General features: G+C 39.0%; 9 protein-coding genes and 2 long non-coding RNA genes across 17 annotated transcripts; 5 read left to right on the top strand and 6 right to left on the bottom strand.

Annotated features, from left to right (window-relative positions):
• Positions 1 to 9266: 9266 nt before the first annotated feature.
• Positions 9267 to 10732, bottom strand: LOC136252474 (NLR family CARD domain-containing protein 3-like). Its single transcript, XM_066044908.1, has one exon. It carries the CDS (start codon positions 10339 to 10341, stop codon positions 9409 to 9411), a length of 933 nt encoding a protein of 310 aa, XP_065900980.1. The 5' UTR covers positions 10342 to 10732; the 3' UTR covers positions 9267 to 9408.
• LOC136252473 (protein NLRC5-like) lies at positions 10728 to 32194 on the bottom strand. 3 transcript variants are annotated; one of them, XM_066044907.1, is made up of 6 exons: positions 31955 to 32194; positions 31814 to 31874; positions 20571 to 20915; positions 17805 to 17933; positions 14576 to 14656; positions 10728 to 12412 (listed from the first exon to the last, which is right to left on the bottom strand). In XM_066044907.1, the coding sequence occupies exons 3-6, from the start codon at positions 20899 to 20901 to the stop codon at positions 10728 to 10730; spliced, it is 2226 nt and encodes a 741-aa protein (XP_065900979.1). In that variant the 5' UTR covers positions 20902 to 20915; positions 31814 to 31874; positions 31955 to 32194. The 3 variants fall into 3 exon arrangements, 2 of the variants coding, with proteins under 2 accessions (XP_065900979.1, XP_065900978.1); XM_066044906.1 differs by lacking the exon at positions 31955 to 32194 and having other exon boundaries at positions 31814 to 31898; XR_010699582.1 differs by lacking the exons at positions 10728 to 12412; positions 14576 to 14656; positions 17805 to 17933; positions 20571 to 20915; positions 31955 to 32194 and adding an exon at positions 21591 to 21951 and having other exon boundaries at positions 31814 to 31919.
• LOC136252472 (squamous cell carcinoma antigen recognized by T-cells 3-like) lies at positions 31965 to 43544 on the top strand. Its single transcript, XM_066044905.1, has 22 exons — positions 31965 to 32138; positions 32189 to 32315; positions 33859 to 33963; positions 34013 to 34140; positions 34193 to 34252; positions 34298 to 34344; positions 34517 to 34578; positions 35040 to 35164; positions 35211 to 35375; positions 35423 to 35558; positions 36325 to 36540; positions 36983 to 37151; positions 37201 to 37313; positions 38058 to 38137; positions 38186 to 38350; positions 41299 to 41574; positions 41731 to 41817; positions 41873 to 41995; positions 42043 to 42123; positions 42217 to 42300; positions 43031 to 43230; positions 43275 to 43544. Exons 1-22 carry the CDS (start codon positions 32019 to 32021, stop codon positions 43423 to 43425), a joined length of 2820 nt encoding a protein of 939 aa, XP_065900977.1. The 5' UTR covers positions 31965 to 32018; the 3' UTR covers positions 43426 to 43544.
• A 916-nt stretch (positions 43545 to 44460) lies between these two features.
• On the bottom strand, positions 44461 to 50531 carry LOC136252476 (WD repeat-containing protein 82-like). The gene is made up of 9 exons (XM_066044909.1): positions 50244 to 50531; positions 50090 to 50187; positions 49975 to 50041; positions 49664 to 49763; positions 49501 to 49617; positions 48263 to 48421; positions 47819 to 47888; positions 47626 to 47768; positions 44461 to 44569 (listed from the first exon to the last, which is right to left on the bottom strand). The coding sequence occupies exons 1-9, from the start codon at positions 50402 to 50404 to the stop codon at positions 44534 to 44536; spliced, it is 951 nt and encodes a 316-aa protein (XP_065900981.1). The 5' UTR covers positions 50405 to 50531; the 3' UTR covers positions 44461 to 44533.
• Positions 50532 to 51259: 728 nt separating this feature from the next.
• LOC136252482 (beta-1,3-galactosyltransferase 6-like) lies at positions 51260 to 52469 on the bottom strand. Its single transcript, XM_066044917.1, has one exon. It carries the CDS (start codon positions 52380 to 52382, stop codon positions 51396 to 51398), a length of 987 nt encoding a protein of 328 aa, XP_065900989.1. The 5' UTR covers positions 52383 to 52469; the 3' UTR covers positions 51260 to 51395.
• Positions 52470 to 52474: 5 nt separating this feature from the next.
• Positions 52475 to 77612, top strand: LOC136252478 (histone deacetylase 6-like). Of its 2 annotated transcripts, XM_066044910.1 has the most exons (20): positions 52475 to 52659; positions 52730 to 52740; positions 52791 to 52892; positions 53537 to 53627; positions 53680 to 53720; positions 55319 to 55415; positions 56037 to 56134; positions 56186 to 56290; positions 57305 to 57373; positions 57419 to 57545; positions 58220 to 58285; positions 58337 to 58396; positions 58450 to 58539; positions 58588 to 58694; positions 67047 to 67114; positions 67163 to 67197; positions 67990 to 68166; positions 68221 to 68370; positions 75135 to 75263; positions 76849 to 77612. In XM_066044910.1, the coding sequence occupies exons 1-20, from the start codon at positions 52657 to 52659 to the stop codon at positions 76915 to 76917; spliced, it is 1695 nt and encodes a 564-aa protein (XP_065900982.1). In that variant the 5' UTR covers positions 52475 to 52656; the 3' UTR covers positions 76918 to 77612. The 2 variants fall into 2 exon arrangements, with proteins under 2 accessions (XP_065900982.1, XP_065900983.1); XM_066044911.1 differs by lacking the exons at positions 52475 to 52659; positions 52730 to 52740 and having other exon boundaries at positions 52791 to 52905.
• A 3055-nt stretch (positions 77613 to 80667) lies between these two features.
• On the bottom strand, positions 80668 to 82217 carry LOC136252480 (beta-1,3-galactosyltransferase 6-like). 2 transcript variants are annotated; one of them, XM_066044915.1, is made up of 2 exons: positions 80885 to 82217; positions 80668 to 80819 (listed from the first exon to the last, which is right to left on the bottom strand). In XM_066044915.1, the coding sequence occupies exon 1, from the start codon at positions 82156 to 82158 to the stop codon at positions 81169 to 81171; it is 990 nt and encodes a 329-aa protein (XP_065900987.1). In that variant the 5' UTR covers positions 82159 to 82217; the 3' UTR covers positions 80668 to 80819; positions 80885 to 81168. The 2 variants fall into 2 exon arrangements, with proteins under 2 accessions (XP_065900987.1, XP_065900986.1); XM_066044914.1 differs by having other exon boundaries at positions 80668 to 80834.
• Positions 82218 to 90128: 7911 nt separating this feature from the next.
• LOC136252481 (beta-1,3-galactosyltransferase 6-like) lies at positions 90129 to 91258 on the bottom strand. Its single transcript, XM_066044916.1, has one exon. The coding sequence runs from the start codon at positions 91218 to 91220 to the stop codon at positions 90231 to 90233; it is 990 nt and encodes a 329-aa protein (XP_065900988.1). The 5' UTR covers positions 91221 to 91258; the 3' UTR covers positions 90129 to 90230.
• A 249-nt stretch (positions 91259 to 91507) lies between these two features.
• Positions 91508 to 92987, top strand: LOC136252486 (uncharacterized). Its single transcript, XR_010699588.1, has 3 exons — positions 91508 to 91783; positions 91888 to 92140; positions 92422 to 92987. It is a non-coding gene; the product is annotated as an uncharacterized lncRNA (long non-coding RNA).
• Positions 92988 to 93300: 313 nt separating this feature from the next.
• LOC136252483 (uncharacterized) lies at positions 93301 to 95302 on the top strand. Of its 3 annotated transcripts, none has more exons than XR_010699585.1 (6): positions 93301 to 93556; positions 93605 to 93882; positions 93927 to 94225; positions 94285 to 94467; positions 94522 to 94611; positions 95009 to 95302. It is a non-coding gene; the product is annotated as an uncharacterized lncRNA (long non-coding RNA). The 3 variants fall into 3 exon arrangements; XR_010699586.1 differs by having other exon boundaries at positions 93605 to 93878; XR_010699584.1 differs by having other exon boundaries at positions 93605 to 94225.
• Positions 95303 to 101967: 6665 nt separating this feature from the next.
• On the top strand, positions 101968 to 118578 carry LOC136252479 (histone deacetylase 6-like). The gene is made up of 21 exons (XM_066044912.1): positions 101968 to 102021; positions 102070 to 102193; positions 102264 to 102274; positions 102324 to 102371; positions 104745 to 104835; positions 104888 to 104928; positions 106159 to 106255; positions 107786 to 107883; positions 107933 to 108037; positions 108523 to 108591; positions 108651 to 108777; positions 111226 to 111291; positions 111344 to 111403; positions 111456 to 111545; positions 111591 to 111697; positions 113378 to 113445; positions 113494 to 113528; positions 113863 to 114072; positions 114127 to 114276; positions 117815 to 117943; positions 118388 to 118578. Exons 2-21 carry the CDS (start codon positions 102191 to 102193, stop codon positions 118454 to 118456), a joined length of 1674 nt encoding a protein of 557 aa, XP_065900984.1. The 5' UTR covers positions 101968 to 102021; positions 102070 to 102190; the 3' UTR covers positions 118457 to 118578.
• The last annotated feature ends 6725 nt before the right edge of the window (positions 118579 to 125303 follow it).

The following is a 125303-nucleotide window of genomic DNA, read 5'->3' on the forward strand; positions in this document are numbered from 1 at the left end:
CTGAGGAGTTCAAATATTAAGTGTGTACCTTACATCCTTTTCACAATTTTTCTTTGTGTGATTTCTGTCACCATACCCTGTAGCTATAGACCCATGCACCATATTTGTGCATTTTTTGATGCCCCACCCCTGTGTCACACACAGTGGAACCTGTGTAGTAAGGACACCTTGAAACCACAACTAATAGTGTCCTAATTTTTCTATGCACTAAGGGATAGTCTGCGATATTTGTCCTTATTACTGCCAATAACACTATACATATATATGCTGGCTTGTCTGTCTTTGTATAGTGTGGTAATACATATTGCTGATGTATTTGTGGATTCACAAAAAATTACTGGTACAAAAATTTATTTGTGGATGAGCCTGAAGATTGGTTATGTGAAGTCTGAATCAAAGGAGCTAATTTGTACTCCACTACTACCACAGTACTAACCATATGTGTGTTTGATACAGGTTACAGCAAAAATGGTACTAATATTGGATTAGTCTGAATTGTGGGGGCATGCCATCTTTGCACCACTATGGCATGGACTCTGCATCATATACAACCAACCAAAACCAGCACCACCAAGGTACTGCCAATCACATGAGATCATGTGACTGTGTACAAGAGATGATAAGACTACAATGTTCATCAGTAAACTACTAGGACATGTTACCAAGTAGGCTTGCGTAATAGGGATGAAAAGCATAAAGTGTAATGCTGGCATAAAGGAACATACAAATTAGGAGCATAATGGGCAAATTTCTGCCACAGTAACTATAACTTCTACTTTAACAGTCACAAAGTCAAGGGCTAAATGGTGAAATGAATCTGATAACAAGTAGAAAAATGCACTACTGTAGGAACTTCCACAGTTCAATATATAAAATTTAATGAATAGCAGCAATGGTCCAACAATGACAACAACACAACAACAGTTCAACAGCATTAACAAGACCAGACAGGCAGCACAAAAATACTTCAAGCTATTTATATCAGTAAGGTCATACAAATGAGTTCTAGAACATTCTGGCTAGTTCTAGAATCTCTTTACACCTATAATTACAGAAAGTGTGTATAAAACCATATACAATAATTATTTATATGTTGTTACATCTGCCCCTTCCTTATAAGGACATGTCCCATGTCAGAATTACTTATCATTGTCATCTTAGTATCTAAGTGGTCTTCGACGATTCTCACATATGGGATACCGTGACCTTCTACTAGTCTGTATGTCGACTGTGTGTTGCTGGTAGCAAGATTCTCTTTTGCCAGTGGCAGTAATCGAATTGCTGCTCAAATTGTCATCATCATCATCAACCGGTTCCAGGTGGCTCAGGGTGATCACCATTAGACTTGTTACTTGAGGTTACGTCTGGAGTTGAATACTCTACTACATGACTGTCTGTATGTTGCTTTTGAGGGGGGTACATGACAACGTTTCAGCCTATCAAAATGCACTACTTGTCTTCTCCTTCTTAAACGGGTGACTTGTATTCTGTACACATAATCAGATAAGCACTTAACAATTTTAAATGGTCCTATCCAATGCAAAACAGCTTTTTGACTGTCCTTTTGGTACTGCTGGGTTATGTAACCAGACGTGGTCTCCTTCCTGGTATGGTTCAGAACCATATCAGTCACCATGTACTTGACAATTGTAGTATTCTTTCTGTCTCTCAGCAGCTGCTCCAAGGTTCTCTCTCACCATTTTAAAGCATTGTTCAAATCTTTCCCATAGATTTTGAGCATATTCACAAGTATTAGTTACCTCACTTGTTGGGGTTCCAACCGCAATGTCAAGTGGAATTCTTGCCTTACATCCAAACATTAGGTAGAATGGTGAGAAACCTGCTGATGCGTGTCTACTGGTGTTATAAGTGAAACAAACTTTTGACAGATAGTCTTCCCATTCCTCTACATGATTGTCTAGAGTTGTTGCCAACATTGAAAGGATTGTCCAATTTAACCTTTCAACTAAACTATCACTTTGTGGATGGTAGGATGTAGTGTGAGTTTTGTTAATACCAAGCAGCTTACTTATTGCTTGAATAACTTTCGATTCAAACTGAGCTCCCATGTCAGAGTGGAGCTGTTCAGGTAGTGGGCATCTACAAAACATGTTGTCAATCAACTTTACAGCAACTGTTGTAGCCTCTTGGTTGGGTATGGCATATGCTTCAACCCATTGGGTGAAATAATCAGACACCATCAAGATATTATTATAATTGCTTCCATTCTTACTTCTTTGAAAGGGGCCCATTATGTCCATAGCATGGGATATCCAGACATTATATAATTACATACATACATTATCCAGACAGAATGTTAATACATTATATGCACTTGTCAATTTCATGCCCCACCCCCACCCTCGGGCATCCCCACACCCCAGGTGGGGATTTGACATTGCTTCTTGTGGGGCAATTGACAGTTGTCCAATTCACTGACTCGTTTTCGGTAGTTGCATTTTTGAACAATAAAATCATACTCGCTATAATTTTACTAGCTACAGGTGTATACCAGGTTTATTACTAGTCGCATGCATGAAATATGTGCTTAGTCAACCTTGAGGTGCCCCTACTACAGGGGGTGTCAAATCCCCTGTATTCCTCTGGGGGGTGGAGAATGAAATTGGCAAGTGCATTATGCATTACAAACAAACATTACTATCATTCCTATTACCTACCACTAGTTGTGAAGAACTGAAATAAGTTTGTCTGGCCATGGGACACTTTGTTTGGCAGACCTCCACAAAATTATAGAAAACCTAAACCCACAATACATTTGTACAATTCCAAAAACCCACAATTATAACTTTTATACCAAAATAACATGGTGTGAACCTGTCCTTAGGTGTCTAACAGTAATAAATATGGAAGTAAACCTATACAAATGTGCTTTTAAGGTGGGTTTATATGTATTTGTGTTGTAGTGATGATATAATTGTAATAAGACAAAAATCCATTTTAATCTTTTGTGTATTGATCAAATATGGTTTAAATGTGAAGGAGGGTGGACGGATGGGCTTCAGCCCCCATTGCCCCCCCCCCCTAATAAAGAAATCACCTTTAACTGGAATCCCAGATAGGAAGATATCTGTAGTGGCAGTGTCAAGGATGAATGGGCTTCCTTCCACACCCACTAACTTGTGGCCAGACCCAAGTAGATAAACTTCTATGTCTGCCGCCTTCACCACACATCATCCTTAGGAGGCTTACAGAGGCCCCCATATCTAACATAAAGTGTACATTACTTCCACTTACTAGTCCCGTAATGTGGTATGCATGGGTGGGGTTAACAGCAAGCAGCTTCATGGATTCGCTCGTGCCATCAGAAGACATCAATTCCACTGAACCCACACATCTTCCTCAACGCTACCACTAGAGCATCATTTACTTGTCTGTTTATCATAGCCTCCAGTACTGCTGGTTCTTTCAGCTATGTGAAATTGGTCTTGGACCACGTGATTCGATGAAGCCAGACTGATTTGCACTTGCAAGACCTCACCTTTATAGTGCTCTTCAAGCATACCAATCGCTTTATTCATTTTATCAACATGTTTGCTTAATGTATGTAGCATCTCACTAGTGTATTCTATATGGCTTTAGCACTGCTTACTGCTTGACTGTAGATCATTGCTCTGGTGGCATACTGGATAGCAGTCATTCACACGTGATCCACAAGAGGAAAGTGACAGGTAGGTCTTGATCTCCAAAGTACATGTAACTACATCTTCAAGTGTGATTGAGCGCTGCTGCCTCATGGCAAATGCAACTTTTGGGTTGTCTAACAGGCTGAGGAAGCAGTCTAGAGTGAGCTGATCCTTTCCTTGGTTGTTTAGTTCTGGAAATGCTTTGTCAGCTAGAATTCGCAGATCATTTGCAACTTCTCCCCCGATCTCACCAGCTTTTCTCCTTCCTTGATACTCTACAAGGTGAAGTTCATGTCAGTGACTGGGTTCAAAACGAGTTCAAAGTACAGCCTTAGCTGTGTCATAACAGAATTTAACCTCTTGATTTAAATATCTCCGTGCCTTCTGTGCTTGACCAGTAAGTCTGACTTGGAGCCACAACAGCTGTTGTGTAGCCTTGTCCAGGTGATTTATTTGTGAAACGACCTCAAAATGATTTATCCAGTTGTCACCCAGTTGTCCCAACTGGATGATGAACACCCATCAAATTTATCAGGGGTAGTCACACACAAGGAACAGTCACTGTTACTATTATCCATACCTCCCTGTAGCTGTCTAGTTGCCATCATTGAGCTCTTTTTGCCTATTTCCAATGTCCACTGAATTTCCACTACTACTAGACATATCCTGCCGACTACGCTAGTGTAGGAGCTTCCCCAGTTCAATATATACATTTTAATGAATAGCAGCAATGATTGACAACAACAGTTCAACAGCATAAACAAGATCAGACAGGTAGTACAAAAGTACTTCAAGCTATTTATACCAGTAAGGTCATACAAATGAGTTCTAGAACATTCTGGCTAGTTCTAGAATCTGTTTACACCTAGCTATAATCACAGAAAGTGTCTATAAAACAATTACTATGTTGTTACACTACTACAAGTTTACACCCCTTGACAAAATGAATATTTTTCATTGTGGGTTTGAGTTTTATAGGACATGCAGTCATGCACCAAGGCATAGCAAATCAGTTTAGTTGAGCTGAATTTGTTATTATATAACGTCTGATTTTGAATAAAATGTGATATATATGATGATTATAATTATTGGAACTGGAAGTTCAATTGGAAAACAATATGATAGAAGCTCTGCCTCTGATGAAATAAGGCTAGTGTTAAGTCAGATAGCTAGTGAAAGTCTGGACATTGAAAATAGTGCATGAGGCCTGGAGTGAGACCGAGGTCAATATCAAACCAGGAAATATTCAAAGATCGAGATTCTGTAATGGAACAGTCAAACACTCTAATAGAACAGTCATCACATGCAACAGAGAGAGTGAGAATCATTAAGAGTTTATCCCCTGAGGCTAACATAGTATTGGCACGGTGATGCAAATGCAAGTTACACAATATACTGAGCAATTGCTGTCTTTTGAATACCGACTGCTGCTACTCAGAAGATCGATCAGAAACAATGCATAATGTTTTATTTGCATACAAAACTACAAAGATATTAGACAATAAAATGTCTATAGCTTCTGAGGGACTATAAATATGCCTGCAGACCCCCTACTCTAATATGCCTATAAACTCTGGAACACATCAAATTTCAAGCTATTGCTATTATTTGTATGTTGCAGTTGAAGTGACACTTCTCCATTTACATTCTGTTGTAGAACTACTCTGCACAAAGAAAAACACACACAAAATAAAAGCATAATGCATTTCTGAAAAGCATAACAACAAGCGTAATAGGCAGAAAATTGGGGAAATACCAAAAAGCATAATAGGTAAATTTTGGAGTACAATAGACTCAAGCCTAAGTAGTGGGGATTAATATACTCTAATAGTGCAGTCGAGTACTCAAAATATTCAATTGCATTTTCAATTACCATTAGTATTAGCTATTAAAAATTTTAACATCTAAAGGAAGTAGGAATTGATATAATTTAAAAAGTAAGGAAACAAACTCAAAAATGTTACAGCTGAAATGAGAATTATCCACATAACAAAAAGTAAGGAAACAAGTCCAACAAGATTAGATGGCTACTTGCTAAAATGAAACACATTTTAATGCCTACTTTTGGTAGCTGGACTGGACTAGTGGATTGGACTACCCAGTTATCTTGTCAAAACCTACATCTCCCATAGCACATTTTTGCGAAACTGTTGTCCCTCAACAAATGTTTCTGTCTCTACAGTGTGTATATTTGTTTAGTGATATCAGGAGTTAGCGTTAATTCTTGGTGATATATATTCATACATAGCAACATTTGACCAATCACTGGAGGGTATGATCACTGAGTCAGGTAACTGTCTTAAAATATGGGTTGCCTTCTATGACTACCTGAGATGACGAGCTAGTTCTGCAGCAGCTCACAGCCCCTCCCACCACCTCAGCACTAGCAGCACTACTAGTGATAATGTATCACAAGTTTAGGAGTTACAATCAACATTAATTTGCCAGAGCTAGAGAATACTTGAAAACAAGTTAGTACAGGGGGTGTGTCATGTGAAATGTCTTATTTTGTGTGGATTATTGAAGTGTGTATACGTACATGCTATGATACATTACAAATGTTGTCATTCCTGTACCACCCATCTTGACTTCTACCTCAGTGCTTTAGTGACGTAATTTAGGTCCCAGACATCGTATTTATGAGTACGGGTGGATTGGTCTTATGCCAAGTGAGCCATCCTGTAAATAGGCATTTGCCCATGATAATACTGTCGTTAGAAATCCCCATAGGCATTTATGCACATTCTGTGTTTTAGCTTTTAATCAATCACTACAGATTTTCCAAAGGGATCAGGTGATACGAAAAATACACTCCTACGGTATCAAGCAAGACTTGAGGCTAGTTGTTATGACAACATAGCTGGAGCTAGGTTGCTATGGCAGGAGGTGATGAAATCACACGGTCGCCATGTCAACTATTGGCTGGAGTATGACAACATGGAATGATAATAACCACCAAGTACTAACCAGGTGTAGAGGGCCAGTGACACAGCAGAGTGTTGTAAAGTGTTTCAACAATTCAGTCACTCAGTGATGATGTTAAGTTATTGTATGACTCCTTGTTGCAGCTGGAGCAGAATAAAGGTCTGTGTGTACATGTGTATACACATGGATGTGTGTGGTCCACTTGTACATGTACTTACATTGTATTAGAAAAATAATTTGCTGCTGTTGTGATTGAGTAGTTGAGCAGTGGTAAAATTCCTATCATGCATACCAACAATGCATATTACTATATGTAATAGGATGGATGGTATTCAGGATTAATAGTGCGACCATTGTAAACAGGAAGGAGTAAAATAGTGCAAGGCGAAGCCGAGCACTATTTCCTTCCTGCTTGCAGTACGAGTAGTATTAATCCTGAATACCACAACCATCCGTCCTATTGCAAATTAATCCAACAATCATAGCAACTGTTACTAAGCAACAGAAATTCAAAAAATAACCACTGCAAAAGGTCAATCACACCACAAGCATTGCCGCCTAGCAACCATTGCTATGGTCTCAAAATGACATTTACCTTAGCAACCATTACTTAGCAACCATATCATTGCTATGCAATGGGGCATCTGTCACTATGGTAACACTAGTTGTCAAGTTGGACATTACTTCTAATAGAAACACACCACACTATACTAGCCAATCAAATTAGTATTACAGGTTTTCTTCAGGTGACCTTGACAAACAAGTGTAATACTAATTCTATTGGCTAATTGCTTGAAGTATTTCAATATAATATGTCAAGGTGCTATTGAAAGTATTATATTGTAACACATTCACTTGTTGGATTATGTATGTATAACAATGAAGCTCGTAGAACTCTTCATACTTCAAGACTTGACTGGTTGCAACTGAAGTAATTCCTAGGGATTACTGAATTACTGGCCATGGGGATGACACATTTATCCTTTTACATTAAGTTTACATATGCAGTTCAGCACATATCAGCCTACAGTGTAGCATAAATGTGCCCTTATACAAACTTTAACAAACATGATGTGTGTATCTAGCTGGAAACTTACACTGCTGTTTGTGCAGCTTATTGCTATACTGTGCTGTTGTAGATCTAGCTTACTATATACGCAATTAACTTTTAACTATTATGAACAATAGAGCTCATGTTCCTTCCTGACTGATCACTACTTGAACAACTACTAAAGTAACTCCTGTGTCACTCCAATAGTGTGGGGACTGGAGTTCAATTCATTCGTGTCTTCTGGGCAAGGTCTCAATACGTTGAATTGTAAGAAAGTAATGGTGTTCATAGTTACTAATATTGTTGTATAGGTACACCTGATTTGTGATAATTATAAAGTTTTTACTGCCAGTACTTTTCTTTTGTGGTAATGCACCTGATCCTGCCCAACATTAATTTGGTCTATAGAAGTGTGATATCACTTGGCTGCCTTTTGCCATGTGTGAATGTGCATGCTGAACTTGAAATTACAGAATCCATATCACATGCACTACCATGTTATGTTTATAGTCTGATTGTTCATTAGAATAGTTTGTGACTGCTCTATTAGGGTATATTGATTTTTCACACTCTGTTGCTTTTAGGGATGTGCTGATTTTGCCGGCGAAACTTTGGAAAAATACATTGGTAAATGCAAAGAGCAAAATGCTGGAAAATTAGGTAGAAAGTTGGAAAAATGGGCACCAAGGAATGGCAACTTAGCATGTTTTGTATGAAAAGATTGAGATACTCTAATAGAACAGTCACACATAGTATTAGGACAACATATGTTCATAGGAAATGGTGACTAAAGATCGAGATACTGTAATAGAGCAGTCACTACGTACGAAGTATTCTAATAGAGCAGTCACACATACTTGTAAGCTAGAGATACTGCAATTAATTTTTACTGATGCTTAGCAAAATAGAAAAATTTAGAGCAAAATATTGAGCAAAATAGGTAAAAAATAAAAGAATTGCTGGAAAGAAAAATAGGTAGAAAAAAAAGCAAAATAGGCTCATCCCTATTTGAGGCTCACACTGTGAAAAAGGTGGGATATAAGATGGTATTTCCAGTGGCTTATTGAATACAAATAAGCCTTAATATAAACCCTGTATTATACTCATGTTATAGGTTAGTATAATGCATACTATACTATTACATATATGGTTTCAGTTAGTTTATTTGCCACATTACCTGAAATAGCTTATATCGAATATAATACCCACACTATACCATCACATATATGGTTTCAGTATGTTTAACACATTAACTAAAGCCTTACATGAGATTGTTAGTATAATACAGGTTATATTAAGCTTTTTTGTATTCAATAAGCCACTGGAAATACCATCTTATATCCCTCTTTTTTCAGTGTCAACCTGAGGGGAGTCTTGAGACCCCAAAGACTCCCCTAGCTGGATCCACCCCTGTAGTGTATGTATGTTATTTTAAAATAATTTAGCAAAATCTTCATGAGCATTATTAATTCCAGCTGCAAATTCACTAGTTGTAATACCTTTTGATTAAATCTACTACCCAACCAGTGTGTAGTAAACCATAGTAAGCAAAACATTCCACCTGTATCCAGGTAGTAAAACAACATGTTTGATCAGAAAAGAGTGTCACATTTAATTTGATTTTTGATTCAAAGTAATGACTTTTGGCAGAGCCTTTCTTCCATGTCTGAGAAAAATACATACAACACACAATAATAATAATACAAAGAACATACACATACCATATAAGGACAAATACAAAACAATTAAAGGCAACATTATGTATATATATACACGCACATTAATTAATCAGTTATAAAGTAATAATTCTTGTACATTGGATTTCCTCCTCCTCCTATTGATGTGTTCAACTTCTCTCTTCACATTATCATTATCCACTAGTCTATAAAGAAGGTACAGTTTAGTGATAGAGTTGTTATGGTGTAGGCTCCTCATAATTATCACGGCTGACTGTTCATCTATTGTACCACCACACAGGTACAGTTCCTTTAGTGTCTTGTTATTAGTAATGGCGTGAGCAATTGCTGTGGCTACATCTTTACCCATAGCATTGTAACTCAATTGTAGTTCCTCCAGTGAGGTGTTGTGTAGTAAACTGTTTGCAATTGCTGTAGCTTCTGTGGATGTGATTTCACATCTATTAATGTTCAGTTTCTTTAGTGTCTTGTTATTAGTAATGGCTTGAGCAATTGCTGTGGCTCCATCTTTGCCTATAGCATTCCAATTCATGTCTAGTACCTCCAGTGAGGTGTTGTGTAGTAAACTGTTTGCAATTGCTGTAGCTCCTGTGGATGTGATTTCACATTTATTTATGATCAGTTTCTTTAATGTCTTGTTATTAGTAATGGCTTGAGCAATTGCTGTGGCTCCATCTTGACCTATAGCATTGAACCTCATGTCTAGTTCCTCCAGTGAGGTGTTGTGTAGTAAACTGTTTGCAATTGCTATAGCTCCTGTGGATGTGATGTTATTGACACCAATGGTCAATACTCTCAGTGTGTTGGTTTCTGTTATTCCTTTTGATATTATAACTGCTCCATCATCACCAAGTTTGTTGTCACTGATGTACAACTCCTCCAAACAGGTCATCATATCAGATATTGCTGATGCTTCTTGTGATGTGAGGTCATTATTCCACATGTTTAACACTTTGACTGTGTTAGTGTTTATTACTGCAGTGGAGATGTCCTTCACACTAGTAATATTGTTATCATCTAACATCAGAGTATGTGGCTGAAGGTGAGTGATGATGTCACCAATGGGAGGTGATGATGCTCCCGTAAATTTATTGCAACTAAGATCAATTGTTGTTGTTTCTTGTTTGTTTGTTATATCTCGACAAATGTAGTGGTATAATAGCTTTATGCCATGATCTCCAATGAAACACCTCGACAGGTTTAGTTCCTTCCATTTCCTGTGTAACCTTGATAGAAAGAATCCCAGGGACACCACCTGGTGTGGAAGGAGCCTGTGGTCACTGAGGTTAATCTTACCACTATCAAATGATTTGGACAAGATGTCACATAACTTGTCATCCTGAGCCTCTTGGAAACATTGGAACAAGTAGAGAACCTTCACTGGGTCCTTCAAGATGTTTTGTGAGATAGTTAGAGTATTGATCCTTGTTGGGATGGAGCAGTCATCTCTTCTACAGTATTAGCAAACAACAATGTAGTTCCAGTTGATGATAATGAAGTACTTGATGATGTTATCAAGGAAGATGATGGTAGGGAATTACCTAGCCTGTGTGACATCACAGGTGTGGTAGATGATGTATCTAGGATTGCAGTTTGTTGTTGATATGACATCACTGAGTCAGTTGGTGAATGTGTTGTGTTGTCATCAGATACTTCATCATCACTGCACATCACTGATGAAGGTGATGAAATATGTGTTAGAGTTGTATATGTTTGAATTGGTGACAGATAAAATCTTAAAGAATTACTTTGACCACTGGTTATACCACAATACATGATCCACATGTTGGAGAGGCGGACACTCTTACTATCAGGGTCATAATTATCAGTAACAAGAAATGACTCCTTCATTAGTGTGTACACCTCATCCTCTGGTAAGATTGCTACATATTTGGCAGCAAAATATTCTTGTATTCCCAAGTGTAGGAAGTTAAAGGATTTGGTTGGATTACCAATTTTATCTGAACAATAACATTCAACAGATTGTAGTAGTCCATAACAAGTGGGATCATCTCTGCACATGTCAGGTAAGTCATCCATTGTGAATACTATTTTGTCCTCTACAAGACCATCAAATGCAACTTTCTGTAGTTGTTGTAGTACTTGTTGGACTGGCTGTGGTAAGTGTTCCATTTTATTAATGTGTTCATCCTCATCAATCTTTCCTGTCCTCTTCAGATAGTGACAAATTGTGTGCAAGACAAAACTGTGATACATTTTAGAAGCAGTTGGTGGCAGGTCCTCTAGTTGACACATACAAAGGAATACAATGATGGACATTATTAAAGGAATATAACAAATGGCATCAATATTTGGATATTGTTGAAAGTGTTTCTGTAACTTCTCTAGCTTAGAAGGAGTGTCTTGTAGGGCTTCTTTGATATACTCTAATCTGCTTATTTGGTCAAATCCAAGAATTTCAATTCTTCTATCTACAATATCATGTATACAAGTAGAGACATGGGGACGAGAGGTCACCACCACCCTAGATTTTTGTAAAGTTTTCTTTTGGATTAAATCAACAAAAAATGATTCTTTACGGAGCTTATTACTTAGTTCATCAAAGCCATCAATGATCAAGGTGACATCAGCTCCATGATTGTCTTCTAAATAACTGTGTAGTTGTGTTACCTTACTGGTTGACTGTGTGAAGTGCTCTATCAGTTGCTGTACATTAGTAATTCTCTGTACATTAGGATCTCTTAACAACAGGAGGAGTACCAGTTTGTCAGAGGTGAGTAGCTTACCCTCAGCCCATTCAACGCAAATCTCTTTAACAAGAGTTGTCTTTCCTATTCCAGGATGACCCTCAATGAGAATTGTGTTCACCTCCTTACTTGACATAGGAAGGAAAATATCTTCCAAAGTTAGCTCTTTGCAATGAGTTGTTTGAGGTATATCACTGATATTACCTTTTGTACGTATATGAGTTGCTTCTGCAGTTATTTTACTAGTTTGTAAATTTTTCTGATACATCAGTGCCAGGTTGACATAAGATTTCACTATAGTTGGTGGCCATGTATCCTTTTCTTTAGGAGATTTTTTAATTCCCATATTAGAATATGTAGCCTTCATCCCAGCAGCTAACCAGTCCACTAGTAAATGGAACATATAAGTTAGTACTTTTGATTGTTTCAGCAAAACCTGCACATTAACCAATTACATCAAGTGTAATTTTGGAACAAGTATAAGGAAAAATTAAGAATTTTAAGTTTGATTAGGAATCATAGGAAAAGTGGGGAAACAATGGAGATCGCCTACACCTGCAGATATACTAGTGGACGTTTAATCCCTAATAGGTAGGTAGACTAAATTAAGGATTAAATGTCCACTAGCAGTAAATCTTCACTTCTAGGCCCAGACATGGTCTTCATGTAGTGCTTATCCATTTATAAGCACATGTGCTAAGGATTGGCTAGCAACTACAAGTATTATAGATGATGTACTGTTGTACAAGTGTTCTAGAAATCTAATGAAGTTATGTAATAATAGAGATCCACCCTAGTTTACTGTCCTTACGCCAGATCTTGGAGCTCTCAGCTTTCAGTGTAAGCTGCAGGCGTTTATACCTACTAAGGTACTGGCTTGTAAGGCAAAGTTGGGGCATGCCAGCTGAATCTCTGTGAGTATGCATTAGATTACTGTAGCATGTGTACAACAGTACAAATAAGCGCTACTCAAAGCCTATCTTAGTGTCTGGAAGTGAAGTCTCTGTGTCTAGAAATGAAAACAACTGTACAGAACAATGTTAGGTATGAAAATTAAATGTTGTATAAATGTAAAAGTGTATTTCGAAAATGTCCATGTCCGTGTCCGTGTCCGTGTCTGACCATATCCGCCTTTTCCAATTAGAGTGGAAATTTGATTATCTGAACACTGATCACCGATTAACCAAACTCTTGATTATCTGAACACCAAATTGACTGCTCAATTAGAGTATTTTGTTAACAAGTGTATGCTTTATTAGAGTAGTTGAGCAAGCTCTGTATACAAATGTATGGAAGTTCGATTTTACATACTATTCGATTATATGAACACCCTTTCCCCAATTAATTCGGATAATTGAGGTTTCACTGTACCCTTCATTGTAACCTGAACTTCACAGCTTACTTCCATGTCCGCTTAACAAGCAATATGGGCCTAATAACTGGAGTTTATGACACTTGAAAATGAATACCTTTGTACTGGTTTGGTGGTAACATAGTGGTCTAGCACACTAGTCAGTGGGTCACCTGGGTCAGTAGTAGTAGTGACTTGGATATACAAATGTGTCATATTTTTTTCTCTGAAGTGCTTTGTTAGCAAAATAAGTAAAAAATAGATTGGATGTCTATATCTAGTATTTTGATTGGACAAAATATCACCTGTGTGACCTGACCCTGTTTTAATGCTGAATACATATTTGGCATTGATGATACTCATTGTCTTAATGCCAACTGTATAGTTCCCATTCAAATATTGCTGGAAGCAACTCGAAATGTCATCATTGTATATAGTTGTAGATAATGTACTATACAGTACGTATATCAACCAAAAGGGAATTCCACAAATTTATTAGAAGAATAGCCCATATATATATGCTAAAAAATTTTCCACTTGAGGATACAGTGAATATTTTAGAAATGATGTTTACAGAAGGTTTTAAGAATTGATTTAAGGTTGAGGGTATATTACTAGCGAAATTAAAGACTAGTTATAGATATTCCTCAAAGGAAAGTTGATAAGATGGTATGTTAACCTTGGTCACAAAACAAATTGGATCAAATGCTGTGATGTGGTCTGTAAGTTATATTTCACAGTTATACAGTCTGGGAGATTCCTTACATAGTGCCCCTATGAATCCTGATTCGCACTGTTAACTTTCGATATGCTAATAAAAACTAGGGCTGAAATGATCATGGTTTTTTAGACTCTCTAGAGTTAACGATTGAGTATTCGTTCACCAATACTAGCTACTTGTAGTCATACCCATGTGACAAGTTTTATACTGACTTTAAGCAGTAAATCCTTAACAAGTACTTGAGTATTTGCAGTATTTGTTTTAGCCCTAAAAATCCCAGTGTTTCAGTATACCAATTCTGGTGTTGTGTTATTTTTAAAACCTTCTGTAAAGACTGTTTCTAATATATTCATGGAAATTCCCATTCTCCTCAAGTGGGAAATTTACGGGTTAGTATGTAGCTTCTTATATACAGTATAATCACAGAAACCCCTATCCAGGTATCTAGGTATACAGAATTGCAATTTCTATTACATACCTGCCTGTGATGCTGGACTGAGTTCATTTGTTGATTGTGATTTATGCTTCTTCCTCACCTTCTTGGTGTCTGTGTCAATACCTATTATAGTAACACAAGTCACTATCGTATTATGAGCTGTTTACTGGTACCACACAAAGCAAAGGAGTAAGGAAGCAGTTGTATAGTGTCTCCACAATCGGTTACATGGCTTTGTACAGCATACAATTAACTAGCTGTGCTATTTTGTGATGGTATGTACTTGTGAGTATAAAAGTTGCTGGGTAAGGAGTTTGGTGGCCTTGAACCTGGGGTGGATAATAGAAATCTTTAATTGTGTCAATGCCCTGAGGTGGCGTTTTCCTGCCTCTATTGGGAGATAGGGAGGGTTGTTCGTCAGTGGGTGTGTCTCCACACAATCGGCTACATGGCTTTGTACAGCATACAATTAACTAGCCATGCAATTTTGTGATGATGTAATTATTGTAAGTATAAACATATGGAAACTCATAAGCTGCAAATTGAATAGACAAATTCCATAATAAGGCTTAAAGTTTATAGCACATAATAATAACTGTTGCCTCTAGCAACCTAAATTTCCCATTACTTTTTGGTGATAATGTCTAAAGTAACTTCTCCAAATTTTGAAAAGATAGCATATGTGACAGTCTCAACAAAAACCTGTCTAGTTCAAACAAGCATGCGTTTAGAGAAAAGTGAAATTTAAAGAAAATGATGAAAATACATGTGTTACAAAGAAAACTTTACGCAAGTTCTAATCAAGCTGTTACTCACAGAAGGAAGACTCAAATCAATTAAACCTATACACCATCTTATTCGCCTACTCATGGGGAGTTCGACAGTCTTTGTTTAATTTTTGTAGCCCCAATGGTTTGTCACATGTGTTTCTTTATGATGCAGTAGATGTAAACAAAATCATTGCTGTTTCTTCAATAAAACCGCCTTCATACACCTATGCGCAAGTAACTGCTGGCCGAAAACTAAACCTTGGTCGATCTGCCAATTCATGGTGAACATTGTAAGCCAAATCCCAACTCTTTAGACTAATCCAAACGGAAGTTATGGCTGCAAATGTAAGCACCTGTAGTTTATTTTTAGTATAGTCACTGTACAAATCGATTTCCCTGCTCTTCCTACTGTCTAGTGCTGTGTAATTCCTAAACTACTCACCATAATCAACTGAAACTTGGTGAACCATTCCTTGAACAATGCAGACAATGTTGAGAAAACAAAAAGAAATTCGGAGGTTGTACAAACTATACAGGTTTTCACTGTGATGGTCACATATATATGTCACAAGATATAATTGGTGGTTTTCCCATCTATATCTATGTGAGGGGGCATGTGATTACCAAGAAAGGGCAATTGGTGTCCCTCTCATATACAATTAATGTATGGGAAAATTACAACTTCAAAAAGTCATATCTCGTGACTTATATGTGCTATCTTTTAAGAGACATTGACACCTACAAAAATTGTAAAATTTAGGTTGCTAGGGACAACAGTTAATTTTTTTCTTATGAAATTTGTCTATTACTGCAGACCATACAGCTAAGTATCACACACATATGTCTGACAGAGTTCATTGTAGCTTGAACATAATTTTCTAAATTTCAGAATTTTTTTGAACACCTAAAATTAGAGACCATAAGTTTTTTCAGCGATCCCTATTAAATTTTTAATTTTCTAGTTTATGTACTTATTTCAAATCCATTTATGGATTATAACTTGCTAGACACATGAGTATAACAGATTCATCAGTTTTAAAGATTACCAAGCTAGATACTTTTATATGTTATTTTTGTAATCTGTAGTTAGGTATAAATTAAGAGTATCGACACCCTGATTTGTGAATGAATGCACATAGCACACACTCCAATGAGCCAAGCCATTATGAACATACTGTCTCTAGCTGGGCTGATAAGTCACTGACTACTTTGCTTAACTTATGCTCATCAGAGTTTTTGTCACAAGTACATAGCTAGCTCAGTAAAGCATATTCTGTACATGAGTATTCAGTAAGTACACAAAGTGTGACAATAATGATTGAGACAATAATCATGTACTGTAGTACAGGTGTATGGTCTATGTGGCACCACATGGTGGCACCCACAAAAATGAATCATAAACCACAAGACTGGCTTGTACAGAACAATGGTAAGATTGGAGGAAATAAGCTGTTGAAACAGAAGTAGAAAGAAAGGTCGTTTAACACTGCAGAAAATAATTATCTAATCACGCCAAGAAAAACATCTAGGAGCAGGCCTTGGGATTAAGCTTCCTGGTTCATTTGAGCTTAATACAACAGATTTGATTAACAAAAATTTAACTCTTTATACTTTTATATATGGCTATAGCGTCTAAGCAAGAAAACACGGCCCAGTTTGGGCTGTTCCATCTTAAAACAAAATAGAAAATAGGTCATGGACATGGGAAAGGACTCAGTAAGCATGGCTGTGTACCTTTTACGGTGAAAGAGTTGATAAGTTTTGCCACACATGAGTGAAGCAAATAATGTTATGAATAATATGAACCAAACAGCAAATTCCAGTTGTGTCACAAATACACTTACTGTTTCCTTTTCACTTGATACTCACTAGTGGACCTATACTCATTGCAAATAACCACCAAATACATAGTTGTTTTGAGTTAAAGGATACTTTTCAAGGTGGTTTTTAGGTGCACAATCTATTAGGATTTTTGCAAAAGACATGGGCAATCCCTATTATGAGCCCTCTATCATGATTCATGACAAAGTAATATGGTTATAGGCTTAAAATCATTTATTAGTGTTCCACCAATAATTGGATCGGTATCAAATTGGAGCTGATATTAGGCATTTTGTTACTGATCGGTACTGATTGTTTAGGTATTCCGATACTGATTAATTGCCACCTGTGCCGATCATGATCATTATAACTAATATCGTAAATGCTATGCTAGTAAAATGTGGGATATAACAGGCAAGAAATAGTGTTGAGCATTATTCTAGAAAAGTACTGGAATTGCTTTGTTAAACATTGAGCAACTGCTACTTACTATGTTTGCATGAAAAAATTGAAATACTCTAATAGAACATTCTAATAGAGCAGTCACACATAGCTAACTTGAGAGGTGTGTAAATTGTATGGCAATTATTGGTATCTGTATTTACTGTTAGGCATCGGTGTCAAATCAGTAAGTATTTTTCTGTCAGTGGAACCCTAATTTTTATTGTACAAATAATAACCTGATTCAGTACTGACTGATCTCTTCCTCCTTTTAGTTCCTCCCTTCTTGTATTTAGTCCTCTTCCTTCCTCTCCCAGTAGCTACTGGTTCATCAGTTGAGTCATCAGTAGATGATGAATTGTTATCAGCTGGTGTGGAAAATGATAAACTAACAGTAATTTCAACTTCCACACTGTACATATACCATGCACCAATACAGAATTTCTACCTGTTTGTTATGGTCAGCTAAGATTTATATAGTTTATCATGACTTGTAATGTCATAGTGTTTTGTTATACAGTGTACGTGAAATTGGGAGTCAATTAGTGGATGCTTGTACACTGTACATAACTTATCAAAGTAGGTGGAGGAACAGAAGGTGCTTCTCCTTACTTTGAAGAGTAAGAATAAAGGGAGGAAGAGAGTGAGGGAGAGTTTATGGGTGGAGGCTATAAAGTATGACAACTATTTTGTCACACATATGTACAGTAGTGCTGTATATTAGGCATCATCATTTTCTTACCACAAATTGACCAGAAATCAGCCCTGATAGTCCCTTGATATTAGTTAACTGTAAATCAACCTGAAAAGTGTGACTGGAAATGCTCATTCAGATAACCTTTCCACTGACTGACTTACTAACCAATGCCTTCAGACAATCAATAACAATTAAAGCTACAGGCTTGATTCCCTCACTGAGATGTCGCATTAGCTCAACAGGTGCCTTTTGATATACTGCAGAATATACAGTGCAAACACCACGGACTTACATTTGTCCTCCTTTGTGTCCCATTTCTTTTTGCTGACAACTCAAGGTGTCAATTTGTGGTAGTTTCCCTGTGCTGACCATCACATTTATATTGAGAATCGTTTGCATTCATTTACAACAGGTAGCTGAAAATTAGGGCTGAAACGATTATGGTTTTTTAGTATTTGAGTACTCTCTAGAGTTAACGATCGAGTACTCACGAATACTAGTTATTTGTAGTCATACCCATTTGACATGTTTTGTACCAACCTTAAACAGTTTACAGCTTTTCAAGTAACAACAATGATACACACACTGTATTAAAGTACTGATGTTAGTGTCCCTGACGAAAAAATATGCTAATCAAAACTCTACAACCTTCACTGTGTCACTCCCTGATGACAAATACATCATGTGAGTTGGGTCATGTGATCTTAACGAGTACTCGAGTACCAATTTTACTATCCGAGTACCAAATCCTTAACGAGTACTCTCCAAGTATTAGTATTTGTTTCAGCCCTACTGAAGCATAATGGCCAATAATCAGTATCGGGTTGATATTGGCTACTAGCCAATTAATCGGTTTTGATTAAATCAAAGCCGGTGTTAATCTCCACTGCAGTGTGTAGTATAATGATGTGGGGGAGGCTGGGCGGTATGAGATTTGCCAAAGCCGGTAGGTATTATAGAAAATATCACAGTGCAAATACATACCATGGTATGGATTATATTTTTAAGAATTTAATATATAAAGTGCTGGAAAGGGTGATAGAAGGACGCTAAAATGACTTTAATACAATTAGAAAGTTATCTTTCACATTGGTAAAGTGTCTTCACATTAGTAAAGGCAGGAATAACAGGATTATGCTATGAATCAGCTGTCATCTAACTCTAGACGGTATGGTGGTATATTCTAAATTCATCCGGTACGGTAACGGTATCATTAAAATATCGTCTAATCTCCTACAATACGTACTAGTATATCAGACACCCAGCTCTAGGCTAGAGATAAGTTATTTGGCCTTTTAATTGAGTTATGTGTTGATGGTTTAGCAGTGACTACAAGCCATGCCCATGGAGATGCAACTCACTGTGTTGTTCATTGCTAGTTACAGTGTTCTAGCCCAGGAAGCAGACTTTCGATCAATGTTTAGTTTTATAAGAAGTAAGTTACCCCACCTAAAGTCGCATAGTCTGGCAGCGTGGCCACCCCTTCAATTAGAAACATAATTTTTAATCAAAGGGGCAGCTGTGCCAGACTAAATGTCGCCATGCGTCCCATATTGTGTGAACACACATTCCCCAAAAGTCATTAGCAGGTTTAAGGGTTACAATTGCCCACAACATATTTATCCCATTCCACCAGTCATTCACCTGTAGTAGAAATAAGTACATGCAATCTACAACTATCCATAATTTATTTACAATGCGAGGCATACCATGTGCATGCGAATCACCTAGTTATTGTAACTTAATTAAAGGACATGGCTTTAGTGAGAAGGTTCAACCAATATACACATTTCATAATTAGAGATATACAACTATACGTTCATTTAGATATTCACTAGGGCTGAGCGATATTATCGTTTTAGCAATACATCACGATATTTTGTTGTTAACTATCGTGATTCCTTGCCTGTACATAACTGTCATTAAAAACCATGCAGTACTTGTCTAAGAATCCTTGTTAAGTGATAACCTGGTTACCCCTGCAGAGAGGTGTGAACACCATATCATAACCTCAAAGCATGTGTTACAATAACTGTTACTGTAAACAAGGATGATAGTGGCTAGTTTGCATGGTACTACCTTTAAAGACTTCCTGCAGGAATACTGGGCAATACTCTATGTAGCACCAGCTATATGATTGACTTATTTGTAAGTATCGTTAACTATTCAGTATCGTGAATAGTGGCATTAGTATCGATCATGATACTAAAATGGCAGTATCACTCAGCCCTAATATTCACTTTATACACTCAAACTGTACAATGTATTGAGCAGAAAAATGTTAACTTTCTTACACATCATCACTCACCATTATCACTGCCAGTGGATGATGGTCCACCATCCAAAGTAGATCTGATAGTTTTAGCTAACTTCTTCAATGAATCATTACCACTATCCTCCATTACTGTCAGTAACTTCTTCAATGGTGTAATGTCATCATTCTTAAGGGATGGCTCAATTGCTTTATCCAAGAATATTGTTGCCTTGTCTGCTGGAGTTTTCTGTGACTCAATAGTTGACTTGAGATTTCCTGGAAGAAGTCTCCTTGAACGTAGTTTAGCGCTGAAGATAGCATCATCCAATGGCAAGGATGTCACCAATGATTCATAATTATCCTCAAATACTTGTAGTGCTGACATCTCTCATAACCTAGCTGGAGGTATATATGTACATTCAGTTAGAGTAAAAAATAAAACTAGTTGTACTATATAGTAGAGATCATGAAAAATGTCAGCCTTATTTTTTTCAGGACATGGCAGTAATGGAAGTATAATTACGTGCTTTTAGTACAACCCAAAATGCTTCTTATCAGTAGCCATGAAATAGTGGCAAGACTGACTACTGTAACTTCCTGATTGAGTGATACCTTCAAGCAATAGCTAGCTAATGTTTTGAACTTGATTTCTCCCCTATTGCTTAGGCAGAAGTTGTGTCTTTTTGCCAACAGCAGTAGCTACATTTTTTCTCCATTGAATTTGTCACATTTTTATGTGTTGTTCATCAATGGCTTCATGTGACATCTATCATGTAACAAATGGACTGTACTATACCCAACAGTTGTATTAAGGTGGCAAACTTTACATATTGCTCTCAATGTCTAGGGTCAGGTAATAGGTAGAACATAGCTGAAACCAAAGTGAAACTGCTACTCCCACTAAAATGTCATTACAGTACACCTCGTCCCATTATAGTAACCCTCAATCCAACCCCCATCATTCCCACAACCAGCTACACAGTACTGAGAAGATAGCTGCCCACTAGTGCAGGCTACTGTAATTAAATTTCAACATTCACTTACACAAGTATAGTGCAGCAGTAAATGGCAGCATGGTGAGGCAGAGCAGGGGTCAGAACCAATTTAAAGCAAACATAGAAACAAACATAGTCACAACACGAAATTTAATTTAGGAGTTGATGACCCACACAACTCCAAGGGAAAAACCTGGCAAACCACCTAAGCTTTGAGATTGCAAATATATGCAAAACCTGAAAGCTATACACTCTGTTCTGCCACAAGTACCATGCATATCTAGCAAACACTACATACCACAGCCTATGAAAACTGCTTAAAGGAGAAAACTAACTCATGATCAATAAAACAACTAAATTAACATAACAATGTCAAAGTCTTGTGTGTCTGGTAACTGCAGATGCTGCAATCAACTTCAACAAAGTTAAGGAAACTTCAGCTGGGTGGGAGGGAAGAAAAATAACACAGAGAACACTACAAAGCAAGAACAGTAGCACAACACTCAGCTAGATTGAATCATTGGATTACTAACTAACCACCCATATACTGTATACGCTATCCCACATGTTCCCTCCATTACATCATACCAGCAGGATCTTATTTTCTGTCTAATTCACAAGCTCAAACAACAGAACATACATCTCCCACTAAAATGCCATTACAGTAAACCTCGTCCCATTACAGTAAACCTCGTCCCATTACAGTAACCCTCAACCCAACCCCCATCATTCCCACAACCAGCTACACAGTACTAAGGAGATAGCTGCCCACTCAGGGTACTGCAATTAAATTTCAACATTCATTAGAGTCACAAAGAGTGGGGAGTGTGTTCATGCATGGGAACCAGCACATAACTCACATCCCCAACTTCCCGACACGGAAAGGCGACTATCTAGGGAATCTTCGACATATCCGTCTTTGGCTCCTTCAGAACACCAACGACCATGTCGTTTGAAGAGGCGGTCTGGAACACCAGCATTAGCTACTGCAGTAGCGCCACTAGAACGTAAGCTATGTGTACCAAATAAATCGGGAGAGTGACCCAGCTGCTGTAACTTCATTTGTAGGAGCTCCCACATTCTAGTATAGGAAAGCCCACCTGCCACTCGCAGCTTCTCTCCAAAGTTTGAATGGGTTATTCCACAAAAAAGAGGTCGGGCATCCTGTGGATCAATATTACCCATCGACATGTACCTTTCCAGCATGCCCACTGGACAAGTGGTATTCTTGGCTCTGGCGACAGCAACTTTATCCCATTTGCGTAACTGGTCATTCTTGCTCTTCCTTATCTGCACGGTCACCATATCCTTGTCAAATTTCAGGTCAACGGGATGTAGATCGGATAGCTCATCAAAATGGAAAAACCCTGCATAAGCCAACAATGTTGCGGCAGTTATCCGTATGTTGGGTAGGGAGCAGTGCTCATTGGCATCCTTAACTAGAGCCCCAAGCATTTCAGTGGTAAATGGCTGTTTCTTTTTGACTGGCTTAGCAAGCTCCGTCCAATATTGATATGATAAGGGGGTTGCTAGTCGGAGAGGACAGCCCTGCAGCTCCATGAACCCAGGAGACAACATTCACTATATCCTCCACTGCAGCCTTTGATTTAGTAGTATCTGATAAGTGTTGAAGGTACAGAGCTATGTAGGTGGCTACTTTCCACAGGGAATGCTGTAAGGGTATGACCAGCGTTTCTATCGTTTATAGGATCCTAGGTACTTCCTATTGGTACTTGTAGCTGCTCTACCTCCTCAAAACTGTAATAGGAAGTGCTTTAGCCAGCCTACAAAGCTCCGGATCCTGGAGGTTGGCCAAGAGGGGCCACATACCATGAGGAAATATCGCTGCAGAAAAAAACACATGACAGAAGGTAAGGAATTGCAACAACACGGTAATAAGTATGGTTCCATGCATAGACATGCATCGGCAGAGAACTTGTCGCATGGACAACAAGGGGCCAGTGACACTCACACTGTGCAAGCTATGATGGTTTTTGCTGGCAACAAAAGTTCAAAGGTCATACATACCAGTCCGAGAGACTGTGACCACATTATAATTCCATATGACTACACCCACCACTTCATCAAAGTGTCAATATTTAGGATTTAGGTCATACTTACCAGCCCAAGAGCTGTGACCTGGTGGGTAACAACCCATCCTCAATTCACCCATGGTACCTAACTCACATGGGGATGCATCCACTTATGGCTGACATATCCAGCCAGTTAATTGACAGTGACCTTGCACACAAGGTGGTCATGACCACAGTAATCAGCAGTTAAAGCTGGTTGCCTCAGTTGGTGCCAAGATAGGCTATTATTAAACCAGCTGTATAGTTACTAGCATACAATTCCTGCCATAATACTATGTTAATACTACATCTGTCAAGCCACATGCTATTATACAAGCCACATACACATTCACTAACTTACACAATACATCTTAATTGTGTGGGCTCACTTGACAATCATTCCTGTCGGATTGAGCACAAGTGGTATGCAGACCTTCACCTGCCCCAAATTTTATAGATATTGCCAGGACTTTGGTATTGGGAACTCCTGTAAAGAGGGCTGCTCCCAACCTCTGAGCTAATGTCAAACCCTCAATCGATGGTAACTCTCGCAGGTTGCAGATGAAGTGTGCCAGATGGACTCCATCTGGAAACAAAAGAGGCCAAAATGGTGCAGATGGCCAGCACAGTGCAATCAAAGTACCCTGAGCTGCAGTCTTCCTAGCATGCTGGATACCCTAGGAATTAAGTGCACCAGGGAACAAAGCCAATTAACCTCATGGCTCCAGCTGCACAGGAAGGCATCTACTGCTTCTGTACCAGGGCTATGACAGTGCGTGGGATGAAGACCCATGCCCACAGTTGCGATGATTACCCTCACTGAAATAAGACACAGAGAAGGAACTCTAGAGGGATGGAAGTGTTTAAAGAAGTTTCTTTGTTTGATGAATGAAATGCTTGTTTTGTCAGATCATGAACTGGGTGAGACAGATCTTGTAGAACATCAGATTAATTTGGACAGATCCTTTTATAGCATCTCTACAGAAGTTGCCATATACTCTTAGGACTAAAGTAGAGGCAGAACTGATGCAGTTATTAGAGTCAGGATGTATTGAACAAGCCCCTATGCGTCTGGACTAGTACTAGTTTGTAAGAAGGATGGTGGACTTATAGTTGATATAGTAGGGCAATGTAATGGGAAGTTCTTTACAACCTTGATCTGATGAAGGGGGTTACCGCCAAATCAGAATCGAGGAAGAAATTGAAGAATAAAACTGCTTTTACGTGCCATCTAGGCCTGTATCTAAAGGTGTACCGATAATCGGATCAGCTACAATATCAGGTGTCAATATTGATAAATTTAGCTATATCTGGTATCAGAAGTAAGCATAATCGTACAGATATCGAAACTGATAGGGTATATAGTGTTCTTTTATTTAATGTGCATATCACGTTGTAGCAGTTGAGTAAGCATGGCTTCATTGCCTGAGTTGCGAGATAACTTACAAGATAACTCACCTACAAGCTTTGACAACATCTGTTTAAGAGTTTGATTAAACCTCTCCACAAGTCCATCAGTTTTTGGATGTCCACCAGTTGTGGGCAATTGAGACATTCCCATTAGCATTGGGTACAACTTCTGATTGAAATTCTACGGCTTGATTGTGTATGATCCTTAAAGGTACACCATGTTTCCATACAACATCTAGTAAACATCTAGCCACTGTCTCACTGTTTGGTACTGTGTATAGACTTAATCAAGTAATCTTGTAACACAAACCAAATATGAAACTTGTAACTTCATCAACTAACTGATTCAGATACCCAACAATGAAATAACCCTTCTCCATACCACAACCCAAGGTTATATCACGAGACCCTTATCAAGAATAGACTTGTCGCTTTCATTCCTTCTTCCAATCAGCCATAAAGTTATGGAATAGCCTGCCCCCAGATGCAGCAGGAACATTACTTTAACAGTTGAAAAACTTCATGTAATTAATTTTATGTAACCAGTGTGGTATTACGTAATGAACAGACTTCTTATAGTGACGTGACGTAGGATATAAATAGTCTCATGGTTGTAATTATTATCAGTTGTTGTAATCTTGAGTGTGCTGGTGATTGTTGTATTGATTAACAGAATTATTAAGAATTGTTTGACTTTTTAGTGAATGCACCGCAGCAACTGCCACATGGTGTCAGAAGTGGGATGGCTGGCATTCAGTTGAAAACGCCGGAACCTTTCGACTTCAATAATCCAGACAGCTAGTCCAAATGGAAAAGAAGATTCGAACAGTTTAGAGAAGCGTCTGGTTTATCTCTTTCAAGAATCACGTTCCTTCTAACTTTGAAGAACTCGTCAAGTTTGGCCAGGACAGTGTCATATTTCTTTCGTTCTTTACTAGTAATTCGCGTGGAAGTTAGAACGTTGTCGGCATTCTCCCCCATCGTAAACAACAGTGTGCTCACTTGTCGAGTTTCAGATTCTCCCAAATTTAATCGTCACAACCAATTACCTGGTGAAACGGTGGAGCAGTACATCTCCGAGCTTTATGCCTTAGTAGAAACTTGTGAGTATGGAAATTTAACAGAAGAGATGCTCCGTGACAGAATTGTTGTTGGAATAAGACATGAAGCCATGTCCAAATGCCTTCAGCTCAACCCAGAACTAACGCTTGACAAATCTAAGAAGGCAGTACGTTTGAGCGAAGCTGTACAAGATCAGCAACGTCAGTTAAAAGGTGAAGGGACTATGCAAGACCCTGTAGTAGTGGATGCTGTATCCAAGTATTCCAACAAGAGAGCCATTGGTGGAAAAACTATACCCCACCCACAACAACTCAGAGGGGGCATGTTACCAGACAGACAACAATCTGCATAAGCATGCAGTAGGTGTGGCCACAGTAGACATCCAGAAGGTGTGAAGTGTCCAGCTATCAGTGCCACATGTCACAGATGTAACAGAAGAGGGCATTACAGCTCACTTTGTTTTTCCAAGACTAAGAAACAAGTATTTTCAGTCGACACTTTACCCACTGATGAATTATCTGTAGATACCACACCCAGTGAGAGACTACCTCCTGTTGAAGAACTGTGCCTTGATACTGCATTCCTAGATGCCATGGCAACCAGTTCAGAATCATCTTGGTATGTTACAGTGACTCTGGATACCAAAGTCGTTCAGTTCAAACTAGACACTGGTGTTGCAGTAACAGCCATATCAGAGGAAACATACCGTGCACTCCCAAAAAGTTGAAGAAGCCCTCTAAGATATTGTCAGGGCCTGCCAACCAAAAGTTGACTGTACTGGGACAATTTACAGGTGCCCTGAGACACAGCTTACCAGCCATCACAGCACTGCAGCTTATTTGCAGAATTCATGCTATGGTTGCTGAGGACATTTACAGCCAGTTTCCCACAGTTTTCCGAGGTTTGGGCACTTTAGGGGATGAATATTTGATTAAACTCAAGGACGATACACAGCCACACTCTCTTCATACCCCTCATAACATACCACTACCAATTCGTAAGAAAGTCCAAGAAGAATCAACTTGAATGGAGTCTTGTGGCATTATTTCTAAGGTTGATGAGCCCACACCATGGTGTGCTGGGATGGTGGTGGTTCCAAAAAAATCTGGGGCCATCAGAATTTGTGTCGATTTGAAGAAGTTGAATGAAAGTGTTCTCAGAGAAGTACACCCGATGCCCAAAGTAGATGAACTTTAGCCTTGTTAGCCAGTGCCACTATATTTTCCAAGCTTGATGCCAATAGTGGGTTTTGGCAAATTCCTCTTGCCAAAGATTCTCGCCACCTTACAATATTCATAACCCCATTTGGGGGGGGTATTGTTTTAACAAATTGCCTTTTGGCATCACAAGTTCCCCAGAACTATCTCAGAAATGAATGAAGAGAATTCTTGAGGGTCTGCAAGTGGTAGTATGCCAGATGGATGATATCCTTGTGTTTGGTTCCACCCCACAAGAGCACAACTCTAGATTGTTGGCAATACTTCAGCGACTACAGTCAGCTAATGTCACCCTGAACCATACTAAGTGTGAATTCAACCAAAAATCTGTAAAATTCCTGGGACACCTTGTTGATAGTCAAGGAATCAGAGCAGATCCAGAGAAGATTGCGCCAGTATCTAATATGAAACCCCCTACTAGTGTTACTGAGCTACGCAGGTTCCTGGGAATGGCTAACCAGTTAGGGAAATTTTCTCCCCGGCTAGCCCAAATTAGTCAGCCATTACGTGAGTTACTGAGTCTGTCACATGCTTGGGTGTGGGGCCCAACACAGGAAGATTCATTCACAGCAATTAAAGCTGAATTGACACAACCAACAGTCCTGGCACTTTATGACCCTGAAGCCAGTAGCAAAGTATTTGCTGATGCATCCTCCTACGGGTTGGGTGCGGTTCTCCTCCAACAGTCAGGCCAAATCTGGAAGCCAGTGGCGTACGCATCCCACTCCATGACTGAGACTGAACGACGCTACGTCCAGATAGAAAAAGAGGCCCTGGCAGTTACATGGGCATGTGACAAATTTGCCAACTACATACTGGGTACTCACTTTCTAATAGAATCAGATCACAAGCCACTCATCCCATTGTTGAATGCCAAAAAACCTTGACAATTTACCTTCTAGAACTCTTTGCTTTAGACTCAGAATGGCCAGGTTTAATTACACTGTGTCACATGTACCTGGAAAGTTACTGACTACAGCTGATGCCTTATCAAGAGCACCATCCCCACATTGTGACAAACAACTTCAAGAAGAAGTAGAATGGTTTGTTGATACTGTGGTAGCAGCTCTACCAGCTGGGGAGCATCGCTTGAAACAGTACAAAGATGCTCAGGATGATGACTCAATGTGCATGACAGTGACAATATGGTGCCTAGGGGTTGGCCTGCCAAATCTCCTACAGATGTTTACCTGAGTGCAGTTTGGAAGGTGAGAAGTTACTTTTTGCTTCATAATAATTTACTATTATACAACCAGCGTATTGTTATTCCTTCTTCTTTAAGAAAGGAGACCTTGGCGAAGATTCACGAGGGGCATCAGGAGATTGAATGCTGTAGAGCCAGAGTGAGGTGCTCCGTTTGGTGGCCTGGGATTACCAAGGATACTGCTGAGATAGTTCGTCAGTGCCCCACATGTGCTAGAGAAGCCCAACAGAGGAGAGAACCCCTGATCAAGTCTACACTCCCAGATTATCCATGGCAAATTATAGGGACAGATTCATTTGAACTGGAAGGTACCAAGTATTTGTTAACAGTAGACTATTTTTCAAGGTACCCTGAAGTAACCAAGTTGACAACAACTACCTCAGCAGCTGTTATTAGCCACCTCAAAAGTGTGTTCTCACATCATGGAATCCCTGAAGTAGTTCGCAGTGATAATGGTCCGCAATTCTCAGCTCTAGAGTTTACTCAGTTTGCAAAAGAATATGGATTCTGTCACATCACAAGCAGCCCCAAGTATCCCCAGAGTAATGGGCAAGGTGAACGCATGGTTCAAACTGTTAAACATTTATTGAAAAACAGTAAAGATCCATACATGGCATTGCTTACTTATAGGTCAACACCTCTTCCCTGGTGTGGAAGGAGCCCAGCTGAATTGAGTATGGGGAGACAGATCCAAACTTGTGTTCCTACTGCAGAATGTAAGCTGATTCCTCAATGGACCTATTTGGAAGAATTTCAGAAGTCTGATGCCACATACAAGCTGAAACAGAAGGACAATTTTGACAAACGTCATAGGACCAAGGATTTACCTATGATCCCTGATGACACTCCTGTTTGGGTAGACTCTGATAATGGTCCGGTTTCGAGCAGAGTGGTTACTTCAACAGAAACCCCCAGATCCTATCTTGTAGAGACTCCTTCAGGTCAACTTCAGAGGAACAGAATCCAATTAAGAGTTGTTCCTCAAGAATCTAATGCTGGGTTTCCTGAAGAACTGTCAGAACCAGAAGACCATGCATAATACATTAAAAGAAAAGGTGGTGCCAGAGTTAATGTTTTCATCTAAACGTGCCCCAACTATGCTCAAAAGTGAAGTGGCTATTACACACTTTGCTTTCACCTATTTTCAGCCTGTTACACAGTGTTGCAAATGATGACACCTTTGCAATCAATCCAGTTACCACGGAAAATACCCATTTACAAGAGGGAAGCCATGCATCTGCTTACTGTGAATCAACACCACAAACTATCAGAAAAAAGAAATGGGACTCAAAGGAGGACAAAGGTAAGTCCATGATGTGTGCATTTTACATACTACAGCAAAGGCACATCTAGGGACAAAGGAACATCGAACAGTGAAAAAAATTAAGCCCATAGCCTTATAGCTGTTAGTCAGTCAGTAGAAAATTCCACTGAATAATTTTTGAAAAATTGTAGCTATCTATTGGAATTTTGTAAATTACATACCTATTGAAAGCATTTAGGGGTGTGGCACATTCAGGCTTAGTTATAGAGTGGTTGCATGTGATATCACAGGTGCGGCAGTAAATTGAAACATGCGGCAAAAACGTGTGACACGTTGTATAGCCAGGTGCTGGGAAAATTGCATGATTCATTGTCCTGCTATGGACCTTATCCGCATTGACGTCACAACAAAATATGGCGGTAATAGTGTGGGGACTTTGTACAAGGTTGTATTGGGAGAGATGGCGTTTCACTATGAAAATGTTTGTATACAGCAGCAAGCGGTAAGGTGAGGCATACATACTTACTTACAAGACAAATGCACGCAGTTTTGTATCCGTATCAAAACTTAAGGTCTGGTTTCGCTTGGTGCGATTATTTTGCATTGCTACATCATGCTAACTAGCCTCTTACCTTCATCATCCATGTTGTGAAAGCTGCAAACAAAGTTAATTTTGGTTACTACAAATGAAAACATGATGAAGTCCCCACACTAACATGGCAATTTTGTCAATTATGGCGTCAATGCAGATAAGGTCCATTGTAGAGTGCCTAGCAGCCAAACTGCGTCGGTGTTGATAACAGTCTGTCATCAGGTACTAACATACTAGAGTAATGAGAGCATGGCTGGTCTGCTTTTGTGTGTGTGTGTGTGTGTGTGTGTGTGTGTGTGTGTGTGTGTGTGTGTGTGTGTGTGTGTGTGTGTGTGTGTGTGTGTGTGTGTGTGTGTGTGTGTGTGTGTGTGTGTGTGTGTGTGTGGGCATGTGCATGTGTGTGTGTGTGGGCATGTGCATGTGTGTATGTGTGTTGTGTGTGTGTGGAGGGAAGGGGCGGGACCTGTGCCCTCCTGTGGATCTGCCTCTGACTAGAGAGAGAGCAGGTTTAGGGAAACCAGCTCAGTTGGTATAGCTATAGGCCGGACACTCACGGTGGCAAGCCTATGCAGTAGAAATCAGGCATTCCTGCATGGCAGGTAATTCAAGTATAAAATAACTTATCGATATTGAAATGTAAATATCGATTAAAACTTGGGCTATATCACCTTAGTGAAATCGCTATGAATATTAAAAGTGCTAAACTCAGAGAAAGCGCCGCCAGTAATTATAGCGCCTTCCAAAAAGCGCTGTCTTCAAAATAACCGTCCTCCTATGAGCGCCCTATGCATATTTTCCTTTCGCCTTTGCCTTATTTTTTAGTGTAATATATGGGTATAATTACGGCACTAATAACACTCCATACTAACCCTATGACTATGATCTATGGTACAAGTGCACAAGCAGAAGCACCCTTCCACGTGGGCGGTTATAAAGCTATAACTAGTCTGGCACGCGCGCCCTTTAAAGGGCAAAAAAAGTTTGGCGGGCGGCGCCAGACTAACCTATAACCTGCTTGGAAAAGGGTCTGGCCTTATTATTATTATATTTGTTACTGTGCAGAAATCAAAAAGATTGTTGTGCACAGGTGTGATCATAATGAATGTTCAGGTTGGTACAAAACTCATCTAAGGTAGGGGAGTGAATTACAAAGGGGGGGGGGGGGGAGGGGGGGGAGTGTGTTCCAGAGTCTGATTGCATGTAGAAGGGAAAAAGGAAAATTTATAAGAATAGTGTCAAGCTGTTTATAATATCCTTCCCTTGATGGACGATGATTAGGTATTAGATCATTTGTGGGTATACTTAGATTGCCATTAATTATCCTACGAGACTACTGGAGGTTCTGCACAGTAACAAACACATTACAATACAAGTGCCTGTTACATGCATATCATCCCAAATATAGTCTTGGCGCCCTACCCTAAAATACTCTTTAGGGTCAGGCGCCGCAAGACTACCCGAACACAACCAACGTACGTTACCTTCAATGATCAAAACTTCATTCACCGCTACAGGTAGTGTAGTTCACCACTATCTCTCTACGTCGAGCACTAGTCTGGCGCCGCCCGCCCCTTCGCATAAAGTAAGGTACTTTTTGCGAAGGGGCGGGCGGCGCCAGACTAGTCGAGCACTACGTAACACCAGGGTGTGGCTATTTAATGATCACTTGTGGGATTGAGTTATGTAATGGCTTCTCCAGTGAAGGACTCGCCTCAGGATGACGAAACGAGCAATGAAAACGATTCCGACATGGAGGATGAAGATATCGCGAAAGTTGAGACCAGGATTACGACACTACAAGCTCAGGTTAGTCCATCACGTGTTATATAAACAATATCACTTTGGTGACGTCATAGCTAGAGGAAGACGCTTACCAATATGATGCTCACGTGGAGTGTATCCAGTTGTTGCGTCAACTGGGGGACCTTGAGAGGGTTCGTAGAGCAAGAGAAGAAATGAGTAGGGTATTCCCCCTCAGTCAAGGTGAGTAACATTGCATGCTGACGTGTACAGCTGTACATGCATACATGACTACACCATAGATGTATAAACCCCTGGAGTTTATAAATCTATGACTACACACACTACACAAACAAAGCCTTTGGCTGCCGGTCACGCCTACCCAGCCAATACTAGCTAGGCTACTTGTGCAGTGTTGTAGTAAAAATATCCAGACTATTATAGTACCAGGCTTAATCATGTAGTTGGGACTCCACCATAACCTCACCTTTATGTGAGACTTTGGCATTTGCTTCCCATTTAGCACAGCTGGTACACACACACACGCACTACACAATACACACACTACACAACACACATTGCTAAGGTTTACCATCTATACAACTGCCTCTGGTAGTGCACCCCCTACAGAATCAATTCCATCAACATTTTTTTTTACCAGGTGGGCACTGGAACCAGAGCCTGTACAAGGTAATAACCACTACCCTAGTAGACTAAGCAAACATCTTAAACATCCTAAAGCTATTTGGACAAGTTACTGAGATATGTTACCTGTTACCAACACAACTGCTTACCGACATTGTTTTTTCCACCAGTACCATCAAACAGTGGAGCAACCTCCCAAACTTGACTTTAGAACAATTCTATAGTTGAGTTTGAGTTGATTGCCTCCTGGATAGCTGTACACTAGCTGTGTTTCCAGTATTTCATTGTAAACATAACCTTGGAATGTGTTCTGGATACAGTCCACCATCACTAGATACTCTCATTCCTAACCCAGGGATGCTGAATAATGGGTTTACAACTTTGAATTTATACCATACCCCCATAATGGTAGATGGTCCACAGGTACCACTTGTAGTCTTCTCTTATGCTGTAGAAGGACAGGATGTGAAGGCCAACATACAAGACCAACACGAGGGATCCCTAACCTTTCCTCATCTCCACTCCACAATATCCAATAAATTGTTTAACAGGTGACCTTTGGGTCTTTGATTATCACTGATAAGTGAATAGTGGGAAGAGATTTGATGAATTATGCATATAATTATGTACAAGTTGAGCTGGATTCTGAAAAACAGCTAAAAATTAAAAGTGCATTTTTTCTCTCTAGAGAGTTAACATTTCAGCCAACCAGATGATTAGTGGTAACAGCAAAGGTGTCAACAATAGACACATGTGGTTTAGCTTCATTACAAGTTCCAGAAAGGGCTGTAATTGACACTGCACTTTATGGCTTTCCCATAGGAAATGTATAATGAAAATTTGATTGACCATGAATATTGTGTCAGACGTTTGAACGAAAAGATTTTGAAATATTTTTAGCGGGTCAAGCAGTACTACAAATGAGCCAAATTTCAAGATCATGTGTAATTGCATCCATGAGTTATTAAATGTTTTTGAGGATCCAACTCAATGCGTACATACTATAGTCAAGAGTGTGTAACTTTTAATCAATCCATTTTTTTTACTGTAGTTACAGATATGCAATGCCATGCATCCCTTGTCCTTTCCCACATACACCACTGCATACATACGTACTACCCATTGTTATGTTGTATCCTAGAGCACTGGTTGTCATGGCTACAAGATGAGATCCCATTGGCTAGTGTGGAGGAGGCATGTCTCAACCTGAGAAAACTGTTTGATAGAGCAGTGGATGATTACCTGTGTAAGAAAAGAGTGTGGTGAAGTGGCATTATTTAGGTGTGTCGGTGAAGCCATACAGGTGTGGGTGCTGTATTGTCAGTTTGCTGTTGACAAGATGGAGGTTTTTGAAGAGGGAGTAGAGTTTGTAAGGGGTGTGTTTGAACGTGCAGTCACTGCATGTGGACAACATGTTACCAAGGTGATCAATTGGTTGGGGATGCCCTAATCTGTGTTATTGTGGTGGCTAATAGGGGAGTGTTATTTGGGATGCATATCGTGAGTTTGAGGCTGCTGTGTTGACGTCACTACAAGTGAGCTGGATCATGTGATATCATGTGATGATATTGTTGTCATAGGAACTACAAGAACCAGAAAGCATCGATACTGTGTTACAAGAACAAATGTTAGTATTTTAGTGTACCCTATGTGTGCGTGCGTGCGTGCGTGCGTGCGTGCGTGCGTGCGTGCGTGCGTGCGTGCGTGCGTGCGTGTGTGTGTGTATGTGTGTGTGTGTACACATGTGTTCATGTGCGTGTAGTGTGTCATGTCCTTATCCCATGCATGCCCCTAATTAGTATGACTCAGCACAGTAAAGTGAACAGTTTGTATCGACGACAACTAGCCATACCTCTGATAGGTGAATATCTGAATGGATGATATCCGCAATGACGAAATTAGATGTCATAATTGACAAAATGGCCATGTTAGTGTGGGGGCTTCAGAGATTTTAGCACGCAGTATTCGAAATGAATGTTGTCTATAGTTTTCTACACTTGGAACCACGAGATAATAAAGGTAAAAAGTAGTACACGTACCGTGACGATGCAAAACGCTTTCCAACAAGGAAAGCAGACCGAAAATTTTAAATTTGGACACAACTACGCTTATTTGTATTGCATTATATACTATATTCCTCACCTTTGCCCTTTTCGAATTTATAAACGCTATCATAGGGAAACACTATCTCGCCTAATACCTCCCTGTACAAAGTCCCCACACTAGCACGGCCATTTTGTTTTGTGACGTCAGAAAACGTCATTGCGGATATCATCCATTGTGGTCAGATAGTACCAGTTTTCCTATTAATGCCCACTACAGGTATGGAGGATACATTCAAGGAGTATCAGGAGTGGAGTGATGAGGTTGTCATGGAGACCAACCTACCACAATACTCTACTGCATTACACATGTTAAATAAGTTGATACCTTGTGAAACCAGTTTGGTAAGCTGCCTAGCAACTGTTACTATCCACCATATTTTTGACATAGCAACAGACCAATCAAGCTAGTGTGGAGTTATACCATTCGTATCTGGCTGTTGTCAAGGGTGACAAATTGTTAGACAATCCAACACGCATCACCAGTTTGTACCAGCGAGCTGTTGCCGACAATTGTCTCCATGACAACCTGTGGTTGGAGTATGCTAATTATGTAGTGAGTATTAAATAAAACACATTATATGTTAGGTGGATATATGACAGGTTTCACTGAAAGTGGATCATGTGAGCTGTAGTGTATTCAAGCAGGCAGTACGTAACTGTCCTTGGTCATGTGATCTCTGGATTGGTTACTGTAGAGCATTAGAGAGAAGCCATGCTAGTCATCAAGAAATCACTGGTGAGTAGCGGAGGTGTAAAGTTAGGGGCATATATGTATGTAGTAGTATACACTGTACTCTAATGTACTCAAATAAAACATTTGATTGCTTTTTCATTTATTGCATGTACTTACAATAATAATGTGTAAGTGTGTCAACAGTGTGTGATAAATAATGAGTTTATAAGTATTGTCACAATGTCATTGCCTATACAGTAGGACCTCCACTATCCAATTGCCTGTGTGGCGGTTCAAGCATAGAAGTGTTCAGATAAGTAAAATTAATCTGTTCGAATAAATTAAGCCCATTCATTTATATAGAGTTCCGTTCAACTACTCTAATAGAACATACACTTTCTCTAATAGAACGTTCATCTTATGATGAAATACTATAATAAAGTGGTCATTTAGAATAATTGAGATTCAGGTACCAAGGTGTTACTGTACAACTCACTATAGCTTGTATATAACTTTTAGCCAACAATTGAATTCCCAAGACTGACCTACCAATTTAGGTTGAGATGTTTTCTCTTGTAAATATAGGCCCTTCCTATTGTGGTGGTACAGATAGTTAGGGGATCATAGTCACCTGTATGTGTGACTAACAACCATGCATGGTAGCATCCTAGTGTAGCTTTACAAGTCTACAAAGAAGAAAAATTAGAATGTTCAGGTAACAGCTTTGTGTTTTCTTATCCAGTTACCTTGTGTCTCCCATGGCACATTTTTGTGAAATCATTGTCCCTCAAATATTTCTGCAGTATATTTGTTTGATGTTCTTCCATAGCAACATTTGACCAATCACTGGAGGGTTTGATCACTGAGTCAGGTGACTGTCTGAAGATATGGGTTGCCTTCTGTGACTACATGAGACGACGAGCTAGTTCTGCATCAGCTCACAGCCCTTCCCACCCCAGCACTAGCAGCACTACTAGTGATAATGTATCACAAGTTGAGGAGTTACGACTAATATTTGTTAGAGCCAGAGAATACATGAAAAAAAGTAAATATCATGTGACGTGTCTACTTAAACATTAATACAACAGACAATAGAAGTTATGACAGGAATTTGTGATGGTGATGTCATTGTTGTAGTCTGAAAATGCTACTTGATAGCCATAGCCAATATGATACAAAGTTTTGGTGGCTTTTTGTAGCTGTAATGTCTTGTTGATGTGCATGCACACAATCTGAATGCTACAAGTGCCAAGTTGTGTGGATTATTGGGGTGTGTTTACATGCTGTGACATTACAATGTTGTCATTCCTGTACAAACCATCCTGACTTCTACCTCAGTGCTTTAGTGACATAGTTTAGGTTCCGGACATCATATTTATGAGTACGTCTTATGACCAATTGAGCCATCCTGTGAACAATAATGTCACCATTACAAATCCCCATAGTCATTTATGTGTGTAAAATTAACTTTTAACTAATCACTACAGATTTCCCTAAGGGATCAGGTGATCCAAAAAGTACACTACTACGGTATCAAGCAAGACTTGAGGCTAGTTGCTATGACAACATAGCTGAAGCCAGGTCACTATGGCAGGAGGTGATGAAATCACATGGTCGCCATGCCAACTACTGGCAGGAGTATGCTAACATGGAACGGTAATAATCACCAAATACTAACCAGGTGTATTATCACACACACCTTCAGGGCATACGGTGACACAGCGGAGTGTCGTAAAGTGTTGCTACAAGCCATTAATTCAGTCAGTGATGATATCGAGTTAATGTACGACTCGTTGTTGCAGCTGGAGCAGGACAAAGGTCTGTCAATATGTATGTGCATATAGACGTACACTATAGATATGTGTGGTCCACTTGTATTGAAAATTCTGCTGCTATAATTGAGTAGTTGAGCAGTGCAAGGATGTATAATTGCAATCAACAAGAGTATATAATATTTGTATGGGGAAAACAAATGTTATGAACTATTGCTATCAGACATGCCAGCAATGCATATACGTATACGCCAAAGAACTCTTTTATACTTCAAGGCTTGATGGGTTGCAACTGAAATACCCCCAGTAATTTAGTAAATTCCTTGGGATTACTGAATTACTGGGGTGAAACACTTATCAAACATTCTGCGTAACACTTATCCACTAAATATGGATGGTAATTGAGAATAGTTGGTACTTGCAAGACATTTGCTTGTACGTCCATCAGTTTTTACGTCTGTCCGTTGCAATGATCTATTTAATTATGCAGTAATTCAATTAGGTATCAAACACTACTTCTATATAACATATATGATAACAAGACCAATGCCTGCACAGAGCTTCACATTTTTAAAAGTTTCTTACTTGACAATTTCACATTTTTCTGCATATGTACATAGCCCTCCCTTGTACTATAGAAATCAAATCAGTTTGTGCCCCTCCCCTTGTATCCACCCCTGCATGCAGTAATTCCAGTCTGCACACACCACACACTACACTACACTACACTACACTACACTACACTACACTACACTACACTACACTACACTACACTATATTCATCATTCAGGCACACTGGCTAATTATGAAACAGCTGTTGAGAGGATTGAAGCTCAGAAGAAGAGGCTAAGGGAACGGAACAAGGATAAGGTAACCCATCTTCACTAATCATCACTCTTATGAACTATGTACTCACAGGAGAGTGACAAAGGCAAGAAGCCACACAAGTCTCAGGATCAAAAGCCACAAAGAGACCAAAAATCGCAGCACAAACAACAAAAGTCACAACAACACCACAAGGATTCTCGACATCCTGATAACCAAAAAAGAAAACGACCAATCAATACTCATGTCTTCTTTGAGGTATATACATGAATGTATGTAACACTTTCACACCTCAGATCAATAGAGCTCCCAAGCTACATTTCGTATGTAGCCCAGCTAGCCAGGCTACATACGGGCAGCAATCATATAGGAGTTAAGGCTGTAATCAATTGTGGGGATCGATTAATACTCACATGATTAGTATGCACGACTTTTATTTCACCATGAAAACTAGAGAGAATTTTGTTATCCTTGCTCTTCTACGAGTTGAAAATTGTTGAGCTAAGGTGATAACTAGTACTATAACTTATTCACCAATCGTTTCCGTGTGTTTTTGAATGCGGACCACACCCTCTATCACGACATTACCACTCTGCACGAAGTAACCACAAGCTTACCTATCTATAAACATTCCATGAACGATCCAATAGCAGTGCTTAAAGCATTAAGCTCGTGTAACCGAAATTCTCCATGATATCTCTAGGAGTTGCCCATTCATTGTAACCAAACGTAAACCAAAACGCACTAATCGAAAGTTTTAGGCATACATATATAATATATCCAGTGGTTCCAGTCATATTGGCTTGACCCTGTTCAGGCTATCAACCTGATATGGATGGGAAGTGTTACATATTAGCTGTAACACGGGGTATTTGAACTTTGCCTGAAATGTATGCCCTCCGCCTTTGGACCTGTGGCCTTCGGGCAGTCAGGCATACCAGGGATTTCAGTTCCGTTTGAAAATAAGGACAGTTTGCGTGATGACATCATAGCGTTTTAATTTTACTACGTGTTATTTTCATGTCATCAGAGCCCAATAGAAAAGCGCCCTATGCAGCTGATTTAAGATGGAAAGTGGTGTATCAGAAACTGTCACGAGATTCGACACTAAGCAAAATCGCATGTAATTTTACTATCTCTGTTCATAATGTATTAAAGTGCTTCACATTAACTGGAGAAGTTGCTGCTAAAGCTCAAGGTACACGCTTAGGATCTAGAAAGTTAAGTGTCAGGGAAGATTTGTTTGTAATAAGCCTGGTGTTGGAGAGACCGTCTATTTATTTGCAAGAAGTGTGCGAAGAAGTTTCAGTTCAGATTGGAGTTATGGTTTCAGTACCTACTGTGTGCTGATTACTGAAATGACATGGCCTGACTTGTAAGAAAATCAGACAGATCACCCTTCACAGAAATATGCTGTATCGTGCTGAGTTCATGGCAGAAATATTACAATACAAAAAGGAGCAATTAGATGAGATGGGGGCTAACAGAAGGGATGGTATCAAGAAAAATGGGTATGCAATCATAGGGAAACTCCTGCTTTTCACAGATTACTGGAACTAGGATAGAGGATTACTGCTATGGCAGCATTAACAGTTGATGGTGTCCTTACAGTTCAATGTACTAACAGCACTGTAAATGCAGACACATCTTACGATTTTGCAAGAAGTTATCTCATACCAAACATACACCAGTATGATGGAATAGCACCCAACTCAGTTGTGGTGCTTGACAACTGTTCTATTCACCATGTAAGTGAAATGGCAGATCTTTTTGAACAGGCAGGAAGAATGGTTATATTCTTATCACCATGCAGTCCTGATTTTGATCCTATTGAAAGTGCCTTTAGTTTTGTGAAGAGTTATCTTAAGAAGCATGATATTATTATTGCAGGTATGAGTGATGTCACTCCTTTGATCAAAGATGCTTTTGACAACATCACCAGTGAACTAGCTCAATCATGGATTAAATATCGTGGCTGTTAATTTTAACATGTAAATTGTACAGCACACAAAGTTGTATACAGTACATCATATTTTTGTATTACTTGTCACTGTAAAGTCAGTAGTGTCATTTAGTATCACGGATGTCCTTGAGAATGCATTGCTGTAACTCATCTTACTCGGCTTGAGATAGCCCACCTTTTTCACGAATTCCTACACATTTCTCCAGTTGAGTTGTACGAATAGAGAGCTGTTTCACAGGGTAGACATAACTTGCACTTTGAAGATGTATTACTTCCACTCTTTCCACCATCTACTTTCTTGTAGCCCCTGAAAAAAAGGGTAATCTGGTGGTTCATCTAGAGAACTGTGCTTTTTCATCTGGATCAAATTAGCCCAAGTGTGCAGCTTTTCTTCGGGATATTTCCCACCATGCTTTTTCCTTAACTCATCCATCCTGTGTTTTTGTCATTTTCTCTTGATGTGTGGTATAACCCTTGGAAGCCTTTGTTTTACCAGTATCTGCAGATGATTCTGCAGAACGTTTCCGGTTTCCCACCTTACCATAGCACCACAAAACAATTTCTTTTCTTCCTTGGTGTTCCTGGTACATTTCTTTCAAGCATTCATTTCAACATAACCACCTTTGTTTCTTTTAAACCCATGGCCTGGTTGAATGAACCTCAATTCAATTTCACATTTTGGAAACTTATCTGAAATTGTTTGCATATATCTGTCTTCATCATTTGAACATCACTATAAACATCCTTCTCTTGTAGCTTTTGAGCTGTATACTGTGATTTCCTGGACACATTCATAATCTTTACAGTGTAAATATACTGTTCTGCATCCTTTGTTAATTCAGGCTCATCAGGAATGTTTATCCATTCCTGAAGAATACTCTACATGGTGACACACACAGACAGCCGCTATGTTGTTCAACCTACTTTGTCAGATGGTAGTGGGTAGAAACCATTATAACCATTTACACTGACGATCCATTACACCACAGACTTAACCGGCTTCCACTACTGCTACCAGTTTCGTCTGAATGGTCAGAACAAGGCATGTTAGGGTTTGACATTTTAACCGCCAAGTGCACGTTAAAAAAAAGTATTTTTGGAGGGAATGTTAAATTACATCATCACGCAAAGCTGTGCTTACAGTATTTTCAAACGGAATTGAAATCCCCAGTACATTTCAGGCAAGGCCCTTAGGGTTAATTCTTACATGATACATATTACATCGCCCTGTTGGTCCTAATAGGGAGATGAGGAGGATGTTCCCAGTGTTAAGAAGCCAAAGAAGTCATCCTCAGACACACCCACTAGTAGTCACACTCCTCCCCCTCCCAGTAGTGACCAAAGGGAGGATGATAAGAGTGTTCCTGTGGCCAGTAACACTAAACCAGAACCAGCCAATGACGCTGCAGGAGAAGAGAGGGGTGGAGCTGGTGAGAGGGGCAATGCAGAGCACACTGCTTTTGTCAGTAATCTTCCATTTAACATCACTATGGAGGATCTGAGAGAAAAGTTTAAACATGTACGTACACTGAGTCCTTTTTATTTCTATTACCATGACCTCATACAACATGTTAAGGGATACTTTGGGACCTTAACTAAGTGACTGGATTATGTAAACCAGTTATCACATGACAGCTCTTGTTGTTTGTACAGTAGTATGTCTATCTTTGTCTAGTGTGGTGATATTGCTGATATACGACTGGCACAAAAATTCATTCGTGGACGGGCCTGCAAGTTTGGTTATGTAGAATTTGAGTCAAAGGTGCTTATTGGCACCCTACCATAATATTAGCCACATGTGCTATATTATAATTCAGGATGCAGCCAGAATGGCATTGAGGCTGGATAGATCTGAGTTGTGTGGGCGTGCCATCTTTGTGTCACCATGTAAGAAGGGTGTGGACTCTGGATCACATGATCAGCCTAAACCACCACAAGAGGTATTACCAATCATGTAGTGATTACATGAGATCATGTGATCCACCAGAGAGATGATAAGGCCACAGTATTTGTCAGTAAACTGCCAGCACATGTTACCAAGGAAACCATGGAAGAATTGTTCTCTCAGGTGAGGAACAAATAATTACAAGTCTTCACATGTGTATATTTCACTCTATTGCTTATTATGTTATTATACGTGTTTTGTTGTTTATACATATAGTGTGGCGTTGTCAAGGAGGTGCGGCTTGTAATGAGGAGTACTGGCAGATGTAAAGGCATTGGTTATGTCCAGTATAACAATGAGGTGGGTGTGTAACTATGCTTGCTTCGTGAATTGCACATGCCAATGTAATATCAGTTAAATTTCTATGTATTTAATCAACTATTATTCAAGCAAGCAATCAGGCTGGTCTGGATCACTTCTCTGCTTTTTGTGAAATACATATTTAGATCAGTTGTAGGTTCAGCAAGAGTTCATGATATTTATTAATAAGAACTCTTAAACTAATTTCAATCATAATTGTTTCCAAATTCAATCTCAAAGGGCTGAATTTTCTACTAAACAATTAATCACTAGCAGTTACAATAGTTTAACAACTCCACATTTGAGATGAGCTCCAACCAGCAACAGAAAATGTGGCTACAAATCTGGTGAATACATTGAACAGTGAATTAGCTATTCAGCAGGCCATTATAATTCTAGTGTACTTGTACATGTCTGACTAACTAATGAAACTATTACAAGAGAGTGGTCAGGACATAAGGTCACACTCACCTGAGCTACACATTGCATATGCAAAGCATAGCAAACTAGAGGCATTTGGGGGCATGTTCCTGCAAATTGTACTCCAGAGTTGGATTATTTCCTTTGAGTACTGAATGCAGTATTAGAGTAAGGTGGTTTAAACCATGCAAATATAATCAGACATTTGTACAACAAGTCTTTTTATTCTTAACTGATGATTGTACAATGTGATTTGAATGTGTTATAAACTGGTTGCTCATGTGACATCAGTTCTTCATGTGACACACAGGGTGAAGCCCACAAGGCAGTGGAACAACTCAACAATCATGTTCTAGCCAATCGTGCCATCTCTGTGGCCATGTCCAACCCTCCTAGTAGGGGTCGTCCTGGAAACAGACCACCTGTACACCAACAGGGAAAATCCCCAGTGGAAATAGCCATGGAAACCTCACAACCACCACAAGAAGCTGACACAGCAATGGACATCAGGTAAGTGTTCCTTAAAATAATTTAGAATACATTTTGAATTCCAGAACACGTAAAAGTCGTTCAGCAATATCACTGGTCCCTCGATCAGTTGCTAAGAAACCAGACAAGACAGCCAATGAGAAAACAGATGTCAAAGAGGAAGAACCCCCCAAGGCTATGTCAAATGATGACTTCAGGAAACTACTAGGAAAGTGACCCTAACTATTTAGTGCACACTATATTAGTATAGTTACCTAGCAAAACATTCATACATTAGCACATCAGTAATTATACAACAGGTATTGAGTACCCTTTATTATATCCTGTACACACAAGTGTGTGTGGTGTTGGGGGTAATGCGTTACTTTTGTGGTAATGAAGTAATATACTTTACTTACAAATGTAACACATGAAGTTACTGTAACAAGTCTAATATTAAGCAATTTTATTGCTACAAATAACTAAGTTACTAATCTCGTTAGTAATATATCCACTGAGTAACACCTAGCCACAACAAAGCCACCTCAAATTAATGAATGAACCCTATTCACCAGCTTCTTACAATTATAACCAAGATTTACACATTGTCCAACAACACAATCATGTCAAGTGATAAGCTGGTAGTTTCACACATGACAGCTTAAGGCTGTGGACACAAAGTAATATAATATGTAATATTATTATAGTTACTTTATTTTATGGGTAATACCAAGAGTTAATAATAACTGTATATTATTAACTCTTGGTAATACGTAACTGTAACTAAATAGTTCAGTTGCAAGTAATATATGTATTAAAAAGTACTTGTCCCAACACTGAGTGTAGTAGAAATCTTCTAATAGATAAATAATTGTTGGTTATCGGTTTATGCAAAAGCTGTACCCTCCTAATTGATTGTGATCTTCACAGAATCACTAGTCTTAGATATTAAGACAGTCTTTACCTGTTATAAGTCAAAGCATCAATTAAAGTTAGCAGTCTTACAAATAATACAATACCACTTGACTGCATGTACTTAGGGCATCACGTCCAATCCAAGTACACCTCTAAAGGCTAATCATGTGTCATCTATGTACCATCTCATAGAGGCCTAGGTACACTTGTTTCCTTGAAATTACCAATTCAGTATTATTGTGTTGCAATGCTCCACTCCAGGACAAGTGTTTACTTACTGACATGTACAGGCTATATGGAACACTAACCAATAATTATGTGTAGTTGTATAGCTACACTCTCCCCCCCCCAGTTGGATTACATTTTATTATAATCATGATCACTACATTACATCATTGTATAGTGTGCAACAATTAGAAATAGTGTTCTATTATACTCCATCTTCTGAACCAGGCAGCCACATAGCCTGGGGGGATAATAACAAGTGATAACAGAAAACAAGAACACAATATAATACATTGAGATAGTAAATACCCCCATGTTTGCTTTGGGACCAGATTATCATCAGGAGGTGTCAGTTGTAACTTGCAATAACTGATGCATTAAATGTATGCTTCTGCTGATTATAATATCACAGATACTATACTTACAAAGGATTGGCAATGCGCATAACAACCGTTTGACAATCCTCGTTATGGTCACGTGAGTTGTTACATTAGAGAGAGCGTCTATTGTCATAGATACGGCTGAGACGACAGCCGTTCCCAGTGTTGTTATTCGTTATCTACAAGTGGGGAACTACTCTTGCAAAAGATTATCAGTAGCGAGTTACGACTGCAGGCCCATTTCGTCATTGCCAATGGATTTATACAAGAGATCCGGTGACTCAGCTGCAGCTGAGCTATGACAGTGGAATTACTGTAACACTGGAATCTCACCTGAAAGGTCTACAAATGGATTATACTGTGGTATGTGATACCAATATGATGATGTACTACTAATAAACCATGATAGTACGCCCGGCGATTATATGGAGTAAAAATCGAGGTAAAATCGATCAATCTACCTCCTTTATCTGCCTGTATCACTTGTATTCTTACATACTCCACATACTTCTAGTCCCTGCAGTCTATTTCCTATTGAGTAATTTCACTATCAGATGAGTATATGAAATTGTCATGCCTCTACTTGTGAAAGATCCCATGGTTTTTCCCATTTTCATGGGTACTGCACCCAGGCTAATTCTGATATGCATATACATTTCATGGCCTATGAAACAAATCATGAAATGACTTTCATGTTACATTCACGATTTAACTTTGATGGCATGGCTGTCGTAAGCATTTCATGGTGTAATGTACTTACGTTAACTACAATATGTGTCTGCATTGGTTGAGAGGTCAGCAACCAAGTAATTAGCACCAAATCTGAAGTGAAAGATTCCAGATTTCAAGAATTGACATACAAGATTTAGAGCTTGTTGCTGACCCCTCGGCACTGAGTAGTTGCAACTGATCACACAAGCTGCGATAGATGGAATTGTTATTAAAATGCTGTGTCAATTTCATTACCCTCCCGAACTAGTGATTTTTCTGTAACTATGAAATCAATTCTAAGAGGGAATTCAACAAAACCATCTATGACATGTCTACATTTCATGGCTGTTCCTTAAGAGTACGTGGCTATATTGATCTGAATAATGTCAGGTTTCATAACAGCATCTTAAACAGCAATTTGTATTATTGTTACAACAATAACCACTGTTTGTCACTTTTCTAGCATTTTTTACAGTCTACAAAAGGGTGGAAACATGCTATCAACAGTAGTTGGTATGTGGTTGTGCTATTCAGTATACTGTGCTTATTTGTATTGATACAGAGTCTGAACTGCAGTGGACAATACTGAACATGATGTGCCGAGGTAGTATCAGGCAAACTCATTTTGGTTCATGGCTAAATAACAGTCATTGTATTTGTCTACAATGTATGATGTGCGTATACGTTTTGTTCATGATTGATACTGGTGACGCCAGGTTTATATGCTACCTTCAGTGTGACATGGGTACATCAATTTGATATCCAGTGGACCAACCGTTTTGTTATATCCATGTAGGCTCTTGATTCACTACTGTATGCACCAATATAAACTACATTGCTGTCTTACATATAGTGTGTGCTTCACTACTATCTCTCACTGCATCTAGATAAAATGACCATCTCAACCAAGTGGTAGATGGCTATAAACCAGTGACTGTGACTTCAGGGCAATACATTGAGTTGCTGGATCACATGTATTGATGGCTGATGCCACATCTGAATTTGAGCTCATGCATGTTTGCATTGCATTACCATAACATTAAGCTCTCTTATGCTGTATAGTAACTTGCTGTTTCTTCTCCCACTACTACAATAAAACTCCACAAATCAACATAACGAAATGACTTCAAAATTAGCTTCAAATCACAACTTAGGAAATAATTTTAGCCTCTATAAAACAAAGCACTGCACTTTACTAATGGTTTCAAGTATTCTCTTATAAATTGTGTTCAACAAAGCGGTTTTGTTTCTTTGTAAAAACTCCACAAGTGTGAATAGCCATGAGTTTCGAAACTTCTTAACGTGCTAGGTTGAGGTTTTAGGTTGTGTTACGCTATTTTCCTTTATCAGTTACTCACCTAGTAGTGCTGGGCTCATTTGAAGAAGGTTGTACATCAACAGAGAGAACTACCCGTGCTACGGAAGAAGAAACGAAGAAGTTTGTGCGTCTAGTAACCAGGCAGAGGGCGCGTAAAGACCATAACGAGGATCGGATATGACATTACTATTTTTTTGATCGCGCGTTGCCAATCCTTTGTAAGTATAGTATCTGTGATAATATCAAGTACTCAATGTGATGTACAAAGCCCAACATGTATCTTTAAAACTGAGAAGCTAGCACAAAAACAAAAGAATAATAGGTACAGTACTCTAATAGAACAGTCACATGTAAGTGATTGCTCTATTAGAGTATCTCAATCTTTTGTCTGATTTTGTGATAGCAAATCATGCCACCTTTACAATAGTCATGAAGCTATGATTGAGGTGAAAAGTTTGATGAATCTGTTAAATCAACTTTTAAGTAGTCAAATCTTGATAGGTCCTTGCAAAAAGGATGTTGATTTTTTGATTCCATCAAAGCTGTGGATTCGTCAACTTTTTCTGTTGTACAGATGGTCTCTTGTAGCTATATATGCTACACAACAATATAGTATTGCATATAACACTTGCAAAGTACTTTATTACATATATGGACCAATAATATCAATAGCCACAGGTGGTTTCCCTATCAATTTGTAGACTCAATACAGCCACAACAAGGTAGTCCGATTGCAGCAAAAACTCTACACGCATTGGTGACAAACTTTGTGCCAGATTAGTGGAACACAGTATTGACATAAAGAAAGCCTTAGTGGTGAAGCAAACATTAGGGGTGTTATAGAGGTGTTCGGGTTTCATACATCACCCTACACACATGCTGACTCACCAGGTTAGTGCAGGTGCTAACCATGTTCAAATACTTGGGGTTGAACTGGACACATCTGGTAGGGCCGGGGTGACCTCCCTCCAGTACACATAACTTGTGACCACTCTCTGCCTCCCATATGTGTACCGTACCGTCTTGTGATCCTGTGTAAGAGTCATGTGATCTTGTTATGATGTCATCATCATGAGGTTACCTGATAATACAAATTGTGAGTCTGGTGTAAATGATGCTTCCAGGGGTATCCCCTGATTGTTGAGGTGACCCTGAGGGGGAAATAGACAAACCAAGATAAGCTGTAGTACTCTTTTACGGTGACACCCCATCTATTTCAATCATTGTAGAGACATAATTTTCTGACCTAGGTGGTAGGACACACAAACACACACACAGAGAGAGGAAGTTGGCTGAAACCTTCTGTAAGCCAACAAATTTCACTGCCTTCATCGAGTATGAGCCTTAAGAGACATTTTTGTGTGCTATAAAATGATAGCCAATGTTCACAACATTTGATCAATGGCAACAAGGTGAAAAGTTAAGTGATGCAGGTGAGAATGAGAAACAGTGTGCTTGGCCTTATTTGGTCTCAAGGTGTCTATATTACAACAGGTTCTACTGTAAGGCTCACATGCACACTCACTGATAGTGTTGCTATCTCATTTCCTTGAAAGGAATCCAATATTCTGATCTGAGAGATGTTGGTACTGATTAATATCAACTTGCCGTCCGGGCTGAACTTGATGTTGGACCACTCACACTCAGCAAAGTCTTGTCGTACATGAAATGTAGCAAATGGTCCCTACACAGGTAGATTAAGTGCACACAAGTAACAACAAGGGACCATATTAGGATACACACTTTAATTCTACATACGTGTTATCAAACAGTATAAAGACAAGCAAATTTGCCGAGGTAAGCTACCACTTTCTGACAAGATGAGTGGCAGCATGAGACACTACATCTTGAAGTGAATAACCACCTCAAAGGTCAAGGTTTATAACAGGCTAGAATAACTATGTATACCAACCACTGTGTCATGAAATAAGAGTAGATGAACCGATAAAAATTGATACCTAGCTTGCTGGACAAGATTATACATATGCAGGTACATATGCAGGTCACTTTATATGCAAATGACACTCCTGGGAAATCACAAGTTGCTGTAGGTACGTAGTTTAGACATTTAAGTCTGAAAAAGCAATGAAATAAGGGAGGCCATCGTCACTTGCAGCTATAGTAGCTGACATTTACTTCCGGTCTATGACTAAATGTCACTAATATACATGCAGCTACAGGTGTAGATGACCTCAATGCATTGTGATCCCTGTCAATTTTAAAATTGTTTCTCTTACATTTATTTGATAACTTTTTAGCAGAAACATAATTCTGTTACCATGCCTAGTGGATAAAGAAATGGAGTACAAAGAACTAAAAGTATTGTTGCTGCTGAGGGCATGTCTAAGGCCAAAGTGAACATTGAAGAAATCAAGCCTGTAGTCTTATCCAATATCCATATTCAAGTTATGTTTGGCTGGAGGTGCAGTCAGTCAGTTAGCAGAAAATTCAGTGACATAATTATTATTATTTTTTTAAATTATAGCTAGATAATGGCTTAAATACGTACATACCAAAGAATAATGTGCTTACATGCTGGCCCTACTGGTAACCTTTTCAGGTGAATTTGCAGTAAATGAGGAGATGTCTGCCTTTCAATATTCAGTATGTCAGTAATTATTGAGCAATAAACTGATTTAACTATCAAAGTGATAGCTATAGCTAGCTTTTCCTAAAAGGACATGGCAGAGGAGGAAAATGGGGGGGGGGCATTTGCCCCAAATTCCCCATGCTGGATCCACCATTACTCATGACATCACATACCTTATCAAAAGACCTCAGGTCATATAGCTTCACCATCTTGGACTCCACACCAACTGAGAATATCAACCCCTCAGGGTCAAATGATGCCACGGGCTTACCAGCTAGGTGCATTATGCCCTGGAGACAAAATATGACAAGGTTGATGAACAGAACACCGACTTACCTGACAGTTAGGAGACTTCAGATCCCACAATCGAACAGTTTTATCCATTGACCCCGTGAGGAATGTATCATTGACTGGTGACATCTGCAGGGCTACAACCCTATATATTTGTAAATGCAAAGTATTTACTGAAATTTCCATTAGTCCCTATTCCAGACACCTCGGGTACATGACAAGGTAACCCTATTAGAGAGGTGTTCCTAGTTCACAGATACAAATTCTCTCCTCCCTAATATGTACAGATGGGGTCACAACATTATTAAGTATGTATTGTGGTGTATGTAAAGGGTTTCACTGTAGTCAATAATCACCTTTTAGTATGTCCGGGAAAGTACCTGAGGTATTTGTTGTCATGTAGTGATAGATACCTGATCGTATCTATGGAAACCAAACACAATTACACATACAACCTTATATAACGCTCACCATCAATCTTATTTGATGAACACAGAATAGCATTACTCGCGTGAGTACACCTCACAATATCACAACCATATTTCTTACTGTTTACTTGTCGCTTGGGTCTGTAGTGTGACAGATCGAGCTGTAAAGCATCGTTTTCTATATAACGCTCACCCACTTTCCCTCCATACAGCAGTACACGGTGACGGAGTCATCATTGCTACTCGCTATCATCGTCTCACCATTCACCGCAAAGTCCACACAGGTTATCTTGTCCTTGTTCTCGCGAAATACCTTCGCGACGCGCATCGAGTTAATCACATCTGCAGTTAACTTCATTGTTGTTAGGAGAGGATGAATGGTATGTCAGTGTAGTGTCACTATTGTGTCCATATTATCCTGGTAAGCTTTTTTATTTGCACACAAATTCAATATTTCTTATGGTAAATTAGAAATATGCGTAATTACATAAATCTATATGAATGAAATTGTATATTATGGACTAGAAACACACGTACATACTGAAAACTACATGAATTGCATGACACCACCCACAGCACTAGATTGTAAAGTGCTGGACTAAAAGATTATGCACCTATCAATGTATTGCCCCACTACCCCCCCCCCCCCCCCCCTCGGGCATATATGGGGCTATAGTGGGGATTTGACACAGCCGAATGTCAAATGCCCCATAGTAGGGAAAACCTATCGTGTCAAATCCCCACCGTTGGCCCCAGTTGCAACGCAGGATTAACTCGGGATTTGACATAGCGAAGGAAGTTACAACAAAAAATATTTGGGCACTTACTGAACGATCGTCAAATGCCCCATAGTGGGGTAGCAGTTATTCCCCCTGTAAAGCCCCACTTACACCTGAGGGGGGCAATACATTGATAGGTGCATTACACTAATGTGAAGTTGACCTTCAGATGCATACCCTAATCACCACTGGTTGAATCGACAATATAGCTGATCACAAAAGAGAGAAGCTAATAGAGCACCAGTCCAGACATCAAACTATAAGTCCTGAATTTGTTGGACACACTCAACAAGTCCTGGTGACTGCTTGAGCATGTAAGGAATAGCCCTCATTCATAAATGGTAGTCAACTAGTCATGCAAAGATTCCGCTGCCAATGAAAATATACAGTGGAATTGGCAACACCACAACTGAAGGTGTAATTCAACATATATCTACAATAATTCCTGGTTATACTGTGTTCAGTCAAAGTAACATGACATATTTCATACAAATGTTTTCTTAGTATACCGTAATTACTTCAAATAAATATTAAGGTGCCAACACACACCGCACTTAACTCGTTCCAAAGTCATGTATTTTTTGATTGCACAACTGGCATCTGTGATTGTAATTCATGAAATAAACGTTGCAGTTTTGGCCAGGGTTGTCCGTAAAACAAATGTGCCACACGATGGTCTTTACGACAAGGATGAAAATTTGTGGTGTAGCTGATGTAACAAAACAAATCATCGTCTCTTCTCTCGTAGTCAAATCCTGCTAGCCATGAGCCTACGGATACGTCCTCGTTTAAGTGCCACTTTAGGTGGTGAAACTCTTTAGCTATTAACATAATCAGATCAGCTGATAAAATATAACAACCACCTCTGGCATATGGCAAGTAAGTTTTAGCTAGATCCCATGTTGTGTCCTTCCACTTGTCTTTTGGGTCAAGTATTGGTGCAGTATTAAACACCATTACACCGTAGTACAATCTTCCTGTGGTCTGTCTTTTCCTCAGTTCAATAATTGTATTATGAACGTATACAAATGAGTCATCATCACATTTCATCAGGTAAGTATAGTCAACATTCTCATATGCCCACTTAAACAGTAATGCTGTTTTGTTAGTAAGTACTCTTATACCTTCTTCAAAGTCTTCCATAAAGACCAGGTCTTTATACTGTCTGTTCTCATCATGTAGTCGTGATATGTCACTAGCATTTAACCCCTTCGACCCCATGAGATATCTAAGCATCACATCTTTGCTGTCACTAAATCCTTTATACCATGTGGTCCTTATTAGTGTACGTTGTTCAAGGGCCTGTGGTCGAATAGGCACTAGTATCAGTAAAAAGGTAGGTCCTAGCTTCTTTTTGATCTGTGCAACAGCTGTTGAGGAAGCTATCGGGTGGCTGGCAACTCCAATCGTTGTCAATTTGCTACAATTACACGGTACACCAGTCGGTTCAACTGTAACTTGCCGTCTTTTGTACAGCGAATGAGGAGCATAGCGTATGGAGATGTAGAGTAGGACGATCGCAACAATCAGCACGCAGGAAGTAGCAGATAACTTCATGTCCAGCCGAGTGGCAACATAGATCTCAATGGTGCCAAGCACACTCGAGTAAGCTTATTTCGGATTTCCGTAAGGATTTCTTAATCTGTGATTATTTTATCAAATACGCTTAATTTGCGAAAATGCAGAGCAAGCTCTTGTGAGCAGGCTCCACAGGTTCTGCACCGTCACTCGTATAGATTGTGCGGTTACTCAGCGTTTCCGATAGTATATCTTATCATCTTTTGGCTAGTAAACAAGATAAGTACAAGAGAACCCGAGAGAGTACCACAAAATGGTGGGTAATCTTTTGATAAATTTTTCTTATTTTTAATACCTTTCTTCCCTCTCTGGTTGCTGTTGGTCAGGATCCCAAGCGGTAAGGGATCTCTTGTTTGGTACAAATAATTGCTCTCTTCCTCCTAACAGGACTGGACTAGCATATGACGAGAGGATGAAAGAGCACGTGTGTCATGACAAAGATATGATATGGGAAATTATAAAATCTGGTGAAATGCCAGATGGTGACGGGTATGTAGTAATGGTGAGCCTGGTTTTTGTTGAGGATGCGACAATTCTGAAATTCTGTACAATGTGGTTTATCATGTCAATTGATGTAAAATTTCCAACTTAATGCAGCCTGATTTTATTCAGTCAGTGTGATGTGTAATTTTAGTGAGTGGTGGAGCCTGTCTTAGTAACCACCTGATAAAAAGACCACCTCTTGTAAAACCGCTAGTTAAAGCACCGTATAGTAAAAAAAAAAACTTTGGCAGTTAAAAAGTTTTAAAACTATAGAAAAATTGGTGGAAAAACTTTGGCGGTTGAAAAACTATTTAGTTTTTTACCTCCAATTTTTTTTTACTATACGGTAGGTATACTATGTGGTTAATTATGTTTCACCAACATCAACACTTATTAGCACTCACAGTTTTCAGTGTTGGAATCATAAAATGAATATTTGGTGTGGCAGGTGCATTTAAAGTGTACAACAATAACTAGGAGTTGAAACAATGAACTGTGAAAAAGCAACAACATCATCATTCATTGGGGGCAATATGTATATGTCTTGAGCCTTCTTTTTTCCGTGGTCACTGTAATTTACTGAGAGGTTTATGTTTACTACACTATACAGTGTTATGCTGATTCACCATTGTAATTTTGTTACACTGCAGTACCTACCATCCAGAGCGTCCAGAGAGGGTGAGCAGTATTTGGAGTGCCTTGGAGACTGCTGGATATGTGGAACAGTGTACCAGAGTGGAGGTGTGTGCTTGTGTTGCTAATAGCAACAGTAGTCACAATGATGTCATTACAGTGTAGAGAAGCAACTACTGAAGAATTGATGTTGGTGCATAAGTGAGTGTGACTAGTTTGTGGGTAGGGCTTACAGTAACTATTGTAATGCATTACTACGTACAATGTATAAGTGGCATATAACATGTTTTGTTACTTCAATAACCTCGTAAGTAATACAGTATGTTATGTACCGGGAACCTTAACCTTCACTTGTAACAAATGAAGTTGTATACACACTCTAATAGAGCAGTCAACAACTCTATCATAACAGTCACATTTTATACATATACTTAAGGTGGCTTTCAAGTATGGTACACCACAAAAAGTAACAAAGTAGTCTTGTTAGTTCACACATGTTTGTCAGGTGTGAGGCTTCACGAGTTGTTTGTATAGGCTATACAAACCTTATGTGACCTAATTGCTCAGCCCTGTTGTGTTGTATTTACTGGCTGTAAATTATAAGCTGTTGATATAAGGTTATGCTTTGTTCCTAAAGGTGTCGTGGTTAACCATCAACAGACCAACAGCCTGCAGTAAATAGGCGCTCCTGTCAAGGTTTTATGTTTTAATCACACAATCTACATGTGAGGACTCTGTAAGCCTTTTCAACCCTTTTACATTCCAATTATATACGTTACAAAATCTGTTGGTGACCTAACAGACTTCATGAACATTCATGAACCATTGTGACTTCGTTACTTTTTTGTGCAATAATGTGAACAGGATGTTTGTGGTTACGCACAATCAAACCCTGAAAACTGTAAATGTTTCAACCTGATTTAATTGCATGGTAGAACTATCTGAGTTAGGCTACTGCTGTTAATATTAGTAACAATGTTCACATCCAGCAGGCTTCAATGTCAAAACTTTAATACATTGACTAGTGAACAAAGCGTGATGATGGGTGCTATACGTAGCGCACCCTTGCCAGACGGTCTCACTGTTGAGCTGATATCTTCAAAATTATGTGCCATAGACCATTAAAATTATTTTTGCTACAGGCATCAGGAAAGTGTGTTTCTAAAAGGCTACAGAGATATTTTTCAAGATCCTTTTTTCAATGGCATTTTATCATACACCAAATCCATGAATATTATTTCTGTAACAGTTTATGCTTCTATACATACAGTATAGGGACTTGTCACATTGTTCTACAAAGTAATATTTCAAATGGTGAAGTGTTACGTTGTTCCATTGTAGAAAAATAAGTGTAGGCTATAATTACGCAGTATGTATCCTTGAAAAAAATCATGCCATCCCACAGAATGTTGTTAGTCTAGTAATACACAGTAGGTAGTGTTAGCTCTTTAAATCTAAAAGCTATCCTGGTAGGTGGGGGGGGGGGGGCATATCCCAGACTCCTCAGAATTGTATCCATAGAAGATTAATTTTTCCAGTTTACTCTTTGCCCTGATCCACTGCTCCTAATGTTGCTAATTACTTGTGCCTCATACATTATATCAACTTGCTTGTCAGCAATGTAATAGCATTTATACTACTGTGTCATAATTCTGAGAACGAACAAAATGGTATGTCAATTACTCTAATAGAACAGTCACTCGAAATGTCGTTGATCACTTTAATTAAAACCCACTTTTCAAAATTGTGCATGCCCCTGTGATGAAGTATACAATATCATTATTTATTACATCATATAGTAATGACCTTATTGAGATGATTAAGGGGTGTGGCACTGCTTCAGAAGATCAGCTGAAAGAGCTAGCATCTAAACATGATGATGTTTATTTCACTAATGTAAGTAATTGTTGAATTGTCCCCATACTCTGTGTGTATACAGATGTGTACCATTTAGTTTTTGAGGGTCAAAATTTTACACATGGATTGTTGTTATTTTTATCCTTGAAAATAACCCGTTATATGTTGCACACTTTGTTGTATTAAGTATGATAGTACTGTATAGTAGGATCATGAAGATTTCCACCAAACATATCAACAACAAGCCATCCTCATGATTCTTTCATGAGGATTGGGCAGCATTGGTTGAATATGGTACCGCGCAAATGTAGCATCGTCTCACAAGAGTGCGAATGATTATATAACTTGCTAATTAAAGGGTGAAAGGGTGTGGCACCCGTTTCGCTCACAAGTATTCATCCCAAACGAAACAGGACGAATACTCGCAAGCAAAATGAGTAACAATGTAGACTATAAATTTATACTACTAGTGTATCTACCATTGAGGGCAAATTAGAAGAAGTTTGAGAAATAATTTTAGTACTACAAAATATCACGATACTCGTCAGGTTTTTCTTAACGAGTCAAATGTGCCTTGCCTTATACTGTACAGGGTGTGGCTTGTATGCTATAATGCTAATATGCTAGTTGTTATGTGTTTATTGTCACTAATCCCCTCAGGCTGTGTACACATCAGCATTACTAGCAGCAGGAACGACGGTGGAGATGACAAAGCTGGTGTGTGATGGTAAACTGAAGAATGGAATTGCTGTTGTCAGGTAATTTATGTTAGCTCATATGTGATCCTTACTTGTTCACCATGGTAACAGGCCACCCGGTCACCATGCAGAGGTGGACCGTCCCCGAGGGTACTGCTACTTTGACACGGTCGCCATTGCAGCAAGGGATGCATTAAAAAGAGACGATGTTAACAGGTAATTCAACACCGTTGTAATCATGTCATCTTCTAAAATATGTAGCCAGGCTTGTGAAAACTGAGCATATTGGCATGTGTGTATTTTACAAGAGACCTCCACTAGTTGAACACCTGTATACTAGTTCAATTACAAATGTGTTCAGTTAAGTGAATTTGTCCATTCATTTATATATTGTACTTTGCGTGGGAGGACCAAAGCGATGCCACGTATCGTATTGTCCATACAGTAATAATCAACTGCATAACTGTACTGTATGACTCATACAGTACAGTTATGCAGCTATTTGGGAAGATACAGTATGAAGAATTTATTTAAGGAATGTTACGTAAACAACACACTGTAAATCACTAAAACCAGCCAAACTAATAATCCTACGAGTTCGTTCTACAGCTAGGAATAGATTGTATAAACACTTACTGATCGTCTGATCACGAAGTCGCTTTTTAAACACGACTCCACCAAGACAGCACAATTGATCACGTGCTTGACCTTGTAAATCGCTAAAACTAGCCAAACTAATTCTATTAGTTTGTTCTATGACTAGAAATATATTAGTTAAACACTTACCCTGATCACCAAAAATCGCAGTGGTTTGAGTACTAGAGAAAATCACTTTAAGCCAGACGACCAGGAAGTACAATATAACACTTAAAGCACTGCCTATGCTTGTGTGTATGAAAAATACAACACTCAGGGGATGTCTCGAGGCAAATACAGCACTTGGCTTCGCCTCGTGCTGTATTAGCCTCTCGACATGCCCCCTTGTGCTGTATTTTCCGTACACACGTGCGGCGGTGCTTTAACTATAATGTACAGAGCTCTGTTCAATAGCTACTCTAATACAATGTACAGCAATTGTCTAAGTATATTCTAATAGAACAGTTATTTGTATTGTTTGGATAATTGTGTCCGAATAATCAAGGAGACCTACTGTACATTCTAGTAAATATTATGAGTCATAATTTCAGCTACATAATAGTTTGTTCATTGGTAAATGTATTCTGTTGCTAGGATACTGATAGTTGACTGGGATGTTCACCATGGTAACGGGATTCAACATTTCTTCTATGATGATCCTAGGTAGGAGATCATATGATTTAGCTGGATCACATGATCTCCATTTAGTGTGTTATACTGCTCTCTCCATCGCTATGACGACCATACCTTCTATCCTGAATCAACTGATGCTAATTATGATATGGTGGGCAATAATAAAGGAGCTGGTTATAATATGAACTTTGCATGGAACTGGGTTAGTATGTATGTGTACGTACACATGTAGTGTCTGTGTGTACACAGTGTGTGCATGTGTGCGTGTTTGTGTGAGTTATACCGAAATGAAGGTTAATAGTTAGCACTCCTTGCAGCTTGATCAATATCTGTATGCATATTCAAATTAAGTTTGGTACATATAGTGCTGGGGACCACCTTGTACAGGTACTTAGCCTTTTGTGTATGTACCTGTTGTTTGTACTAATAGTATATGACTCTCCAATAAGACTCTCCATTAGGTGATACATATCAATGTCATGATACACTCTAGTTGTATAGGTTGTGTGGCAAACTGATACACATGTTTGCATATTGACATTTTGATTGCATCACGGAAATATAGCTGTCTGGTTTTGTGCTATTTAACAGTTTAGCTGAGTTGTCCACCAGTTTCCTAGGCATTATATTACACTACACAACTGTATGGAGTTATACGCTTTCAAAAAATTTTTTGTCAGGTATCAACAAGGAGTGTATATGTCTGGGTTTGCAATACTGGGGACTTTGAAGTCTCCATCACATTTGTTGATTCCACCATCTTTCTTGTGGAATGATACTGTATTACTACATTTGAGAAACCCAAGCTCTCAGAACAATTTTTCTTTTGGTGTGTGTAGTGTGTTGTCATTTTGTATCCTGTTCTTTTTCCCTCAGGCTACAATGGGTGATGGTGACTACTTGACTGCCTTTCATCGGGTATTAATGCCTGTGGCTTATGAGGTAAAATTGAATATGGTTATAAGCCACCCCTGTTACTCCAGTATCCTCTAGTTTAACCCAGACCTTGTATTAGTGGCATGTGGACTGGATGCTGCTAGGGGAGATCCCCTAGTAAGTGTTACCATAGCAACATAGTGTGTATCAGTAAGAGTTGCTACCCTCAGGGCTGTTATGATGTCACCCCACATGGGTATGCTCACATGATCCATCAGTTGTGTGGTCTAGCAGAGGGGAGGATGGTGGTGGTACTGGAGGTGATGTAATATTGTGTAATATGACATCATAATGTGGGTGTGTCATAGGGTGGGTACAACTTGACATCAATAGCTCAGTCGATGGTTGCTATCTGTAGGGTACTACTTGGTCACACCCCTCCACGACTTAAGGGTGGAATGATAGCTAACGACAAGTAAGCACCTTGTGGTATAATAGTCTGTATACACAATACACGTGGTGATTTTGATTTGTAATGCAAATTTAAATAACCACCGTTTCTTCACTGTGTATGATTTACAGTTGTACTGTATTCAATTGAGGTGGCCACGTAGTACATTCAAGCAAGTTGACTTGACATTGAACTGAAAGAAGACATGGCAAAATGTTTGTATAAAGGTGGATGAGGAAGGCATGAATGTCCTTGAACTGAAAGCTAATTCTTGTACGATAGACAAAGAGCTGAAATTTAGGTATACTCAGCTAATAATATTACCACTAAAGCTTTTAAATTATTTTACTATGAAAGGTTATATAAATGAATCAGTGGCCAGAAGATGGTAGAATGGATATGTACTTACGTGTAAAATGAATTGTGACACTCTGTGCTGTTCAAAATGTGAAATTCATGAATGGCCAATCTGCTCTAGACATTACAATGGTTTTCATTGACAGACCACAGTATGACAATATCTCTGCTATTCGCTTCATACTTGTACGTAGCTGTATGGGTGTGTTGTATCCTTTTAGATGTCATACACCTTGTACCTATACCATAATAAACTAGTGACGGCCACACTTCAGCGAGTATTTCTTTCTGGATGTTAATCATATGACTTTTCCTTTTTGAAGTTGCAGGGGCGTAATTTTCCAACTTCCACTTTGTACATATAAGGTCAGACTAATGATGCCTAGAACCAGTAAAATTTATAGCCAGTTATTCCTGTGATAGTTAGTTAGAAGTACAAAGGAGGTTCGAAGCTATTCGAATGGACGATCTTGACAACAGCGGACTACTTCAACTACACGTGTTCCGAGAGGTGTTCACACTACTAATGAAGTGCACTAACCAGCACATACATGCATGTGATACACAATACATTACATCATACTACAATAATGTTAGTTACTAGTTCTGGACATCCTCCGGGGGGCCACATAATGTTTGTGTCCATTCTTTGACTTGCTGTCTCCTCGGATTACAGCTTGACGGGCAGGTCTTTCTTCCATAGTATTCTCTTGGTCTACTGTCTGGTCACCACTATCCGATGAGTTCACTGACTGGGGTGTTGAGCAAGATTTGAGTAGAGGATCTGTAGAATTCACCTCTAGAGGGTAGAGCTTGGTAACTGGCTGGTTGGTTCTGCCGGAAGATGTTCTAATATTGGCTGCTCTTACTAAGTCATCTTCTCCAGCAATGGTGTCTTCTACTACAGCAAGTCTCCAACTGATACGAGGAGTATCATCGTGGACTAGGACAACAGCTCCTGGTTTCACAGTTTGGATGTTAGGAGTACTGGCTTGGTGGAACTCTCTTAATCCGGTTAGATACTCTCTTCTCCATCTCGTCAAAAAATGCTGAAGCAGGGTGGCTTGTTTCTTGGCCAATGATTGTAATTCAGTCTCTCCAAAGTCAGGATCACACTGGTTGTACTGTGGGGTCATGTGGTACAGTACACAAACTATCTTCCTACCATATAGCAGGTGGGCTGGGGTGATTGGGTCGGGGTCACATATGTCTGTAGGGACATATGTAAGAGGGAGATCATTGAGAATGGCCTCAATCTCAACAATCAAGGTTTGTAGACTGGTAAAGGTTGTAAATGCCCTCCCCAGGACCTTCTTCAAGGACAGCTTAGTCAACCCAATCAGCCTCTCCCAAAACCCCCCAAACCAGGGAGCCCGTTTGGGGATAAACTTCCATTCTGTACCATGCTTGGATAAAGCATTGGTGAGAGAGGGTGAAGAGAATAAGGCCATCAGTTGGTCAGCAACAGAAAGAAAGGTTGATGCATTGTCTGAAAGGACGAGATGTGGCAGGGACTTTCTGCTACTAAAACGCCAGAAAGCATGTAGAAAGCATTCACAATCTCAAGATGCACAGCACGAGTGACAGCGCAAGTAAATAGACATACATATACCTTTCGTTCCACTTCACTCCTCACAAACAGTGCACCTGTGAAGTCAACACCAGTGACTTCAAAGGGCATGGATTGCTGTACACGGGCCTTAACGAGTGGTGGAGGATCTGGTACAGTGTATGGCCGTCCAGCTAGTTTCCTGCAAGTCACACACTTCCTCAACAAGGCTCTAATTCTTTGCCTTGCACATGGCACCCAATACATTTGACGGAGAGTAGTCAGCGTCATACTCACACCAGCATGGTGTTGTTGCTTGTGAGTGTGCCATATGAGGAGGGAAGTGAAGGGATCCTTCGGTGGCAGAAGGAAAGGAAACTTGGCAGATTCTGTGAGTGGTGCATTGTGAATCCTACCACCACAACGAATCAGGCCGGTGTGATCCAGATAAAGTTGCAATTGTCTCACCAGTGGTGGTTGCGAGGAGCGAGAAGTGGAGCACAAGCTGTGTATTTTCTCTGGAAATCCTTGCTGTTGGGCACTGGATACCCACTGAACATCGGCAGTAGACAATTCAGACGGTGTCAATGGTCCCCTAAGCTTAAATAGCTTTTGCCTAGTGTTATGGGCAAAGCGAAGGACATAAGCAGTCACGTCAAGTAACTTGGTGTAATTGCTGTAAGCAGAGGGGTCAATTACACGGTGATTACCATGGGTGGGCAGTGATATGGTTGTGTTGTGGACTCTAATAGACGACAGAGGGCTTTCTACACTGTTAGCTTCTACAAGTAAGGCTTCTGAAGGGTTCCAGGTGGGCCATTCAGAAGGAGATTATAGCCATGAAGGGCCATATCTCCACAGTGTTGAGTCAACTAGCTGCTCAGCTGTCAGTCCACGGATTACCAGATCTGCTGGATTACAAGCAGTTGGACAGTATCCCCAACTCGATGAGATGTCTAAAATTTCTTTTACTCTATGCTTAATGAATGGTTTTAGGCTCTTCTTACTTTGGATCCAGTAAAGAACTATCTGGCTATCAGACCAGTAAAAGATGTCCGTTGTATGGTTAAGGGAGTTCACTACAAAGGAACCTAGGCGAGCTGCAATGACTGCAGCCATGAGCTCCAACCTAGGTAGTGTGTGTTGTTTTACTAGAGCTACACGGGATTTAGATATTAGTAGTGATGAGTGGTTGCCACATTGGATGTAGACAGCAGCTCCATATGCTTTTGGACTTGCGTCCGCGAAGACATGCAGAGTTGTGGCAGAGGGATCGAGCTTAGGAATGCACTGCTGCGGGAAACACTGTTGTGAAGCAATTGAGATGTCTGCTACAATGGAAGCCCACTTTAGCTGATAGGTGTCATTCAGCTCAATATCCCAAGATACATTGTCCTGCCAAAGCTCTTGCAGTAGTAGCTTGGTGGTTATGGTCACTGGAGTAACTAAGCATAGTGGGTCAAAGATGGAAGAGGTGTAGCGAAGGATTTCACGTTTAGTAACTGGGGTTCTGACAGGCTCAGGTTTTGAGCATAGTGATAGTTCATCAAGTCCAACGTTCCAGCATAAGCCAAGCACTTTAACAGTCTCCTTTGTCTCAGCAACCTTGTACTGTTCTGCTAGAGCTCTTAGAGAAGGATTGTTAGATGCCCAGGCACGCAGGTTAAACTTTGATGAACTTATCAGGGAACAGGACTCTAGAAAATACTGAGTAGCTTCTTGCTCAGTGTCACAGCCTGAAACTACATTATCAACATACAGGCTACTAATTATGTCGGTAGACACTGCTGATGGATATTGCTGTAGGTGATATGTCAGTGCAGCATTCAGCATAAATGGTGAGCAGCTTGCTCCAAACAGGACAACCTTAAACCGGTATGCCTGGAATGGGCTGTTAGGATCCTTCAGATTGGTTAGCCAAAGAAAGCGGGTGAAACCTCTATCTGACTTGTTAAGCTGCACGTGGAGAAATGCTTTCTCAATGTCAGCTGAGAAACCATACACATATAAACGGAAGTGTAGGAGTATGGCACATAGGTGGTTCAGAAAGGGTGGCCTTACATGAAGGCAGTCATTCAAACTGGGTTAGTGGGCAGACCGTCTACAGCTACAATCATACACAATGCGGACTGGTGTGGTAGCCGAGTCCTTCCTAACAGCCCTATGGGGAATGTAATGTGCCCGTTGGGTGTTGAAGTTATCTACCTTCTCAATAAACCCTTTGGACTCCTGATCAGCAATGATCTGGCCATACATGCTCAGGAGTTCTGGATCCTTAGCTAACCTGTGAGCCAAGGATCTGGTTCGCTTAGCACAGATAGAGAAATTAGAGGGTAGGAAGGGATGGTCCTCCTTCCAGGGGAACTTGAGAGATAAGGCTCCATTAGGCTGGCATGCAATGCTAGTTTGCATGTAGGTCTTCAAGAAGTTATCACCACTGTCAACGGTGCTTGGGGAGGTTCCACTTGACTCCAATTTCCAGAAGGTGTCTAAGTTCTGGAAGTCTACTGCTGTGAAGTTGATATAGACCAAGTTGACAGCAGCTGACGGTTGTAATAGAGGACCAGAAAGTAGGTAGCCCAAGCGAGACTTGACTGCTGCTGGACCATCGCCACATATGACCTGGTCTTGGACAAATGTCCAGTAGTAGTCAGCCCCCACAAGAATGTTAATCTCAAAGCTGTCATCCTCAGTTACAGGATGGGCCAATTGTAGGTGCTTCAAATATGGCATCTTACTTACTTCCATCCACACAGAATTTTGCAATGGAGCTGCAAGCTGTGGTACCACCAACACTGAGATTGGGATAACACTCCTATCTTGAGTGTGCACTAAAATAGTAGCTACCTGAAGAAATCTATCAGAGGAAGCCAGGTTACCAAATGACGACAGAGAGATTTGTTCTGAATGTGGTGGATGTAAGCTAAGTCTGTCAGCAATTTTTTGGGAAATGAAGGAGTGCTGTGCCCCTTCATCAAAGAGAATGTTGCCTTCTGTGCTGATTGAACCAGCTGAAACAGTTGTAATAGCTGTCTTCAGAAGGCAAACACTATGGACTGACACAGGTGGAGATGTGGATCTAGTCACCGTGGTATATGAAGATACTTGTTCATTGCTAGTTGTGGGAGGAAGGGTTGGCTGTACACCACTGTTGTTGTGAGGTGGCTGTAAGTTGGTGGGGGTTGGGGATGGCTGTACACTACTGTTTGCAGGAGAAGGGAGTGAGGGAGGAGTAGAGACTGCTGGAGGGCACAAGCTGGTGTGGTGCTTTTGGTTGCATTGTTTACATCGCCTACGAGAGGTACACTGCGAGACCCTATGGTTTGCTAAGCAGTTGAAGCACAACCCAGCTGCTTTCACAATGGTTGTGCGTTGCTGGTGGTCTTTGATGACAGTGCACTGGTTGGCAGTATGTGGGCCGTTACAGTGAGTACATGCCAGTTCCTTGTTCCCTTGCTTGGCTAAAGGCTTTCTAGCTGCGGTGTGAAAGGATGCAGCAGTGCTGTGTGAATGACTATTAGAATAATAGCCTAATTCAAGGACCCGGATTTCCTTTAGAATACAAGCCACGATGTCCTTAATGGTCCACCCTCCACTACTGTGTTCTCTTGCGAACTGCTTCTTGAGTTCTAAAGGAAGCTTTCCCAGAACCATGGGAGTCAGCATTGCACAATAAGAGTCACGAGACTTCCCCAAGGATTGAAGTGCTCTCATGTGGCTTTCTAACTTATCATGAAAGGCTTGAAGGCTGGCCAGATTGTTAGCAGGCTTGGGAAGGTTCATTAGTGCATCCATGTGTGCACTAACTAACTTATATGGCTGCCCAAACCTGTCCTACAGCAAAGCCACAGAGTGTTCATAGTTCTTGTCTGTTAGGGGAAGGTTGTCAATGACATGAGCTGCATCACCCAGCAGCTGTGCCCGTAAGTAATGAAATTTCTGTATCCCAGTTAACCCCTTATTGTTATGTATAGCTGCTTCAAATGAGTCCCAAAAGGTTTGGAACTGGAGGGAGTCCCCACTAAAGGTAGGAATAGTTAGTTTTCGTAACTGACACACAGACTGACGCACGTTATGTACAACAGGTGTGTGCGACAATGTATTACTCACTGAGATAGATGAGATGGCATTTCTAGTTGCACTAGGTTGATCAGTGTCCTCTCTGTTGCTCTGCTCCACCACACGCTGTTCTGGTAGTTGCTGATCCTGCTGTATTGGGGTTGGAGGTGCTGGCTGGTTTGTTCTGGTAGTTGTTGACGCAGTGGAGAACTTTCCTAGCATAACAATCTTCTCAGCTAGTTCAAAATGGTACATCTCGGCGTCTGTTACTTCATCTTCAAGTTCCTGTTCGGTAGTGATCGCTGCGAGGATCGTCTGGTCCAGTTCTTCCAGTTGACGTTTCTTCGCTGACAATTGGCTTAACACGAGGTCAATAGTCTCTTTGTCCGCTTGCGAGATAGACTGGGGAGTGACTTCGTCATCTGCTTCAGTGATAGCGTGGGCCTTGGTAAAGAGTTTCATCACAAAGGAGCACCCACCACGTCTGGAAGCTTTGGCATGCTGTAGAGCATCTATCAAATCCCTGGTCCGATAAAGCACCAAAATGTGATAGTTAGTTAGAAGTACAAGGGAGGTTCGAAGCTATTCGAATGGACGATCTTGACAACAGCGGACCACTTCAACTACACGTGTTCTGGGACGTGTTAACACTACTAATGAAGCGCACTAACCAGCACTAACCAGCACATACATGCACGTGATACACAATACATTACATCATATAATGTTAGTTACTAGTTCTGGACAATTCCATCATATTTGCCGTAATAAACAGGCTACATGTTATGGATATTTTCCATGGCAGACAATCATACGCTATAGGACTCTGTTGCTTCTACTACAAGGACAGTAACTGTTTGAGAATTACATCAGCTTCTGTGCCATTAGTTGTTGTAACAACTTCTAGAATATTGGGATACAAGTCACCAACACATGTGAGCAATACAATAGAACACAGCATGCTATGTGTCAGTTCACTACAATACAAAGTGGCATAGTTTTTATATAGCACTGTTGATTACAAGTAGGACATTGTTGGTAATGTCTCCACATGCAAAGTAACTTGTTTAGACTTATAGCATACATACTGCTGCAGTGCAGCTGCTTTGCTTAGGTTAATGTGTGTTTAGTTTAGGCAATACTACTCATTGCTCTATGTCTTCTACAATTACAGTACACAGCTCAGGCTCTTAGTAGTCTCTGTAATTAAGCCCTCAGTGATGTGGCACATGATATTATCTTTATGTCAGACAAAACTGTCATGTGTGGATTTTCCTCTTGTTGCTTGTATCACCTGAAATATCTTAACTCTACTGTTTCATTATCTGACTATGTGACAATTACGGATGGATGGAGCATACGTACCTCTTAACAAACACAACACTGATGTCTTCACTTGTATGATGTCATAGTATTAATAATGTCCCACCATATACATACCATCTCACTCTGTATCTTCATTCAAATCTAACTTTGGCAGGTCTCCCTATCAGAAATGTGACTCCATCATTATCTGAAAGAACATGACATGTGACAGGTCACAACAAGTGCTCCACCTTATGTGGTGCCTCTAGGAATCTTGGGAGCTTATTCATTGGTTATGTACCTCATTGTAGTCATTGTGCCATTGGAGCACATTCAACTTTAAGACTCATTCACATAATTGCATATGCCCTTACAACAAACATACGGTACAGTATTAATTGGCATTACTACTACTGGGCTATTATAAGTAGTACTCCAACTACAGTTGTAGTACCAATCAAATCTCCTGATATTGTGATTACGTGCAGTATGGCTTCTTCAGAGTACTAAAGTCACACCAGACCACTAGCTAGGCTCCAGGTACGTACTACTGTATGTACAAAGATGCCATTACAGACCAGATGTCTGTTCATCAGTGGGAAATGTGATAACACCAGACTAGATAAAGCACATATTAGTACTTGGCGGTATTGAAATTTGAATACACGGTATTAGTAACAGGAAAATATCACGGTATATCAGTATTTAGTTAGCTTGTTATTGTAACTATTGCATCATTTCTTGGGCCTAGTATGAAGCAGTATCATCCCAAAAACCAAAAATATATAGTTCAGTACAATGTGTTGTAATGTGACAACCTCAGGTTTTTGTATAGGGCATGTCTGCTAAACCATCAACAAATTGGATAGTTAAACACCAAAGGCTGAGTTAAAAGCAATCCTATACCGGTATTCATCGATATACCGGTATTTTGATATATCAGTTATCAAAGGCTGTCACTGTATGATAATTAGTTCTGATAATTTATTATGATAAACGGTATTACTGATATATCGCAGAGCACTAGTACACATGACACACAATATTATAATGTTTTCTCTCAAACTGTCCACATGTTACACTAACTATCTCCCCTACTCATACAGGGCCCTCAAGTGTATATCATCTACTGCAGTGGCTCTTGCCCCCTACTGGAAGTGCCTCAGACATAATCGTTAGTGATCATGTGATCCTCTAATATGTTATTCACACCACATTACAGTGAACAGTAATGCCACACCCATTGAGGGAGGCACAGTAAGTTGATCATGTTGAAAGTGTTTTAGTATATGGTAATACTGTTTAGTAGGGTTCCCCCTAATATGGTGCATGCCACCCAAAATGTTGCCACTAAAATATCATACTGTAGAAATATCGTGCATAGTGCAGACACTTTCACAGAATCCATCGTACAAAAACAAAACACCTTCATGTGGTGGATAGTGAATTTTTAAAAAGTTATAAAACCCATAGAGTGAGAGAAAGTGGCAAATTGTACATGCTAGCATTGGAATTAAGTTGAGTTTGTTGTGTTTGTGCCACACCGTGCCTGACATTGGTATGGAATTGGAAGGCTAGTGATGCCTGTCTTGTCCAGAAAGTAAGTAAGGACATTTTGTTTTTGACTTTGCCAATATGAATAAATAATAGTAAACAACCACCAGCGAGACCACAGGTGCTAACTATTTAGTAACCCCACCACAGGTTACCTTAGTAACCCCACCACAGGTTTCTATTGGATTTAGTAACCTCAGACATCAAAGGAAATATTTAGTCGAATTTTCTAAAAGAATTTAATTAATATAAAAGTGAAGTATGGTTCCAGCAATGAAACATAGTGAAATAAGAAATGTGAATGATGGTAGGTGGTAGGTGATAAAATCCCTATTTTGGCATTGAATAGATGGTGGTAACATGCCAATAATTTAGGGATTGCTAGCTACCATCATTCATTTCTTGTTTCACCACTTTTTATTGCTGGGACCCTACTTCACTTATAAATCAATTGAACTATAGCCGAGCAGTGTACAATAACAACCCCTCCCACAGGCTACTTCAGAGCAACCCAAGCCACAAGGCAATACAGAACAGCCACACCCACAAGTTGATTCAGGCCAATTGCAAGCTAGTGCAGAGCAGCCCCTCCCACAAGAAAGTGCAGAGCAGCCATCCAGCAGGAAGGATGATGTCACTGAACTATTAGAACAACTGGAGCTCAGTGGTCATGTGAGCACAGTATAAATCATGTTATCCAGTGATGACATACACATGTACACACAGACAAGAGTGTTTGCAGTTCAACCATTATCAACTTGTCCACATTTGGAGGAAGTGCAGCCACTCCCCCCAGGAGGATCACTGGATGCCAAACAACCTTGTGTCACTTGTGGAGATTCCAGTGAGAACTGGATATGTCTAGTGTGTTATCAGGTAAGAGCAGTAGTGATTCTTGTTTAGTGTGTTATCAGGTATCACTAAGTGTAGAAGTGCTTATTATAATCATGATGCACCAAAATTGCCGTTGTCATAAATTCTGCAAAGTATAGAACTGCATCAAGCACCTATGTAGTTCAATTGCATTTGCCCCATCATATGTACAGTGGAACCTCAATTATCCAGATCCCACTTACCAGAGTTAACCGAATTACAGAAATGATTGCTCTATTAGAGTAGTGACTGTACTATTAGGATAGATGAATTATTACCAAATGTTCTTTGTGCTATTTTAAGGTTACTAGTATCAAAAATTTAAAAATGAAGTAGAGATCTGTGCAATAAAAAGTAGTGAAACAAGAGATGAATGATGGTATTACAGCATAGCTCGGTGGGAAAGTCCCTACTTTGGCACTGAAAAAATGTGCCAAAGTAGGGGCTTTCCCACTGTAATATCATCATTCATCTCTTGTTTCACTACTTTTTATCACATACCGTACAGCATAATTTGACGGGGGGAAATTTTGACGAATTCACTCATTGTCAAATATTTACGAGGAAAATTTTGACGAATGTGCTGACTTCAGTATTCTAATTAACCAGTCACGTGAGCTTTGACGAGGAAAAATTTGACGAATTGCAAAAATTTGACGAATTTCGTCAAAATTCCCCCCCCGTCGAATTATTACGCTGTATGGTAGATCCCTACTTCATTTTTATTTTTTAAAATACTAGTCTAGTTTTTTGTTGTAGCACAGCTAGGTACTATACGATGTACCGTATAGCGGGAAATTTTCGAAAGGTTAAATTTTTGAAAAAGTGTGCTTGATTGGAAATTTGAAAAATATTTTCGAAACAACTCTTTACTGCGCCACGCCGTAGATAATTAATTCATGAAGAAAGCTAACAGTGGTTGCATTGATCACATACATAACTAGAACTTGCTGCTTTGATTGTTCAGTATAGCTAGCTAGATAAATGCCCAATCTGACTTTGATAGAATCCCGTCTAGCTATCCTAGCGTCTTCCTTCGTAGGTTGTTTGGCAGATTTTGCCTCAGTAGCCTGCGGATCGAGCTGCGGATTGAGCCATAGCTAAGTACATGGCATTTTTAGCCCATATAGATGTTTGCTGATAATTATAGTCTTTCCTAGTAATTTCTGGTCTCTTGAGCTCTTATAGGCTTCAAGACTCGTGGTGTCATTCGTGCTCGCTCATATGCACACGCATGGTAGTTATAGTTATATGGCTAGCTACTTGTGTGGCCTAGTGCCTAGCTATAATACATTAGGTCTACAGCTAACTGATATTAGTAGAAACTATGCATGCGTGCACTCACAAAAATCATACTTTCTTTGATTGTCACTTCAAAGCCAGGATGTACTATTTTTGAAAAAATATTTTCAAAAACACATAGTTATTTTCCAATTTTTCGAAAATGTAACCTTTCAACCATACGGTAATTTGTGACTATTCTATTAGAATGTCATACACGACTGTTGTATTAGAGTATCTCAAGTCAGCCAAGGGGTGTGAAGCTAGCTAGACCAATAAGGGGTGAGGTCATCTTGTTTACTGTTAAGTAAATAGCTAGATTGTTAAGAGGTGTGCATGGTCTTCGTACTCTATCGTTATTAGTCCACCTAGATCTTTATTGATGGGTGTGGTCACAAACGGGATCCCAACTGTGAAGTTGCAGATATCTAGCTAGTATACTTCTTATAGTAGTGCCAGGATTGAAGTGTTTCTGAAATCCAGCTCTGAAATAATTCTGTGGCATCTAAATATGCGGCCGAAGGAATGTTTTGATACTGAAAATTAGTGCCTCAATATGGTTTTGTTGGATGAAGAAGACAAGCAGCCTGATTGAAGATAAAAGAAAGACAAGGTGCAGAAGGCCTACACTCGTCAGAACCCAAAAGGCACATCCCATTGGTGAGTTTGTTATTGTGGCATAAAATGGTGGCCATGCACTGCCTCGCCATGGTTTGGCCTCTAGCCTTGCAACTGTGGTCAGGCAGGCAGTGGCAATGAAGCAGTGAGACTAAATCCGAGTTTTGGCATTTTTTAAAAATCCTATATCCGGCCACCTGTGTAAGTGTTTTATATTTGTGACCCAGTCTGGGAAAACCGAAACGCTGGTTTTAAGTATTTAGTGTGTTGTAGCTCGCCAATGGTTGAAGCTATGTGTACCAAACTTTCACACGTTTTACACCAATTCCTTACCTTCCACAGCATCCACTGTGCAAGTAGCCAACAACTAAGTTTTCCACCATTTTAGATAGTTTTTAAACTGAGGTTGACTGTATCAGGTGAGCTGCAAAATGGGTGGGAGGCAGGGGGCCTGGAAGACGGGCAAGGTGGTGTTCATAAATTGAAAAGGAAGGCATTGGGATGAATTAGGCCAAGTTTTGGGCCACTGAGATCTCAAAATTGGCTAAAATGAAAGGAAATTCACAGCAGAGGTACTTATTCAACACCACAGAGCTGTACAGCCACATACAGTCATCCCCAGGCTGACCAGAGCTCCATTAAGGATCCATACCGCACGTACAGATCTCCACTGGGCTTGGGAAAAGCAGCCAGCAAAACCAGACCACTCAAGTCTAGCTGATTTTGATTGTGGAATTAGATAGTTTATTCATGTAGCTTTGTGTCCTGGGTGAAAAATCGAATTTGCTCACATGGGCAATAAGACCGGTTTTCTCAGACTGGGTCACATCTAATGCTGTATTATATGGACTAGTACTATTCTGTAAAGGTGATTTTCACCACATACAATGTCTGTAGGATGATTTTCAAAGGAAGAATTTTGAGGCGGCGTGCGAAAATTGTGATCTCTACTTAAACGGTACTACTGTACCATTTGATATAGAAATCATGTTAATATAAAATTACATAGTTTCAAATTCACCAAGACATGATTACGTATAACACAATAACAGTTGCTTCAACTTTAATACTGTGTGTACACATGTGTATGTATTACATCATAGTATGTATTACATCATAGTATGTACAGTTCCAGTTGATCCACAAGGATGCCTTCATTTGAATATTCTTCATCAGTACACATGCTTACTTCCACATCATCCATAGTAGCCATATCCAACTCCCTATAGTACCATGGTAGGTTGTGGTTATCACAACAAGTGTTACCAGTAGGACAATCAAGTCCGTCCCACAAAGGATCCAACAAATAGTAAGCATCATCATTATATTCTCCACTGTTAACACCTGATTCACAGGAATAGTTAGATCCAACAAATGTAGTTGGTCTTGCACCAGGATTAGTAGCACATGGACAGTTGGATGCAGAATGTATTTCTGGGCTAACATCATACACCCTAGCAATAAACGACCAAATGTGTTGGTGTGAATCACCTTGTGTTATGGATATTCCATCGGCAGCTTGCTGTGTACTGGTAGTAAACGCATCAGGCGATCCTTTCTGGTAACCCCTAGCCATTCCACAAACTTTCTGATAATTTATTCCTTTAGAGGAGAATATTATGGGATAACACTCAGCTTTGTCACTCGGTGATCTACAGAAACTGATACCATCTTGTGAGCTCTTGTTCCATCCAGTTGGACATTCATCTTCTCTGGTAATGTTAACACTAGCAATTCTAGTCCATCCACCAATATTACCACACACTGCTCGTTGCTCCATATCACAGTATACATTACGAGGAGGATTAATAAGCCAATAATATCCTGACCTGTTGTGAGTTTGTGGGTTCCCATTATAGATCTCCTTACAAGACTCTCCAGGATATAAAGGAGTGCTAAACTGATAAGCATCACATTGTTCAGTAGCAGTTACTATCTTGCCAGTGCAGTACAATAATATCACTAGTGCTAACATTCTATCATATGTTCTCAAGTTGTCTAGAGGAACTGGCTTTTATTCTTTGAATCTTACAGTGATGTCATTTCATCAGCCACAAGTAACATAAGTTATAGGCAGTCTTGTAAGAAGTAATTACACACAACATTGAAACTATGGTGTGGTCAGTAACAACCATAAACAAAGTAACAGTTCATCAGTACTCAAACACTGTCAAGTACATATGAGTTATGAATATGATAAACAGTTTAAATCATTTTGTGTGTTAAGATTAAAATGGTCACTATTATTATTTGATGCATGTAGCTACATGTATAGCTACAAAGTATCTCATAGATACACCCTAAAAGCAAGGTGTTATGTGAACTATATGTAGTAAGTGAATTCTTAAGATACTATTCACAAGTACATATACAGGAGACGGGTAGTTGGAAATAGCGGATACGGTCGGACGCGGACACGGGAATTTTCAAAAAGCACTTTTATATTTATATAACAGTTATTTTTCATACCTAACGTTGTTTTTACAGCAGTCTTCGCTTCCAGACCCAGGCATTGATCTTGTCATAGCGATTATCCATTTATAAGCATACGTGCAAAGGACTAGACCAGCACTCCACAGCATGCCAAAGACCATGTTGTGTTGTACACATACTCTAAAGTCTATTACACAGTTATATAGTTGTAGAGATTAGCTTATATGCCCCATGCAACTTAGCTTAGCAGGCCAAATCCACAATCTTACGCCTTTTAGTATAAGGCGTAGGCACTTATACTGAGTGTTGAGGATTTCAAGGACCTGGCCTACGAGATTAAGTTGGGACATGCTAGATTAATCTCTGTGGCTCTGAATTAGATTTCTAGAGCACGTATACAACACTATGTGGTCTTTAGAGTGCTAGTCTATCCTTCGCACATACACTTATATATGGATAAGTACTATGACAAGATTGGTGCTTGGGTCTGGAAGCAAATGCTGCTGTAAAAACAACGTTAGGTATGAAAAATAACTGTTTTATAAATGTAAGCGTGTATTTTAAAAATTATCCGTGTCCGCATCCAACCATATCTGCCTTTTCCAACTACCCACAGGAGACTTTGACCTCTACAATGCATTATAAATTTCATAGACTCCACATTGTGCCCATATAGCGATTATTTGCATGGACACAACATATGATATTGCATTGTAGAGGTCAAAGTCTCCTGTATATGTACTTGTGAATGATATCTTAAGAATTCATTTACTACATATAGTTCACATAACACCTTGCTTTTAGGGTGTGTCTATGAGATACTTTGTAGCTATGCATGTAGCTACATGCATCAAATAATAGCAGTGACCATTTTAATCTTAACACACAAAATGATTTAAACTGCTTATCATATTCATAACTCATATGTACTTGACAGTGTTTGAGTACTGATGAACTGTTACTTTGTTTATGGTTGTTTCTGGGCACACCATAGTTTCAATGTTGTGTGTAATTACTTCTCACAAACTGGCTATAACTTATGTTACTTGTGGCTGATGAAATGACATCACTGTAAGATTCAATTCCTCTAGACAACTTGAGAACATATGATAGAATGTTAGCACTATAAATTTCATAGACTCCACATTGTGCCCATATAACTGCTTTAGATTCTATTTCACGTTACACTCGGATTACTTGCTTCATCCACAGCTATTTCTGCTGTAGGCTTGGCAAAAGCGGCTGATTTTCTTGTGATAATACTAATGCCATGGCAACTATGCATGTTCACGTGACAAAATAAGTGCCCTCATTACATCACTGCACGTGAAAAATGCATACTAATTGGATAAACCTAGTTTTGAGCATATGTTATATTGTGCCTGAAGGCATGGAGTATATTAGAAAACAAGGTGGAGTATATGAGATTTATTACCCACCCAAAACAGCCTAAATAAAGTCTAAATGTTCTTAGCAAGGTATTATTTATGCTATCTCATGCTATCTAGCAGAATGTAGTTGTACACAGCATAAAGTTATCATTTGCAGTAATCCATTGACAGTGTTGGGAGTAACGCGTTACTTATGTAATGCGTTACATAATATTATTACTTTTGTGGTAACTAAGTAATATAATGAAATACGCTATAAAAACAGGTAATATAACTCAAGTTACTTTACTTACTAATGTAACGCGTTACCTAAGTAATACAGTTACTGTAACGAATCTAATATTATCTATTATTACTACAAGTAACAAAGTTACTAATATCATTAGTAATCCACTAAGTAATGCCTAGCCACTACGAAGTAATGAAGCCTACTGAATGAAGCTTATTCACCAGCTTCTTACTTATAACCAAGATTTGCACATTGCCCAACAACGAAATCATGTCACATGATAAGGTGGTAGGTTCACGCGTGACAGCTTAAGGCTGTGGACACAAAGTAATATAATATGTAATATTATTATAGTTACTTTATTTTATGGGTAATATGTAACTGTAACTAAATAGTTTGGCTGCAAGTAATATGTAACTAGTTACTTGTAAAAGTAACTTGCCCAATACTGTCCATTGAGGTTTAATAATTTAAAAAAAATTTTTGTAGCAACTTATTGAAAGCATTCTGGGTCAATCTGAAGGCTTGTTTGGGCTTAGTTTTACCTAACCAATACTGTATCATCGTCATCAGGGGAAAATGAGGCTGGTTTTTGGGTGATGTTTTTTCATGGGCCACATCCAAACCTTTGTGGTCCCTACTATACAGTACTATCGTAGTGTATGTTTATATACAGTTTCAGAGATATGGAGTTTTCAGTCTTATGGACTGCCCCTGGTCCCAAGGGGTTCAAATAACTGAGGTTCCACTGTACAGTATAGCTGGGCTTTTAAATGATAATGGAGAAGTCTCACAGGTCACATGATCCCTTACAGGTGTTCTGTGGTCGCTATGTCAACAAACACATGGTGGATCACACTAGAGAGACAAACCACTCAATGGTGTTGTCCTTCTCTGATCTGTCAGTGTGGTGCTACCCCTGTGATAGTTATGTGCATAATAGGGTAAGTGTGTGTGTCTGTGTGTGTGTAGTGTGTGTAGTGTGTGTGTGTGTGTAGTGTGTGTGTTGTAGTGTTGTGTAGTGTAGTGTGTGTGTAGTGTTGTGTAGTGTGTGTGTGTGTGTGTGTAGTGTAGTGTAGTGTAGTGTAGTGTGTGTGTGTAGTGTAGTGTGTGTAGTGTGTGTGTAGTGTAGTGTGTGTAGTGTAGTGTGTGTGTAGTGTGTGTGTGTGTAGTGTAGTGTGTGTAGTGTAGTGTGTGTGTAGTGTGTGTGTGTAGTGTGTGTGTAGTGTGTGTGTGTGTAGTGTAGTGTGTGTGTGTAGTGTAGTGTGTGTGTAGTGTAGTGTGTGTGTGTGTGTAGTGTAGTGTAGTGTGTGTAGTGTGTGTGTGTAGTGTAGTGTGTGTGTAGTGTAGTGTGTGTGTAGTGTAGTGTGTGTGTAGTGTGTGTAGTGTAGTGTGTGTAGTGTAGTGTGTGTGTGTGTAGTGTGTGTGTGTGTAGTGTAGTGTGTGTAGTGTAGTGTGTGTGTAGTGTAGTGTGTGTAGTGTAGTGTGTGTGTGTGTGTGTAGTGTAGTGTGGGTGTAGTGTGTGTGTGTGTGTGTGTGTAGTGTAGTGTGTGTAGTGTGTGTGTGTGTGTGTAGTGTAGTGTGTGTAGTGTAATGTGTGTGTAGTGTAGTGTGTGTGTAGTGTAGTGTGCGTAGTGTAGTGTGTGTGTAGTGTAGTGTGTGTAGTGTGTGTGTGTAGTGTAGTGTAGTGTGTAGTGTGTGTGTGTGTGTAGTGTAGTGTGTGTAGTGTAGTGTGTGTAGTGTGTGTAGTGTGTGTAGTGTGTGTGTAGTGTAGTGTATACAACTCTTAATGGGGATTGAAAATGGTGCCACATGCCCAGAGTACTACCTGTACAATTAACGTCACTGGGCATTTCACCTGCTACTGCTTTGAAGGCCATGAAAAGACTAACATTATTATTTTAGTATATAGTGAAGGTTGAGCTGCTTTGTTGGTAGCCACTGGCTGGCTTTTCTTCCAGAATAAACTCATCATATGGATGCCATTTTGGTATCACTTCTACACCAAGACATGTTTTTGTTCCTATAGACTTTGTACATACCTTCTGGTATCAACAATATGTGGCTTTTTAGAAGCCCTTTGATCTTTAGAATTTAACAGAGTAGTTTGTATGTCACACCCTAATTTAAATGTTGCTTAGTTACAACCTTACTCAGTGTTGTTATAACGTCATGTTTCTGTTCTTGTAACTTGGCACAGTTGTTGTCTAGTGAAGCTTATTTGTCTTCAATCTAATGCTCAAGCAGCTAGTAAGATGGTTACACTAATCCTTGCTAAACTCCATTAATGGCCAGAAAAACCACATTCACGCTCGATGCTCAGCTACTTCTGACATGTGACACTGCATGATTCTAATCCCTATTAACCTATGATGATACTTGGTAATGTCACTTTACATGCATGCTGTAGTGTCACTGTGACTTACTTCAGTGTCCAGTGTGTCACAGTGACACACTGTAGTTTCACTGTGACACACTATGATCAGAATAATAGAAAGTTGTCTCATGTTACTATGCTGACATCAACAGGTGCTGTTTCCTGCCATTGATTCTGCACACATCAGCAAGTTTGGTCGTCGTGCCACCTTGTCATCATAGATACAATTACGTATTTCTTTATGCTAAATTACTCTTAGTCAGTACACTGGTATAACTTGTTGTTTCACTTGTATTTGTATTTGTTGAATTCGTTACCATCTGCAGCTTATTGCTAGCACAGTCTGTTACGCTGGCTTGAACCTCTGTGTATATTTTATGTACTTTTTGTGGTGTATGTAATTAGCTATCCTAAGGCAACAATAATAATCTTATTTGATGATGTTGTAAATAAAAAAAATGTACCAGATTATTGTTTACCAGTAAGAATTTGCATGACGGTACTCACTGCAACTATATACTCCACAGAGATACCTTCACAGTGGCACATTTAGTGGGATTTAGTGGGATTTAGTGAGCACCTCAGATAAGATATCAAACTATACTATCAACACAGAATTTGTTGGACACACTCAGTAGATCCTGGCAACTGCTTGGCAAGCCCTCATTCATAAATAGGTGGAAGTGGTAGTCATGCAAAGATTCTGCTAATGGAAATATACGGCGGAATTGACGACACCACAGCTGCAGGCTTAATCTTCAATAACTCTATAATGTGTACTTCAGTAAAAGTGACATGACATTACATACAAATGAGTAGGTTTGTTTTCTTAGTGCTGTAATAAATAAGTTTATGTACATTTCTTAAAGTTTTTGATTGCACAACTGACTGGAATCTGTGATTCCCGATAAGTGAATCCCATTCATTTAATACATGTGTGTGTTGTAATAAATAAAGGATAAGTGAATCCCATTCATTTAATACATGTGTGTGTTATAATAAATAAAGGATAAGTGAATCCCATTCGTGTGTGTGTGTGTGTGTGTGTGTGTGTGTGTGTGTGTGTGTGTGTGTGTGTGTGTGTGTGTGTGTGTGTGTGTGTGTGTGTGTGTGTGTGTGTGTGTGTGTGTGTGTGTGTGTGTGTGTGTGTGTGTGTGTGTGTGTGTGTGTGTGTGTGTGTGTGTGTGTGTGTGTGTGTGTGTGTGTGTGTGTGTGTGTGTGTGTGTGTGTGTGTGTGTGTGTGTGTGTGTGTGTGTGTGTGTGTGTGTGTGTGTGTGTGTGTGTGTGTGTGTGTGTGTGTGTGTGTGTGTGTGTGTGTGTGTGTGTGTGTGTGTGTGTGTGTGTGTGTGTGTGTGTGTGTGTGTGTGTGTGTGTGTGTGTGTGTGTGTGTGTGTGTGTGTGTGTGTGTGTGTGTGTGTGTGTGTGTGTGTGTGTGTGTGTGTGTGTGTGTGTGTGTGTGTGTGTGTGTGTGTGTGTGTGTGTGTGTGTGTGTGTGTGTGTGTGTGTGTGTGTGTGTGTGTGTGTGTGTGTGTGTGTGTGTGTGTGTGTGTGTCGCAATTGGTGTACATGAAGTTTGATTGTGGATTTTAATTTCACTCAACCACGGCTTACATGTTCTACAGTACGATATATACTGGCCCCACTGATCATTAGTGCACAGTATTTTATCCTTTTACTGTTGTTTACATTCTGATGTCTGATGACATAAATTAATGTATTTTATTTAGCTATGAGCTAATGGAAATTAATTTTGTTGATACAAATATATATACCAGCTTTGTGCATTGATCTGAACTGTCTGTGTGTTGCGTAGCACAAAATGACATAAATTCAATGAAATTGATACTTTGTGATCCTTCTTACAACCCCTCAATGATAAAGGATGCCACAAAATACCTCTTTTAAATATAAGAATCATCTATAATGGCAGAGAATAGCTTTTCAATTGGTGTCATACACACCAATTTACAGTCACACTACTTGTCTTATGTGCTTTACACACCATATCCTGAAAGTGTGACTGCACCCTAAGGGCGTGCTGCTGGTTAAGTGTGCTATGACCACCTGAGTTTTAACAGTGTGTACAACTCTGAATGGCATTGGAAACAGTGTCATGCACCCAGAGTACTACCTGTACAACTAACACCACTGGGCATTTCACTTGCTATACTGCTTTGAAGAAGAAACTTGTCATATCAATGCCGTATTGGTATCACTTCTACACCAAGATATTTTTCTGTTACTGTAGCCTCTGCACATACCTTCTGGGTTTTAAAACCCTTTTGATCATTAGAATTTAACAGAATGGTTTGTATGTCACACCCCCACTTTAAATGTTGCTTAGTAACAACCTTGCACACTCAGTGTTGTTATGTACATACTAATACATGTACAGGTACAGTTCAGGTTTTTTAGTTAATCTATAGATGTGACCAGCTGAGTTTGCAAACATTCCATTTCCTTACTATTACTCCATCTATTATGCAATGAAGCAAGGGGGACAAATTTGCAAAATTGGGTTCACCAGTTTCATGAAGTGTTCAGAATCTATCACATTCACCATAACATGTGTGTTATCATTATAATTAGCTACTTATAGGTAGCGTATACTGATACTGTTGCGACGTGTACAAAACATACAAAGATATATCGATATAAGATTATACCAACCTCCTAACCACACAGATGTAATTATTACAATGTTGATATGAAAACACTCTACTACAGGTTTCCATGCATACTCCTGTTTCTTGTACTAATAATGTCCTGAAGCTTGCAATCAGAAATCATGTCAGATGGAGAATCCACTAGCTGTATGCGGCAATTCAGATTTAATTTAATTTTGTTACTTTAAACTTGAGCTCTCAATGACTCAATACCTTGCATGACTGCATGGAGGACACAAAACAAGGGCTCCATACTAATTCATATTCATACTACCTAAAGGCCAGTCTTGCATGGCCATGGCCAGTGATGTTTAATTAGAGTAAAATTAAATGTTTCCCAGGCTGGTCTGCAGGGCTAGTGATTAAGCTTGAACCAATTATGCTTTTGCCCAAATATATTTATTATGCTCAAAAGTTTGCCCAAAATGCTTTCAGGAATATCCCAAGATTTTCACCTATTATGCTCTTCAGTGTTCCCATTATAATATAATATATATTATATTGCTTGCATTATGCTCCTAAGTTAGCAAGATTTCTTACAATTAGGCCGTGCAAAGTTAATTATATGTTCTGGTCCTACCAATTCCCCAAAATTGACCAGGTGACCAGGTGATCAGGTGACCAGGTGATCAGGTGACCAGGTGATCAGGTGACCAGGTGATCAGGTAATCATGACCTTTTTTTTGCAACTTTCTGATATGGTACACTATATTAGACATATAGCATAGCAGTACATGGTGTTATAGGGAAAAACAAAGTTAATGTATGAAGTTAGTGCATCTTTATAAGACAAGAGTGTTTACAAAACACGATAACCTTTCAACAGATATAAAATGTTATAAATTATTGTATGGTAATTGCACAATTCATTCAGCAATTAAATAACCAGGAAGGGAACCAGAAACATATAATTAACTTTTCATGGCCTTATCTTGGAAAACTTTAATCAGTGAATGCTCTATTAGAGTATTTCACTACAAAGTGACTGCTCTATTAGAGAGTATCAATCTAAGGAGTTGTGTACAATGCACAATTGAGTGTTGTATTATCCTCAAGATGTTGAGAGTATATAAACTATTTCTGCTGTATTAGAGTAAATGACCGCTCTATTAGAGTATCTTGATCTTGTTTCTGTAAAGTGTTAAAAACGTGCAAATAATTGGATAATCAGTTTAAACAGCGAGTAACTCAGTATTGTGTCCATGGTCAGTAAGCTTTTTCTTAGCAAACAAATTCAATATTTCTTATGGTATAATTAGAAATACGCATGCATAAATCTATATGAAATACATAGGATTCTTACTCTGCATGCTTTGCCCCGAGTCCTGTCCTATTTATCCCCAGGGTGATCAGCATCCCTTGTCATAACTATAATATGAAGAAAGCACATGACCCTCAGATGTTGTGAGGTCAAGTGCCCCAATCACCACTTAGTTGCCATGGTTGGATCAAGCTCCCTGTAAAGAGAAAAGCTAATATATATAGAGCACCTCAGTTAAGACATCAAGATATAAGTCCTAACCTATCAACGCAGAATTTGTTGGACAGACTCAATGGGTCCTGGTGGCTGCTTGGATAAGCCCTCATTCATAAATGTTAAGATTCTTCCAATGGAAATATACAGTATTAGTGGAATTAATTGATGACACCACAACTGCAGGCTTAATTATCAACATGACATTACATACAAACGAGTAGGTTTATTTCTTAGTACTGTAATCATTATGTACATTTCTTGATAAACAAAAATTAATGTTTTCTTCTTATTTTGAATAAATTAAAGTGCCAACACATACCACACTTCCTTCAATCTAAAGTCACATGTACAACTGGAATCTGTGATTGTAGTTCATGAAATAATTGTTGCAGTTTTGGCCAGGATTGTCCATGAAACAAATGTGCCACACGATAGTCTTTACGACAAGGATGAACGTTCTTGGTTTTAGTATTGTAACAAAACAAATCATCATCTCTTCTCTCGTAGTCAAATCCTGCCAGCCATGAGCCTACAGATACATCCTCGTTTGGATACCACTTCAGGTGGCGAAACTCTTTAGCCATTAACGTAACCAGATCAGCTGATAAAATATAACAACCACCTCTGGCATATGGCAAGTAAGTTTTAGCTAGATCCCATGTTGTGTCCCTCCACTTGCTATTTGGGTTAAGTTTTGGTGTAGTATTCAACACCATTGCACCATAATACAATCTTCCAGTGGTTGGTCTTTTCCCCAGTTCAACAATCATATTGTAAACATATACAAATGTATCATCATCACACTTCATCAGGTAAGTATAGTCAACATTCTCATATGCCCACCTAAACAGTAATGCTGTTTTGTTAGTAAGTGCTCCGTAACCTTCTTCAAAGTCTTCCATAAAGACCAGGTCTCTATACTGCCTGTTCTCATCATGTAGTCGTGATATGTCACTAACATTTAACCCCTTCAATCCCATGAGATATCTAAGCATCACATCTTTGCTGTCACTAAATCCTTTATACCATGTGGTCCTTATTAGTGTACGTTGTTCAAGGGCCTGTGGTCGAATAGGCACCAGTATCAGTAAAAAGGTAGGTCCCAGTTTCTCCTTGGTCTGTGCAACAGCTGTTGAGGAAGCCAGCGAGGGGTTGGCAGCTCTCATAGTTGTAAAGTTTGAGGTAAAGTTGCTACAAATACACCGTACAGTTCTAACTCGCTGCTGTCCTTCGTACAGCGAATGAGGAGCGTAGTGAACGGAAATGTAGAGTAGGACGACTGCAACGATCAGCACGCACGGAGTGGTAGATAATTTCATACCAAAACTGATGCCGGTATTTCCGAGGTCAGGGGTCCAGGGGCGGATCAAGAGTCTGGAAAGAGGGGGGCACCTTGCTGAAAAAAAGTTGAAGAGTAAAAAAAAAAAAAAAAAAAAAAAAAAGGTCACAACAATAATAGCTAGTTATTATATCCTCCTTTTTTTTTATTATTATTTATTTATTTATTTTTTATTTTCCCGGGGTAACCAGCACCCCTTGCCACCACCCCTAGCACTAGATGTTGAAGTGCTAGACAAAAAAATTGGACTGAGATTAAAGGGAGCAATTTAAATAATTAGGGGGAAGGCACCCGACCCTCTGATAGTACGAGGTCAAGTGCCCTATGGCTGATGGGACAACCACTGTGGGAGCGCGCCCCCCTAAGGCACGCAATCGCTGAGCGGAGCAACGAGAAGCTGATGCGACAACGTAGCCAAGACATCACGCTGCTGTAGGGAACTTCTCTATTATATCCTTTACCAAATATATTATATCCTTTACCAAATATATTATATCACGTATGTTATGTAAAATAAAATCCTATTTATAGCTTCCTAAGTAAGCTACACTTCCCCATACTGCTTTATTAGAGTGATTGGTGATTGACTGCTCTATTACAGTATCTCGATCTTATATACATTTTTTTTAAGGGAGGGGGGGGGGGGGGGGGGGGGGCACGTGCCCCCCGTGCCCCCCCTGGATCCGCCACTGGCCCGGTCCTACTGAAAGCTAAAATTAGTTGTCTAGACCCAATTCCTAAATTAATTTTGTTGAATGTGTGTGTGTGTGTGTGCGTGGTGCGTGCAGTGTGTGTGAACTGCCGGAATCCAACACAAATCACTTGGAATCCACGGCAACTAAAATTAGCTATGCTCTGAAACCATATAGATTTAAAAAGCCAAGGCACCTGGGGTTTATAAATCTATGCTGACGAAAGCCGTCTGGCTGTGTGATCATAGCTATAGATTTATAGCTAAACCCCATGCAGGTTTAGAAATTCCGATGGCAACACTGACTGAATTTTCTCGCCAGCTGGTGCACGTATCAGAAGCATATTTTTTGTGCCAAACGGCACACTTATATGCATCATCTAAGAATTACCTCGGTTATGATGAAGCTCCTAATTAACTGCCATCACAACTGACGCGATTAGCGCAATTAGGGTCAGACAAAAATTCGCTGGAATTCTCAAGTTAATTGTAGCTAATCCGCTAGTCTGGCGCCGTCGAGAAAAGTGCAACGGTAACAACAAAATAAAGCTGAGTTTGTCTATTATACTATAACTCCACTGGTCAGTTCTAGAACTATCTTTTGTTCTAACATAGATTTTAGACACACCTATAATCTATGGTTCCAAGATGTTATCACCTTTTGATAATGTTTATTCTTTTACAGGTTACAGTTTATTTTGCCGGGAAAAAGTACTTAATTTAGCGTGGGTTCTTGCCTGTAACAATGGTAGATTAAGAGAAGGCAACGTATTAGTATGAACACTTGAACATCTTGAAGAGTCATTAAAGCAAAATCCAGCAGCAGTTCTCTGGATTGATTCTAGCTTGTTTATATTCAACAAGGTGTGGGGATTTCAAGCAGACGCAGCATATTCAATGATTGGACGAACCATAATCTTGAAACAATTACATTTAATGTGAGTAGGACATTTGCATAAGTTACGATACAAAAAGTTGTTTACTTGTTTGGCCTTAAGCTTGTTGGTAATCCTTTGGACATGCTCATTCCGTGAAAGGTTGCTTGAAATTGTTACACCAAGGCATTTGGTATACAACTTGGACAATAGGTATAGCTTCGGTGCAGTAATTGAAGACAATGGGGTTTTTCTTATTACATTTGCTGGGGTTAAACTCCATTTGCCCATTGTGCAAGAGCATCAACATAATTATTAAGAGATGATGAATAGTGAAGAATCCAATCATGACAGTGATGCTTTAGGGATCTCAATCAGTTACTTTCTATGCGTGGTTGATGTTTAGGCTACGGAAGCAATATTTGTACTTTCTGAGGGAAGGCGTCTGTTACACCCGAATGTTAAGTGAAAAAATAATGGATCAATTAGTACAAGCTATTCATACACAACATGTGATCCTACACATAAGCACCTAAATAGGGTTGGTGGCACCAGACTAGTAAACAGCATGCATGCAAACTGCAAGCATAAACACCGGCCTACACCATGCAGTCAACGTATAGCTAATGCTTTTAAAAAGATGGTTTTAATTCCCTCCCATTAATGTTACATAGAAGTTTTAGCTAAGTGGCCAAGGCACATGCCTTATAAATCCAAGGTCTCAGTTCGATTCCAGCTGGTGACTTTTGTTTGTTTGTTAGTTTTGTTGTTGTTGTTTTTGACAACCTTTTTAGTGAAAGCTTGTTTTCCATTATTATCATGTCACGTTTTTCTTCTCTCTGATTCTGAACCAACATTCTTTTCTGAATATGCTACACACAGCTCTGCTGTTAAGCTTACCTGCCTGCATCATTGCCCGTGTACTTGCAGGATGCAACCTCATTTTTAATGTGCATGACATCACCATGCATGATATAGCTATATAGATGTCTACATACATAAATGTGATGGCTGCAACGTCTTCTTTCTTGACATCAGAAAGGCCAAGGTTCTGGACAATGGAGAGAGTTTCATGAGAGAAACACAAGTTCAATGCTTGAAGTACTTCCTTTGGAGAGTCCTGCACTGAAAGACTTATGTAGGGCCGATTATTTCTTCAACATGTACAGAATTCTTAATGACTGGAATGATTTACCTGACTACGTTGTGAATGCAGATTCAGTGAAAAGTTTTGAATCTTTGTTGAACTCTCAATTAATTCTAGATTTGCTTTTGTATAGTTATTATTAATGTTGCAAATGTAGTATTTTTATGTTGACCCGTATTGCCTTTATCGGTTACTGATTCCACTGGGATCACTGGCCATGCTGAAAAGTCAGAACCACAACCTACTTGTAAGTCTAACCAGGATTGTAAGTCACCTTGTCTAAACACAAAAGGCATATTTGGTAGTAGTTGAGTTTGATGGATCAGAGCTAGGCAGAAAAAAATGGCAGAAACGGAGTATTATGATTTGATTGTCACCTTATGTGGTACCTCTAACTGACACCAGATTACCAGTTGATTACATAGTTAAAATAACTCGAAGCATGACAACGAAGTGGATGGCTATATACACAGATTGGACTGCTCACAGCACCATGTAGGAATGAAATCATCTAATCTAATTGTACACACCAGACGTGCACATGTGATCCTACTTACCAATGTAACTTTTTAATAGTCTAAATATGAATATCTATATAGTGATAACATACTATGTAGCTAGTATAAAAGTGATGAGTAACATTGAGATAGAATATCCACTGGTGAAATCCCAAAGCATTGGAAATTAGCTTTTTTTTATTATTGAATCACATCAGACCATTAGCAATCCGACCAAGTGGTTAGACTGCATCTGTTGGTCATCTCTTGTAGATCCACACCATCTAATGTTCTGTGACAGAGAAACAAATTCTGCCCATTTGGTAAAAGAGTTCCACAGTCTCCATCTTTAATTGAAATAAAAATAACATTGTACATTTTGTTATTGAAGGATGTATTATGGCTCAGGTTTATTCCATTGGATCTGTAATGCAGCGTGGGAATGCTGGATCTGTGATGGTGACCATTCCATCATCACAAGATTGATTATTAACCAACAGTTACCATAAAAAATCAAATCAATTTTTTCTGGAATAATTTTATTACAAATTTTAACCCTCTCACAAACTCCATTATCTCTGTCCCCACAGTTCCTGTGTCAGCCACTCATTCATGAACTTCGATCGTGAATAAACAACCATCTCATTTATTGCACAGACTGTAAAATACTAGCTCAAATAAAGTGGCAATACTTTTGCGTGTAATTATTATTGATGATTGTCACTTGTCAATTCAGAACTATCACATATTAGTAGCGACATGTACTAGCTAGCTATAAGTGTTCAATATAGCTGGTTACAAAATAATGATAATACAACATAGTCAAGTATACACACAATGAAGATGACTATTTTAGCTAGCTATATGTTAGCGTTTAAATAAATGAGGACAAAAATAATATGCATAAGAACCGGTGCAGTTTACCAGGAGATATTGCTCTTAATCCAGGTCCTGCTTGACACCCATGTGCTGTTTGCAGTCTGGCGGTCAAATCTCAGTAACTAGCGTGCCTTGTTGTGTGACAATTGCAAATTATGGACGCATTGTACCTGCTGTGGTGTTAACAAAGATCAGTTGTTTCTACCAGCAACAGGAAGATTTTTCATGGCTCTGCATCTGTCCATGTTGCTCGATTACTTGTTTACCATTCCATGACTGTGTTATCTTATACAGAAGATTTTGAATGTTCTATGTACTTCATCATTCACTGAGGACAATCATGTATCCATCAGTTCACCTACTACCTATGAAGCAAAATAATGTGAGTTATGTGTGTTTGGTTACATTACAGTAAAATGCAACTTATTGTCACTGTTTCTAAGCTTGAACAGCCTTCTTGCTTAATAGCATGGATGTATTTAGGCCAAAAACTCTACCTTGATGAATGCCCCAGTTCATGGTGAATGGAATGACACAAGTCTCAACCCTGTAGCCCATTGCATTTGAGACTTATGATCAATTGCCTGTATTTTTTCCCGTGTAGGCACTGTACAAATCAATAGTTTGTTCTTCTTGTTGTTTATTGCTATAACTCTGAACACACTTACCAGATAAGACTGAAACTTTAACAGTTTTCCCTCTGGACAACAAGAAAGTCATAGATGAAGTGCGAGGAAAATGCAAACAAGTTGGGTTTTCACTCTGCAGATCACATATGTATAACAATGTAATGGAGTAATTGTTAGTACTGAACAACCACACATTTAATTGCAGTTAGGGTCAGGACATTATTTCACATCATAACAGTGTAGGTGGGTTGTTTACTACTTTCCTGGGCTTTTCAAGCTTGTTGTATAACAGTGTGATTATACTAGTGCAAAACAGCCATCCACCAGGAAGGATAATGTCACTGAACTACTAGAGCAACTAGAACTTAGTAGTCATGTGAGCACAGTGTAGATCATGTGATCCAGTGATGGCATACACATGTACACAAAGACAAGAGTGTTTGCAGTTCAAACACAATCAACTAGGTCTTCATTAGATCACTAAAAGCCCAAACAACTTTTTATCACTTGTGGAGATTCCAGTGAGAACTGGATACGTCTAGTGTGTTATCAGGTATCACTAAGTGCAGAAGTGCTTATTAGTAAGGAGCACCCCTAAAGGAAATGGCATCCCAAAATTGCTGTCATTATAAATTCTGCAAAGTGTAGAAATGTATTAAGTACCTATATATATATATATGTAGTTTGACTGCGTTCCCTTACAAGTGTTCTGTGGTCACTATGTCAACAAACACATGGTGGATCACACTAGAGAGACCAACCATTCAATGGTGTTGCCTTTCTCTGATCTGTCAGTGTGTGTGTGTGTGTGTGTGTGTGTGTGTGTGTGTGTGTGTGTGTGTGTGTGTGTGTGTGTGTGTGTGTGTGTGTGTGTGTGTGTGTGTGTGTGTGTGTGTGTGTGTGTGTGTGTGTGTGTGTGTGTGTGTGTGTGTGTGTGTGGTGTATTTATTGTATACAACTCTGAATGGCAATGGAAACAGTGTCATTCACCCAGAGTACTACCTGTACAACTAACACCACTGGGCATTTCACTTGCTATACTGCTTTGAAGAAGAAACTTGTCATATCAATGCCGTTTTGGTATCACTTCTACACCAAGATATGTTTCTGTTACTGTAGCCTCTGTACATATCTTCTGGTTTTTAAAACCCTTTTGATCATTAGAATTTAACAGAATGGTTTGTATGTCACACCCCCAGTTTAAATGTTGCTTAGTAACAACCTTGCATGCTCAGTGTTGTTATGTACATACTAATACATGTACAGGTACAGTTCAGATTTTTTAAGTTAATCTATAGATGTGACCAGCTGAGTTTGCAAAAATTCCATTTCCTTACTATTACTCCATCTATTATGCAATGAAGTATAAGGGGGACAAATTGGCAAAATCGGGTTTGACAGTTTCATGAGGTGTTCAGAATCTATCACATTCACCATAACATGCGTGTTATCATTATAATTATCTACTTATAGGTAGCGTATACTGATACTGCTGCGACGTGTACAAAACATACAAAGATATATCGATATAAGATTATAACAACCTCCTAGCCACACAGATGTAATTATTACAATGTTGATATGAAAACACTCTTCTACAGGTTTCCATATATACTCCTGTTTCTTGTACTAATAATGTCCAGGGTCATTCTAAAGCTTGCAATCAGAAATCATGTCAGATAGAGAATCCATTAGCCGTATGCGGCAATTCAGATTTAATTTAATTTTGTTACTTTAAACTTGAGCTCTCAATGACTCAATACCTTGCATGACTGCATGGAGGACACAAAACAAGGGCTCCATACTAATTCATATTCATACTACCTAAAGGCCAGTCTTGCATGGCCATGGCCAGTGATGTTTAATTAGAGTAAAATTAAATGTTTCCCAGGCTGGTCTGCAGGGCTAGTGATTAAGCTTGAACCAATTATGCTTTTGCCCAAATATATTTATTATGCTCAAAAGTTTGCCCAAAATGCTTTCAGGAATATCCCAAGATTTTCACCTATTATGCTCTTCAGTGTTCCCATTATAATATAATATATATATTATATTGCTTGCATTATGCTCCTAAGTTAGCAAGATTTCTTACAATTAGGCCGTGCAAAGTTAATTATATGTTCTGGTCCTACCAATTCCCCAAAATTGACCAGGTGATCAGGTGACCAGGTGATCAGGTGACCAGGTGATCAGGTAATCATGACCTTTTTTTTGCAACTTTCTGATATGGTACACTATATTAGACATATAGCATAGCAGTACATGGTGTTATAGGGAAAAACAAAGTTAATGTATGAAGTTAGTGCATCTTTATAAGACAAGAGTGTTTACAAAACACGATAACCTTTCAACAGATATAAAATGTTATAAATTATTGTATGGTAATTGCACAATTCATTCAGCAATTAAATAACCAGGAAGGGAACCAGAAACATATAATTAACTTTTCATGGCCTTATCTTGGAAAACTTTAATCAGTGAATGCTCTATTAGAGTATTTCACTACAAAGTGACTGCTCTATTAGAGAGTATCAATCTAAGGAGTTGTGTACAATGCACAATTGAGTGTTGTATTATCCTCAAGATGTTGAGAGTATATAAACTATTTCTGCTGTATTAGAGTAAATGACCGCTCTATTAGAGTATCTTGATCTTGTTTCTGTAAAGTGTTAAAAACGTGCAAATAATTGGATAATCAGTTTAAACAGCGAGTAACTCAGTATTGTGTCCATGGTCAGTAAGCTTTTTCTTAGCAAACAAATTCAATATTTCTTATGGTATAATTAGAAATACGCATGCATAAATCTATATGAAATACATAGGATTCTTACTCTGCATGCTTTGCCCCGAGTCCTGTCCTATTTATCCCCAGGGTGATCAGCATCCCTAGTCATAACTATAATATGAAGAAAGCACATAACCCTCAGATGTTGTGAGGTCAAGTGCCCCAATCACCACTTAGTTGCCATGGTTGGATCAAGCTCCCTGTAAAGAGAAAAGCTAATATATATAGAGCACCTCAGTTAAGACATCAAGATATAAGTCCTAACCTATCAACGCAGAATTTGTTGGACAGACTCAATGGGTCCTGGTGGCTGCTTGGATAAGCCCTCATTCATAAATGTTAAGATTCTTCCAATGGAAATGTACAGTATTAGTGGAATTAATTGACGACACCACAACTGCAGGCTTAATTATCTACATGACATTACATACAAACGAGTAAGTTTATTTCTTAGTACTGTAATCATTATGTACATTTCTTGATAAACAAAAATTAATGTTTTCTTCTTATTTTGAATAAATTAAAGTGCCAACACATACCACACTTCCTTCAATCTAAAGTCACATGTACAACTGGAATCTGTGATTGTAGTTCATGAAATAATTGTTGCAGTTTTGGCCAGGATTGTCCATGAAACAAATGTGCCACATGATAGCCTTTAAGACAAGGATGAACATTCTTGGTTTTAGTGACGTAACAAAACAAATCATCATCTCTTCTCTCGTAGTCAAATCCTGCCAGCCATGAGCCTACAGATACATCCTCGTTTGGATACCACTTCAGGTGGCGAAACTCTTTAGCCATTAACGTAACCAGATCAGCTGATAAAATATAACAACCACCTCTGGCATATGGCAAGTAAGTTTTAGCTAGATCCCATGTTGTGTCCCTCCACTTGCTATTTGGGTTAAGTTTTGGTGTAGTATTCAACACCATTGCACCATAATACAATCTTCCAGTGGTTGGTCTTTTCCTCAGTTCAACAATCATATTATGAACGTATACAAATGTATCATCATCACATTTCATCAGGTAAGTATAGTCAACATTCTCATATGCCCACCTAAACAGTAATGCTGTTTTGTTAGTAAGTGCTCTGTAACCTTCTTCAAAGTCTTCCATAAAGACCAGGTCTTTATACTGCCTGTTCTCATCATGTAGTCGTGATATGTCACTAGCATTTAACCCCTTCAACCCCATGAGATATCTAAGCATCACATCTTTGCTGTCACTAAATCCTTTATACCATGTGGTCCTTATTAGTGTACGTTGTTCAAGGGCCTGTGGTCGAATAGGCACCAGTATCAGTAAAAAGGTAGGTCCCAGTTTCTCCTTGGTCTGTGCAACAGCTGTTGAGGAAGCCAGCGAGGGGTTGGCAGCTCTCATAGTTGTAAAGTTTGAGGTAAAGTTGCTACAAATACACCGTACAGTTCTAACTCGCTGCTGTCCTTCGTACAGCGAATGAGGAGCGTAGTGAACAGAAATGTAGAGTAGGACGACTGCAACGATCAGCACGCACGGAGTGGTAGATAATTTCATACCGAAACTGATGCCGGTATTTCCGAGGTCAGGGGTCCTACTGAAAGCTAAAATTAGTTGTCTAGACCCAATCCCTAAATGAATTTTGTTGAGTGTGTGCGTGGTGCGTGCAGTGTGTCGTGCGTGTGTGTGAACTGCCGGAATCCAACACAAATCACTTGGAATCCCCGGCAACTGAGCTATGCTCTGAAGCCATAGATTTAAAAAGCCAAGGTACCTGAGGTTTATGAATCTATGCTGACGAAAGCCGTCTGGCTGTGTGATCATAGCTATAGACTTATAGCTAAACCCCATGCAGGTTTAGAAATTCCGATGGCAACACTGACTGAATTTTCTCGACAGCTGGTGCACGTATCGGAAGCATATTCATATGCATCATCTAAGAATTACCTCGGTTATGATGAAGCTCCGAATTAACTGCCGTCACAACTGACGCGATTAGCGCAATTAGGGTCATTCGCTGGAATTCTCAAGTTAATTGTAGCTAGACCGCTAGTCTGGCGCCGTCGAGAAAAGTGCAACAGTAACAAGCTGAGTTTGTCTATTATACTATAACTCCACTGGTCAGTTCTAGAACTATCTTTTGTTCTAACATAGATTATAGACACACCTATAATCTATGGTTCCAAGATGTTATCACCTTTTGATAATGTTTATTCTTTTACAGGTTACAGTTTATTTTGCCGGGAAAAAGTACTTAATTTAGCGTGGGTTCTTGCCTGTAACAATGGTAGATTAAGAGAAGGCAACGTGTTAGTATGAACACTTGAACATCTTGAAGAGTCATTAAAGCAAAATCCAGCAGCAGTTCTCTGGATTGATTCTAGCTTGTTTATATTCAACAAGGTGTGGGGATTTCAAGCAGACGCAGCATATTCAATGATTGGACGAACCATAATCTTGAAACAATTACATTTAATGTGAGTAGGACATTTGCATAAGTTACGATACAAAAAGTTGTTTACTTGTTTGGCCTTAAGGTTGTTGCACTGTTAAAACAGAGGTGTTCAGTTACACCCTGACAAAGGTGTTTATGGAACACCTACACCTTTAAAAGTGTACATATACACCCAGGAGTGTTATATTACGCCTATAATGTTATTGGATTGTAATAGGTGTAGTGAAGCACCTTTGGGGTGTATTAAAGGTGTTATTGTACACTCTATACTGATACATTTGAAATGGATTTCTTTTTATGTAGGAATGAGTCTACACACCATACAGTGATGCTATAGGATTATAAGCTCATGCAGTGTTGCTGATTTAGTTAAGTGCAACAGTGAAGCCTAAACAATGTTACACTGAGCTCAGCATGCAGACGAGCAGATCAGCAATACTATCCACACTCAATCCATCAATGTACTGTAGCTTGCTAGATTGTACAATTCAATAACTGCTTTTACAAGTACTAATAGTGTTTGTACATTCTGTATATTTGATTTTAGTGTGCATTAATAATAATTCAATTCCGTACAATTATAGACATCTAAAATATAAATTGTACACTGTGCAAAAGGCAGAGGTCACAGATATGAGCATGAATGTACATGCAGTCGATAAAGTAAATAATTCTGTGTGCCGTACTAATTTGTCAGCCATACGATTGCAATCCATTATATAAGCATGGTAATGTCAGTGTTGATACAAGGCTACACATTAAATGCTACTTCATAATCAGATTTTCAATCACTCCAGTCGTCAGCTGGGCATGTAATAATATCATTAAGAGACTCCATATCATGTTCAAAATGGAAGGCAATTTTCCTTTGTGATGCTGGCGGGTAGCCTTGTGGTCATCATCATACATTGTGACGTGATTCAAAATGCCAGTTTGTGAGTTCAATTTATACATCAAGCTCAGCTATCGAGATTTTTCATACACTTGATCCGACCTTTAAAATTGCAAGAACTAATGGATGTCAACACATGTTCACTAATGAAAGTTGTTTGTGACAACGGCAAGGCCAATGGACAATTCAAGCAGATACTGAGCTACACTCCCTGCAGTCCTAGGCCCGTGTGTTGGCACGCATACCTTCCAGAACGTCAAAATATACCAAGGAATAAGTGATGACTTGACGATCCAATTGTGTTCCATTGAATGCCCAGCTTTTGAACGGCAGTGCGCACTATATAGCGTGTACCAGGTGCGAGACCAGGTGCACAATATCAGTAATATGGCCACCGAAAGAAGCAGTTGAGACGATAACGTGCGAGCAGCTTTCGATAGTAAAGAAATGTATCAAAATTTAACAGCATCGACAGCGGGAATGTGGAAGACGATTTGTACCCGGCTGCAGCGGCTGTCAGTGCTTGGGCGCCCAGAGTGGGAAAAGGTGAGTAACGACCTGGCAACTTTGACGTGAATAATACATGATCTATAGCTGTGAAGAAAGAACTGGCGACGATTAGAAGTGTTCACTTCTGAACAGCGTAATGAGACTGGTATCTTCAGTAGAACTTTATACATTCTCGTGACAATATTAGAGGCCATTTCCACTGGTTTGACAACTGGCAGGGCAGACAGGAGATAGCTCAGATGCCAAGAACATGCATCATTGCACATCCAAAGTCAGAAGCTTACAATGTGGTGTGCCAGAAGCTGGTTCAAAAGCGGCACCCAGCTAGATCCTGGATGACAATGGACAGTGGACTTGTGTCAGTATGTTGTACAGTGTAAAACCTTGATAAACTGGTTTATTTTAGAAATTAAGAATTCAGAGGAGGGTGTAGCAAACAAATTGATCAAAGTATCAGTAATGAACCAACTAAAAAACTTGAGAATGGAGTCCAACGACAATGGATTGGAAATTTCTGATGGCTGAGTGTGACGACACTATTCAGTCCATGAAGGGTAACTATTAAAAGAGGGTGGCAAAGGAACTGTACAATTCGAAGATAAGTGGATTCAACCCTACTGAACGCCTGGCTTTAATAGTGACTGAATGTCCACTTTTGTCAGAGGTCGTTGATCAAAATTCCCCTCTTTGCACTCAAGTACTTGGGTAAGTGTACCATAATAGTTTGTTATAGTTTGAAAATTATGTTTTCTTTTGGTATATAGATACAAAACAAGTTTAAAGCAACTGTTCCAATTAACGACAATATAAAGGACTTCATTTTTATCAACTGGCCTATGTGGAGAACAAAATTGATGTCAACATTTTAGTGTAAGACCAGGCCATAATTTAAGAAGCTATTGGGACTTCTTGGTGAATGTAGCTAATGATCTTTGTCCACCCAGATGGTAAATAACAATTAAGAATACTGAATGTATGTAATAAGGTCTTCTTTTTCTCAGATGTTACTGATTGTGTACTTGGAAGCTGATTTGTCATCTGTTACATCCAAGATGGTTTGCAAGGATAGTGTTTTACTTAAGAATTTTGAGGTATGTTTACCTGTAGTGTACATTCACAATGTTATGTTTGGTTGACATATAAAACCTCTAATAGTTTCACTGCATGAAGCATTAATTATGTATTAGCATATAAATTCACAACTCTAGATAGGCTGTAGTGCTTCTTGGCATCCAAAATTAATAATTGTCCAGTACTACTTACTGTACGGTGGGAGAAATTTTGGCTAATTTGGCAAAATGATTTTGATTCGCCAAAAATGCAATATGACACAACTATTCGCCAATATATTATCCACCAAATTCCTTCTCGAGTAAAATCACCAAAATTTTGTATTATGCGGTATTCAGCCAAGACTATAGTTCCTTGAAATATGTACCTATTGTCATGCTTGTTATATGGTATATATTTTTATTCTTTCATTTGCAGTGACGTGATGTCGATGTAGACTCTGTGCAGTTTCGAATTGTCAGTCAGAACCATTTCTGGTTATTACTGGATGCGATCCTGAAGATGAGGGTAGCTGAGTCTTCCATCACTAGTTCCATTCCAGCACTAAGTGTTTAATCTCAAAGATGAGTAGCTGTTGCAACTGGAGACTGTTATTCCAATCTGGAGAAAATGTGCATAGAACAATAAACTGTTATGAAGTTAAGTTTATACATTATGTATAGCAGTTTTCAATGCTTGTACTTTTAATATCACCCTAATAAAATTGTAAGACTACTGAACACTGCTAAAGACGTTATTGAAACACCTAGGGGTGTTATGTATACCACCTTAAAGTTTATTGGAACACCGTTGGTGAGTGTTACTGAAACTCCTTTAAGGGTGTACTGGGACACCCTAAGAGGGAGCCTGACAACAATTGTAGATAAAACACCCCAAGGGGTGTTTAATAAAGAACCTTTTTTTAACTGTGTGGTAATCCTTTGGACATGCTCATTCCATGAAAGGTTGCTTGAAATTGTTACACCAAGGCATTTGGTATACAACTTGGACAATAGGTATAGCTTCGGTGCAGTAATTGAAGACAATGGGGTTTTTCTTATTGATAATTCTCAAGAATTCACATTTGCTGGGGTTAAACTCCATTTGCCCATTGTGCGAGAGCATCAACATAATTAAGAGATGATGAATAGTGAAGAATCCAATCACGACAGTGATGCTTTAGGGATCTCAATCAGTTACTTTCTATGTGTGGTTGATGTTTAGGCTGCGGAAGCGATATTTGTACTTTTTGAGGGAAGGCGTCTGTTACACCCGAATGTTAAGTGAAAAAATAATGGATCAATTAGTACAAGCTATTCATACACGACATGTGATCCTACACATAAGCACCTAAATAGGGTTGGTGGCACCAGACTAGTAAACAGCATGCATGCAAACTGCAAGCATAAACACCGGCATACACCATGCAGTCAACGTATAGCTAATGCCTTTAAAAAGATGGTTTTTAATTCCCTCCCATTAATGTTACATAGAAGTTATTGTTATTATCTACTTTACCAGTTAGGCACTGGAGGGTGTACACAGAAGGCAGAGCCTGTTCGAGGTGTTTACCCATAGCCTAGGAGCCTAAGCGAAAATCTTTGAGCTAAATATCCTAAAGTGAAACGGGTCAAATATCTAGAAGGGCTGAAAAAAAAGGCAACCTCATCGTGACTTGATCCGCAGGCCACCCAGATTCCGGCTAAGTGGTCAAGGCACATGCCTTATAAATCCAAGGTCTCAGTTCGATTCCAGCTGGTGACTTTTGTTTGTTTGTTAGTTTTGTTGTTGTTGTTGTTTTTGACAACCTTTTTAGTGTAAGCTGCTTGTTTTCCATTATTATCATGTCACGTTTTTCTTCTCTCTGATTCTGAACCTTATTTATGCAACATTCTTTTCTGAACATATGCATGCTGCACACAGCTCTGCTGTTAAGCTTACCTGCCTGCATCATTGTCCGTGTACTTGCAGGATGCAACCTCATTTTTAATGTGCATGACATCACCATGCATGATATAGCTATATAGATGTCTACATACATAAATGTGATGGCTGCAACGTCTTCTTTCTTGACATCAGAAAGGCCAAGGTTCTGGACAATGGAAAGAGTTTCATGAGAGAAACACAAGTTCAATGCTTGACGTACTTCCTTTGGAGAGTCCTGCACTGAAAGACTTATGTAGGGCCGATTATTTCTTCAACATGTACAGAATTCTTAATGACTGGAATGATTTACCTGACTACGTTGTGAATGCAGATTCAGTGAAAAGTTTTAAATCTTTGTTGAACTCTCTATTAATTCTAGATTTGCTTTTGTATAGTTATTATTAATGTTGCAATTGTAGTATTTTTATGTTGACCCGTATTGCCTTTATCGGTTACTGATTCCACTGGGATCACTGGCCATGTTGAAAAGTCAGAACCACAACCTACTTGTAAGTCTAACCAGGATTGTAAGTCACCTTGTCTAAACACAAAAGGCATATTTGGTAGTAGTTGAGTTTGATGGATCAGAGCTAGGCAGAAAAAAATGGCAGAGACGGAGTATTATGATTTGATTGTCACCTTATGTGGTGCCTCTAACTGACACCAGGTTACCAGTTGATTGCATAGTTAAAATAACTCGAAGCATGACAACGAAGTGGATGGCTATATGCACAGATTGGACTGCTCACAGCACCATGTAGGAATGAAATCATCTAATCTAATTGCACACACCAAACGTGCACATGTGATCCTACTTACCAATGAAACTTTTTAATAGTCTAAATATGAATATCTATATAGTGATAACATACTACCATTATGTAGCTAGTATAAAAGTGATGAGTAACATTGAGATAGAATATCCACTGGTGAAATCCCAAAGCATTGGAAATTAGCTTTTTTTATTATTGAATCACATCAGACCATTAGCAATCCGACCAAGTGGTTAGACTGCATCTGTTGGTCATCTCTTGTAGATCCACACCATCTAATGTTCTGTGACAGAGAAACAAATTCTGCCCATTTGGTAAAAGAGTTCCACTGTCTCTATCTTTAATTGAAATAAAAATAACACTGTACATTTTGTTATTGAAGGATGTATTATGGCTCAGGCTTATTCCATTGGATCTGTAATGCAGTGTGGGAATGCTGGATCTGTGATGGTGACCATTCCATCATCGCAAGATTGATTATTAACCAACAGTTACCATAAAAAATCAAATCAATTTTTTCTGGAATAATTTTATTACAAATTTTAACCCTCTCACAAACTCCATTATCTCTGTCCCCACAGTTCCTGTGTCAGCCACTCATTCATGAACTTCGATCGTGAATAAACAACCATCTCATTTATTGCACAGACTGTAAAATACTAGCTCAAATAAAGTGGCAATACTTTTGCGTGTAATTATTATTGATGATTGTCACTTGTCAATTCAGAACTATCACATATTAGTAGCGACATGTACTAGCTAGCTATAAGTGTTCAATATAGCTGGTTACAAAATAATGATAATACAACATAGTCAAGTATACACACAATGAAGATGACTATTTTAGCTAGCTATATGTTAGCGTTTAAATAAATGAGGACAAAAATAATATGCATAAGAACCGGTGCAGTTTACCAGGAGATATTGCTCTTAATCCAGGTCCTGCTTGACACCCATGTGCTGTTTGGAGTTTGGCGGTCAAATCTCAGTAACTAGCGTGCCTTGTTGTGTGACAATTGCAAATTATGGACGCATTGTACCTGCTGTGGTGTTAACAAAGATCAGTTGTTTCTACCAGCAACAGGAAGATTTTTCATGGCTCTGCATCTGTCCATGTTGCTCGACTACTTGTTTACCATTCCATGACTGTGTTATCTTATACAGAAGATTTTGAATGTTCTATGTACTTCATCATTCACTGAGGACAATCATGTATCCATCAATTCACCTACTACCACTCATTCCTTTCTGCGTTTAGTTAATCTCAATTGCAGAAGTTTGTTGTGTAAGTTGGATGAAATTCTATCATTTTGCCATTCTAATGTAATGGATATTATGACACTTTCTGAAACATGGTTAGATGACAGTGTAGCTGATTTGGAAGTTACTATGAGTTATCTGTTGTTCATTGAGATAGGAATTGTAGAGGTGGTGTTGCTGCTGTATTTCTCTCTAATCAAATTCGCTATCATGTTCATCAAGATTTTTCAGATGAGTCTTTGTGGATAGAGCTGTTTCCTAATACCAAGCAAGCAATCCTATTTATGTTGTGAGTACAGGTCACCTTCTGATTACCACTTTTATGATCATTATTTTATAATGGAGTGTGAAAAAACATTATTACATCCTTGTCAAAAACTAATTATTATGGGTGATCTGAATTCAGACATTGCACAGGCCTCACCTCAGCAAACCAAATTATTATTTTCCTTTATGAATCAGTTTCATCTCACTGAGTTAGTTCAGTCACCAACTCTTATCACAGTTACTACTAGTTCACAGCTTGATTTAATACTAACCAATGTTCCTACTTTCTTTCAGAATACTGTTGCTATACCTTGCAGAGTTAGTGATCACCATATCATTCTTACGCTTTTTGTGCAAGAAGAATTAGTTATTCATCTAGCCATAAAGTTGCTTATATATTCTAAGAGGTATAGCAAGCTAGACACATGTCATTGCTTGATAAATCTTTAATGGAAAGCATATGGTCGGAGATTTTTGATAACTATGATGTCAATGTTTTCACTGAAGTATTTACGTCCTTTTATTATGAACTATTTGTTAGATGTTTTGGTCCCACAAAAGAGACTTAGAGGTTTGTAATCCTTGGCGTGGTGATTTTACGATTGCTGCAGCCAGGCGACAATGCAACTGGCTTCACTGTAAGGCACTGAAGACAGGGTTAGCAGAGCATTACAGGAAATTTCGTAACAAGGTTACTAGCATATGGTGTGCTCTGCTAAACAACAGTATTTTTCTGACCTTGTTACACATTAATCTCATGATTGTCATAAGTTCTGGGGGAATTTTCAACATCTCTCTTCTCACCAGAAGGTGCAGACAACTACTCGCAATGTTTCTTGTGATACCACCAATCAGCATTTTCTCACTATCACACAGAGGACTATTAATGACCTGCCGTCTTTGTCTGCCTCACCATTGTCTTATGTTGAGTGTATGGATGTTCCTGAATTGCCCCTCTCTGAAGTTCAAATTGATATCGATGATGTTGTGCAATATATTCAAACTTTGGATGTTCATGAGGCGATGGGGATCTCTACATGGTTTGTTAAAGCCTCTCCTTATAGCATGACAATCGTCCTCACAAAACTAAGTGTTTCAACATGTACTTTTCCTGGTATGTGGAAGATTGCTATTGTTACTCCAGTTCAGAAATCTAAACTGAACTCATCTTTAAGTAATTATCGACTGATTTCTGTCTTACCTAGTAGCTAAAATGTATAGGAGCCTGAATGTGAGTATATATGCTTCTGCTCTGGCATGCAAACTAGCTTATGCAGCAGCTCTCTGTGTACCAATCTTGCATGCACAAGTTGTAATTGTGCCAGCTTTCTGGTGCTGATCTAGAACTGTCCACTAGTGTATGGCTATATAAGGGAAATGTGAATGCAATTGGCTGTATGAGCAGCGTTTTATTATAGATGTACATGCAATCTGTAAGTCCGAGGCCACTTTTTTTGGTGCTCGGAGGCCCCCTCAGCCCCTCAGCCCTAGGCAAGCTGCCTAAGGTTAAGGCCGGCTCTGAAATAAATCATCATTGTATGTTCATTAGACCAGTAATTTGGTGTGTATGTTACATTCCAACCATCTGGAACTTTTGCTTTTGGAAGACATGCAGGAGTCTTTCCAGCATAAAACACCTATGGTGGAAGAAACTTGCCACTTAAAGTACAAGAAAACAATGCTGTCAGTAACAAATAAATGTAACAGTTCTTGATTTGTATATTGTACTGCTGTGTAACGGGTTGAACATAGCCAACAATAAAGCGTAACGGATACTTCAAGTCTCTGTGCCCTACAAGGCACACACAGAAACATACAGCATATCTCAGCAAACAAATCTATATGTATATGTACCTGGTTATAGTGGAGGTACTTGAAATGCAAAGTAGTAAACAGACTGAATTGTCCATGTGGTTACTTCAAAGTTCTTGGAATCTCCTACATTATCTGCGGTCATTATCTGTTAAAGTCGAGTACGACAGGTTAATTACAGTAGGTTACAACAGGGCAGACAGACAGTATTTTGTCCAGTATGAACAATATACATAGCTACATACACAAATTTGTGATAATCAAAGTTACAATTATATCAGTTCAAGTAACATAACTGCATGTCATCAAAATATGTACACATGCATACTGTTATAATAGCTACATTTACTGGTACAATTTATATTGCACATGATTTTTGTGAAATCTATAGATGTGACCAGCTGAATCTGTAAAATTCTATTACCTTACAATACTCCAGTAGTTATTATGCGATGAAGCAAGGGGTCAAATTTACATGAACGGCTTCACCAGTTTCATGAAGTGTTCAGAATCTACATGTAGGAGTCTGTTGGAAGCATAATATTCACAGTATAAGTTGCATGTTTTAAAATCTCTTATTGTTGGAACAGGCAATGTGCACAAGAGCAACAGAATTTATTATAAAATATATGCATGTCATAGGCTCTATATTATAAGGTCAGCAAGATTGTGTATGACCAGTACATAACAACTAACCTATGTGCTTAGGAATGCAAAAGTCTAAGCCCTAAACTACAATATGCCCTCCATCTTTTTTGTATCACTCTGTCAGGGTACTGCACCAATTGTTGAGAGCTCAAATTTAAAGTAATAAAATCCAGCTAATTAAATCAAATCTGAATTACTGTTCTCTTTCTAATGATGTCCTGGGTCATTCCAGCCAAATATTCTTTTTAAGCTTGCAACAGAAATCAGGGCAGATCTAGGGACCTGTGAGAAGGCTATTAATTTTATTATTGATACTGTGCAGAGTCAGCAGACCTCCATCAGGGAGTATAAAGCACAGATACACACAAGAAAACATACATAAGCACAAAACGTACAACATTTTAGTCTATAGCTGGGCTAATACAAAAATAGTCTACAAGGCTGATAGAGAGAGAACCATCATTAATAATAAGACGATATATACAATACATTATTAGTCCTCGGTCTCATGTAACCACAGTCAGATCAAACAAAATGTGATCTTGTGGGCACTGCAAGGAGTGTATTACATGTCCTATTTTAACAATGGTTCTCTCTCAGTAATGGTCAAAGTCAACTATTCACACTTTTTGTACTAATGGGATGACTGCTCTATTAGAGTGTTTGGCGGTTCTATATTTCGGATTTCTATGTGGATTTATAAATTCAGCGTAATTATCGTAAATAGCCATCTAATGTAAATGGGCGTTTTGCACTGTCACTCGCGTAGGTTTTACAATTACTCAGCGTTCCATAAATAACTTTGAATTACAGGTGACGCCTCGGGTGACGCTGCATCTACCGCTATAAAAGGCCGAGATAAAACCAGAACATTGTAGAATTGAAGAATAGTGACCCCTCGTATTACTCGGAGAACCACATTTAGAACCACGCAATGGTAAGTAAGCTCTTTGTCTAATGATTTTCGTGTTGATTCACCTTCCTTTCTCGCTGGATGCTGTGTTCAGGATCCCAAGCGGTAAGTGATATTTTGTTTGATATACTACAGAATCATTTTCTTCCTACAGGACTGGACTAGCCTATGATGAGAGGATGAAGGAACACGTGTGTCCCGAGTAAGGAGTTACAGTATAGTTTCTAGCCTGATATGTTGCTGCATGCTTTGTACACTTGGTTGCACATTATGTGCCTCTCACTGTTACTCCCTCACTTACCCCAGGCACTGTACTACGATCTGGACCACACAGTCAAGGTCGTTTGAAAATTTCTTGAGCGCGCTGACCTGATTTTGTATGTTTTCATTCACCCTTACTTACACAGCTTTGAGCATCCAGGAAAGACAGCTTGACCTTTGTGTAAATTCTTCATTGTTTATAGACTTGCTTTGACTGTGCACAGATCGTAGTATAGTCACTAACCTTTGGAGGGGGTTGTCACCCGAAGTCGTCACCAGGGTAGGGAATTTCGGGCTACAGCTATCCTGAGGGAAACTTCGGAGGGAACCAGCTACTAGATGGTTCGATTAGTCTTTCGCCCCTATACCCAAATTTGATGATCCATTTGCACGTCAGAATCGCTACGGGCCTCCACCAGAGTTTCCTCTGGCTTCACCCTATTCAGGCATAGTTGGTAATTTTACTAACATTATATGTTAGCAGTCTAAATGTATATTATAAAAATTGACATCTAGACTGTTTAGGATTGGGAATTTATCATGTAACTTTACAAATACCCACTGATCTTCTGGAGTAGGTGGAGCGTAACAGTCAGTCTCACATGGCCAGATATTATCTGTCTTATCTCATTGACTTACTATCATTGGTTGGCAAGATAGGGCCCAGTGAAGTAAGTTGTGCTCACGGTTAGGTACCTGGAGGGAAATGTTAGCTATGAAGCAACAATTTAGGCTTATCTGACTTTTAAAATTAATGGCTTCCATGCCATTACATATTTATGTAACTAGCCAATGAAATGCTGTAAATCCCACTGAATTATGGTGGGATTGCATTTACCAGACCCAATGTATCTCACTGACCAATGACATGGTTTGTAATTAAAATAAAATATTTAAAGTTGTAAAATAGATTTTAATTGCGTTTGTACAACCACTGGAGCTATAGAAATGGGGTAGGTAAAAACAGTGGACCCGGGAACCCATGGAAATCCATGGAACTTTTTACATATCACAGTACTAGGTACCTCTGCAAGCAGTCTTGCATGTCCAATCCACTTTTCCCCCTTCGCACGATGTTTACACCAATCAGAAATTATAAGTGCCTCTGAAAAAGTGTCTGAAGCAGACTGCATTAATTACAGGTCACTCGCTATTTTCCCAGAGTATTTGTTTGCACAATGTTTCTAAATTTTAGTAGCTAGGTGACATAATAGACTAGTATACTGATTGTGCAGCAGGCCAACAATTACCAGCTAAGCCAAGCTAAGCAAGTTCCAGCAGCTCTTCATACGTCATGATGCATTTGCACAATGTTCCTAAACTACTCTAGTAGCTAGGCGGCATAATAGACTAGTATGCTTACCGTGCAGCAGGCAGTGGCCTATAAACGCAGTCAGCTTCAGACACTTTTTAGAGACGCTTATAATTTCTAATTGGTGCAAACATCGTGCGAGACGCCTTGAGGGGAGAAAAAGTGGATTGGCCATGTAAGACTACTTGTAAAGGTACCTAGTACAAGTATAGAATACTGTGAGATGTATAAAATTCCAAGAAGAGTTGGATTTCCGTGGGTCCCCGGGTCCACTGTTTTTACCTACCCATAGAAATGTACAGAAAACAAACAACCACAGACACAAAATGTAGTTGCTTGTTGTCATGTAGAATGTAAAGGAGATATCCGAGTTTTAAAAGCAATACTGGAAACTTCATTGATTTCTATGGCCTGTGGTGTGTATCTGCGCTAAACCACTGGTGAGTTATGGGCCAGTAAATTTCAGAATGATTGCTGAAAATATGTTCTTTTAATTACAAATGACATGAATAAGCTAGTAGTCTGGCACCATGAGACTAATTCTTACTGGAGGATCAAGTGACCACTAGGTTTGGAATTTTACAGAGGGCTAAGGTTATGATTCCCTATGTGAATATTTATAGGCTTTAACTTCCTCACAGGTTCCCAGTAGGATAACTGCTGTGGCTCCTAATACCCTGGACATGTTACAGCAGGTATTCACACCGCCTACATTGGCACCCTCTGGGAGTTGGTGGTGGTAGCTACACTAAGAACATTTCACCAACGTTAATTGGGAATTAACTTTTGAGTATAATATGAAGGTGTTTTGTAAGAATTTCAGAGAATACAATAAACTTCATATGAAAGCAACAGAACATATACTAGATAGTCTGTAATTTATTTCAAGTTATCAAAATCAAGGTCTGCTTTGTATTCTCTATCAATCTTGAGAAGAGCAACTCTCAGTAGTTGACACGTTTATTTATTATTGGCTAAATTTTACTGTACTGTACATTACAGTGGAAGCCATCCAGAGTGTCCAGAGAGGGTGAGCAGTATTTGGAGTGCCTTGGAGACTGCTGGATATGTGGAACAGTGTACCAGAGTGGAGGTATATACTTGTGTTACTAATAGCAACAGTAGTCACAATAATGTTATCACAGTGTAGAGAAGCAACCACTGAAGAATTAATGATGGTGCATAAGTGAGTGTGACTAGTTTGTGGGTAGGGGCTTATTGCTGGGTGTGACTTAACTCCTGAAAGACCATTGGATTACGGTGTCTAAACAGAGGAGGTTGGACATGTGTTAAGCGCCACCTAAAATTACTGCCCTTAATGAAATAGTTTTATTTGGCATTTCACATGACCCTCAATAGTTGCAATACAGAATAAGTAACATCAGAGATAAAGTGCTTAGGGTTTTGGGTAAAAATACCGAACTACTTTTTTCTTGTGTATAACTTCATCATACTGATCATGTATGTATTAAAAAATGATGATGAAGTCTCACTGTTTTATATTGAGTTACTCCACTCTGTAATAACAGACTTTTATGTATTTTATTTTAACGGCACTTCAAGCATGTCCAACCTCCTGTGGTGTCTAGATCTCTTGTCCAAACAGCTTCATAAAACACAAGTACAGTAGGTCATGATGCTATATGATATTAACCTGCTTAATAATATCACCGTGACTGGATTGATTGTGGAAGTGGTTCTCATTTAAATAAAAAAGTAATGAAATATAGGATGTCACCTGCACTTGTAGCTGTATACTTTAATTTCTACATTAGTCATGACTATATTGTTGAATGCAACGTATATTCAATACAAGGCTGTAAATATCCTCTAGTATATAGCATCACCAACTATAGCTTGAAATGGCCTTAACTATTTCCTATCACTTGTACTTGTATTACGTTTATATTACATGATGGCACTACATTGCTTATTTCCACCAATAATGGCCAACAATTCAGTAAGTATGGGGTCAACAAACAGTAGTGTCTGATTTTCCACGTCACTTTGGGACCTAAAAATCTGGATTATGTGTTGTAGGTGTCCTCAAGTGTCCACATTAACATGTTCCAGTAATGTAATACGGACACCTTGGGACTAGCCAATAGTGTCCTATTATCAAGGTGTCCTGATTATCAAGGTGTCCTGATTATCAAGGTGTCCTGATTATCAAGGTGTCCTGATTATCAAGGTGTCCTATTATCAAGGTGTCCTGATTATCAAGGTGTCCTATTATCAAGGTGTCCTGATTATCAAGGTGTCCTGATTATCAAGGTGTCCTGATTTTCCAAGTCAGTTTATGTACTAAGGAATACTTTGGGACCTTAACTAAGTGTCTGGATTATGTCCTCAAGTGTCGACATAAACAATTGCCACTACACACAACTGTTTATGTACAGTATGTTATGTCATACAGCAATGACCTCATTGAGATGATAAAGGAAAGTGGTACTGCTTCAGAGGATCAACTGAGAGGGCTGTCAGGAAGGCACGACTCTGTTTATTTCAGTAAAGTAAATAATATTTGAGTGTTCATATTATACAGTATACAGTGGAATCTCGATTATCTTAACACCAAATCAACTGCTCAGTTAGGGTATTTTGTCAACAATTGTACTGCGTGCTTTATTAGAGTAGTTAAGCAAAGCTCTGTATATAAATGTATGGAAGTTTGATTTTACATACTATTCGATTATATGAACACCTCCCCCCCCCCCCCCAATTAGTTCAGATAATCGAGGTTCCACTGTATAATGGACTCTTGTTGCTGTCTGTTTGTTGCTGTCTGTTTGTTGCTGTTTGTTTGTTGTATAAACTCTCGTACAACTATCATGCGGCTAAACGTTTTCAAGGGACACTAAGCAATCTGACTCTTTCTGTTTTTGAGTCAGCACAATCCACTTTTTTTTCTTTGTTACAATTGAACCATATAAGTATACAGTGCTCCCTTGATTTTCTGACCTTCGATTATCTGAGCAGTTGAAATGACTGTTCTATTAGAGTATTTTGTCTAAGGTATGCTTTCTATTAGAGTAATTGAACAGGGTCCTGGATGATCCGTGATGGATTCAAAACATTTGACTTGTCTGTAGTAAGACCTACTACTCTGTCCCAGTCCAGTCACTGTAATTAGATCACCTCTCTAGAAAATTTCCAGTAAACTGCCTAAACTTATAATAAACTATGTTGGCTATCAGATCAGAGTGGGACTCACAAGACAAACAATGCCTCTAATTGCACACTAAGCTGTTGAGTAAATGGCTGTATTTTAATGACCAATATATTGACTAAACAACAGATTTTATTTGGTGCAAATACACATTATAATGAAATGGAATGATAGACACATCAGTATCCCTGATTATCAAGGTGTCCTGATTTCCAGGTCAGTTTATGTACTATAGTACGTTCGTGTTGAGCTGAATCCTCAAAAACATTTAATAACTCATGGATGCAATTACACATGATCTTGAAATTTGGCTCATTTGTAGTACTGCTTGACCCGTTAAAAATATTTCAAAATCTTGTTGTTCAAATGTTTAACATAATATTTACGACCAATCAAATTTCAATACATTTCCTATGGAGAAGCCATATAAGTACAGTGTCCATTAGAGCCCTTTCCCGAACTTGTAATGGAGCCAAACCGTACGTGTCTGTTGTTGACACCTTTGCTGTTACCAATAATCATCTGGTTGGCAGAAATGTTAACTCGGTTGAGAAAAAATCCACTTTTAATTTTTAGCTGTTTATCAGGATTCAGCTCAACGTGAACATACTATAAGGGATACTTTGGGACCTTAACTAAGTGTCTGGATAATGTAGGTGTCCTCGGGTAACAAGTTTTGGTGTGCATTATTTATAGTGTGTTTTATTAATTACGTACAGTATAACAATAGTACAGTACAACACAATTTGAGTCATTTGTATAGGATTACAAATTAGATGCTACTGTATACTTTGTGTAGATTAAGTTTTATTTGTATTGAAAGTCTACTATCAACCTGTGCTAGCAGCGTAAGGGTTGTTATTATTCCCCTCAGGGTGTGTACACGTCAGCATCAATAGCAGCAGGGTCAACGGTAGAGATGACACAGCTATTGTGTGATGGTAAACTGAAGAATGGAATTGCTGTTGTCAGGTAGTTTATATTAACTCTTGTGATCTTTACTTGTTCACCATGGTAATAGGCCCCCTGGTCACCATGCAGAGGTGGATCGTCCCCGAGGGTTCTCCTTCTTTGACACGGTTGCCATAGCAGCAAAAGCTGCATTAAAAAGAGACAACATTAACAGGTAACTCAGAGGTGTGCACATGATTTTAGAGGGGGATGTTTGCACTAACATAATTGAGAATTTCCGTTGCAAACTGAGTGACTGTTTTATGCAGTAGCACCTCATTAATAGGGCCACCTTTGGTTCCAAAATCTGTTTTTAAAACAAGGTACTTAACTACTTCAAATGGCCACTGTAGTGAGGTGGTCTTATTAGAAAGGTGGCCGCTAAGTAAGGCTCACTGTGTTATGCTTATCCTAACTGAAATCAGGGAAGAAAGGAAATGTACATAACAGTTTTATGTACAGACCAGTCTAATCACATAAAAGCTTTCTTTAGGTTGTAATTTGATATTAATTTATTTGTATGATTTGTTTAAATGTTTTCTAGGTAGAAAGCAAGTTTTACATAATCCATACTTTTGAAAACAATAATTAATGCATTTGTAAATTTTGTACCTTGTTTGTATATTCAATTTTCATTCTGATGCTGTATTCTGTTGCTAGGATACTGATAGTTGACTGGGATGTTCACCATGGCAACGGGATACAACATTTCTTTTATGATGACCCAAGGTAGGAGATTGCATGATTTAGCTGCATGGATGGATGGATCGCATGATCTATTCCATTAGTGTGTTATACTGCTCTCTCCATCGCTATGACGACCGTACCTTCTATCCTGGATCTACTGATGCTAATTGTGATATGGTGGGCAATAATAAGGGAACTGGTTATAACATGAACATTGCATGGAACTGGGTTAGTACTTCTACATGTAGTATTTGTGATAGTTTTGTAAGGGGGTGTAGCTGTATTGTATATTAGGAATCATAAAGGTTTACATTTTTCCACCAACAATATGTTTTTCTGTTCACGACAGCTTGGCAGTGTCGGTTAGGTATAATCAATCCCAATACGTTGTCAAAGTTTAACTCAAAATGTTTTAATGCTACAGGCTTGATTTCTTCACTGTTCGACGTCACTTAGATAGTCTCGTATGGCCATACCACTTTTTTTCTTTTGTGTTTGGGTAGGGAAATAAAAACAGTCTGGCAATGTGAGACTATCACTTAGACCTAAGACATGCCTTATCACTGACCACAGCACCTACATGTACAACGCATGCATCATGGACTTGCCACTAGTACTACTATTGATTTGTGGGTAGTACAGTGTGTTAAACATAGTTTTGTATAATGAAATTGGAATATTCTGCTGTAATTTTTGTTCCATTCTTCCTTCATTTATAACGAATGCAAATGTGTTCTCATTCCATTCATTGTATTTGATCTGTACTGTATAATGAAAAACCATAGTTGAAAACAAAGTGAAATGGCTGTGTTGTTTCTTGTTTGTCAGTGATTGATTGTTGGGGGTGTACACTGAGACACAATGTTCGGTGGTATTGAAATTTACATACACAGTATTAGTGACAGGAAATTATCACAGTGTATCAGTAAATAGTTAGCTTGTTATAGTGGCCATTGCATCATTCTTGGGTATAATATGAAGTGGTATATGCATCAAAGAATATAATTCAGTACAAGTAGGTAGGTGCTTGTAATGTGGCAACCTCAGTGTTTGTTTAGGGTGTAATTAGGACATGACTAAAACATGGAACAGACTAGGAAAATGTACTTGCAAACGGACTGGAAGGAACTTCTCTGAAAAAAATGTTTGTTTTTTTTTGCTATAGAAACTTGCTATATTGATGCTACAAAGAATATAACATGTAACAACAGCCTTAAGCCACCATTAAACCCTGGGATAATTTACAAAGCGCCAGTCTGCCAGTGTGAGCGCCTGTGACAGCGAAGTTGTCGGTTAGTGTTGTAAACAAGTTTAAGCAAACGAAATAACACAGACTGTATTTGTAGTAGCCAGTGCCTTGCCAGCTGATTAAATACAACGTGGTGCCCACCACGAAGCCAACCTGTCACCTGTAAAACTGAGGATCAGCTGTCAAACTACTTGCAGCCATTAACCAGACCATGCATGAAATCCAAGTAACAGTGTCTTAACAGACTTAAATGTTTACACATGTGAAACGGAAAGTGTGCTTTTAATTAAACACAAAATGAACTTAATTTCAGACTATCTTTAAGCACAGGGGTTAATATCGGCTTGAGCACACTTCCAACATCGTGTTCAACGGTTTGTTTCAGGTTGTTGTTGTGTGTTATATTAATCTAGCAGCTATACAGTGAATTTCTGTGGCCAAGAAATGTTTCAGGCAAGTTCTTTCCAGTCCGTTTGCTAGTCCATTTTTCCGTGTCTGAGTAATTAAAGATCAAAGGCTGGATTGAAACAGATATGCGTCTGTCTCTGGGAAAACCGGTCTTATTGCCCATTTGAAATTATCGAGAAATGTTGGTTTTAAATATTCAGAGTGTTGTAGCTGGCCAATGGTGGTAGCTACGCGTATCATTTATCGTATCGTACATTTTACAACAATTTATTACCTTCCAGATCATCCACTGAAGAAGTAGTCAACAGCTAAGTTTCCCACCATTTTAGATAGTTTTTAAACCGAAGTTGGCTGTATCAGACATAGACGAATTTACTTACTTACATGTAATCTTAATTATTGTAATTTTTAGTTTAATAGAATGTATGCATGTGATTGTACCTTTTCGGGGTTTTTTGGGCAAACCAGCTGAGCTGACTGCCCGGTATATAATCAATCAGGCGAGCTCCAAAAGGGTGGGAGGTGGGAGACCTGGAAGGCAGGAAAGATGCTGTTTAAAAATTGAAGAGGAACATTTTGGGATGAAGTAGGCCAAGCTATGGACCATTCTGGGCTCAAAACTGGCTAAAATGAAAGGAAATATACAGCACAGGTCATTGTCCAATCCCATGGAGCTGTACAGCCACACACAGCCATCTCCTAGTTGGCCAGAGCTCCATCAAGACCCCAGACCACTCGTACGGCTCGCTACTGTGTTTGAAAAAAGCAGCTAGCAAAAACAGACCACTTTACTCTAGTCGACTGTGACAGTGAAATTTGATAGTGCATTCATAAAGCTTTGTGTTTGTGTGAAAAATCAAACTTCCTGTCTTGGGCGATAAGACAGGTTTTCGCAGATCCAGTCACATATACTGGCTGTCATGGTATCATATGATAACTGGTTATGTTAATTTATCACGATAATAAATTGCAGAGATTTGCATGGATTTACTAGTTATGAATTATATTTTCTCCCTCAGGCTACAATGGGTGATGGTGACTACCTGACTGCATTCCATCAGCTGCTGATCCCTGTGGCATATGAGGTCAGCAATTTAATCTGGTTATAAGCCATCCCTGTTAATCCAGTACCTCTAGTTTGACCCTGACCTTGTGTTAGTGGCATGTGGACTGGATGCTGCTAGGGGAGATCCCCTAGTAAGTGCTACCATAACAATATGATGTGCAGTAATAGAAATTTCACCCTCAGGGCAGATATAACATCACTCCAGAGGGGTATGCTCACATGACCCATCAGTTGTGTGGACTGGCAGAGGGGAGGATGGTGGTGGCACTGGAGGTGACATAATATTGTGTAATATGACATCATGTGGGTGTGTCATAGGGTGGGTACAACCTGACGTCAATTAGTCAGTCGATGGTTGCTATCTGTAGTGTACTACTTGGTCACACCCCTCCACGATTGAAGGGTGGAGTGATACCTAATGACAAGTAAGGATATGGTATTCTTGTAGTAAATGTGTCACTGAATGGACATTTTGTGGAATTACGGCTTGTTGAAAAGCTTCGCATAAGATAAATGTGTTACATTAGAAAACAGCAAAGCTTTCTACCACAGAATCTTCTAATATACAGAATTCTTTGGGAAATTTTTTTTGCCAAACTAAATCATTTTACACAAAAATTAGTATTCCAGAGTTTCAGCCTACCATAGTCACTTCTAGAGGGTCAGAAATTTTTGTAACACTATTACTTTCAAGTTAGCTTTTGGTTACAGTATGTATTAGAGTCGATGTGTAGTTTTATAATTTTACAATTTAAATTTAAAAATGAAGTAGGGTTCCAGTAGTGAAGCAAGAGATGATGGAAACTATTGCAACATGGCTATGGTACCGCTCAAATGTACTGTAACATAGTCTCACAATAGTGCGAGCAATTAAAAAAAAAGAGCATTTGAGATGAATACACCCGAGCAAAGCGGGTGCCACGCCCTTTAATTAACTTGTTTTTAATTGCTCACATTTGCACAAGATAAAGTTACATTTGAGTGGTACTGTATGTGGGAAAATCCCTTGTTACAACCATCTGTTCAATAGGACTTTCCCACATAGCTAAGTTGTAATAACTACCATCACTTGTTCACTATCTATTATTGCTGGAGCCCTACCTCATTTTTAATTGTACTAGTTGTTAAAGTTTTTTGTTATATTATGTATGTTATACTGGTACATGTTGTGACTGCTTTATTAGGGTGTTTGCTTGTCTTGAATGGGACGTGGTTTACCATTTTCTATTGCAAAACCGCAGCTGATTGCAACTAGATCATTACGGGATGTGGTCATGGAGTGCTAAGTATGAGGCATGTGTTCTGATCGAGGGGTGTGGTCATAGTTTTATACTCAGTTTTATAAGTGCAGCTACACGTATCTACAGTCGCTTAAGCACTTCAAATAGTTTTGTGGTATCTAAATATGCTCCTCTTCGGAAACTGTCAATTAACTCCTTGGTATGCTTTTCTTGTGACAAGCTTGTGATTGAAAATCAAAGGAAAGGCAAAGTGCAGGAGGCAGATACTCGTTGGAACCAGAAAAGGCACATACCACCAGTGAGTTTGTTATTGTGGCATGAAATGGCGGCTGTGCGCTGCTTTGTTTGGCCTCCAGCCTTGCAATTGTGGTCAATGCTGTGTGGATTTTTGACATTTTTTCAATGCAATATCCAGTCATTTGTGTGTGTTTTCTTGTTTTAACGGAATTTGAAGTTACTGCAGATGCACTAAGGTTATTTCATAAAAGTAATGTTCACCATGTATCATGTTTCTATGGTGGTTTTTACTGGCAGTGTTTTGGGTGGTGCCTGTCACTTTAGGAGAGAAACCAGTACTACTGTATTGTTTAATACTCAAGCAATGATTTAATCATCCCTACAATACAAGCTTCTCTGTATTTTAACTCTCACGTGTATTTAGCTAAAAACTTAATGTGTGTTGGTTTTGCTACTGTAATTCCACAATATAAAGTAGTGTCACTGAATTACATTCATTCAATCCTAAAAATGTTCTCAGACATTTTTGATGCTCTATGTCTAGTATTTGAAGATATTGTTTCTAGTGTGTTCTCAACTATTGGTATATATCTATACAGACTTACAGTAACCATCTCCCCTACACAGGGCCCTACAGTGTATATCATCTACTGCAGGGGCTCTTGCCCCCTACTGGAAGTGCCTCAGGCATCATCGTAAGTGATCATGTGATCTTGTGACATTTCATCAACATTATACTACAGTGGACAGTGATGCCACACCCATTGCTGGAGGCGGGGTGAGTTGGTTTATGTGTGGTTGGATTTTTATTGTTGACTGTTCTATTAGAGTATATTGATATAAATTTTTAACTAGCAAAACCCAACTGCCGTAGTGCTTGCCAGGAGCACCAGGGTTGTCCAAGTTTGCCTGCAAAATCCACTGGAGTCTTATTGTACCATGGTACAGGATGGACAGTACTATGGAATTCCCAGTCCTTCCCTTATGTACTACAGTTCCTGTGTACAGGCCTCACATGTATTTAGTTTTGTGGCTAACTTAAGTACATGTCTTACTCACTACTAATATTGAAATATTTGAGCATTATTTATAGTGTGGTTGTTTAATTGTAGCCAATCAGTGTCAAACAGCCTGAGCCCCTCCCTAAAGCTAATGCAGAACAGTCCAAACCACAAGCTACTGCAGAGCAATCCAAGCCACAAGATGATGCAGAAGCACAAGCTGGTTCAGACCAGCCCCTCCCACAAGCTAGTGCAAAGCAGCCATCCACCAGGAAGGATGATGTCTCTGAACTACTAGAACAACTAGAACTCAGTGGACATGTGAGCACAGTGTAGATCATGTGATCCAGTGATGACATACACATGCACACACAGACAAGAGTGTTTGCAGTTCAACCATTATCAACTTGTCCTCATTTGGAGGAAGTGCAGCCACTCCCCCCAGGAGGAACACTGGATGCCAAACAACCTTGTGTCACTTGTGGAGATTCCAGTGAGAACTGGATATGTCTAGTGTGTTATCAGGTAAGAGCAGTAGTGATTCTAGACCTGACCTACAGGAGGGTTCCAGGTAGGACACAACATGACTGTTGTATGACTGTAATATAAGGGGTTGGGGGGGGCAGGGTTTTTTTGCAATTTGAAGGCTTAAAAACAGCCTAAAATTTATGCTGAAAACATGAATAATGACAATACCAATCTATACTGTAACTTTTCCCAAAGATTTTTCAAAACTTATTTTTCAGTAGGGAGGGCCATGTCCCACTTAGAATTGCTTATGAATAAGTGACTTCAAGCATTGTGACAGATGTATGGTTTCTGTGATGGATTGTATGAATTCCTGTTTGGCTTTTGTGTGAGTATTCTGTTCATTGTTTGGTGAATTTTCTGACATTCTCTTCAGTAGAAGTTAGTACCTAAAAGGTGCCTGCCAGGGTGCTTCCACTAAAGAAGCATTCTCCATGACTTTACTAAAGAGTCTTCGTGTATCTAAAGTTTAATATAAGAAACCTCTTTCAGAAGAGCCAATACTAAATGTTGCCAAAATGTAATTGTTTTGGTCTGCCTGCCAACCTGGCCACAGTTACAAGACTAGAGGCTATATTGTATACCATTTCACTACTCACCTGTGGCCGTGTGGCGTGTGCTTTTCAGGATTATATGAGTGTACATGTGGCTTACCATTGTCTTGCCTTTCATCTTCACTTCTACCAAGAGTATATAATGGGGAGGAAGGGAGAGTATCAAACTGCGCTATAGGCTGTGAAAAATGAGCCCGTAAAGTAACTCGCACACCTTCGTTTCTTCTCGTAAACCTGACCGCTGTTAATTAACACCTTAAATGTTTTAAAGGGTGGTCCGTATGGAATTGCAACGGCTGAAATTCCATCTAGATGTGTCACTTTAACTAGTAGAACTGTCGAGGCGAGGCATGGGATGGTGACCATAATGAAATCTCTACCATGATGAAATATCAAAATCTCGACCTCACTCGACCATGATGAAACCTCAGTGTTTGTTCTCCAGGTTAGCTGCTTCTGTCTTTCTCTTTGTATGGTGATTTCCTCTACGTAATGTACTATACTTTTCTCGAGTACACCGTTCTTTCAGTAGTCACATGTACAAAGTGTGCCCACTGCGCTTATAATTAGTCACCAATCAACACAAATCACTGAGTCATTTGAACGATGCATTAGGACTTTACGGGCTCATTTTTCACAGCATATAGGGTGGTTCGACACTCTCCCTCCACATTATATTATACTCTTGCTTCTACTAATCATCATCTTCATACATACTGTATCTTGGAATTAATTTTCTGTATTAATACTGTCCTTAGAGGAGTGTATTTAGATGACACAAAATTATTTAAAGCTGTAAAAGGGAGTCACAACTGAGCTTATGATGAGATTGGTTTGCTACAAAAAAACAGGGCAAGACAGCCATGCCCCTAAATCATCTAGCTGAACTTACGACAATTTCAGAAAACATCATACAGTTACCATGCCCCTTAATGATTCATACATAACAATTGGTGTTGTTGTAGATAACAAGGCACGACCATCATAACTACTTACCAGTGATCATGCAGCCGAGGCAATCCATAGGGGTGTTCCACTAGGAGGCCTAGCCAGCCTTATAGTCTATATAGCTAGCTAGATGTGATAATTATGTAAAATTCACTCCTAATTACATCTACGTACCACTTGCAGAAAGTTTTGAAGCCTTAACAAAGTAGTTACAATAGTTATAAGATAATCAATACATAGATAATTATTTTAGAGGTGCTTAATATGCTTGAGGTCCTGGGGTAATTGCTTCCACACTCAAACCAGTTTGTAACGAATGCTGATAATTTCAGTAATTTCACATTCTTTAGCCATAAGAGCTCTTCCCTTAAAGGGTGCACTTCGGATCCACTCCTGTGTAGTGGTGAGATTGAGATACTCTAATAAAATAGTCACCCTAATACAACAGCAAAGTGTGATATTACAAGGTCAAGTGAACACTAAATGACCCATACACCTCATGGCTTCTGCTCCAATTTTTTTCAGCACTAGTTCAGTATTGTGGCTATTACACTTCAACCTTGAAGTGATTGGCCCACTGGTGGAGCAGTAGATGTCTGAGTTGGCTCAAAGTATAACAGTTTTTGAAAACCCCATCAGCCAGTAACATGTGTATAGTGTAGCAGCAAGATATGGTATAACTTTAAAATTTAAAACTACCATATTAAGGGAAACTTTGGTGGGGGGAAAAAGTTGGCAAATTTTGTGATTTGCTACAACTTTGCCAAAGTTTAATCTGCCAACACCTCACATTAGCATCTTAATAACTAAACATTGAGATTAGATTTGCCATAGTTTATTTCGCCAAGTGCAATTTAGCTTGTTATTCACCAAAGTTTAGCCCCGCCAAACTTTCCCTCTATGTGGTAACTATGGTGTGTTTGTGGCTGTCCTATACACCAGAACTTTAAACTTTTATCTCTAAACACTTTGTTAGACAAGTGAGTTATGAGGCTTCAAAATATACTCTAATTGTAGTGCAGGCGATTCAGGTGCACAAAATGTTTACAACATTAAAATATGCTTTTCCAGTACAAAACTATTGGAGGTGAACACATAGTCACCTCTTTGATATTACCGTATTTGATAGGTGAACTAACTATAGTATAATTAAGTAAGGATCCAAGTTAAAACAAGATCTGTGACTATCTCAGAAAACACTTGCCTAGTTCGCACAAGCATACTTTTTTAAATAAAACAATTTTTTAATTATGCACTCTTCAAAGAAAAAAAGTGCACAGGTTTTAATCAAGCCGAACGAAAGTCTCAAATCCATTAAACCTATTATACCATCTTGTTTGCTTGCTCATGAATATCTTGTTTTTGTGTGTGTGTGTGTCATGTACATGCACGTGCACGTAACCAAAATTTTATTTAAAACACCTTCATACTTTTACGTGCAAGTGAATAGTGAATACTGGGGTAATTGTCTTAGTCAATTTGCCAATTCATGGTGAGTATGTTCCCAATTCCATAGACCAATGTGAATAAAAGTTATGGCCAATTATTCGGCGGTGGTACTACACCAAAACTATATAAAAAATCCATCCCTGCTTTGATAACATGACAATGTAGAGATTGTTGCATAGCTACATAATATTATGTTGTAATGCCACATGTCTAGTTAGCTTGCTTCACTACTTTATAATTAACACTTAGATCCCTACTTCATTTTTAAAATTATACTATTCAGTTTGTACAGTACCAGTCAAACACAACGCCGTTTTGTTACGAGTGCAAGCAATGAAAAACTTGCTAATTAAAGGGCGTGGCACCTATTTTGCTTGTGGGCAATTCATTCCGTTTTCTTTGGGATGAATACTCACAAATGAAATGGATGCCACACCGTTTAACTAGCTAGTTTTTAATCACTTGCACTCTTGCAAAACGACGTTACATTTGAGTGGTACCTATAGTTTTAACCTCAAGGTGTCCATCATTGTACAGGGAAGCCTCACCAGTAGGTAATCACTAGGTCACATGATCCCTTACAGGTGTTCTGTGGTCGCTATGTCAACAAACACATGGTGGATCACACTAGAGAGACCAACCACTCAATGGTGTTGTCCTTCTCTGATCTGTCAGTGTGGTGCTACCCCTGTGATAGTTATGTGCATAATAGGGTAAGTGTGTGTGTGTGTGTGTGTGTGTCTGTGTGTGTGTAGTGTAGTGTGTGTGTAGTGTGTGTGTGTGTAGTGTGTAGTGTAGTGTGTGTAGTGTGTGTGTGTGTGTGTGTAGTGTAGTGTAGTGTGTAGTGTGTGTGTAGTGTAGTGTGTGTGTAGTGTAGTGTGTGTGTAGTGTAGTGTAGTGTGTAGTGTGTGTGTAGTGTAGTGTAGTGTGTGTGTAGTGTAGTGTGTGTGTGTAGTGTAGTGTGTGTAGTGTAGTGTAGTGTGTGTGTGTGTGTGTAGTGTAGTGTGTGTAGTGTGTGTGTGTGTGTAGTGTAGTGTGTGTGTAGTGTAGTGTGTGTGTGTGTAGTGTGTGTGTGTGTAGTGTAGTGTAGTGTGTGTGTGTGTAGTGGGTGTGTGTGTAGTGTGCGTTATGTCATGCTACTGTGCAAACATCTACAGGTGTTGTTTCCTGCCATTGATTCTGCTCACACCAGCAAGTTTGGTCATCATGCCACCTTGTCATCATAGAGACAGTAACCAAATTTTGTATAGCGTGTAAGATTTGTATATTGTTTGTAACTATTACTATACTTGTAAACTTTTGTAATCTTTGCAAATATTACCTTCACATTATGATCTGTTTCAAAGAACATGTATTATACTGTTTCTCAAACTTTTCTGGGAGAAGGGAACTAATCTTACTTGATAAAATTCTTTATAACCCCTGATAAAATTCTTTATAACCCCTGGCCTGATAATCAAGCTGCAATTAGTGCCAACATTATGCAGCTTCCATATTAGTCACCAATAGCTATGAGACAATTAATGTTATGTTATTACGCAGCCAGCAAGTCATCTATGATACACAATTTGGTAAGATGGCTAGTTTAAACTAGTGCTATAAAAATATTTATTTACAAATGGAGTACGGTATCAGCAATAAAAAGTAGTGAAACAAGAGATGATGGTAGCTATGTGGGAAAATCCCTAGCTCTTTTAATATGGAAGAATCCCTACTCAGCATATACAAAGCACAGAAGGTAGACATTTGTTAGAACTACAAAAGACACATCTCACAGGTGAGTTTGTTGCTGTGGCGTAAAATGGGGGAAGTCCAAACACTTTGGACTACTACAAAGCTTATGATAACGTCCAGACACTGGACAAAATCCAGTAAAATTGCATAGATGTCTGACCATAATGCAATTTGTCTGGACACAGTGTCCCATCAAAGCATAAGGGGAAGGAGCCTAAGGGCTGAGCTGGCATGTTATCAACATTACAGTCACTTGGTTGCCAGGAGATAGTATACCGTATATGACCGTATAGAAGCCCGGGCGTTTATTTCCTATAAACCATTTCTGACCCGGCGTTTAAACGAGACCGGCGTTAATTTGGACCCGGGCGTTTATTTCTTACTAGCCACTCGTTGAGAATGATAGGTGCCAGTACAAGTACCTACGAAATACGAAATCCATAGCCCATCACGTACATAAACCCATTTGGACTCCTCTGCTGGGTGAAACATTGGAAGTCTGGCGGAAAGATGACAATAACCACGATAAATACGCTATGGCCATCACCAGAAGAGAAGGCATAGACAAGACATCATAAGACTGGTGACGAGACATCACTGCATAGTTAGCAGCTGACACGAGTTTAGAACCCCTTTCCGAGCCCCTTTCGGTGCATATCATTAGCACCCCGGCGTTTAAATGAGCCCCGGCGTTTATTATGACAGTCCACTAGCTGTACCCGGTGTATATTTGAGCCCCTGCGTGTATTTGAGCCCGGCTTTAATACGGTCATATACGGTACATTCTTACAACCCAAGGGAGTGACCACAAATGTACCATTGCCAACCCTCTGGTGTACTGTAACCATATAACAGCTGCAGTAAGGCATGTGACATCTTACCACTATAATGTTCATTTGCTATGCTACAGTGGACATATTGGGCATTCATCTTCTACATGTCCAGTCAATTTAGGCAATTGTCTGGCCATTTTGGTTTGCCAGGACATTATATTGTGGCAGGACAACAGAGAATTCTTATCATAAGCTCTGTACTGGACTGGTGCCTTTTGGGTTTTGATTGCATTTTTTATGCTCCGCTTAGGCATCTATGGCTGTTACACTTTCTTCAATACACTTGCTTTAGTCATAGCTGCTTGAGTGTGACATGTTGTATTAGCTTTGGTAATTGCGATATATTATTAGTTTTAATTTCCCTATTGAAATTTCATGAGAAATGCCTCCTTGGTTGGTGCCTTCTCCACCAAATCATTCCATTTGCAGATAAGAGTTACACATAATGTATGACAATACTAACTAAGCCAACGTGTACATAAACAAAGTAGTGACGTATGTCATTTCAATATCTGGTCCCCTGAAAATTACTACACTGCATGTGTGTTCGTGCAGTTAATCCAGAATATCTCTCTTCAATACTGATGGGGATCAAACATGCACATTTACTATCAATATACACATTCAACTTTGAAATGGAGGATGTTATATATGCAAGTAGTCTGCAATAGGATTCTTCAGTGAGCAAGTAGGCATTTCTGAGGGATACGTTTTCACACAAACACAACCCTGTATATATACAAAAATAATGAAATTAAAAACCAAGAAACACCATTCCAGTAGTCTTGAGTCCCCTGAGATCACTCACCTCATTATATGCACACAAAACATTGTTTGTTCAATGTTTTTGCAAATGGTACTACAGTATAGAGCGGGACATTGGAAACAGTGGAAATTGAAAACTGAAACTGAAAAACTAAAATTTGTCAAACCTTCATATTAACAGGTACCTCTTAACAAAGACCACCTCTATAATAAGACCGCTTCTAAAATAAGACCACCTCATTATAGTAGTTATGTCAAGTAGGTCCAAAAATATAGCTAAGGTGTACTCATAATGTAATAAAGTATCAATCAATCAGACAGTACTTAAAAGTTGAAATGACAGCTGCAGGGCTGTACAAAAGGATATATCTTATCATGCCAAGACCTAAAGTCCATGGTCTTGTCACAAATGAAAATGGAGCAATTGCATGCACAATTGAATTTGATAATGGATTTCTCATGAATATTATTGTGCATGATTTAGGAGTTGCATAGTTACAAAATCAACATTAATGATTCTTGACTTTGTGTCTTAATAATTGTTAGGCACATGTAATAAGCATCCTCGAAGATTTAAAAACCTGAGGTGACATCAGTAATTACCGAGGCGCAGGTAATTATTGACAGGTTTTTATAATCCTCGAAGACACCTATCACGAGTGTTTAACTATTACCAAGACACAAAGTCCAAGATCATTAATTTAACTATGCAACTCTTAAATCATGCACAATTCATGAGAAATCCATTATCAAATCCAGTATCAGCAGAGTAATTGTGCATGCAATTACCCCATTTTCATTGTGACATGACCATGGACTTTAGGTCTTGGTATGGTAAGATGGTATATCCTTATGTACAACCCTGCAGCTGTCGTTTTAACTTTTAAGTATTGTCTGATTGATTGATACTTTATTACATTATGAGTACACCTAATGGCCTTTTTGTTGGACCTACTTGAATAATGAAGTGGTCTTATTAGAGGCGGTCTCATTATACAGGTGGTCTTATTACAGAGGTGGTCTTTGTTAAGAGGTAGCTGTTAACATGAAGTTCTGACCAATTTTAGTTTTTCAGTTTCAGTTTTTCCGTTTCAGTTTCAGTTTTCAATTTCCACTGTTTCCAATGTCCCGTATAGAGCACCTACCGGTATAATACAGTGATACCAACTTGGAATTTTACAATACAATTAAGTCATATTACTACTATATCAAGAGTAAAGCATAGGCATGTACCTAAACAAGAAAATTATAGTCGGTTGCTGAAGCCAGCTAAGATTACCTCTCAACTGAAAGTACACTCAACAATATAATACTCTTCATTGTCCTGACAACACTGCTGACAGTGAGAAGTGTGAGCACTCGGATACTATAGTGTTTTTATAAGAAGATCTATCCCCATGTCATTTAATTTGTAATTTCCTTGTGTTGTGATCCATTGTTTACATCATTAGAAGTAACTATAATTATTACTCTCAACCCTGCTAAAGTGTCAGGACTGGACAGTTGGCCAATATTATCCCTAAAGGAATGTGAATGACAGCTAAGTGTACCACTAGTGCTGTTTAATAAATCTTTCAAAGTTTCTTATCTACCTTATAGGCTTTAGTCACTCCTTTTTTAAGAAAGGCAATTGAGTGATGGAAAGCATTATATACATATACGTACTAAGGATAAAATTATAATTTTACTCCTCAGACATATAGGTGGTACATGCGGGTTATATAAAAGATTTTAGTGGGTATAAAGCAAAGAGTTGTTATTGATGGACAAACAGGGTGTGATAGCTTTGTAGTTGGTCCAGAAAACATAGCCGTCGTTGAATGGTTTTGAAGATTTATAGTAATTAGCCTTATTAAATTTAGCGATTACTCATCATTACTGTATTATCTATGTCATACTCTGTATAGAATTTCTACACAGAATAAATGCTACTCTACCCAGGAAGCAATTCGCAATGTGGCAGAAATTTATGGTTATGGCACAATTTCTTTTGTGACTGGATCCTTTGTCACACGCAAATTTTTGAACTTTAAAGCTTTACAACTTTTACATCTTGCTTGTAATTTTCTGAAAATTTCGAATTTCCACAAGTAAAAAGAAACTTGATCAGTAGCTACGTACAATGAGTCATTTGCTATCATGATCACTTTTTTACTGGTGTTATAATCATGTAAATGTGTGAAATGATGCCTTTTGCAAATCTGGTCACATTTGATGGTATTACAGGTTTATAAAGCAGCTGCTAGACTCGATTTAATAGTTCAATTTTATGTTAATTAATTTTAAACATGCAGTGTAGCTATGGCTATATATGCTGGCATTGCCCGTAAGCAGTTCATGTCTGTGAAAATTATTTTATAGCTATATATGAATATCCGTGTTCTCAAACTCACGATCATTTATAAAATTAATTGTCTAACTTTTACATAAATTCACGTCTTAATATGCACTCATGGCAATTAAGCTTCAAGACCCTTTGTCAGACATAGCTGTAATGGCGAGATATGGCAAGCACTATTATGGGAAAATAATAAAATTTATTAGCTCCTATATACCATACTGATAGAAACACTAATCCTAACAGGGGTGGATCTGGGATTCTCACAGGAGGAGTGCTAGTAGAGGTATCTATAGCAAGCCAGGACTGAGAAAAGTGACAACTGGTTGATACACAACTATAGCTAGTATAGTGTGTGAAGCACACTCATTATACAGGGGAGTCTGGGAGCATGCCACCTCCTCCCCTTCCACCTCCACCCACAGGAAAATAATTATTGGTTTAGCTTTCTGAGAAAATCATGCTTGAGTGAACTTAATTGAATAAGCATGATCATTGAGACCCATGGCCATGTACTGTATGTATGAAATTGAAATACTCTATAGCAGTGGTAATACTATATAGTACTACTATAGCTGTCATAATTACAAAGGACAATTCTAGTAAAAGTTTAAGTATCTGTATAATAAAGTTTAGCTATAAAGCTATTGTGTCTAGGTGCTAACATGTTCCAAACTAAATAAGAAGCCAAAGCTTTAAGATGTGGCAAGTTTTTCCTTAAAACACAGCAAATTTTCTGTGATGGACCAAATTTTACCCTTGTATAGAAGCATGGTTCCTACACATGTAGGACAACATTAAGAAATTTTGTAGGAAATATTCCCACACCGTTGAATTTTGTAAGAAAGATTCTACATATGACATATTCCTACATTTGTAAGAACAATTCCTACACTTGTAGGAATGATTCCTACACTTGTAGGGATTATTCCTACACTGCAAAGATGTCTTACACTTTGTGCCATGTGTAGGAATCTTTCTTACAAAATTCAACAGAGTGGGAACATTTCCTACAAAAATTCTCAATAAAGCTCTACACATGTAGGAATCATGCTTCCTACACAAGTGTAAAATTCCTTCCAGCACTTTACCTCAAAATTATGATTTCTTATTTAATTTGGAATATGTTTGCTGCAGCTATGCCCTTACTTTATCAATCTCTACACATGTACACATTTCCTAGTTTAAGTTCAGAACACATAAATTGTGACCACTGTATCTTCTACCTGTATACTGCATTAAGGCGTATGCTTATCAACATCAATGGCAAAGCATTCCATCTCTTAAAATTCCAACTTTCCAAAGGAGATGCTCTACAGTATGAAACAGAAATTCTCAACCATAAGTAACTGCCTTTCCCTGGTGGAAATAAAATAGTTGAAAAACCATTGAAACCAGTTACAAGATAGATCAGTAGCTGCATGAAGTCGCATTTAATTTTAAGCTAATAGAAGTAAATATCTTATAGCTTCATTGTAACTATAGGTTGCACTTCCATAGCCTTTGAATTAAACTCAAACCCAAATCACCTGATACTGCACACACTGGCCTCGCATGTAAGATTAAAATTCTTATGATTCACATAGAGGTATAAAATTATACATTTTAAGCCATATGGCAGGCAGGATGTTTAGAGTACAGTGGTGAGATAGTAGTGCACAGATCAAGCTGTGAAGGAGCGTTCAGCTTGCATATTCTGTGAATGCTATCCCACTTGGGACCTGTGAGGAGGCTTATAGCCTGTAATGATCTCCAATATGTTATGGCACTGAATATCACAAATCGATGAGTCAAGAGTAAGCTAGCTATATATTCCTTAAGGATTGATTCCACAAAAGGAAGAGTCACCTTCAGGAAGGTAACAAATTCATTGTCAGAGCACAAAATAAAATTATCTACCAATCCACCAACTGAGCTGAACTGGCAAAGCATACATGATACAAGGAATGTTCTTGTTAAGGTTAAAATAAACCTGTGAGACAATTCCTCTTCCAGTGGAGCAAGAAGAACAGATAAGTCAGGTATGGTACATGTATGAAATATGTCCACTTGCTACAAAGCCCAAGTACATAAGCACAGTGACAGTGTACCTTTGCAATTTTGCTGAGATGATGGACAGACTTCAGCCGGTAATCCATCTTCTCCTTCATGAGAAGGAATGACTCCCCAATGCTGCACAAGATGACATCTCTCATCTACCGTCACATTAACTCCAGTTCTATGAAGGCACTACCCAGTATGCTCTGTGAGTGTCACTCCACTGAGAGGCCCTGAATACTCTCGTGTGGCCAGATCAACTCAAATTACTCTGACCACACCAGCTAGACTGACTGGTCAGTAATCATATTAATAATTTTCAAGACCCTCCACTATTGCACCACTGTTTTGCCCCTCTCTCCATGA

This window comes from Dysidea avara, chromosome 4 (genome assembly GCF_963678975.1).
Source record: "Dysidea avara chromosome 4, odDysAvar1.4, whole genome shotgun sequence".
In the NCBI taxonomy this organism is placed as follows: Eukaryota; Metazoa; Porifera; class Demospongiae; order Dictyoceratida; family Dysideidae; genus Dysidea; species Dysidea avara.

Excerpts from the sequence above, each read along its gene's own strand:
- LOC136252474 (XM_066044908.1), bottom strand. The coding sequence starts at position 10,341 with ATGTTAGATGATAACAATATTACTAGTGTGAAGGACATCTCCACTGCA.
- LOC136252473 (XM_066044907.1), bottom strand. The coding sequence starts at position 20,901 with ATGTCAGCACTACAAGTATTTGAGGATAATTATGAATCATTGGTGACA. Across the intron at positions 17,934-20,570 it reads ATCCACTGGCAGTGATAATG|CTGATAACAATTCATCATCT; the intron begins GTGAGTGATGAT and ends TTTCCACACCAG. Across the intron at positions 12,413-14,575 it reads CAGTCCAGCATCACAGGCAG|TGGACTGGTTAGCTGCTGGG; the intron begins GTATGTAATAGA and ends TCCATTTACTAG.
- LOC136252472 (XM_066044905.1), top strand. The coding sequence starts at position 32,019 with ATGGCTTCTCCAGTGAAGGACTCGCCTCAGGATGACGAAACGAGCAAT. Across the intron at positions 35,559-36,324 it reads TAGTCATCAAGAAATCACTG|CAACATTTGACCAATCACTG; the intron begins GTGAGTAGCGGA and ends GTTCTTCCATAG. Across the intron at positions 37,152-37,200 it reads GAGTATGCTAACATGGAACG|GGCATACGGTGACACAGCGG; the intron begins GTAATAATCACC and ends ACACACCTTCAG.
- LOC136252476 (XM_066044909.1), bottom strand. The coding sequence starts at position 50,404 with ATGAAGTTAACTGCAGATGTGATTAACTCGATGCGCGTCGCGAAGGTA. Across the intron at positions 50,188-50,243 it reads TACTGCTGTATGGAGGGAAA|ACCCAAGCGACAAGTAAACA; the intron begins GTGGGTGAGCGT and ends GTCACACTACAG. Across the intron at positions 50,042-50,089 it reads TTCATCAAATAAGATTGATG|ATACGATCAGGTATCTATCA; the intron begins GTGAGCGTTATA and ends TGGTTTCCATAG.
- LOC136252482 (XM_066044917.1), bottom strand. The coding sequence starts at position 52,382 with ATGAAGTTATCTGCTACTTCCTGCGTGCTGATTGTTGCGATCGTCCTA.
- LOC136252478 (XM_066044910.1), top strand. Across the intron at positions 57,546-58,219 it reads TGAACTTTGCATGGAACTGG|GCTACAATGGGTGATGGTGA; the intron begins GTTAGTATGTAT and ends TTTTTCCCTCAG. Across the intron at positions 58,397-58,449 it reads CTGCTAGGGGAGATCCCCTA|GGCTGTTATGATGTCACCCC; the intron begins GTAAGTGTTACC and ends TGCTACCCTCAG.
- LOC136252480 (XM_066044915.1), bottom strand. The coding sequence starts at position 82,158 with ATGAAATTATCTACCACTCCGTGCGTGCTGATCGTTGCAGTCGTCCTA.
- LOC136252481 (XM_066044916.1), bottom strand. The coding sequence starts at position 91,220 with ATGAAATTATCTACCACTCCGTGCGTGCTGATCGTTGCAGTCGTCCTA.
- LOC136252479 (XM_066044912.1), top strand. Across the intron at positions 108,038-108,522 it reads AAAAGAGACAACATTAACAG|GATACTGATAGTTGACTGGG; the intron begins GTAACTCAGAGG and ends TTCTGTTGCTAG. Across the intron at positions 108,592-108,650 it reads TTCTTTTATGATGACCCAAG|TGTGTTATACTGCTCTCTCC; the intron begins GTAGGAGATTGC and ends CTATTCCATTAG.